This window comes from Haliotis rufescens, unplaced genomic scaffold (assembly GCF_023055435.1).
Source record: "Haliotis rufescens isolate VD_foot unplaced genomic scaffold, xgHalRufe1.0.p SCAF_19, whole genome shotgun sequence".
Classification (NCBI taxonomy): domain Eukaryota; kingdom Metazoa; phylum Mollusca; class Gastropoda; order Lepetellida; family Haliotidae; genus Haliotis; species Haliotis rufescens.
In genome coordinates, this window is record NW_025963879.1 from 24,340,844 (window position 1) to 24,481,633 (window position 140,790).

General features: G+C 42.7%; 5 protein-coding genes across 11 annotated transcripts; 3 read left to right on the forward strand and 2 right to left on the reverse strand.

Moving 5' to 3' along the window:
• Window positions 1–8,325: 8,325 nt before the first annotated feature.
• On the forward strand, window positions 8,326–12,830 carry LOC124135371. 2 transcript variants are annotated; one of them, XM_046500677.2, is made up of 2 exons: window positions 8,326–8,434; window positions 10,671–12,830. In XM_046500677.2, exon 2 carries the CDS (start codon window positions 10,671–10,673, stop codon window positions 11,796–11,798), a length of 1,128 nt encoding a protein of 375 aa, XP_046356633.2. In that variant the 5' UTR covers window positions 8,326–8,434; the 3' UTR covers window positions 11,799–12,830. The 2 variants fall into 2 exon arrangements, with proteins under 2 accessions (XP_046356633.2, XP_046356634.2); XM_046500678.2 differs by lacking the exon at window positions 8,326–8,434 and adding an exon at window positions 8,442–8,565.
• Window positions 12,831–17,709: 4,879 nt separating this feature from the next.
• Window positions 17,710–61,498, reverse strand: LOC124135372 (integrator complex subunit 8-like). Of its 5 annotated transcripts, none has more exons than XM_048399036.1 (25): window positions 61,445–61,498; window positions 60,710–60,845; window positions 60,371–60,547; window positions 59,190–59,316; window positions 49,543–49,587; window positions 46,779–46,919; window positions 42,676–42,741; window positions 41,755–41,815; window positions 40,593–40,763; window positions 39,954–40,046; window positions 38,117–38,750; window positions 37,334–37,470; window positions 36,854–36,967; window positions 35,626–35,833; window positions 35,268–35,377; window positions 34,994–35,078; window positions 34,068–34,198; window positions 32,961–33,020; window positions 32,336–32,397; window positions 30,795–30,913; window positions 24,919–25,022; window positions 24,585–24,635; window positions 22,634–22,772; window positions 21,901–21,944; window positions 17,710–20,553 (listed from the first exon to the last, which is right to left on the reverse strand). In XM_048399036.1, the coding sequence occupies exons 2-25, from the start codon at window positions 60,837–60,839 to the stop codon at window positions 20,434–20,436; spliced, it is 3,129 nt and encodes a 1,042-aa protein (XP_048254993.1). In that variant the 5' UTR covers window positions 60,840–60,845; window positions 61,445–61,498; the 3' UTR covers window positions 17,710–20,433. The 5 variants fall into 5 exon arrangements, with proteins under 5 accessions (XP_048254993.1, XP_048254995.1, XP_048254991.1 ...); XM_048399034.1 differs by lacking the exon at window positions 17,710–20,553 and adding an exon at window positions 20,562–20,742; XM_048399035.1 differs by lacking the exon at window positions 17,710–20,553 and adding an exon at window positions 20,562–20,742 and having other exon boundaries at window positions 61,318–61,455.
• A 206-nt stretch (window positions 61,499–61,704) lies between these two features.
• Window positions 61,705–70,034, forward strand: LOC124135373. The gene is made up of 7 exons (XM_046500682.2): window positions 61,705–61,813; window positions 62,741–62,872; window positions 63,257–63,461; window positions 64,484–64,673; window positions 65,302–65,350; window positions 66,303–66,505; window positions 67,216–70,034. Exons 1-7 carry the CDS (start codon window positions 61,748–61,750, stop codon window positions 67,523–67,525), a joined length of 1,155 nt encoding a protein of 384 aa, XP_046356638.1. The 5' UTR covers window positions 61,705–61,747; the 3' UTR covers window positions 67,526–70,034.
• An 8,245-nt stretch (window positions 70,035–78,279) lies between these two features.
• Window positions 78,280–113,196, forward strand: LOC124123515 (fibrillin-1-like). 2 transcript variants are annotated; one of them, XM_048399040.1, is made up of 21 exons: window positions 78,283–78,583; window positions 81,720–81,822; window positions 82,616–82,768; window positions 83,409–83,528; window positions 84,927–85,046; window positions 85,697–85,813; window positions 86,740–86,862; window positions 91,993–92,115; window positions 93,480–93,602; window positions 94,784–94,906; window positions 96,257–96,379; window positions 97,821–97,946; window positions 98,696–98,827; window positions 99,763–99,855; window positions 102,680–102,775; window positions 103,212–103,307; window positions 104,432–104,527; window positions 107,755–107,856; window positions 109,003–109,108; window positions 111,827–111,943; window positions 112,398–113,196. In XM_048399040.1, the coding sequence occupies exons 1-21, from the start codon at window positions 78,470–78,472 to the stop codon at window positions 112,462–112,464; spliced, it is 2,373 nt and encodes a 790-aa protein (XP_048254997.1). In that variant the 5' UTR covers window positions 78,283–78,469; the 3' UTR covers window positions 112,465–113,196. The 2 variants fall into 2 exon arrangements, with proteins under 2 accessions (XP_048254998.1, XP_048254997.1); XM_048399041.1 differs by lacking the exon at window positions 98,696–98,827 and having other exon boundaries at window positions 78,280–78,583.
• Window positions 113,197–115,183: 1,987 nt separating this feature from the next.
• Window positions 115,184–134,912, reverse strand: LOC124123522 (5-hydroxytryptamine receptor 7-like). The gene is made up of 5 exons (XM_046486689.2): window positions 134,720–134,912; window positions 133,040–133,382; window positions 121,930–122,062; window positions 120,342–120,797; window positions 115,184–116,948 (listed from the first exon to the last, which is right to left on the reverse strand). Exons 2-5 carry the CDS (start codon window positions 133,331–133,333, stop codon window positions 116,734–116,736), a joined length of 1,098 nt encoding a protein of 365 aa, XP_046342645.1. The 5' UTR covers window positions 133,334–133,382; window positions 134,720–134,912; the 3' UTR covers window positions 115,184–116,733.
• Window positions 134,913–140,790: the final 5,878 nt, after the last annotated feature.

The following is a 140,790-nucleotide window of genomic DNA, read 5'->3' on the forward strand; positions in this document are numbered from 1 at the left end:
GCCCAGATATGATCCTTGCATGGTTCTCAGTACAATAAGCGTACTCGGGTGTTTAACTCATTTGTTCATAGACCTGCAACTCATTGAGCTTTCTTCCCGCATTAGACCCGTGAAGATCCGGATTAGAAAAGGTCTTCAGCTTGCCGAAAAAGGCGACTATGCTTGTCGTAAGAGGCGACTAACTGGATCGGGTGGTCAGGCTCGCTGACTTGGTTGATGCATGTCGTATCCCAATTACGTGGATCGATGCTCATGATGTTAATCACTGGAGTGTCTCGTCCAGATTCGATTTTAAACAGACCGCCGTCATTTAAGAAGATAAAGAACACCCAGATTTTCATATTACTAAAGTTTATCTGCCATGACAAACATTGGGTGTTCTTTAACTTCTCGAGTAGTTTATGTTCCGGTACAACGATCCCATTACTAATAGATGGTGATATATCTTGTACATTGCTTAACGTACGTCAGTTGTATATATCAGCAGTTGTGAGACATGGCGGAGTACCAGCAAGTATAATATCACAGCTCGATGTGTCTAGCGGGTCACATCTATGGAATCCTTGACGGGACACCCGTGAAGACCCGAGAATAGGTCTTCAGCAACCATGCTTGCCGTAAAAGGCGACTATGCTTGAAAGAGGCGACTAACGGGATCGGGTGGTCAGGCTCGCTGACTTGGATGATGCATGTCATCGTATCTCAATTGCGTGGATCGATGCTCATGATGTCAATCACTGGAGTGTCTGGTCAAGACTCGATTATTTACAGACCGCCGTCATATAGCTGCATATTACTGAGTGCGGCGTTAAATACCACATAAACAAACAAACAAAATGGAAGGGACATTATCGCGTTGTCCAGGCAAAAAGAGAAAATACATACATGTGAGAATAATCTTGTATAATATTCCTATATCATGTAGGCTGGCAATCTTGTTATACCCCACACAGCATGTCGGTTGTTCTCATGTAGATCCCTGTGTAGTCTTGCTATCGGAGAGTCCAATGTGTTATTAACGCACTGTGAAAATGTCAAGGGCGTCAACCGTTAAACTTTGTCAATATCATTAAGTAAAGCAAACAGATGGCCAAATACCCGTGGTACAGAGATTGGCAAACAAAGCATTTGCAATATCCACTGGTCCTACACTTTTACTGTGGAATATATTACATGTACGTTATAAAACCCCAAACCGTCTTGATTAAGAAAAAAACAAATCTAGTCAGTTGTGTTCCACGTGAAATGAAACTCAGAAATATGAAGTCTTTGAAAGGCATTTAGAAGTGATACACATAAGGAAGAGTGAGTGAGTGGGTGGGTGGGTGAGTGAGATGGGTTTAATGCCGCTTTTAACAGTATTCCAGTATTATATCACGGCGTGTCAGTTTAATGTGGGAGGAAAGCCCGAAGTGATGCAGGTCTCAGACGTTTACCAGTTCGGTAAAACCCACGAGCACGGGTATGGTGCTGACAAACCTAGAAACACAATCGGGGCGAACCGGGATTCGAACCCACACACATAAGGAAGAGATTTATGGATGTCAGCTTCTTTATTATGAAGAACACTATCAACAACACTTTTTTAAGGAAAGAAATGTATTGTGTAGTAAAAACAATTCATGGAAAGACGTAAGTTTAAAATCCATGAGTTGATTCCGTTTCAAAATGTGTAAAAGGAAACTCATTATAAGCGCCAGAGCGATATGTCGCCCAAGGGTGCTGTATAGCGAGGAATAAAGAGCGAGGCATGTCTACGGGTAGGCTTTTATACCCACGTGGACAGGAGGGTGTTTCCCAGAAACAGATGAAGGGAGATGTTGTTATGTCTGAGAGGTGTTTTGAGAGACGTCCCAGTACGCCGCCATCCAGAATCATTATTCACCGTTATTATCAGAATGTACATCGTGAATACTTAAGGGTGGAAATATTTCCACCGTTAGACTGAGGATGTGATATGTGCTAGAGATCGAGTATAGTACGATTGATTACGTGGATTCCCAGATGTTGCCGGATCTGTGGATTGTGGACAGTTTGGTCACGTGGACCCTCAAGTCGACACAGCAAAACGAGAATTCACATGGAGGAATATCTTCGTGGGCAAGCAAGCCACGCCAAAAACAAATCCCTCGATTGAAGGACAATATGGCCATTTTCATAGCTAGCATTAGACTTACAAATCTAATTCTAATCTCTGAAATAAACATATTTTACAGGAAAAAAAACAGTTGTCAAATTATCTTTAAAAATATAATAAAATCTAGACTTGCTAAATATTATAGACTTGCATGGGCTGTTGGATATATTTGTTTCGGAGTCTGTATGACAGACTAAGCCAGCATCAGAGAAAATACAAAGCTCGTGCTGGAAGATATTGCCAACATGGAGACGTGCGGCCTTTGCGTTCCCTACGGGAGTACGACGACCACGCACCTGACTTTTGTAGCTTTGCCGCTCTACCTCACGGGTTCACCGCTGACCTTGGGATGCTTGGTTAGTGTGCTCCTGACAAATGCGGAGACATCCCCGAGGTTGCTGCTGTTGGCCTACACCACCTTCTGTAGCAGAGCTGGAGAGCCGCCGACCAAGAAAGCATTCCTCATCTCGGACGCCTCGTCCCATGGACTCGTGGGTGGAGGAGGCGGATTCCCCAACGGATGTCTGTCTGGGCTGCATCCAATGGAGATCACAAGGCCGGGGATGGAAGCGATGGCCCCGGGGCTGTTGCTGACGGCCTACACCAGATCCTGAAGCTGAACTGGAAGGTCGCAGCCACCAAGATGGCTGTTCTCATCTCAGCCGCCACTCCCCATGGACGGAGTCCACGATGGATGTATGTCCGGCCTGGAAGAAGCGGAAGAAGCGGAAGAAGAAGAAGAAGAAGAAGAGGAAGAGTGAGTGAGTGAGTGAGTATGGTTTACGCCGCTTTTAATAATATTACAGCGCTATCACTGCGGGGGACACCAGAAATGGGCTTCACACATTGTACCCATGTCAGGAATCGAACCCGGGTCTTCGGCGTGACGAGCGAACGCTTTAACCACAAGGCTACACGACCGCCCCAGAAAAAGGAGAAGAAGAAGAAGAAGAAGAATGTTTAACGTCGTCAATATCAAAACGATATCTGTAAGGGCTGTTAACTATATATCGTATCAGAAAACTAGTGGTTGATAGCATGAGCAGCGCCAAGTAGCAGTAACACACAAGACCAAGCATTTAACCATCCAATCCATATCTAGTGGCTTCTTAAATCCGGGGAACTGTTAAAATGAAGTGCGAGCATTGTTTTGGTGCTTTTATCAGTATAGTCATTCTGTACTTTTGAAAAAGGTAAGGGTCGTGTAAATTCCTGCATAGAACCTCTTTCCAATTCTACTGATTGTCAGTAAAATATGTCAGACTAAGAGTTTAGTCTCTTAGATGTGCCAGGACCCTATGCCAGTGGGTATGAATACTAAATTGGACTGATAATGATGGTCGGTTTGTCAGCGCTAGCTATACCTGTGATGGTTTCTTCACCAAAGTGGACTTTGGACTTTACTCATCCCTAAGCTGACACGCCATGATGCGGTTGCAGTGCATGGACTGTTTAAAACGGCGATTCCAAATGTACTAACAGTAAATCGTATTTCCCTACATTTCTCATTGTTCCGTTATTCGTTTCCATCAGTATATTAGAATTTCTGCACTCGTGTCGTATGACACAGACGCTGATATACTATCTCCTATGATGATGATGTATTATATTGTATATCCCAGCTTCCGCAACATCAATAATTGTCACCAGATGGCGCATGTAACACGAGTGCTCCGGTGTATCCCCGACAGTATCATACTATACGTGCATATTACACTGTGTGAGCTTTCCATAAATACGTGTCCGACACACGGGCATTTAACCTGGCATACCTGTCTGCCATGTTTGTTTGAAATCTGGGTAAGGAAAAAGGTCCCCCCCCCCAAGTAATATATGATTGTCGTAAGACGTGAGTAAATCGATCGGGTGGCCAGACTCGCTGACTTTGTTGATGCATGTGATCGTGTCCCAACTGCACATGATGTCAGTCACTGGAGTGTCTGGTCCAGGCTCGTTTATTTCCAGACCGCCGTCGCATAGCTGGAATATTGCTGAGTGCGGCGTTAAACAACAAACAAACTTACATCGCTGATGCGACAGCATGACGATAGGACGATTAAGTTCAGAAATATATTAAGCCAAAAACCCATTGGTTTGATGATCGATTGTATTTGTTATATGTTTTCTCCTTATTTTATGCTATATTTGTGAATACGTTTTCTGTTTTATATGTTTATGATGATGATTATATGTGTCTTGTATTCCCGGAGAGTGTCCAGTAAGCAATGTGTGCCTTTTCCCAATCCAGATTGACATGTCAATAAAATCACCAGGAATAACATCAAAACACTGGAGTCCGTATCTAAAAATAGACGCCCTCATGCATATTCATGATCATCTCCATACGGGCTCGCGTGTGGAGATGGTCATGAATATGCATGACGGTGTCTATTTTTAGATACGGACTCCTGTGATCAAAGTAGGCAAAAAGCCTCACTGAAAAATTGACATTGATAACACTATGTCTATTTAAGAATTGACTACAATAGTTTATGCGTTTATTGACGTTCACACTGTGTAAATCCGCGTAGTCTAACATGAAGTGCATGTAAACAAGCTAGATGATAAAAAAAAAATATCTTGGAATTACCTCCCTTGGACCACAGCCCATTCGTTGAATGTTTTCGATTTCCAGCTGCGCCAACCAGACTAGGTCTTGATAATAAACTACATTTTCATATATCCTTTTGGTGTATATACGAACATATGTTGCAAATGTAATCGGGCAAATATTTTTATTTGTGAAAAATACATTTTGCTCTTGTTGTATGTAAACTATATTTTAATATAAATTGCCAATGCAAGAGAATAACCAGCCTATATCTTCTGTCGAAACAGATTCCACTTGGCGTATAGGGCAAATAGCTGTGAAAATTATATGAATGAACCACTGAGAATCAGTGATGACACCACGTGTTCGCGAAAAGGGTAAGCATGTCCTGCCCTACCATTCACAAAATTTACAGGGGGCACGGGTGGCCCAGTCGTCTAAGGCGCCGCGATTCGCTGTGCAGAGTTGCGTCCCCTGGACACGGGTGGCCCAGTCGTCTAAGGCGCCGCGATTCGCTGTGCAGAGTTGCGTCCCCTGGACACGCTAGAAACCTATGATTGTGGGTTCGAATCCCGGTTCGCCCCGATTATGTTTCTAGGTTTGTCAGCACCATACCCGTGCTCGTGGGTTTCACCGAAGTGGTAAACGTCTGAGACCTGCATCACTTCGGGCTTTCCTCCCACATTAAGCTGACACGCAGTGATATAACTAGAATACTGTTAAAAGCGGCGTATAACCCAACTCACACACACACACAAAATTTACATCATAAAAGAGTAGGAATCTATTGCCTGACACCGCAAAGCAGTACTCCTGCCATGCAACGCCACCCTGTAAACAAACCAGACAATCAAGTGATTGATGAACCAGACAATCCAGTGACACGTTAGTACCATTCCATATTTCGTTGAAGCTAATAAAAACGATATGGTAATTTTGAATTACGTCTACAGTGGAAATGATTATGTGCGTGACATAAATAAATAAGAACAAAAAAATCAATTGAAATTTTTATTGATCGATTATATTTGTACTGGCGGCTATGCATGTTACAGGCTAGACGCAGAGAATGCAGAGCAGATCTATATAGTACGAAAGTGGGCAGTTTCTTTTTTGGTTTATGGAAAAATAAAAGAATTTTGTTTTACCTTTTAACCAAACAAATGCCACGGAATCAAATGCACATAAGGTATATTTAATAACTGGCATGCAGGAATACAGAATAGCTCAACAGAGTTCAATATTATTTCGGTTCAGCAGATACATGTTGCGTATGGAGGTAATATTTCGTCACATAGATATATACGAGGAATCTCACTCGAGTGTATTTTGATATCGACCATATCAAAACAAGTCGATTCAAGTTTGAAACTCCGAGGCTTGTCAAGGAATTAAACTTTTATCGGCGAATGTTGATATATTTGATATTAAAAGACACTCGCGGGAGATTCTCTTTATCATCCAAAGTCATTCGTCCAACTTTTTCAGTTTGTAATTAACGAAAAAATGATGATTCGGAGTTGTTTATCGTACATTAAAACAATTAAAAGGGAGAATAGACCATGAGGGGTGCAGTCCCTTGTGGTTTATTCTCCATGCAGCGTTTTATTGTACGATAAACAACGACCACGAGTTCATTTCTTATATGAGATATCAACATTATGTACGGCCTCTTTGAGGATGAAGATGACGTGTACAAGCTTTAAACATATTTACCCTATTTTAATAATAATATGATGACACCCTCAATAGAATCCGATCTCGGCAATGTCGGACAAGTCCATTTTATGCACAGGTGGGTATTTCCCGCATATTCTCACATTGGTCACGTCGATTACCTGACCTTTTCTCCCAATACCGTTGACATATCTACCCCGCTTTTTGGGATATTTTAGATATTTCGGTAATCACGTTTTTCTGGGGTACCCAGCTACTTTTACTGGGAACAACTCACTAGATACTCCCCTCCCAAATATAACGTCGTCATCAAGTTGCGAGCGTATGTTCGAATCTCCAGAAATGACGTCATGGTAGAACAACGTTATATTGTGAAATAAACCACGCTTCGTTTTTTTCATTGTTCTTTGTGATTTATCGCGTAGCCATCTTATATACATTAACAACCAGTATCTTTAGTGGAAATAGTACGTCAACTAACCAGCTTCAGTGCAGACAGATTAGTGATGATTATGGTTATCTCCTAGGAGATATCGTTGATCTCGGCCAAGGTATCTCCTGCGGAAGCCAGTTTGGGATTATAAATAGTCGTCCCCGTTAAATATTGCAACTCACGACACCGAGAGACGAACACGTCTGAAGCTGGCAGATAAATAAACAGTAATGAAAATATGTATCGTAAGTATTATCTTTCGTTGTTTGTATCCCAAATTAATCTAAACGGTAAAACCCAGAGATATTTACATTGTCGGAATAAACCACGTAAGAAATGCCTCGGGACGGCCTGTAATCAAAGGGACGCAACTCTTGACCCCTTAATGCTTTTCGCATCCTGCGAACTTTACACATGAAATTATGAACTGGTCCGGTGAACGTAGACATTAGGTCGCGATCTTGACGTCACATACCACCTTTGGATATCTAGATCTGAACATTCAGCCAGTGAAATATGTTTTAGTATCATGTGGAATAACAATGTTCCCATGCCTGGCGTCAGATTTCTCTCTTGCACTATTGTTGATTTTTTTATGCCTGAAAACATGGACAAGAATATTTTACTGTCAATAGAGTTATGAGATTAAGAAACAAATGAGGTACGCATCACTCTCTTTTGTGAGAATATATCTCGTACACAATTTTACACTTTCTTAAGAAACAAATAAATACTCCGACCTGGATAAACTAAAAAATAATCCGGCTCCGGCTTTGACACAATTTATCAGTTTCCAGATGAGCGGGGATTCTAAATGTAATAGGAATGAATAAAAACAGTCGCTTAGGATGATGAAAAGGGCGGTTGGAAATAGCAAAGATGTTCTTTGTCCTGAATGGATATGACATATCATGTTAATCTTTTCTTCTCTTTTTGGCCCAGGTTGACGATACATACTTAAGATCTACTTGAGATCTGCTCACTTACTTACAAATTTACATTTCAAACATGGTAGGGGTCATGCGGTTGCAAATTAATTTCTTACCCAAATTTTCACTGAACCAATTTATTTTTATAAAACACTACCCAGCCACAGATTACATTTTACAAACTGTTGCAAGAATGGGTGATAGTTAAACATCAATTTAACAAGTTCTCTCAAATACCTGGTTCGTGTGACGCTGTTTTCTAATATTTATATGCTGACACTAACGAAATGAGAATGAGTCAAATACCTGATTTGGATTGCAAGCTCAGCACTATTTCTTCTACCTCGTTCATTTCCGTAAACATTCGGAGCAAAGGAAAGTAGTCCCTAAGTAGAATTCATTCTCAAGTCGGAACATTATTCAGTAACATACAACAAGATCATAATGCATCTGCAATGATATTATAAACAGTAAACACAAGGTTTAAAATAACAAAAAACTCCATGGTTACTGAGATACAAACAAAATAACTCCGCGTAGGAATACATAATAGCGATATCTAATTTTAACTTTGGGGATTTCCTACGTCACTTACTATGTTTAGAAAAATACGTCATGTAAACACCTTATTGTTATAAACAGCAACGTCGTTGAAGCCACGCAGTCGGTGTTTCACAACCAGGCACAACAGCTAACGTATATATTTGGTGAGTGTTAAAACCCTAGCATAATATTTTAGTGACTAGAGTTTGCGACAATCGTCCTAAGTTGGATTATCAGGCCTGTGTAGAATCACCCGTTTCTTCCGCGTTGCTCGCCTTGTTTGTGACAATCTCAGGTAGATGTGGCGTTGTTCGTTGTGATTCTGTACGATATGTTTGAAGTGTCATTATCAAATTAGCATAAATGCGTTTTTGACTATTGTATTGTGGATAATGGTTTTATTTATTCGGACTGTGTGTGTGTGCGTGTGTGTGTGTGTGTATGTGTGTGTGTGTGTGTGTGTGTGTAAGTGTGTAATACGATCTCTGAGGAATGTCACCCAGAGGAATGTCACCCAGAGGAATGTCACCCTAGGCTAATAATAATTGCATGTATATGTAATGCTCCGTTTATACTATTCAACATCTACAGGTCGATAATACACATCGCATCTAACCTAGGCTTAACCTCACTGAGCTTCCGACACCTAGGTTTTATCAATACATAACGCGTTCTTTTCGAACTGCCCGAATTGTATGCGAGGGATATGGGCGTTGTCATACGGAAGGTAAAGTCTGCACGGCTTTTGTGACGTACTCCCGTAATATTCTATCGGAATGCTACAGGCTATATATTACAAGTGTATACACACTCGAGCTCGCACGTAAACAACTTTCTCTGTAATATAAGGTATGGGTGGCAATATTCTCTTTGTAGTTTCCTCAACATTTTTACCACAAGACTAGAACTATATACGTACATGATATTTGGCAAATATGGTGAAGTGTATTTTTTGTTTTCATTTCTGTGTCAGACCATTCGGTAAGTTTACTCCTTGCCCAGATGTTTGTCGCTAAGAAGTACTTTCAGAGACACCTCGGCCCAGATTCGCCCTGATTTCTATGTTTGTTCGCACCATATTCGTGTTCGTGGGTTTCACCAAGGTGGTAAATGTCTATAGGGCTTGTTCCGCCCGGGGAGCGGAAGGTCCGGGTTCGATCCCCGGCTGCGTCATACCAAAAAGACGCTAAAAGATGGTATTTGTTGTTGCCCTGTCTGGCGCTCGGCATTAGGGGACTAAAACAAGGACGGGTCGGCTCGGAGTCAGTATACTGTGTCTGAGTGGGGTATTCATGTTAAACTGCGGCATGGTATCTCAGTGGGCTGGTATTATTAATCGGCATCAGTTCGGACTAGTACAAGCAGCCATACACACGCTCGCACACACACACACACACACACATACACACACACACACACGTGCATGCATGCACGTCGCTATATAAGTGCAATAATCTTGGACGAGACTGTAAACCCATTTTAACCTCACCTCTATAGGGCCTGCATCACCTCGGGCTTTTCTTCAACATAAATCTGAGCCGTTACACCTCACACTACCACCGTGGGACTGAGACGGAAAGTCGCGCTACTGAGATGGTCACGCTTGCTGAGCTGATCATTTCGGCTCAGATAGTCATGCTGCAGCGATTGCCACGCTTCATTTCAGATTCGCGCTGCCGAGATAGATCGTCACAGGTCTTCCGAAGAGGTAGTTCCGGTGTCGAGATGTACGCGCTGCAGAAATACTAATTCGGTGATAGACATGGTGCAGTGATAGACATGGCTCTCCACCACCTGGCATACATTCCAAATCTCCAAATTTCAAAATTCCTATTTAAGCAATCCCTAAAAGCCCCCACTCGGATCGCAAAATACTTCCGTCCTTATCGGCAAATACACGAAATGGCCTGGCGGGCCCGTGTGCGACATACGCTGTTAGTCGGAAAGCGCACGTAAAATCTCCAACTTAAGTCAGTACGCATGCTGCAGTGATAGAAACGCTGTACACAGATTAATGTACGCGTTATACAGATAGACCGTCTAAAGAAACAGACGCGCTAGAGCGATATTGAGTAAGTATGGTTTTACGCCGCTTTTAGCAATATTCAAGCAATATCACGGCAGGGGGACGCAAGAAATAGGCCTCACACCTTGTATCGATGTCGAGAATCGAGCCCGGGTCTTCGGCGTGATGAGCGAACGGCTAGAGCGATAGATGCACTGCAAAGATATATGCTCTGCAAAGGAAGTCAGTATGCAAGGTATAGTTGGGTTGTACAGATAGACGTGCTGCAAATACTGCAGAGATAATCGATACAGACAGATAGTGGAGCTACGGTAACATTTGTTGTGAAGAGTCTCGATGCATCAATTTTACCCTTTCCCCCCTCCTGTTTTCAGATGTGGTCCTATCTCACAAGTATTTTCTCCTCGACGTCAGAACAACCAAGTAAGTCAGTAAAGATGGCGTCTGGAAACATCGAACAGCCAGCCCTGGCTAATCACGATTCCTCCGTCCTTGACCTTGCCTTCGTCATGGACTGTACCGGAAGTATGGGATCGTATATCGAAAATGCCCGGAGTAACATCAGGAAGATTGTGGAGGACATTGTGGCCAAAGAGAAGAGTGACGTATGTATGGCCCTGGTAGAATACAGAGACCACCCTCCTCAGGACTCATCGTTTGTTACCCGCCCTCATGATTTCACTCCCAAGGTCGGAAAGATGAAGTCGTGGCTGGAGGAATGTACGGCCAGTGGTGGAGGCGATGGCCCCGAGGCTGTTGCTGACGGCCTACACGATCTCCTGAAGCTGAACTGGAGGGCTGCCGCCACCAAGATAGCTATCCTCATCTCCGACGCCCCTCCCCATGGACTCGGTGATGGAGGGGACGGATTTCCCAACGGATGTCCGTCCGGGCTGGACCCAATGGAGATCACAAGCCAACTGGCAGAGAAGGGCGTCACCCTGTATGTCGTAGGATGTGAGCCCAGCATCTGCCCCCACAAAGACTTCTTCACAGGACTGGCCTATCTGACCGGAGGTCAGTATGTGCCACTAGCAGCGGCCAAGTCTCTGACCACTGTCATCATCGGAGGTGCCCAGGAAGAGTTGTCACTGGAGCAGTGGATGGATGAGGTCAACAGAGAGGTCCAAGCGGAGGTCCAGGCCAAAGGTGCAGACAACTTCGACGAGGAAGTTTTGTCTAAGAGGCTCGCGGACGGTTGGGCGAGTCGAGGCGCCCAGGCCAAACAGCTTCAACGTAACAGTGCAGGGATGGGAGAGGTGTCCTCACAGGTCAAGGAAATCTCAAAGATGAAGAATCTGTCTGCTTACCGTGCGGCAGCACCTGCTGCACCACAACGAGCACAAGCTCGGGCGTCTTCAGTCCCCATGTTTGCACCGATGGCGCCCTCCATGTCAAGCATGGACGATGTTTATGAATGTAACTCTGGCGCCATACAGATGGAGCAGGCTTCAAGGATGGTCCAGAAAGCAAAGATGCGAAACCAGGCGTTGTTCAAGTGAAGTAAAACACAGCCGGACTTTAGAACAACAGCTACGTATTCGTATAGCTTGAGAACGGGGTGTTTTCACCACTGCTCATTGACAAGTATATTTACTCTACGTACATGGCGAAATACAAAATCCCCTTGTGGACAAGCACGTGCAATTACCTTCAAACTGGCGTCGCCATGTGCCTTGACATTTTCAACCCGTCCTGTCGTTCTGGTGGGCGATGTTAAGCACACGATGCTTTGTACATACATACATGTGTAAATACCATGAATCAGTGTTACTTTTGTAATGTCATACATGTTGTAGACACCAATATACAACTACAACTACAATATCACGTTGTAGTCTTTGCCTGCATTGTGACATATCTCAGGAACAGAAGTAAAGTCGATATTAAATGTATGGTGTGTTCTACTCGCGTGCCCTCTATGGGACATATGTACATCGATATGTCAACACATGTCCGACAATGGCAGCCATATTGAAAATGACATTTTTACCCCTTCTTCATTTCGGCATTTATCATGATAGACTTGATATGAAGTAAGAATAGGATATGTGAAGTAACATATTTGTATTGAAAAACATTTCATGGCCTTTTAGCCATCAAATACATCCATTTATCACGTTTTTTGCATTTCCGATTATTATTGTGAAACCTCTGGATTTATTAAGCTGAATTTTCGTGTATTTGATCCCAGCAATGGTGTATTTGATTTCACAGAATTCCGATCCGATCTTAAACATGTCGCTATATTGCATTTGTCATCTTTACCATTTCTGGGCGATGTCTTCGTGTATTTCTATGAGGTGTTCATACTGTTGTTGTTTTAATTGGAAGCTGTATTCTTTTATAATATTTTGCATACTTTTTATTAACCTTTTATTATGAATTTTATATATATTTTCAAATGTTGCAAGGAAATCAGAGCCTCGTCCTGTCTGTTTCTTTTACGGTATTTGTTTATATAATATTGATGATACGTTTTACGACAATGTAAATATGATTCCATGTCTAAATAAATTATATATCATTCCTCACTTCATTCTTGTTAATACCAACTGGACCACGGTTGACCAACATTACCGTGAGTGCTTGTTTCAGAACTTTGTCTTCTTGTATTAAAACGTGTTCGGGGCGCAAATATTTTTTTCCGCAATAGCTTTTATTATCAAAATCAAGCCATACTGCGATGCAAATTAAACGATAGAATAAAGGTCTATGACGACGTTGTAAAATATTATGAACGCGGTGACACTGGTCAAGACGCCAGACGCACCTTAAGACCAATCAAATACTCTGGGCAGGTGGATATCGAACATTCAACATTTTAGACAATGAGATGTCTTTTACATGCATAGGTGGAGGAAATCATTTTATGTCATTTTATAAACATAACCTGTAACATGTTATCTGTAAAATAAGAGTTTTGAAATTTAGAAACAAATTCGTAAGGAGATTGTCGTGTACACTGTTTAGCTTTATTTGTTAACCGTAATAAATAATCAGAAAAAATCGAAACATATTGACTACTGGATTAAATTAATAATTTTTCAGTTGAAAGCGGGCCAAGGATTCTTGATGTATCACTAAGCAGTCCGTGTAAGGTGGGATTCCTATGTTAACTCAAAATTTGTCCGTCGCAACTGGTTTTCTTAACCATGTATTTATGACAGACTTCCTACCTGAAATACCATCTTCCCGAGGGAAGAGTGTCCACTAGCCTCATTCGTGACCAACTCGTGTTATTCCGGGACAAGCCGAATGGCGACTCGTGCCCCTCTCGTGGCCATTTTGCGACTGGGTTCTGTCTAAGCGCAATCGGGCATAGTCAAAAGAATTGTCAACTCATTGCGTAATGATACACGTATATTTCCCTGTCATATCTACTCCAGATGCTATTTAAAACACATCGGAACTTACGGTATTTATACAATATGATTGACAATATTTAACAGTATCTTGGGTATATTTTTAGATGCAATGCATATGTAAAGTCAAAAATTATTCCTGAGTGAGATTTTGACCGAAGTATACGCGCATTCTGATTGGCTTGTCGTATTGTTGCACATAACATACATCGACGAGGGGGGCGAGTCTTTTTGCAGGTTACGGAAAGGGGCGAGTGGTGTCGAATGCACTAGCCTATCAAAGTCTAGTTTTCAGGAGTACACCAGCATACACCCAAATCGGGTACGACAGGGCGTGTGTAACCTGTTGAGCACCCGTGTGTGACGATTGACGAGAGGGTGTGCCACGCGTGTAACTCGGGACGGGGTTTCAGCTGCATTGACAAATAAGTGAAAAAATAGTGAGATAAGCATAACGACGTAAATCTTTAATAAATAAAGCGGCGAAGGACGTGTGCACCAGAACATAAACAGAAGGTCGGTCGGTGTCAGCCTGGTTCCCTGGGTATGCTGCGCTGGCGCCGGGAACCAGGCTGGGTCGGTGTCGGACCGGGATATCGAATTAAAAAAAAACCAGTAGTACCGCGACATCGAATAGCTAGAATCACTAAGGCTAGAAAGACTTTTTGATTGTAGACTCTTGCAATAGTGGACACGTAAAACCGACAGTAGGGAGGTAAAATTTGTGAGTTAATAGTTTATAAGATTTTATTGTTTTTATCTGTTGGTAGTAACACTTGGTGCGTTAACTGGGAGGTTAATGTTAGATGTAAATACAGAATAAATGGGTAAAAATAGAGCCGGTTTCGTTTGCAAACTTTAATCTGCTGTCACCAGCATGCTTTCCTGGGATCGTTATTACAAATAAGTAAGGATTATAAATGTGTGAGTTAACAGAGAAGTTGATCACTAGGTTTCGTTAGTCGACTTTAATCTGCTTGGCTAAAGTGCCGTACCATGAAATTGGGATCATTGTTACACGTGAGTTAATTGCTAAAACTTGAGATCGAACTTCAAGGTGACTGGACGTTCACTGAGACGTGTTCATGCACGACATCGCCGACGACCAGAGACTACATATCTTCACCACTGACAGGAACACGGAGCGTATGTGGATTCCTTCTACACATCTCGCTTCTCTGATCAGATTTATACCATCCATGGCGGTCTACGAGGTCAAGTCTTTCCTCTCTGTCTACTACCAAACAGAAAAAAGAGACATACATGTGTTTGAAAATATCCATTTGGATGCTCAAAACCAAGATTCCACTTCAACTTTGATGTGCACACATCTTGACCAGAAAGAACGCCCTAACATCTATGGGGGCACGGGTGACCCAGTCGTCTAAGGTTTCGCATTTCGCTTGCAGAGTTGTGACCCTTGGGCTAACCAGAAACCTATGATCGTGGATTCGAATCACCGTTTGCCCCGATTTTGTTTCTAGGTTTGTCAGCAGCATATCCGTGCTCGTGGGTTTCACCGAAGTGGTAGACGTCTGAGACCTGCATCACTTCGGGCTTTCCTCCCACATTAAGCTGACACGCCGTGATATAACTGGAATATTGTTCAAAGCGCGTTGAACGAGGGCTCTGACATGAGCGAGTCAGATTGCGCTTAAAGTTATTATGAGGCGACCCCTCTTGTGCTGTCATTTCCTGTACCGTTGTGGAGCACATGCAGACCGTGTTTGCGCTGTTCCTCCTACCGTTGTGCCCCCTCCGTTCAAGATGTCAAATTGTACACATAACAACATGATAGTTTCTTAAACAAACCTAACCAGCGATGGGAATAACATAAACAAAAAGCAGATATTGTTGGGTATTCGATGCCGTGTATCGTGTTGATATTTAATTGACTATTCCCGATTTTGAGTTATTTTGCAATTTATCGTTCTCATTTGGGGCCGAGCGGCCTGTACCCAGCGACGTCAGCTTAACACGGCTGCAAACTTTGTTCCCTCTGTGTGTGAAGGGAGTGGACTTCTAGGCAGCAGTGTAAGTAACGTATAAAAATATATGTGATATGTCAAAGTTGTATCAAATGTCAAGATCAATCGGAAAGTCATTCCACCATAATGTAACTGACATAAATACTCTCGAAAAAAGAAGGGGGATCATGAGTGAATGAGTGAGTGAGTATGGTTTTACGCCGCTTTTAGCAATATTCCAGCAATATCACGGCGGGGGACACCAGCAATGGGCTTCACACATTGTACCCATGTCGGGAATCGAACCCGGGTCTTCGGCGTGACGAGCGAACGCTTTAACCACTAGGCTTCACGACCGACCCAAAGGGTTCATGAAATATAACAACTGTCGGACCACCGACATTGAAAAATGTCTGCCAGAGACAGAACGGTTTCATCAGAACCACAACCTAATGCCCCAACAAACCTAATGCCCGAGAGCGACAAGAGCGGGCCAATATGTTCAATGACCTTCAGTCTGTGACGGCAAAAACATTGGAACAGTGTCAGTAGCCACATACTGTTAATGATCGACCCGTCACCGGGCGCCGTAGGTCAACAACACAAGTCCAGAATTGATTAATCAGAAACCATGAAAATCGCTGTCCACTTGCGCCAGGCTTCCGGAGTTAAAGTTAATGTCTAGACGACCTCGAGTTGTCTGCATGCTCGACGTCCACACAGTCCAGCCAGATGCCAATGGTATTAAGAGCGTTGAAACTGTGGGCATCGTCGATGTTCTCGTGTAATGTTTCACTGTCACTCTGGACTTTCTGGATAGGCGTGGGCGTATCTGGAGGCGCCCTAACGAACGTCAACCTAAGACATGACATATTTTTTTGGGGTAATGCTACGAGTGAGTGAGTGAGTTGGGTTTAACGCCGCTTTGAACAGTATTCCAGTTATATTACGGCGTGTCAGCTTAATGTGGGAGGAACGCCCGAAGTGATGCAGGTCTCGGACGTTTACCACTTCGGCGAGCACGGGTATGGTGCTGACAAACCTAGAAACATAATCGGGGCGAACCGTGATTCGAACCCACAATCTGGTTTCCCAAGGGACGCAACTCTGCACAGCGAATCGCGGCGCCTTAGACGACTGGGCCACCCGTGCCCCCGTAATGCTACGATGTGGGATTATGACTGCCAGAACGCCATTTCATATTTACGTGCTGGCGGCAATGGTTGCGTCGTATACGCGCTATGCTGGTCAATGTTTTGTCTTTCAAGACGATAACGCTCATGCCTACAGAATAATTCACACTGTTTATGCAGTATGTTACAATAGCCTTTTATGTTGCACAACATACTTACATATTTTTCTGGCAGGTTATGGCGACGATGGAAGGTACGTATTGTCCCTATTGTTTTTCACAAATGGGATAACTGAATTTAGCTTATATAGAATTTTGAAAATCCAAGTCAGACCCTGCCCACCTTCACATGTAAACATTCGAATAACCACCATATTCACACACACATCAAATAACAATCCAGTGTCTAACACCATGGGACCGTGAAGATCCGGGGTAGAATAGGTCTTCAGCAACCCATGCTTGCCGGAAAAGGCGACTATGCTTGTCGCAAGAGGCCACTAACGGGATCAGGGTCAGACTCAGACTCGCTGACTTGTTTGATGCATGTCATCACATCCCAATTGCGTGGATCAATGCTCATGATGTCAATCACTGGATTGTCTGGTCCAGACTCAATTATTTATAGACGGACGTCATATAGATGGAATATTGCTGAGTACAGCGTTAAACAACAAACAAATCTAACACCATGTCACCATGTGGCTTGTGTTTGTGTATACAGCGACTGCCTCACAAGTAATGCTGATTCTCATGGGACCCAGTGTGTCTGAGTGTGTCTGAGGGTGTGTGTGTGTGTCTGAGTGTGTGTATGTCTGAGGGTGTGTGTGTCTGTGTCTGAGGGTGTGTGTGTGTGTGTGTGTGTGTGTCTGTGTCTGAGTGTGTGTCTGAGTCTCTGTGTGTCTGAGTGCGTGTGGGCAAACATCCTGACAAACTCAAAACTCTGTTCTAGAAAGGAATGTGTTTAATATGTACAACACATTACAGACATATCGTAAATATATGTACAGCTGCACAAATTTGGTATCAAAATATCTTCAACAATTGTTGGGCACTATCTGACATGATGTGGTGTCTGACACGGTGTTCTGGAACACAAACTCTCTTTACAAACAAGGAATCTTCATTAAACAAGTCTATAACATGATTCAGCTTCACACTATCTGAATGACTTAACACATTGAGCACTGTAAGCATGAGAGTGTCTACAAATTCTACAAATATGAATTTGAATATCCCATCTTGAACAAAACGACATCGGACTTCATATAACCACTATAAATGTACAGTATTTCACAAAAGACTATTCATATTGCATTTACTGGCAATGGCTGATTTCAAAATATCTTCAAAATATTCACTAGTCAGGATCTGATTCAATAGTCTCCTCCTATCAGACTTACCATACCTAACTGGAGTGTGTTTGCTTTAACCCTGCTCTGAAAAGTGTTTATTACATGGCATGTCAACTTGATGTGGGAGGAAAGCCAGAAGAGATGCAGGTCTTAGACGTTTACCACCTTGGTGAAATCCACATGCATGGATATGGTGCTGACAAACCTAGAAACATAATGAGGGCAAATCTGGGATTTGAACCACTGATCATCGGTTCCTGTCATGTCCAAGGGACGCAACTCTGTTGTACATTAGATTATTGGACACCCATGATCATTCTTAACTTTTACAATGATTACTTACATTGTTGAGTGACCCAGAGATAAAGTACATTGTAGCACATTCCAATGTCTGAATGAAACATTAATAAATGCAATGTTTGACATGATTTCTCTGTATGACTGTCACACATTTTGACGAATGTGAACACACTCCAACACAATTATCTCCCTTGGTTTTCGTCCTAAGCGTATTCCCACCTTAACTAAACTGACAACTGTTGTAAAAGGAACAGTTTGACTTCGATTTCAGAATACAAAGAGAGATGAGATCTTGACAACATGGTTGTGTGTAGTTTGCTAAAGCAGTGATTTATTGTAAACCTTCCACACACCATCCTGCCACAGTGAGACTGAAGCTTGCTGCATCTTTTCCACCTTGCTCTGAGCAGCATCATGGAGTGTACAGAATGACGTCAGCATCCTCGAGGATTCAGGAAGCTGTGATGTAGTTTGGGGCTTAGTGAATGAAGCTCTACAGCTTATAGTTCACATACACTTGTGATAGTATACGTTATTTTCTCGTTGTTTACTAGGGTCTCAATAAATCTGCAGAAGCAAGGCTAGGGCTAGAAATGTCACGTGACTGCGATGACATCGTGAAATGATAGTTAATCTGTATCAAAAACGTTAGCCTAGCCTGAACTTGGCTCCTAGTATTATTATCAGTGGATCTTATGATATATGAACTAAAGTAGCAGACTCGCTGACTGGATACTTGATTAACATCGTCCATGTACAGTCCCTATGTCCTTCAGGACAGGCATCTAAACATTCTAAACATTGTGGCCAACGATAGTATTGACACTCTTCAAACTAATTAAGCAGTCTAAGGGTTAAGGGGGAAATATTAATTTGCGTCCTCCTCCCACAATAAAAAAACAGTCCCTAAACCATATCATCTTAAATCAAACTCTTTACATTCAAATTGCTTCTATAAGAATTGAGGAGAACACTCAGCCACTTATGTCCTAGAATCAAATTCATGAATCTTTAAATTGAATGAGGATACACAAATATGTTATGTTGATTGAAGTGAAATGTAGGTTAGTGAGCCAGTATGGCTTACCCACTTCACTGTATTGCAAACATGTCCACAGGTCATGGAACCCCATTAATGGTCTTCAAACATCACAATCTGCATGGATTTGAACCCAGGTGGCACAGGTGACAAGCTGAGCAGCAGCACTGACCATGGGGCCAACCCATTTCTACCTGACCCAACATCCTACAATCAAAAGACTAGTTGTGATGTAAGATGCAGCTAGTACTGGCACGTAGTTCTGTTGACCACTCTGCTGTCATGGGTGCTGGACTTGGGCAGATGTTACACAGACTTCTACAGGGTTCGAAGCTAAGGATGAAAGCCAAGGGACCCTTGTCAGTACCCTTGTGCTAAAATCAAGATTAAAGGGACCTTCAGATAACTGATACAGCAGAAGAAAACCTCCACAGCCCCAAGATTGTAGACCCCATTAATTTCTGACACATTCTGAGGTTTAGTTGTATACTCTCCTGGCAGCTGAGATTGAAAAGTCGAGTGCACACTGAACCATTGACCAAGGTCAAAACAATGCAGCACTTCAAGCATACGTAGTGTATGGTGTAATGACTTCACAAATGGACTATTATTATTATCATTATTATTATTATTATATAAAGAATAAACTTTTATTGCTTGTATCAGCAGGAACGCAACATGCACATTCATCAAAGCAAAGAGGGAGACTGAATGTTAATTGAATATGATACCCAAAAGAACACCCTTGTATTGCAAAATAATGAAAGGAATAGAACTTAATAACTTTCAAGACATTCTGATTTAAGCTAAACGCCATCAACTACAACCCAGCTTCATCAGCAGTTTTCATCAAAAGTAGCTTCATCCCTTGAGATTTATTGATGGTAATCTTTTCTTGATAACTCTGACTTTACATAATATTGTTAAACATAATTGTTTACCCCCTAATCACTTCCAATAATAAGAGCAGCAGTATCTATCATGAGAGATATTGTTTGGCAAGTGAACGGAGAAATCTGGTTTTGCGGACGTGGATGGCTCGCCTCTGAATCTCTTCTGGGTTGCTGCTGTTCAGGTCCATCTGGCTCAGGGCTCTCAGCTGAAACAGAAGCACAGATGTCAAACACTTTATCACTCAGTCCATCTGGCTCAGAGCTCTCAGCTGAAACAGAAGCACAGATGTCAAGCACTTTATCACTACGTCCATCTGGCTCAGAGCTCTCAGCTGAAACAGAAGCACAGATGTCAAGCACTTTATCACTCTGTCCATCTGGCTCAGAGCTCTCAGCTGAAACAGAAGCACAGATGTCAAGCACTTTATCACTACGTCCATCTGGCTCAGGGCTCTCAGCTGAAACAGAAGCACATTTCTCAAACATTTTTTCACTGGGTCCATCTGGCTCAGGGCCCTCAGCTGAAACAGAAGCACGGATCACTGGGTCCATCTGACATTAATGAAAGAGTCAATTCAATTTCAGTGTACAAACATATATCACTTTATAATGAATGGAGTTTGTTGCAGTTTTCTCTAATTTCCAGCCACATCAGCCATTGTGAAAAGTGAGTGAGTGAACGCCGTTCAGCATCACAGTTAGTTCTAGTGGTTTGATTTTTGGTTTGGTTACTTTTTTACGCCGCACTCAGCCATATTCCAGCTATATGACGGCAGTCTGTAAATAATCGAGTCTGGACCAGACAAGCCAGTGATTTACATCATGAACATCGATTCATGCAATTGGTATCGATGACATGCATCAACCAAGTCAGCGAGCCTGACCACCCGATCCCGTCAGTCGCCATTTACAACAAGCATAGCCGCCTTTTACAGCAAGCATGGGTTGCTTCCAGTGGTTTGAGACACAGCAATAATAACAGTCAGCAATATTAACATTCAATCTATTTCACCGAACAAATAGTTGGTCTACTGTACATTATTCTTCAAATGAGTCATTTTATTGGTTAAACATGAGGACAGATATTGTTTCTCCTTTTAAGTTAGCAAAAACACACCAGGGAAGACTAGGAACTGACTTCACACACTGAAGCCATATGTGGAATGAAACCTGGGGTATCGGAATGGTGAGCAAATGGTCTAACCACTTGGCTACCTCATGGCCTTTAAGTGTATTCGACGAGTGAGTGAGTGAGTGAGTGAGTGAGTGAGTGAGTGAGTGAGTGAGTGAGTGAGTGAGTGAGTGAGTGAGTGAGTGAGTGAGTGAGTGAGTGAGTGAGTGAGTGAGTGAGTGAGTGAGATTGGTTGATTGAGTTTGTACGCAGCAGGGGACACCAGAAATGATCTTCACACATTGCACCCATGTGGGGACTCTAAACCTGGGCCTTCAGTGTATAATCAAACGCTTTAACCACTAGGCTACCCCACTGCATTTGAATAAAGCCATGACACAATCACATGCTTCTTCGAGAAACAGAAAGGAATGATACTTACAGCGGACTGTTTCTTCTCTAATTCTCCTCTCTTGCCATGTAAATCTAGTCATTAAGAGACAATAACAATTCATTCAGGTCATCAGATTACACTTATATGAATGGCAGAAAGTCAGAGCAAAGTTAGAGATATGAGTGAGGTGAGGTGAAATGTGGCTTTACGTCACGTCCAAGATTATTGCACTTATATAGCGACGTGCATGTACGTGTGTGTGTTTGTGTGGCTGCTTGTACTAGTCCGGACTATGCCGATTTATAGTGCTAGCTCACTGAGATACCATGCCACAGTTTAACATGAATACCCCACTAAGACACAGTATACTGACTCCGAGCCGACCAGTCCTTGTTTTAGACCCTTAATGCCAAGCACCAGACAGGGTAACAACAAGTACCATCTTTTAACGTCTTTTGGTATGACGCGGCCGGGGATCAAACCCCGGACCTTCCGCTCTCCAGGCAGACGCTCTACCACTAGACCACGGAGGCGGTCTAGAGATAGGCGTGATGGGGTGGTGACGTCACTTCCGAAACGGAGCAAGAGTGGTGAATGGATCCAGGGCATTTATCAAAATAGAACAGAAATACAAAACACTGGATAACTGTGGCTGCAGAAAGCATGGCCACCCGATCCCCATTTAGTCGGCTCTAGAAACAAGCTTGAAGCAGATCAGACTTTCAGTCCACAATAAATCTATTTATTTGTTTTGTTATCGCCAGCAGCATGAGAAGGATACGAGTGAGGTACTCCAGCACACTGACGTCCCAGATGCAAGTGTAGTAGGCGTCCATGGCGTCGTATGTTGTCTTCTCCTGCAGCGCCTTGAAGGCTGCAGCGTAGTCTACCTCGTCCAGGAACTGGCACAGAACAGCGACCTGAACAGTCAGGAGAGAGCAGTTAGCTGGCATAATACCACCATCAACAGCACAGTAGTTATTTGTCAGAAGAGATGAAGGTTGTAGACTTCTATGGTGGAACCCACCAGAACTGTTGTGAGGCTTACAGACGAAGGACCATCAGCAGATCCTGGAACACCTAAGGGACACAACTTTCACGGTGGATTACAAAATCTTAATACCACTTAATACTCATAATATGAGTAGGTAGGAGAGAGTGAGTGAATATTGTTTTATGGCAGTCACCAATATTTTAGCTAAATCTCTGCAGCATGTACATAAACAAATGGATGAAAGCATTAGATCAACGCAATGTACATGTATCAGGATAGACTGGGAGACTGCAATCATTTCATAAAACATGAAAGCAATTTCTCTTTGGTTTATTGAAGTATGGCACTCCCCTAACATCTACCTGCATGTGACATCTACCCACCTGTGTGTGACATCTACCCACCTGTGTGTGACATCTACCCACCTGTGTGTGACATCTACCCACCTGTGTGTGACATCTACCCACCTGTGTGTGACATCTACCCACCTGTGTGTGACTTCTACCCACCTGTGTGACATCTACCCACCTGTGTATGACATCTACCCCCCTGTGTGTGACATCTACCCACCTGTGTGTGACATCTACCCAGCTGTGTGTGACATCTACCCACCTGTGTGTGACATCTACCCAGCTGTGTGTGACATCTACCCAGCTGTGTGACTTCTACCCAGCTGTGTGACATCTACCCACCTGTGTGTGACATCTACCCACCTGTGTGTGACATCTACCCACCTGTGTATGACATCTACCCACCTGTGTGTGACATCTACCCACCTGTGTGTGACATCTACCCACCTGTGTGACATCTACCCACCTGTGTATGACATCTACCCCCCTGTGTATGATTTCTACCCACCTGTGTATGACTTCTCCCCCACTGCATATACCATCTTCCTACCTGTGTATGACATCTACCTACCTGTGTATGACATCTACCCACCTGTGTATGACATCTACCCACCTGTGTGTGACATCTGCCCACCTGTGTATGACATCTTCCCACCTGTGTGTGACATCTGCCCACCTGTGTATGACATCTTCCCACCTGTGTGTGACATCTACCCACCTGTGTATGACATCTACCCACCTGTGTGTGACATCTACCCATCTGTGTGTGACATCTACCCACCTGTGTGACATCTACCCACCTGTGTATGACATCTACCCCCCTGTGTATGACTTCTACCCACCTGTGTATGACTTCTCCCCCACTGCGTATACCATCTTCCTACCTGTGTATGACATCTACCTACCTGTGTATGACATCTACCCACCTGTGTATGACATCTACCCACCTGTGTGTGACATCTGCCCACCTGTGTATGACATCTTCCCACCTGTGTATGACATCTGCCCACCTGTGTGTGACATCTTCCCACCTGTGTGTGCCATCTACCCACCTGTGTATGACATCTTCCCACCTGTGTATGACTTCTACCCACCTGTGTATGACATCTACCCACCTGTGTATGACTTCTACCCACCTGTGTATGACTTCTACCCACCTGTGTGTGACTTCTACCCACCTGTGTGTGAGATCTACCCACCTGCATATGCCATCTACCCACCTGTGTATGACATCTACCCACCTGTGTGTGACATCTACCCAGCTGTGTATGACATCTACCCACCTACATATGACATCTACCCACCTGTTTATGACATCTACCCACCTGTGTATGACATCTACCCACCTACATATGACATCTACCCACCTACATATGTCATCTACCCACCTGTGTGTGACACTGCAAATATGAACAGCATTTCATCATGCGTCGGTAGATCTGAAAACAAGGGAACACAATCAGTCTGGCTCTGAACATGTTAAAAGAACTACCGGTATACCAATCAAGACTTGCTTTTCTATGGTTTTGATAGATGCTGAAAATTATCACTATGTACCCACTAAATTTGATTTCCGATTTCCAATTCGATTTCCAATTTATCTAGTTTATTAAAACAAGACCCTTAGTTAATTGACCATGCAAAATACTAACTTAGGTCCACAATATCAAACATTTCAATGCTGACAAAAGTTGGTTATGAAACTGACTAATCTGTACCAACCTGATCATCAAACACACTCTTGGGCACCGGTCGAGAGAAGAAGTCGGTGGAGACTACCGCCACCTCCAGGTAGAGCTTCATTGCAGCAGAGTACTGATTCTGAGCTGCAGGGAACCAAACACAAGTCTCACCAGAGGGAAATATCAAACAGTGTTAATAACAAGTGAAGTATAAATCAGCCATTGTGTGCAGACCTGCTAACCTACTGAAGTAGATATCGGCCAGTGTGTGGCGCCGTAAACCTACTGAAGTAGATATCGGCAAGTGTGTGGCGCTGTTAACCTACTGAAGTATATATCAGCCAGTGTGTGGAGCTGTTAACCTACTGAAGTAGATATCGGCCAGTGTGTGGAGCTGTTAACCTACTGAAGTATATATCGGCCAGTGTGTGGAGCTGTTAACCTTCTGAAGTATATATCGGCCAGTGTGTGGAGCCGTTAACCTTCTGAAGTATTTATCGGCCAGTGTGTGGAGCCGTTAACCTACTGAAGTATATATCGGCCAGTGTGTGGAGCCGTTAACCTACTGAAGTATATATCGGCCAGTGTGTGGAGCCGTTAACCTACTGAAGTATATATCGGCCAGTGTGTGGAGCCGTTAACCTACTGAAGTAGATATCGGCCAGTGTGTGGAGCCGTTAACCTACTGAAGTATATATCGGCCAGTGTGAGGAGCTGTTAACCTACTGAAGTATATATCGGCCAGTGTGTGGAGCCGTTAACCTACTGAAGTATATATCGGCCAGTGTGTGGAGCCGTTAACCTACTGAAGCAGATATAGGCCAGTGTGTGGAGCCGTTAACCTTCTGAAGTATATATCGGCCAGTGTGTGGAGCCGTTAACCTACTGAAGTATATATCGGCCAGTGTGTGGAGCCGTTAACCTACTGAAGTAGATATCGGCCAGTGTGTGGAGCCGTTAACCTACTGAAGTATATATCGGCCAGTGTGAGGAGCTGTTAACCTACTGAAGTATATATCGGCCAGTGTGTGGAGCCGTTAACCTACTGAAGTATATATCGGCCAGTGTGTGGAGCCGTTAACCTACTGAAGCAGATATAGGCCAGTGTGTGGAGCCGTTAACCTTCTGAAGTATATATCGGCCAGTGTGTGGAGCCGTTAACCTTCTGAAGTATTTATCGGCCAGTGTGTGGAGCCGTTAACCTACTGAAGTATATATCGGCCAGTGTGTGGAGCCGTTAACCTTCTGAAGTATATATCGGCCAGTGTGTGGAGCCGTTAACCTTCTGAAGTATTTATCGGCCAGTGTGTGGAGCCGTTAACCTACTGAAGTAGATATCGGCCAGTGTGTGGAGCCGTTAACCTACTGAAGTAGATATCGGCCAGTGTGTGGAGCCGTTAACCTACTGAAGTATATATCGGCCAGTGTGTGGAGCCGTTAACCTACTGAAGTAGATATCGGCCAGTGTGTGGAGCCGTTAACCTACTGAAGTATATATCGGCCAGTGTGAGGAGCTGTTAACCTACTGAAGTATGTATCGGCCAGTGTGTTGAGCCGTTAACCTACTGAAGTAGATATCGGCCAGTGTGAGGAGCTGTTAACCTACTGAAGTAGATATCGGCCAGTGTGTGGAGCCGTTAACCTACTGAAGTATATATCGGCCAGTGTGTGGAGCCGTTAACCTACTGAAGCAGATATAGGCCAGTGTGTGGAGCCGTTAACCTACTGAAGTATATATCGGCCAGTGTGAGGAGCTGTTAACCTATTGAAGTATGTATCGGCCAGTGTGTTGAGCCGTTAACCCATCAAGTAAAAATATCAGCCTGTACGTAGAGCCATTAACCTACTGAAGTATATATATTGGCCAGTGAGTGGAGCCATTACCTACCAAAGTATATGTCAGCCTGTGAGTGGAGCCGTTAACCTACTGAAGTAAATGTCAGCCTGTGAGTGGAGCCGTTAACCTCTTGAAGTATATGTCAGCCTGTGAGTGGAGCCGTTAACCTCTTGAAGTATATGTCAGCCTGTGAGTGGAGCCGTTAACCTCTTGAAGTATATGTCAGTCTGTGAGTGGAGCCGTTTACCTCTTGAAGTATATGTCAGCCTGTGAGTGGAGCCGTTAACCTACTGAAGTAAATGTCAGCCTGTGAGTGGAGCCGTTAACCTCTTGAAGTATATGTCAGCCTGTGAGTGGAGCCGTTAACCTACTGAAGTATATGTCAGCCTGTGAGTGGAGCCGTTAACCTCTTGAAGTATATGTCAGCCTGTGAGTGGAGCCGTTAACCTCTTGAAGTATATGTCAGCCTGTGAGTGGAGCCGTTAACCTACTGAAGTAAATGTCAGCCTGTGAGTTGAGCCGTTAACCTCTTGAAGTATATGTCAGCCTGTGAGTGGAGCCGTTAACCTCTTGAAGTATATGTCAGCCTGTGAGTGGAGCCGTTAACCTACTGAAGTAAATGTCAGCCTGTGAGTGGAGCCGTTAACCTCTTGAAGTATATGTCAGCCTGTGAGTGGAGCCGTTAACCTACTGAAGTATATGTCAGCCTGTGAGTGGAGCTGTTAACCTCTTGAAGTATATGTCAGCCTGTGAGTGGAGCCGTTAACCTCTTGAAGTATATGTCAGCCTGTGAGTGGAGCCGTTAACCTCTTGAAGTATATGTCTGCCTGTGTGCGGAGCTGTTAACCTACCGAAGTATATGTCAGCCTGTGTGCGGAGCTGTTAACCTACTAAAGTATATATATTGGCCATTGTGTGGAGCCGTTAACCTACCAAAGTATATGTCAGCCTGTGAGTGGAGCCGTTAACCTACTAAAGTATATATATTGGCCATTGTGTGGAGCCATTAACCTTCCGAAGTATATGTCTGCCTGTGTGCGGAGCTGTTAACCTACCGAAGTATATGTCAGCCTGTGAGTGGAGCCGTTAACCTACTAAAGTATATATATTGGCCATTGTGTGGAGCCGTTAACCTACCGAAGTATATGTCAGCCTGTGAGTGGAGCCGTTAACCTACTAAAGTATATATATTGGCCATTGTGTGGAGCCGTTAACCTACCGAAGTATATGTCAGCCTGTGAGTGGAGCCGTTAACCTACTAAAGTATATATATTGGCCATTGTGTGGAGCCGTTAACCTACCGAAGTATATGTCAGCCTGTGTGCGGAGCCGTTAACCTACCGAAGTATATGTCAGCCTGTGAGTGGAGCCGTTAACCTACTAAAGTATATATATTGGCCATTGTGTGGAGCCGTTAACCTACCGAAGTATATGTCAGCCTGTGAGTGGAGCCGTTAACCTACTAAAGTATATATATTGGCCATTGTGTGGAGCCGTTAACCTACCGAAGTATATGTCAGCCTGTGTGCGGAGCTGTTTACCTACCGAAGTATATGTCAGCCTGTGAGTGGAGCCGTTAACCTACTAAAGTATATATATTGGCCATTGTGTGGAGCCGTTAACCTACCGAAGTATATGTCAGCCTGTGAGTGGAGCCGTTAACCTACTAAAGTATATATATTGGCCATTGTGTGGAGCCGTTAACCTATCGAAGTATATGTCAGCCTGTGTGCGGAGCCGTTAACCTACCGAAGTATATGTCAGCCTGTGTGCGGAGCCGTTAACCTACCGAAGTATATGTCAGCCTGTGTGCGGAGCTGTTAACCTACTAAAGTATATGTCAGCCTGTGTGCGGAGCTGTTAACCTACCGAAGTATATGTCAGCCTGTGTGCGGAGCTGTTAACCTACCGAAGTATATGTCAGCCTGTGTGCGGAGCTGTTAACCTACCGAAGTATATGTCAGTCTGTGTGCGGAGCCATTACCTACCGAAGTATATGTCAGCCTGTGAGTGGAGCCGTTAACCTCTTGAAGTATATGTCAGCCTGTGAGTGGAGCCGTTAACCTACTGAAGTATATGTCAGCCTGTGAGTGGAGCCGTTAACCTCTTGAAGTATATGTCAGCCTGTGAGTGGAGCCGTTAACCTCTTGAAGTATATGTCAGCCTGTGAGTGGAGCCGTTAACCTACTGAAGTAAATGTCAGCCTGTGAGTTGAGCCGTTAACCTCTTGAAGTATATGTCAGCCTGTGAGTGGAGCCGTTAACCTCTTGAAGTATATGTCAGCCTGTGAGTGGAGCCGTTAACCTACTGAAGTAAATGTCAGCCTGTGAGTGGAGCCGTTAACCTCTTGAAGTATATGTCAGCCTGTGAGTGGAGCCGTTAACCTACTGAAGTATATGTCAGCCTGTGAGTGGAGCTGTTAACCTCTTGAAGTATATGTCAGCCTGTGAGTGGAGCCGTTAACCTCTTGAAGTATATGTCAGCCTGTGAGTGGAGCCGTTAACCTCTTGAAGTATATGTCTGCCTGTGTGCGGAGCTGTTAACCTACCGAAGTATATGTCAGCCTGTGTGCGGAGCTGTTAACCTACTAAAGTATATATATTGGCCATTGTGTGGAGCCGTTAACCTACCAAAGTATATGTCAGCCTGTGAGTGGAGCCGTTAACCTACTAAAGTATATATATTGGCCATTGTGTGGAGCCGTTAACCTTCCGAAGTATATGTCTGCCTGTGTGCGGAGCTGTTAACCTACCGAAGTATATGTCAGCCTGTGAGTGGAGCCGTTAACCTACTAAAGTATATATATTGGCCATTGTGTGGAGCCGTTAACCTACCGAAGTATATGTCAGCCTGTGAGTGGAGCCGTTAACCTACTAAAGTATATATATTGGCCATTGTGTGGAGCCATTAACCTACCGAAGTATATGTCAGCCTGTGAGTGGAGCCGTTAACCTACTAAAGTATATATATTGGCCATTGTGTGGAGCCGTTAACCTACCGAAGTATATGTCAGCCTGTGTGCGGAGCCGTTAACCTCTTGAAGTATATGTCAGCCTGTGAGTGGAGCCGTTAACCTACTAAAGTATATATATTGGCCATTGTGTGGAGCCGTTAACCTACCGAAGTATATGTCAGCCTGTGAGTGGAGCCGTTAACCTACTAAAGTATATATATTGGCCATTGTGTGGAGCCGTTAACCTACCGAAGTATATGTCAGCCTGTGTGCGGAGCTGTTAACCTACCGAAGTATATGTCAGCCTGTGAGTGGAGCCGTTAACCTACTAAAGTATATATATTGGCCATTGTGTGGAGCCGTTAACCTACCGAAGTATATGTCAGCCTGTGAGTGGAGCCGTTAACCTACTAAAGTATATATATTGGCCATTGTGTGGAGCCGTTAACCTACCGAAGTATATGTCAGCCTGTGAGTGGAGCCGTTAACCTACTAAAGTATATATATTGGCCATTGTGTGGAGCCGTTAACCTACCGAAGTATATGTCAGCCTGTGTGCGGAGCCGTTAACCTACCGAAGTATATGTCAGCCTTTGTGCGGAGCCGTTAACCTACCGAAGTATATGTCAGCCTGTGTGCGGAGCTGTTAACCTACTAAAGTATATGTCAGCCTGTGTGCGGAGCTGTTAACCTACCGAAGTATATGTCAGCCTGTGTGCGGAGCTGTTAACCTACCGAAGTATATGTCAGCCTGTGTGCGGAGCTGTTAACCTACCGAAGTATATGTCAGTCTGTGTGCGGAGCCATTACCTACCGAAGTATATGTCAGCCTGTGTGTGGAGCCATTACCTACCGAAGTATATGTCAGCCTGTGTGTGGAGCCATTACCTACCGAAGTATATGTCAGCCTGTGTGTGGAGCCATTACCTACCGAAGTATATGTCAGCCTGTGTGTGGAGCCATTACCTACCAAAGTATATGTCAGCCTGTGTGTGGAGCCATTACCTACCGAAGTATATGTCAGCCTGTGTGTGGAGCCATTCCCTACCGAAGTATATGTCAGCCTGTGTGTGGAGCCATTACCTACCGAAGTATATGTCAGCCTGTGTGTGGAGCCATTACCTACCGAAGTATATGTCAGCCTGTGTGCGGAGCCAGGACTGCTGGGTGGGCACCACGGTGAGGGAGTGTTTCATCAGGGTGGTCAGCGCATCCTCCATACTCTCCACACTCAGGCCGCCAGCGCTGGGGAGGACACAAGTCATTCATCTCAAATAACATCCACAGTCAACCATTAAACGTCTGGTCCCTGGCAACTCATGTTTGTCACACAGCAGTTGAAATGCTTGCTGTAGTTTTGTACTTTAACAAAATGTTTAAGACATTGTTCCTACACTTAACTAAATGCCCTTCTACAGATCTCCTACATCACAGTTAGCTGTGTTCTTATCAATATTATACAGATAAAACTGCTTTCTACATCACTGACACATCAGTCATGAGATATGTAGAGACACATCATAAGAAATGTAGTGAGACATCAGTGAGATATGTAGATACACATTATGAGACATGTAGAGACATGTAGAGACACATAGAGACACATGAGATACGTAGAGACACATCCATCTTCCTAGCAAGAGAGTTAACTGACTACAAAAGTCCAGTTTCCACCCTTGCCGAACAAGGTTGGTATTATGGAGTTACATTTTGGCTGGACTAACGAGTCTATGCATAGTCAAATCAAAATTGCGCACCGAAATCAAAATCAGGTTCGTAAACTATCATGCAGAGTTCGGTCGATTGCGGGATTTGCACAGCATGTGCACCACCAACTCGTTGTCAACAGATATATTCCAAATCTTTTCAAGTTTTTAATCAAGGTGCTCACCGGATTTAATGTACTTCGCGATGTAAGACCTGTTTTATCACAATATAGATCTTGATTGTCGATCAGATCATCTTGACTGGGCGCCGCCATTTTGTTTGAAGCAAATGAAAGTGATACGAGAGGTGGAATCTGATTGGTGCATAGGACTAGGAGAGGCATAGAAGGGACACAGCTCGTAACAGCCACTGGTAGTGCTACGGTCAAGCCCAGGAATTCCAGCCTAGTTCAGCAAGGGTGGAAACTGGACTTTTAAAGTCAGTTAACTCTCTTGCCTCGGGAAGATGAGACACATCATGAAATATGTAGCGAGACATCAATGAGATACGTAGAGACAAATTATGAGACACATAGAGACACTTCATGAGACATCAGTGAGATACTCGGTGAGACACATGAGACATTATGAGACACATAGAGACACTTCATGACACACATCATGAGACATCAGTTAGTCACAGGTGACACGTAGAAACACATCATGAGACACGTAGAAACACTTCATGAGACATGTAGTGAGACATCAGTGAGATACTCAGTGAGACACCCAGACACACATCATGACACACGCAGAGACACATCATGAGACAAGTAGAGACACATCATGAGACACATAGAAACACTTCATGAGACACGTAGTGAGACATCAGTGAGATACTCAGTGAGACACATGAGATACGTAGAGACACATAATGAGACACATAGAAACACTTCATGAGACACGTAGTGAGACATAAGTGAGATACTCAGTGAGACACTTTGGGAAGCAAGGTACTCACTTGGCGATTGCTGTTGGCCACAGAGCTTGATATTCACTGGCTATCTGGCTTGTTATATCGTCCTGGGAAAAATCAGCAAAGGTTAAAAACTCAAATCATTTCTAATCTACTAGCTGTGGTTATTACTATCACTGTTCCAGCGAACCAATGAATGACTAACTTTGGTCTCAATGCCACTGAACAATATTCCATCTGTATCGCGTGATGTCAGTGTTATGCTTATAGTGATGAATCTCATAGATGTCTGCAACTTTGGTGAATCCCACAAACATAGATTACAGGGGATAGACAGACTAGTGGATCCTGACATTGTCAAGGGACACAACTCTGCCAATTGTTTTGAACTATCTTAGACAACACTAATGACTCCTTCTAATCAACTGTAGACATCCTAAAGGTCTCTCAGGAATTGAGCAGCTGACCACTCAAACAACCAACATTGTTTATGGAGTTTTCTTGATATGAGTTCATGTGGAAAAGGACTTAGTCAGTGACCTTATTGTCAGCAACCCATCTAGGAAAGACAATGTCCAATCATAAGGTTTCAAATCTTAATATTTCTCCAAGTTTGATTTGATACAATTTAATATTTAGTTTCTAACTATAGGAGAAACAGACCACTTACCTTGAGTATCGTGAAGAGTTTGGTGAAGGATGCTATAAACAGAGTGAGAACACTTTGGTCCTGGAGAGAAAACACAAGGGTATAAGAAGCCCGCATATCTGTAAAACTGAAATAACATCTACAAACCACAAAGCCTACAAAATATCAGAACCAAATGTTGACCCATTACCTTATCAACACAGGCTTCTTGGCCGAGGTACATTCATCACAACAGTGAAACACAACGGATTGGTGACTAAGCTACCATGATACCATGTATTAGTACCTATGGCGCCAGTGTTTGAGATCTGGGTGATGGTGTCTATTGGCAAAGTGATTGTGTTTAAAATATTCAAAGCATTTTTGCCAACATCCCTGCTGAGATGAAAGTGATTTGCTAGTTTGTTGTTTAACATGGCAGTCAGCAATATTTCAGCAACTATTTTTATCACCCCAAACTAACTGTCTTCCACAGGAGATATTGCTTTCATAAGATTAGCATTGGCTCCAAGGAGATATCGCGGCAATGAAACCGCATCACAATGCTCTGTAGACCATGTCAGCAGGTACCATGATGTCACAATCAAATGACATCACTTATTTCTCTGCTACTGATGCTGGTTAGCAGTACTTTATACACTCAAGACACTGGTTTTGACTGTTCACAAAGTGAAAAATAATGATTTTGGATGATAATTAGAATCTCACCCTTGTGCATTTTGATATAAAAAATATCAATACTTCCATAAAGAGTTTAAAACCTCCTTGGCATTCCTCAGAGATATATTTTGTTTGTTTATTTATTTGTTGATTAACACCACACTCAGCAATATTTCAGCTATATGACAGCAGCCTGTAAATAATCGAGTCTGGACCAGACAATCCAGGGACTGATATCATGAGCATCGATCCACATAATTGGGACACGATGACATGTGTCAACTAAGTCAGCAAGCCTGATCACCCGATCCTGTTAGTCGCCTTTTACGACAAGCATAGTCGCCTCTTACGGCAAGCATGGGTTGCTGAAGACCTATTCTACCCCGGAATCTTCACCGGTCTCGGAGATATATTTGATATCAAAGACACGTGGGTGATCTCTTTCCGCTACACCCCAGGTGTAAGTACCGTTATCTTGAGCAGGAAGCTGATGAAGGAGTCTCGAGGCAGCATCCCTTGCTGGGAGTCTCTGTGCATGGCGCTCTCCCGGCCACTGCTGCTTCGCTTGTGCTGCGTCTTGGTCTGGAAGATCTGCAACACTGGACACCACAGGCGGAGTCAACACCTGGTCATTGGTGGGACCTAATGCCACTTGGAATAGTATTTCAGTGATGTAACAGCATGTCAGCTTTATATGGAAGGCAAGCTCAAGATGGCTCACATTTACATCTCTGGTGAGTGTGTGAGTGAGTGAGTGATATTTCAGCAATTAAACGGCAGGGGACACACACATTCTATCCATGTCGGGAATCGAACCTGGGTCTTCGGCGTGACGAGCAAACGCTTTAACCACTTGGCTACCCGACCACCCCTCAACTCTGGTGAAAGCCACCGACATGGGTATGGTGCTGACAGAGGAAGAGTCATAATCACAACAATTATAGAATTCGAACCCATGACCAGCAGATCCTGGCAAGGCTAAGTGATGCCACTCTCCACAGTGAATTGCAGCATTGCAGCCAGAATTCTTTTTCTGGTAGAAATATTTTAAAATTATATAAAAGTCACTAATTATTACAGGTATTACAGTATGTGACGTTAGGCACTTGTCCGAAGCCCAAGTCTAGTAATAATCTGTTTGGTCTAGTAAGCTCAGATAACAGTAGTCAACATAATAACAGTAAAATTTCGGGGTAACAAACTAAAAAGTTTTTGGCATACATTGAGAGAGTGAGTGAGTATGTTTTTACACCGCTTTTAGCAATATTAGCAATATCACGCCGTGTATACCGTAACCATGGCTACTAAATACCTTCATTATTGAAATAACTATGATATTACTTGTGATATTACACAATGAGCCATGTGACGGCTACAGTGTATGTTCCGCTCACCTGCATCCCAGAGGTCCCGGGCTGGTTTCCGAGCGGTCCGGATGACTGGCAGCTCCTTGCAGCAACACGCCAACAGCCGACTCAGCTGAAAAGAAATCAGTTACAAAATCTAACACTTTTCACCAAATACAAATTTTAAGACAAAACACATAAAGATGATGGAATATCCACTAGATTACCAGGTCGCATGTCATGGCAATGCATTATGAAGGGGGAGATAACTCCTGAGACATTGAAGTCCCAAAACTACTCCCTTTGCTGATCTTGCACTGACCTCAATATATCCGTTTGCGGTGTTCTCCAGGTTACAGAGGTAGTCCCAGTCCTTGATGTTCACCAGGAACGCCGTGCACTCCTCCAACACCTCCTCACTCGGCTGGATTTCTGAATGACACAAATACCCAATATAACCAACCAATACACATGTAACCCATACACAGCTACCCATGGTTTATCTGGAAACTAGAGCTTTTAGGTGAGTGAGTGAGTGAGTGAGTGAGTGAGTGAGTGAGTGAGTGAGTGAGTAGGTCGGTGGGTGTTTGGGCGAGTGAGTGAGTGGATGGGTAGGTTGAGTGAGTGAGTGAGTGAGTGAGTGAGTGAGTGAGTGAGTGAGTGAGTGAGTGACAACCTACCCTGTCCTAGTCTGATGGTGGTCAGACAGGTCTTGGTCTTCTTGACTAGGTCCTGAAGCGTGCAGCCCTCTCCAAACGTCTGGTTGAGGTCGTACTGACGGAGGTCAGCCAGCAAGGACTGCCAGCGCACATGTTTTGACAGGACGTATGACAAATCGCTGACCACAGAGTCTGCCACGGCAAACAGCTGGCGTGCTCGGTCAAATATCTGGACAATGAATGATTACTGCCTGAGGGCTGGAGTCAAATAGGACATATCTATGTGTTATACCTGAATCTTGTATGTGAAATTGCTTTGCTCCCTTTTCATGTTTAACATTCAAAATATATGGTTGGTTTGTTGTTTAACGCCACACTCAGCAATATTCCAGCTATATGACGGCGGTCTGTAAATAATCGAGTCTGGACCAGACAATCAAGTGATTAATATCATGAGCATCGATCCACGCATTTGGAATCGAAGACATGTATCAACCAAGTCCGCGAGCCTGACCACCCGATCCCGTTGGTCGCCTTTTACGACAAGCATAGTAGCCTTTTACGGCAAGCATGGGTTGCTGAAGACCTATTCTACACTGGAATCTTCACGGGTCTCAAATATATGGCATAATCTACATTTTACTGTTTATAAGGCAGGGTTTTACGTGACGCACAAACGTGCATCCAGAAAATCTCGATTTTGACATATTGAAGAAATGATGTCAATTTCAGGTGCTGTGTCAGGCCTTAAGATTGGACGCAGAAAAAGAATAAACTGCGTCCTGAGGGGCGCACAACAATATTCATTGTACCAAAAGTGCATCAAGAGCAGTTATGGATATCTATTACTTCATCCATCAACCATGACCACTGTCCACATGATCATTGATTCAATCCAGCCTCTTTAGGTAATTATCAAAACGTACAGTACATTACTCTACAGGACCCTCATATTGCCTGCAAGGACCCTTAAAATTTTATTGGGGGTCCCCTGGACCCAACTCTTGTAAGTCATGGTAGACCCTGATAAGATAATCAATTTTGAAACAGTGTGGCATATATTTTAGTTTATTATAAAAACGTAGATTTTTACATAAATCAGAAATAGGAGGACATATTTTACATTTCTACTGATATGATGTGGCATAATATGCTAATAACTGGTAATTGATAGGACTGCCTCTTTCCAAAGCCTTTAATAATGAGTTCAAAGGGCTACTATAAACCTTGACCATGACACTGTACTCACCTTGACCTCCATACAGTGCCTTGCCTTAGACACAAGGACATAGACAAATGGTTTCTGCATTCCGTGGTGATTCAGGCCATCAATGAGCTGGCGGATCTCACGAGGAACCTTCCACTACAAGTAACCAGAACACCAGAGCTAAACATGATTCCAACTTTTCACAAATGTACATCCTTCATGGAGAAGAACAGTGTTTCAGTGATTGTGTTGATTCATGTTACATAAGTAACACACAGACTGCATATATTGTGCTATTGTCCGGGACAAAATAAATACAACATTGCTAATAAAGGGACAAGCATTATAAACACAGTAACTATCTGCCTACCGAACACAGCAATATCCTTATCAGTAGAACATACAAACTGTAGAAAAGGGAAGGTTATTTCCATGACAACATGTTAAGGTCGAGGTCAAGGTCATGGTCATCATGGTCATACACACGTTTGTAGGACGTTTTGTATCAGGGCTCTAGCCTACCTTATCGTTGAACTGCAGAAACTGTGGAAAACGCCAGTTTCGGTTCCCATGAAGGTCACTGACAACGTCTCGTAGCAGGCCTGGGTCGTACAAGGTCAACAGTTTTCCCTCAAGGTCACTCAAATTGTAGGTTGGTTCTGTATGGGATGAAACTTACGAAATAAAACACTTACATAGTTTTACTGACAAGAGCCTGTCAGAATGTCCATACCAGGGTAAAATGAGCTGGTCATTATTATCAGTATTATTTATCAAACTTTATCACTGCCTCATTTTCATACTATCTTGTCTAATGCTTTTGGTAACAGAATTTCATGAAAACCTGATTCCTTCTCAATATTATTATTTCCGAAGCCTGTGGCTGACAACTTTTCCGTCAGGCTGCATGAAATTTTCCTGCACCTGCCCGACTGTCTGCTAGATAATTTCAAGATTACTTACATTTTCAATTTTGCAAAAACTCGTAGATTCTCAAATTTGCATCATTTCAATTTAATCAACAATGATCAAGTTGTGATTTGTCTCCTAGTTTTTGCGATTTTTCAATATGTATAGTGCCTGAATGAGGGCAGGTAACTTTGAAGATGGGCAGGCAACATTTGTGGGTCACCTGCCCAACTGTCTTGTTGGGTTTTAAAATCATATTAAACACTGGATAAAAGACTGGAACCAAAAGAATAAACACATTTCCATCAGTACATAAGGTGCCATTAACAAGAACTGACAACAATTACAAGGCAGTTAGCCTGTTGCCAGGACAACAGGAGCCATGATGAGACCCACCCCGAGATGCTGGGAAGCTGGCAGAGGATCCCCCTGGGTCCTCGGAATCGAAGTCCTCCAAGTACATCTGCTCCCCCTCGTCCCCCAACGCCATGTCCATGCACTCCTCCTTGTCGAAGTACGTGGCCAGCTCACTCCCTAACACAGCATTGGTGAACCCAGACTCCGGCTCCGCCAGCTCTATCAGGTGCTGGATGAAACACTTGAGGTTAGCTCTCTGAGAGAAGGAGGCGCCCTTCATTGCCCTGCTAATGGTCATCACTAAGAACATTGTCACACTCTGGTCTGCCTTCTCGAGAGCAAACAACACCGGTGACACCAACGCTTTCCCCTCCATCACACCGCGGACAACGTTACATATGCACACCTTGGTGTACAACACTTCACATCCCTTCCCTGCATGTAGGACGTCATCTTCAAGACTGGTTCGGTACAAAACACTCAGTTCTTGGCTGACATTATCGTCAAGGAGGATGTCAATCAGGCCTTCAAAGTTGTTCTTTCTGGAGTTTTCTGCTCGTTGGAATATGCTGAGTTTGTGTGGGTCTGTAACAATCCCCAGTAGTGAAGAGCAGCTGATGAGGTATCCACGTAGTCGGGCAGTGTCAATACTGATGTAGATATGTTCTTTCAGCTGAAAGAGTGAGTGAGTGAATGAGTATGGTTTTACACCGCTTTTAGCAATATTCCAGCAATATCACGGCGGGGGACATCAGAAATGGGCTTCACACATTGAACCCATGTCGGGAATCGAACCCTGGTCTTCGGCGTGACGAGCGAACGCTTTAACCACTAGACTACCCGACCGCCCCTCAGCTGAAAGTAAACATTGTTACAGTGACTCCATCATCACTGCTTTGTATACACTACATTCCTCTAACACCCAAGATGCAGACTTCCGATACTGAGTGCAAGAGAGAAACCATTGAGCTCTGAGACCACAAAAGAAAATATTTCTCTGGGCTACATGTGCCTTGTGGAAGTCTGCTCTACAGATTTTTTGACTATCAAGCAATGGTGGGGTTGGCACAAAGTACATGCACCGAATCAGGATCCTCTTACTTCCATGAGTAATAAACGGCCTCATGTCATTAGACTAAATAGACACACATCACAATACAACAAAGCTGTCGCACGTGGTCTTACAGGTGATGGAGGAGGTAGTGCATACAACTTGCCTGCATGTCGCTGCTTGTACTTGCCTGGACTTTTAGCAGTTTTATCCAGACACATGATACTGACACCGAGCTGGCACTCAGCATTATTCCAGCTATATGATGGTGGTCTGTAGATAAGCAAGTCTAGACCAGACAATCCAGTTATTGATATCATAAGCATCGATCCACACAATTGGGATACGATGACATGCATCAACCACGTCAGCGAGCCTGACCACCTGATCCGATTAGTCGCCTCTATCTCAAGCATAGTCAACTATTATGGCAAACATGGGTTGCTGAAGACCTATTCTACCCAGATCTTCATAGGTCCTTTTTGGAATGACGCAGCCAGGGAATAAAACCATGGATCTTACACTCTTCAGGCAGACACTCTTCACAACATACACCATGGAACATCCATGAAGTATTGAAAATACAGCGACTCATACAGCGACTCATACAGCTCTTCCTTCTCATATACACATACATCCTATGAAACTGATCTCTACGGACAAAGGAGCAGAATACATTTACTTGGATAGCATATTCCCTGACCCAAAGTCTCATAAGAGTGAAATAAAAATGCATGCCAAAGTTTGTTATTTGATAGCAGTGGAAGGACATGTGTTTGTCACAGATGATATATAACGTCAGGTGTTTCTCCATGTCTGGCTCACCTTGTCATGGATAGTTTGGCACTGTGTAAACAGTTCGTAAGCTCTCTTGTATTCCTCTTGGTGGAACAGAACGCACCCCAGGTCATAGCACACCTGAAACAGTTTCCTCATATGTAGGCTCCCTGATGAACCAGCTGTTTGTTTGTTTGTTTGTTGTTTTATGCTGCATTCAGCAATATTCCAGCCATATGACGGCGGTCTGTAAATGACATGCATCAACCCAGTCAGCAAGCCTGACCACCCGATCCCGTTAGTCGCCTCTTACGACTAGCATAAGAGGCGACTGCTTACAATGGCCAAGGGACACAACTGTTAGCATCACGAAAACTACATCTCACCTTAGCCAAATCCAACACAAATACTTACTTCAGCACTTAACATGCTTAATGCTTGAAGAAAGACACTGGCTTCCATCTTCTCACATTTCCCTCCCAGTTCTAAGAATGTTGTGAATAAAAATTTTCGGGGAACAAAACTATCTCTGGATTTGAGGGGGGCCAAAACCATTTGTGTCAGGTTATGGATAATTATGTTTGATTGCTTGGTTGTTTGAACCTTTTGATCAATCACCAATTAGTTCAGATAATCGGAATACCATACAACAAACCTGATATATCACCATCTTCACCAAACTCTCACCTGACAGCGGACTTCCTCAGGGGGGATAACTCTGCCCTGGTTCCAGTCATACTCCACTTCGGTCCTTTCACTTGGGACGTTGAAGCAGTTCGGGGTCGGCATGGACAGCGTTTTGTTGGTCTGCAGGAACCGCTCCAGCATCTGGATTGAGTTGGACAACTCACCCTTAAGCTGAACAACACAGGAAGAGAGTGAGTGAGTGAGTTGGGTTTAACGCCGCTTTTAACAGTATTCCAGCTTAATGTGGGAGGAAAGCCCGAAGTGATGCAGGTCTCAGATGTTTACCACTTCGGTGAAACCCACGAGCACGGGTATGGTGCTGACAAACCAAGAAACATAATCGGGGCGAACTGGGATTCTAACCCACAACCATAGGTTTCTGGCGTGCCCAAGGGACGCAACTCTGCACAGGGAATCGCGGCGCCTTAGACGACTGGGGCCCCACAGGAAGAGACACTTAGGAACATTCCACATTATCACACATGACAGACACAGGGTCTAATGGGCAGCCGTGGTGGTATTCTCCCCATGGAGCTGAGAAAGCAGTCAGGATGCACAACGATCTGTTGATCATGGTAAAACGTGGCACCATGCAGAGTATAGATGACATCAAATTCAAGTCTTGAATTCAATATGGTGTCAGTCCTGTTTGTGACAGAAGCTTGAAAAAGTTTATCTGAAAATATTTTAATATTTCAATCAAGTTATATTCTTGCTCTGTACATAAACTGTTAAAACTTGTTAATCAAGACACCAACTGTGCTCTTTGTGGTGATTCCCCAACTGTCTAGTCACCAGTGAATTATCAATCAGTGTTATCATGTTAACAGATCAATAGTCAAACCCACTAGTTGTACAGCTCACCAGTGAACCAGATGTTATCAAGGAATCTGACTGACACTGACTTAATCCATGGCCACCAAGACTAACACCAAGAGGCTGCCTGCTAACATGGTTACCCGTTCAAATTCTGGAGCTAATTCATTATACTTGTATTTGTGTCCCTGTTTCAAGGTGCTTGTGCCAAGACACTGGAGCTGTGAGTCAGTTCGTCAAGTTTTAGTTCAATGTGCATGCCCTCCATGGAAGGTGGTGTTTCCTTGTTGTCAGAGTCAACATTCAATCTCTTACTACACTGACATGTTGAAGGCATCCCACTTACCCCGGTACAAATGGCCTCCGTGGCAGCAGCACAGGCCTCTGCGGGGTCGATCTGGTCAGCTCTGTAGGGGAATAACATTCAGCATCAGTGTGGATCAGACATACATCTGTGTGGTTCAGACCGACATCAGTGTGGTTCAGACCGACATCAGTGTGGTTCAGACCGACATCAGTGCAGTTCAGATGACATCAGTGTGGTTTAGACGGATATCAGTATGGGTCAGACTGACAAGTCTATTATTACCAAACAGTCTATTCCATAAAGTACTTCATACATTCCAGTTGAGGATTCAATGGGGATTCTTGGTCACCATAGATGTCATGTAGCCAGTGATTGTAGTAGCATCCGACCGACACAGGGTGGTGCCACATACACATACATAGTTATTCATTACTACATGCTTGTCTGGTCCAGAATAAATTACTTTACTTCCAGGCACTACACCCGTGAGTGAGTGAGTGAGTATGGTTTTACGCCGCTTTTTGCAATATTCCAGCAATATCACGGCGGGGGACACCAGAAATGGGCTTCACACATTGTACCCATGTCGGGAATCACTACACCCGTGAAGATTCGGGGTAGATAGGTCTTCAGCAACCCATGCTTTCCGTGAAAGGCGACTATGCTTATCGTACGAGGCGACTAACTGAATTGGGTGGTCAGGCTCGCTGACTTGGGTGATGCATGTCATCATATTCCAACTGCATGGATCAATGCTCACGATGTCAATCACTGGATTGTCTGGTTCAGACTCAATTATTTACAGACTGCCGTCATAGCTGGAATATTGCTGAGTGCAGCGTTAAACAAGAAACAAAAAATCTTTCAGGCACTCACTCACTCATTCACTCACCCATGATCCAGATACAACTCACTCACGTGTACTCCTTCACTCACTCACTCAGTCACTCCGGTACTCACATGGTGAAGACGTGCTGTCTCACGGGTCTCGAGGGGAAGCTGTCCTTCACTACAGACTGCACACACCTGAATACAATCAACAACAGTATCAACAACAACAACAACAAAAACAGGGTTTCAGATGGCCGTTGGTCATCTGTCATAGACCGATAAAATTTCTATTTGACAGATGGTTTGTTTAAGTTGTCGGACTTTTGACCGATAGAAATGCTGAGAAAGGGGTCACACATGTCATAATTTCATGATTAAAACATAAATACAGTCGTGCCTCGTTCATACGGACACTTGCGTCATTTCACAATTCGTCCGTATAAACGAATTTCCGTATAACTGAAACCAGCTTTTTACTGGAAGAGTTACTTCCCTTCAATTATGCAACTCATGACAGATGACAGAGCAAACAGATACATCCACTCAATCTTTATTCATACATGTTTCAAAAAGTCTGTCATGGAAGTTTGAACTGTCACCAATTGTTGATTTTCCTATGGTATGTCCAAATTCAGTGCCATAATGCTTACTGATGGTTTCTAAACTTGCTGACGGGTGTTTTTCTTTAAACAGACAAATTTCCCTTTTTTTGCGTGCTGTAACTGCGTGTCGCTTACGTTTCGCTGGTTGACAGGCCATATTTAAGCAACTTTGACCTCTGACCTCCATAGACGCCATATTTATCGAAGGGGATTACATGTACAATAAACAAGCTCGTCTCAAACATAACTCAGTGTCACTTGTTTAATTGACTTCTCACGAATCAAAGGATTACCACCAGCGGAAGTGAATTGTCCGGATAAGTGAGACAATTTTGTGTGCATTTCAGTGTTTTGTGTATGAAAATGACCGTCCGGTTCCGGAAACTGAATTTCCGGATATACGGGTAAATTTATATAGTAATTATTTCGTTTTGAATGAAAATCGTCCGGGAACCGAGGTTTCCGGATATCAGAAGTCCGTATAAGTGGGGCATGACTGTAGTAAGGGTTATTCCACAAACGGTATCGATTTTAATCATGTTAATGACCAATGAAAACTGAAATGCTCTCATAAAGTTTTGTGTCAATCAAGAGAATGTACAGTACACATATTGTACTGTTTTCGATTAGAGCTTTCAGCATCATATATATGCCTTTATTATTCATGACACAATACTATTATTGTCGGATCATAGGTTTTCGGACATCATACCTTTTCTATCACAAATACTTGCACAATAACGAGGGGTGTGGCGTCACACAGAAATTGTAAATACTCAGAAGATGGCTTGTTTGTTTGATAAAGTTGTCTTTTATAAGTGAATGAGATGTTTTACAGTTGTTTATGTGATAAGCGAGAAAACTATGAACGTTTCTTCAGCGTCCGAAAACCCATAATACGGGGATATATGTTGTATTATTGTCTTATGTTTGCAATGTTGTTGGGGTTTTTTCAACAAAAGGTAAGTAAGTACAAGGTAAGTTTTTTTCAATATGCTTCAACATGGGGACAGTTGTCCTTGTGTCTGGGGGATGGGGGGGTGAAGTTTATGGCAGTACTGCTCCCAGATCCTGCGAGTAGCCGGACGCGTGGAAGCTATGCCAGATTTTATTACAGTACTGATTTAACCTCGAAATTTTACTGCATCCGCCATCTTTGTTTATTTAACTTATTGACTTTTGCCACTAACTTATTACATTTCTTGGGTCCAAGTCATTGACCATCACTGAACAACAGCATCAACAACAATTGTTATTAACTTCGAGATTAACCACTTGGAGAACAATATTTATTAAATTCACAAATATATACACTTTAACTTTCAAGCCTTTCATACATCTTGGATAATATTCATAAATAAATGAAAGACGGACTAGAAACAAGTGTTTTCTTTCCCTGCACAATATAACCAGGCTTGTTATTACTTGGAAGTGAGAAGGGTTTAAAGCCACTTTTAGCAATATTCCAGCAATATTCCAGCAATATTCCAGCAATATCACACCGGGCACACCAGACATGGCCATAACACATACAACCCATGTGGGAATAGTACCCAGGTCTTTAGGAGGACGATCAAACGCTGTAACCACTCAGCTACCCAGTAACATCTATTAAAGGTGTACTCTCATCTATCTTTCTCACCATCTGGGATAAATGTGTACAGAAGGTGTACTCACAATCAGTTATAAAGGCGTACTACCACATAAAGGTGTATTCACCATCTGTGATAAATGTTAACTACCACATAAAGGTGTATTCACCATCTGTGATAAATGTTAACTACCACATAAAGGTGTATTCACCATCTGTGATAAATGTTAACCACCACATAAAGGTGTATTCACCATCTGTGATAAATGTTAACCACCACATAAAGGTGTATTCACCATCTGTGATAAATGTTAACCACCACATAAAGGTGTATTCACCATCTGTGATAAATGTTAACCACCACATACAGGTGTATTCACCATCTGTGATAAATGTTAACCACCACATTAAGGTGTATTCACCATATGTGATAAATGTTAACCACCACATTAAGGTGTATTCACCATCTGTGATAAATGTTAACCACCACATAAAGGTGTATTCACCATCTGTGATAAATGTTAACCACCACATAAAGGTGTATTCACCATCTGTGATAAATGTTAACCACCACATACAGGTGTATTCACCATCTGTGATAAATGTTAACCACCACATTAAGGTGTATTCACCATCTGTGATAAATGTTAACCACCACATACAGGTGTATTCACCATCTGTGATAAATGTTAGCCACCACATAAAGGTGTATTCACCATCTGTGATAAATGTTAACCACCACATAAAGGTGTATTCACCATCTGTGATAAATGTTAACCACCACATAAAGGTGTATTCACCATCTGTGATAAATGTTAACCACCACATAAAGGTGTATTCACCATCTGTGATCAATGTTTACCACCACATTAAGGTGTATTCACCATCTGTGATCAATGTTAACCACCACATACAGGTGTATTCACCATCTGTGATAAATGTTAACCACCACATAAAGGTGTATTCACCATCTGTGATAAATGTTAACCACCACATTAAGGTGTATTCACCATCTGTGATAAATGTAAACCACCACATTAAGGTGTATTCACCATCTGTGATAAATGTTAACCACCACATTAAGGTGTATTCACCATCTGTGATAAATGTTAACCACCACATACAGGTGTATTCACCATCTGTGATAAATGTTAGCCACCACATAAAGGTGTATTCACCATCTGTGATAAATGTTAACCACCACATACAGGTGTATTCACCATCTGTGATAAATGTTAACCACCACATTAAGGTGTATTCACCATCTGTGATAAATGTTAGCCACCACATAAAGGTGTATTCACCATCTGTGATAAATGTTAACCACCACATAAAGTTGTATTCACCATCTGTGATAAATGTTAACCACCACATAAAGGTGTATTCACCATCTGTGATAAATGTTAACCACCACATAAAGGTGTATTCACCATCTGTGATAAATGTTAACCACCACATTAAGGTGTATTCACCATCTGTGATAAATGTTAACCACCACATACAGGTGTATTCACCATCTGTGATAAATGTTAACCACCACATTAAGGTGTATTCACCATCTGTGATAAATGTTAACCACCACATTAAGGTGTATTCACCATCTGTGATAAATGTTAGCCACCACATAAAGGTGTATTCACCATCTGTGATAAATGTTAACCACCACATAAAGGTGTATTCACCATCTGTGATAAATGTTAACCACCACATACAGGTGTATTCACCATCTGTGATAAATGTTAACCACCACATAAAGGTGTATTCACCATCTGTGATAAATGTTAACCACCACATAAAGATGTATTCACCATCTGTGATAAATGTTTAACAACACATAAAGGTGTACTCACCATCTGTGATAAATGTTTACCACCACATAAAGGTGTACTACCATCTGTGATACAGGTGTACTACCATGTGAAGGTGTACTCACCATCTGTGATAAAGGTGTACCACCATCTGTGATAAATGTTTACCACCACATAAAGGTGTACTACCATCTGTGATACAGGAGTACCACCATGTGAAGGTGTACTCACCATCTGTGATAAAGGTGTACAGCGAAGGCGGCCGTGTCGGACAGCGATGCAATGTCAGGGTCGTTCATTCCCTCCAGCTTCTCTCCCAGCGTCATCTTCAGCAGGTCCAGCATGAGAGACTTGGACACAGGGAGCGGCACACTGAGTCAGGGGAGATAATCCATTACTACACAGCTCCACAAGGTGACCACAGCAAGTGAAGTATATGCCCTTCAGGTATTCTTTTTCAATAAGTGAATATACTGATGGTAAAAAACTTTTCAATTGCCAGTTATTTATGGACCATTCCTGGATCATGTGGATACACAAACCTGTTCATGACTAGAAACAAATGGGAAAATCAGGGAGAAAAACTTAAATGGAAATAAATATCAGTTGATTCCAAAGACCAAACAATTAACATGATCTGGCCAAATCACAAGAATCATAGTGAGTGAGTGAGTATGGTTTTACGCCGCTTTTAGCAATATTCCAGCAATATCACGGCTGGGGACATCAGAAATGGGCTTCACACATTGTACCCATGTCGGGAATCGAACCCGGGTCATCGGCGTGACGAGCGAACGCTTTAACCACTAGGCTACCCGACCGCCCCCCACAAGAATAATAAGTGTTTATACAAATTACTACATTTAACTCAGCATTAGATGGTATGCATGGAAATATATAATGTTTTGAGTTTGTTGTTTAATGCGGACTCCAATATTCCAGCTATATGACACCAGTCTGTCAATAATTGAATCTAGACCAGACAATCCAGTGATCGACATCATGAGCATCGATCTGCGCAATTGGGACAACGATGACATGCATCAACCAAGTCAGCCAGCCTGACCACCTGCCCCTGTTATTCGCCTCTCACAACAAGCACGGGCTGCCTAAGACCTATTCTAACCCAGATCTTCACAGGGGGAGGAGACGGTGGTGTAATAGTAAGTCACATAACATGTTTAACTGATACATCAAGCAGATCCCTAACTTATGTCCACAAATCAGCTGTTACAGGGTAAAACATTGAATAGTTGCTGCAACTGCTATATAATCAAAACATTAACTGTCAACAATCAAGCATGTCTATCAAAATGTTATTTCTTACCACTTACCAAAATTATTGCTGACTTGCTTGGTATAGCCAAACAATGATAGAAAACACAAAGAATCAAATATTTCCTCAAATACACATATTGTATATAGAGTTTGTTTGTGTAGAGTTATTGTTTAGCATGCTTAAAGCACAAATCATTGTGAAGTTACCATGGTTACAGGAGAAAAGTGCAGATCCTGAAGTGCATTTTCAGAAACATGAGAAACGTAACACGTTGGGTTAATGTGTTGGTTAGTAGGGTCGGTGTGTCAAAGTCAGGCTGTGTAATGTTTATTTGGGCTACACAGCACTCAGCAATATTCCAGCTCAAGGTGCCCTTGACTGTGAGTTTGGGCCAGGTAAAGATGACAGACAGTCAGCCTAGCCACATATCCAATATATACTGAACAACAAAAGTTCCTGTGACACTGAATAAGATTTAATGCAAAGTTATGTTTTTAACCAAATCTGAAACAATTTTGGTTTGCAACACATAAAAGACTCCTGTAAGTGTTCAAATGGTTTAATTTGCAATACTGACTTCAGAAAATTGGTGATTTCATAAAAAACATGAACATGCCAAAATGTCAATTTACAAATCAATAGCGTGTGTGTCCACCTCTGGTTGCAATGCAGGCAACACATCTTCGTCTCATGGAATGGACCAGGCGCTGCACAAAGTCCTGTGGGATATCTGTCCACATCTGCTGGAGCATGTTTCGAAGTTCCTGGAGTGTCTGTGGAACATGTTTTTGACGTCGAAGGCGCCGATCCATCTCATGCCACATGTGCTCGATGGTGAGAGATCAGGGGAGCGAGCTGGCCAGGGGATGACATTCACGTTGTTTTGTTGAAGAGAATACTGAACAAGTCGAGCAATATGAGGCCAGGCGTTGTCATGTTGAAAGGTAATGCCTGGGCCATGACGACCGAAAACGGTAGAACAACAGGGCCGATGATCTCGTTGCGATAGCGCTGTCCATTGAGATTGGTGTTTCTGTGGACGTTAAATTGTCTTGCAACATCACGTTGACTCGATCCTGCTTCAAGCATACCAATGGCTCGAAGACGTTTATTTTCGGACAGGCGTGGCATTTCGTAATGTTGAATAATTGCGTAATTTTGTTGTTTTTCTGAGTGGTTGTTGTCAGCACAATGCTAAACAAGGCATATGGAATCCCGTTAACGCACATGTTTTATACCCATTCTTGGGTAGTGAAATAGCATGGGGCTTGCATAAAAGTCAACTTTTGCATGGAACGCATACTTTTCTGTAGCAGATGCGTTTTTGTGACTTGATTCCATGCATGTACTACAATATTGAAAACCAAACTTTACTTGTTTGAAAAATACACTAAAATATTGGTGTCACAGGAACTTTTGTTGTTGAGTATAGTTGCCCCTCATAACAAGCAACAGGACGCTAGGGACATATTCCAACTTCGGTCCCTACTGGGGGTTACATTCTGTACAGCAATAGAATATGTTTGTTGCTTCACATTGTTTGACTCAGCAAAATTTCAGCTATATGACGACGGCCTGTACATAACCCACTCTGGACCAGACAACCAGTGATTGATATCATGAGCTACGATTCACATCGCTTGGGACCTTGTCTAACCCAGAATTCCCATGAGGCAGTATTAGAATAACACCAACAGTGGGAGTGCAGGGGCTTACACTGTAATTCGCAATGCTCCACTACGTCTTTTAGACTGAGAAATGCTGTAGAAATGACAAGATGTCCAAAGAGTAAAACTACAAAGCAAGGCCACAATATGATACATATTATGATACCTACGTAACAATACGATACGTATCGCAATACACATATTTACGTCAAATTACGTGGAAACTTCTTGACTATAAATATTTCAGAGCAGGTTCCAAAGAAGAAGCAAGCTGCAGACACATATTCGTGACAGTTATTTTTAACAGTGAACTTGAAAACATTTTGCAATATTTGACTGACAAAAGTGCTTGGGTGGGCGTCATTAAATGAAAAGTAGGTAATCTATTTTAACAATTGTATAGTCTTGTATTGATACCGAAACAATGTATCTTGTATCGTATCGTCACTTGAAAACTTTTACAAACCTGTAGAGGTTATGAATTCTCTGATGAAATCCTCCTTGGGGCACTTATTGCATTTTCCTGGCTCAAGAAAATCTACATGACATAGTTGTAACCATTTTCCTTAATAAAAATTGTTACCACACAAAAAACTTTGTTTTTGTATGATATACGTCCACCCTTATGGTGCCTCACCCTCCACGGCGCGTCACGCCAAGGGAAGCAACTCTCACCCAAATCACTTTCCATATGTCTAATGCTGACGGAATGTGGGGAGGCGGGTGGCCGTGCCCCAAGGAGGATTTCATCAGAGAATTCATAACCTCTACAGGTTTGTAAAATTCTCTTTCAGATTAAATCCTCCTTGGGGCACTTATTGCATCAAGATAGACTCCTAAAGATAATCTAGGAAGTGGCATCCGTCAGCAACAAGCGTGCATAAATACATCGTATTTTGATTATTTCAATGAATAAACAAGTATTTGTCACAGAGTGACGAAATATCCCCCGCCATATACACCATAGTACCAAATATGAAGACAATCCAGCGATTAGTTCTTGAGATATTGTGGCAACACCGTTTTCCAACTCCAAAAACAGATTTGCCTGCTGTGACCTTGAAAATGGGGTCAGGGTCACCAAATCTGACAGGTGTATGCGGTGTCTGTATATACACTATAGTTCCAAATATGAAGACAAGCCAGCGATTAGTTCTTGAGATATTGCGGCAACACCGTTTTCTAACTCCAAAAGCAGATTTGCCTGCTGTGACCTTGAAAATGGGGTCAAGGTCACCAAAACCGACTGGTGTCTGCGGTGTCTGTATATACACCATAGTTCCAAATATGAAGACAATCGAGAGGTTTAGTTCTTGAGATATCGCGGCAACACCGTTTTCTAACTCCAAAAGCAGATTTGCCTGCTGTGACCTTGAAAATGGGGTCAAGGTCACCAAAACCGACTGGTGTCTGCGGTGTCTGTATATACACCATAGTTCCAAATATGAAGACAATCCAGTGTTTAGTTCTTGAGATATCGCGGCAACACCGTTTTCCAACTCTAAAAGCAGATTTGTCTTCTGTGACCTTGAAAATGGGATCAAGGTCACCAAAACCGACTGGTGTCTGCGGAGTCTGTATATACACCATAGTTCCAAATATGAAGACAATCCAGTGTTTAGTTCTTGAGATATCGCGGCAACACCGTTTTCCAACTCTAAAAGCAGATTTGTCTTCTGTGACCTTGAAAATGGGATCAAGGTCACCAAAACCGACTGGTGTCTGCGGAGTCTGTATATACACCATAGTTCCAAATATGAAGACAATCCAGTGTTTAGTTCTTGAGATATCGCGGCAACAAACAGGTGGGACGTACGGACGGACGTACGGACGGACGGACGTACGGACGGTCGTGAATACTATATCCCCCGCTTCGCGCTTTCGCGCGGCGGGGGATAACAAGAGTTCAATAAATGGAACCAACCTTATCGTGAGGCACCACCGTCGAAAGGCAGGGGCTGGAGACAGGGCGTTATCGACCATACACAATGAAAAGAGCCATTCTTTGTGGCTTATCATATCGAGAACTCGAGACACACACACCCCCCACCCCACCCACTTTTTTGAACAAGTGATATTGGGGGCACAGATCACGAGAGACTATAAACCCGCACAGAGCTAGGCCAGAGGGTCCCCGTAAATCGAAGGAGTGCATGTGCAATTACGATGATTATCGAGTAGTAATGGCTGGTATTGTATCGACCGTAGAAGATAAAATCCGGACCGTTACTGAACAGTGTTATAACCGGTCCGGGCGGTCTAAAATCTCGAAGGCTCAATCGGCTAGAGATGTAGAACTTTGCCCAGTTCGGAGAACTGACTGACCAAACCGAGCACGCTCGCTTGAGTGTTTGTCGAGTTGGTAATGTTTGATGAACGTGCTCGGCTGGCTCCAAATAGCCGCGGAGCAGATCTCCTCAATGGGCAGAGCCGCAGCATACGCTTGTGTCGTAGCCACTGCTCTAACCGAATGAGCCTTCAACTTGGTAGGGGGGTCCCTGCCTTGAAGTGTGTACGCCGTACATATAGTAGAGACTATCCACCGCGAGATAGTTTGTTTGCTCGCAGGTGAGCCAGCCTTCCTACCGCCATAACAGCAAAATAGTTGATTATCCTTACGGATACCCTTAGTTCTGCTGATATAGGACTTAAGGGTCCTGCGGACATCCAAGACATGAGCATGTCTTGTAGTGGTCCCCGACGAGGAAGGCTGTGAAAGAGCAGGTAGCTCAATAGGAGCCGTCACGTGGAAGGCGTGTGCGACCTTAGGACGGTAAGAGTCCGGCAGGCGAATACTGACCCTGTCCCGGTGAAAGACAGTTAGTTCGGGATCGGCTGACATTGTGTGAATGTCGCCTACCCGTCTGCCGGACGTTACCGCCACAAGGAACGCCGTCTTCCAGCTCAACAGCTGAAGAGAGAGAGACGACAGATCCCGAAAGGAAGGACCGGACAGCCAATCAAGAACGATTGACAATTCCCAAGGGGGACTGATCCGCCGGACAGGCGGTCGGATCCTGTCCACACCTGCTAAAAAACGCTGCACTAATGGGTGCGCACCCAAAAGTGCCCCGTCGACGGGGACGTGAAAGGCAGCGATAGCTGTAGAGTACCCCCGGACTGTCGATGCGGCCAGGCCGACATCTAGTCGCGACTGGAGGAACTCAAGTACGGCTACGAGATCTGCAGAAAAGGGATCTGCAATCCTTCTATCGACACACCAGCGCGCATAGCAGGCCCATCTATCCTCGTACTGAACGTTTGTCGAATCCCTCCGCGAAGCCAGTATTGTGTCTGCAACTCGTGCAGGAATACCGCTCTCCTGGAGGCGATTCCGGACAGTGGCCAAGCCACCCACTGAATCCTGGGATTCGGGTGGAGGGCCTCGTTCTGGGATAGGAGGTCCAGTCGTAAAGGTAATAGAACAGGAGGCTGAGCCAGAAACCTGAGTATGACTGGAAACCAACTCTGCGCCGACCAAAGGGGTGCCAGGAGCACAAGTAGTCGCGCAGGCTGAGTGGCTAGCTGAGACAGGACCTTGGAAATCAGAGGTACTGGGGGGAATGCCCACAGTATTCTGTCCGTCCAATCTAGCTGGAAGTCGTCCGGTGCCACCGACCTCGGGTCGGGGACTCGGGAGCAGAACGTTGGTGTCTGGTGATTCACCCCAGACGCAAACAGATCCACCTGGAACGACCTGTATAACTGGGAGATAATCCCGAATATCCCCGGGTCGAGCCTCCACTCGTGAGGAGCGAGGATCCGGCGAGACAGAGCGTCCGCACGGACATTGTCTACCCCCGGGAGATAAACAGGTAGCACCCTGATAACGTGTGAGTCGCACCATAGGAGGAACTGCCACGTCTCTTGGAGAAGCGACGGAGACACCGTTCCCCCCTGCTTCCGGATGTAAGTCATCGCCGTTTGGTTGTCCATCTCTAGACGCACCACTTGGCCACGAAGCAGATCCAGGAAGCGTTGGAACACCAACCTGACCGCTCTCAGTTCTAGCACATTGATATGCAGTTTGATCTCCTGCTGGGACCATAGTCCCGAGGCAGTGTGATTGTTCAGAACGCCTCCCCAGCCGGAGAGTGACGCGTCTGTTTGAACTGTGAGAGACGGCACGGGAGTGTCGAGGGGGAGCCCCGGGACAGATTCCCGACCTCGGTCCACCACTGAAGGTGTGCATTGAGCCACTGCGGAGTCTCGAGAACAGTCTCGAGATCTTCCGAGTTCACCCAAAGTCGACGGAGCGCTTGTTGAATGGGTCTCATTCTCAAGCGCGCCCGCCAAACCACATCCACTGTCGCCGCCATGTTGCCCAGTAACTGGAGCCATGTACGAGCAGTGTGACTGGCTGACAGAAGGAACTGGGAAGTAACACTTCTGACCTTGGTAATGCGATCTTGTGACAGAGATACAAGTCCGCTCACCGTGTTGAAATTCGCCCCTAGGAAGACTAGATTCTGAGTAGGGCTCAGATCTGACTTCTTGAGATTGACTATCCACCCTAGAGTGATCAGAATATCTATCACTTGTTGTGTAGCTATCTGACTCAGGGATTGCGATAGAGCTCTTAGTAACCAGTCGTCGAGGTACGGATGGCAGAACCGACCTTTTGACCTGGCCACTTGGGCGGGAATCAACATCAGCTTGGTGAACACCCTCGGGGCCGTAGCGATCCCGAATGGTAGAACCCTGAACTGATAACACCTCCCGTCGAAAGAAAACCTGAGGTATTTCTTGAACTCGGGGTGTATGGGTACGTGGAGATAGGCGTCTTTTAGGTCTATTGACGTTAGCCATTCTCCGGTCTCGACAGCTGAGATCACCGAGCGCAGTGTCTCCATCCTGAAGGACGGTACCTCTATAAGTTTGTTCAGCCTTCTCAGATTGAGAATAGGCCTGAACCCTCCGTCTTTTTTGGTGACTAGGAAATACGTCGAGTAGAAGCCCTCGCTTTCCTGTCCCACGGGAACCGGTTCGATCGCAGCCTTCATAAGAAGTGCGTCGACCTCGGCACGGAGGAATTCCGCCCTCTCCAGGGTAGCAGGCACCGGAGTGTGCTTTATCCCGGAGAAGGGGGGCGGATGATGTTTCCACCGAGGCAAATGGCCATCCCTTAGAGTGGACAGGGTCCAGGGATTGGATGTGACTGTCTCCCATTCCTGCAGGAATAGAGCCAGTCGGCCGCCTACGGGGACATCCGGCTTGAGGCAGCGGACCCCGGCTGTCGGCAGTTCGAAAACATGCAACCGTGGGTCCGCCCGGGGCACTTCGGGCGCTAATGGGAACCCGATGGGTTCCCGGCCCCCCGAAAAGGCTGCTGGCCTCGACCAGCTGCCCTGCCCCGGCCCCTGCCTCTCTTGCTCCTCCCGGCGCCCTTACCTGAAGGAAGCGGCTGCTTCCAAGCAGGTGCAGACTTCTGACCCGGCGCGTCAGCGTAGGAGGAAGCAAGTGGAGAGGTCCGCTTACGCGGTTTAACGCATGGTACCTCCAACAAGGCCTTAGAATCCTTGATGGAGGCATACAACTGTGCGGCCTCTCGGACCACCTGCTGAGCCCCAGGGAAGAGGGTGGCACCCATCTTATAAGGCAAAGCAAGTAGATCCTGGCGTGTGGAAGCCGAGTATTTGGATACCGACATCCACAGCCTGCGCATGCCCATGACTGCGCACATCATCTGCGAGGCACAGCTACGAATAGCGTCCCTCGCAAGATGACTATGTACCTCCGTAAGTTGCGCGGCCAACTCTGAAGAGTCGGCCGGCCCCTCTCCCGCTAACTCCCTCTGTACGTCCGACAGATAAGCGGAGTGTACGGACACCCGGAGCTGCTGACATGCGTTACGATATTGCTCCTCGAAGCAAACGTAAGCAGCCTTCAGCTCCGTACCGCACGCGGGAAAGGGTGGCAACCGCCGGCCCTGCTTGACCTTAGCCAAGTTGGGGGTCGAAGACCCCCCCAGGGTAACGGAGGTCCAGACGCATTCGTCCACCACCGGTACCTCAAAATCACCATCCTCTGCTAACGGGTACCGCTTAATAAGTTCGGGCAGGTCGAACTTCCTGCGGGCACCCGACAACAGAGGGTTGATGACTTCATGCACCAATGAAGACAGAATACGGAGTCGCACCTGGGGCGCCTTGCTCGGAGCAAAAGCGTCCCCCGGGAGGTGGAACTCAGTCGGATCCGAATGGGGCATGGGCGCAGCCACCTGAGGCAGTACCTGGACAATCTTGTCCCGTACATGCCTCAACGAGGAAACGAAGGAAAATATTCCCGAGGTCTCCGAGTCGTCTCCCCCCTCCTCCATCCACTCCTCCTCTCTCGATTCCGAGCCGAAATTAATCGACTCTTCCCCGAGAGAAGAGGCAGACGAAGTCGGAAGGGGACGCCCGAAGGCCTGGGCCTTCGCATCCCCGGGCTGCACCCGGCCCGAAGCCGAGTCCCGGTCCCGAGGTGCCGGGGGTTCAAGGGAACCCACCTGGCTCTGGGCTAGAAATCCGCTAGAGGAAGCCTCGGCCTCGGAAGAGGCGTCTGGCTCCGCTAGGGAGAACTGTGCGTCGGTAGTGAACGGGCCAGTGCCCGCCACCCCTCCGCTGGGGAGCGACCTCGAGCCGGCGCCGAAGCCCGGTCTGAGTTCGTCCCCGAGACCAAGTGGCCTGCCTCGGCCGACGCCGGGCATATCACAAGGTCTCGAAGCCGCGTCCGGCGCCGACAACGGGGAAGGCTCGGTCTGCAACTCCTCTCGGAGCTGAGACTTTACCTCCTCCATCATCGACGCCATCTGCGACCTCAACAAGGCAGAGATGTCTGCCAAAGACGGTGCAGGAGAGGGTGCAGTGATTGTGACGGGGACCCTAGAGCCTTCTCCCCCGGCCCCCGGGGAGGGAGCGGAGGAGACAGTCTCAGCTGCCTTTTTACCCTTTCTTACTTTTTTAGAGGGGGGCGGGGCGGTCTTTGCCGATCTAATGTCCACCCCCGCCTTCAATAGACCCTTAAAGTGTAAGAGGTCCACATTTCTCTTTTTCTGCGCCCGTGGTGTGAATGCAACACAGATCGGGCATGACCCATCGTCATGCCCGTCTTCGGCCAAACACTTTATGCAAGCATCATGCCTGTCTTGGGGGGGAATCGAAGCCGAGCACCCCGTACACAGTTTGAAGGTCTGTAAAAAAGACCGTAATTTTTTAGTTTGGCGGGAAGGGTAATAAAGTGTATCAGTGCGATTGAAAGATCGGAAAGATACGTGCATAAATTGTGTAACTAGAAGCAAAGGCGTAATTTAGAATGCGATTGGTAACGCGATACTAATAGCCAATGTCGTAGTATAATTATAACACCAAAGTGGGAGTGTTACGCGCGAAGGTGTAGAAAACCCGTAAAAAAGGTAAGTGTAATTTAAAATAATTAACACACCACCTTGGGTTTATTTAAAGGAAAAGATTGTAGGCTAAAGCCCGATGATATAGATTAAAAAACCGAAGCCGTTTTTGATGGCCCTGGTGTTACATGTATCATACGTGGCACTACAAAATGGACGCTACGACGGCCTTCATTTCAAAGGTATCGTACACGTGTCACATAATTACAACTTTATAACTTTACAATGCGAGGTATTACGCCTTTGCATGAAAGAAATGTACCATAATACAGTTTGGTCTGCCATGGTTCTTGTACGAACGATTATCTTGTCTTTATTTTGTCTTGAAAAAAACAGCACGTCTGTCTTTGTCAGATGACATAAGGAAAGTGATTTGGGTGAGAGTTGCTTCCCTTGGCGTGACGCGCCGTGGAGGGTGAGGCACCATAAGGGTGGACGTATATCATACAAAAACAAAGTTTTTTGTGTGGTAACAATTTTTATTAAGGAAAATGGTTACAACTATGTCATGTAGATTTTCTTGAGCCAGGAAAATGCAATAAGTGCCCCAAGGAGGATTTAATCTGAAAGAGAATTGAGATGCACCAGTGCACCAATGTATCATTTCACCCCTACAAGATATTGCTTGCAGCTCCATCAACAGCTGTTCATAGTGTAGATGTCTACCAGGTAAAGGAAGTAGCGTAAGACATGCACATTTATTGACCACTGAATACAGACATGAAACGTTGATCATCTAAGCATGATTAGTAAATTGAGTAAATATTGCTAAACATTGCAGCAAGCAGCATTCACGCTCTATCATGGCTTGTAGGAGTGAAACGATACAGCAAAGTAATGATACAATACATATCAAGATACATAGGTCACGACACGATATGTATCATGATACGTATATTTACGTCAAATTGCATGGAAACTTCTTGACAATAAATATTTCAGAGCAGATTCAAAAGGAGTGAGTGAGTATTGTTTTACACATCTATTCCAACAATATCATGGCGGGGAACACCAGAAAAGGGCTTCAGACATTGTACCCATTTTGGGAATTGAATCCGGGTCTTCGTCACGACAAGCAAATGCTTTTACCACTAGACCATGTAGACTACCCCACCGCCCAAGGTTCAAAAGGAAAAGCTAGCTGTAGACACATGTTCATCAGGGCAATTTTCAGTTGTGAACTTGAACACTAATAACAACACATCCTGCTACATCTCACTGCCAGGGATCATTAAACGAGTATGCGCAATCAACCAAGTCACAAAGTCTGACCACTCAATCCATAGTTTGCCTCTTCCATTGTGTTTATTTGTTGTTTAATGCCGCACTCAGCAATATTCCAGCTACATGACGGCGGTCTGTAAAAATTCAAGTCTTGACCAGACAATCCAGTGATTGAAAACATGAGCATCAATCCACACAGTTGGGATATCATGACATGCATCAACTAAGTCAGCGAGCCTGACCACCCGATCCTGTTAGTCGCCTCTTACGACAAGCATAGTCGCCTTTTACGGCAAGCATGGGTTGCTGAAGACCTATTCTACCCCGGATCTTCCAACCAGCATAGATTGCTGGGGACCTGTTTTAACATGGAAGCCCCAGGGGCAAGCATCCCCATGGGGAATTGGTATGGTTAAAACAGCAGGATGTCGTATGTTTTGTTTTGTTTGTTGTTTAACGTCACACTCAGCAATATTCCAGCTATATGACAGCGGTCTGTAAATAATCAAGTCTGGACACAACAATCCAGTGATTGACATCATGAGCATCGATCTATGCAATTGGGATACGATGACATGCATCAACGAATGTACGGGTCAGATCAAGCTCATGGCCTCTATAGTCAATCAACCATCATTTTAGCCCCATTTTTTCACAATTAGCCTTAATGTGTGGATTTGGTGCATTATCAATATGCACATTACTGTTATCATGTATGTAAATCTTGCACATATGCTTTGAAAAATCCAAAATTCAAACTTGTGTATATCTTGAATGTATATATATATGTCATACATATAATGAAATGGGTCAAGGCTTCCCTTCCCTCACTACCATTAGTTACAAACGACAATAATAATCACATTTGGACGACTCTGGGATGCTTTAATCACACTCACTTGGGTCGCACTTGGGTTGGCCTGTCACAGTGATTAAACACATTAGTGTCAAGCACTTAACTGAGTACATTTTACATCTGTGACTGACTAAAGCTGTTGGCTACATTATGTGTACATAGCATCAACATAATCATAATAATCTTGATAATGGTGACTGAATGAAAGTGCTAGCCTCGTCCTCACCCCTTCTCCAGGATGCTCATATTCCACTTGAGATGTGCAGCTACTTTGAGAGCCAGTGTTTTCAGAGCCACAACCTTCTTCAGGTGCTTGGGGGGGATCACCCTCATTGCCTCTTCCAGGTTTTCATCTGCAACAAGCAGGGAGGACGTTAACAGGAGCATTGAGAGAGTGTTGTAGTGTGATGGTAATAATTTAAGATGCTACATTGGCAATTTTGCAGCTATAATTGTTCCTTGCAAAGAATCAAGCGAAATGGACACAGGTCATATCTGCTTAGTGACAGGACAAGGGTCATTATTTGGATGATTCTGTGACGTTAACCCACTTACAGAGGATCCGGATATAGACGAGATGCCACTCCAGGGACTTACCTAGATCTTCTCAGAGGCTGATATTTATCCCTGAAGTAAATGTCAGTAATAATTCCCAAATTGGAATTATAATTTGCCAAATCATATTATAGTAATAACTGATGTTATTTCTTTACAGAGGTGACTTGTATTTCACTGACAACAGGACCAATAAACAAGAAGAGGCTTTGATGTTTAGTTTTACATTTTTCGTTGAATGAAATATTAAGACAGATATACCCCTTAATTTAAGAAAATAAGGATTTTTGAGAAAATCCCAATTGTGAAAGAATTATGTATGTTTTTCTCCAAGTCTGTCTTAATTTGCACTTAGTTTGCAATCCTAGATAATCCCGGATCTCAGAAACACCCTGTGCCACAAACCATTTTGCCACCTATGTACTGGTTGGTAGAAGCATCAAATAAGTGAGTGAGTGAGTATGGTTTTATGCTGCTTTTATCAGTATTCCAGCAATATCATGGCAGGGGACACCAGAAATAGGCTTCAACTAAAACCAAGGTAGAAAGGGAGGGTTAGGTGAGGAGAAATGGGGTTTAACGTCACGTCCAAGATTATTGCACTTATATAGCGACGTGCATGCACGTGTATGTGTGTGTGTGTGGCTGCTTGTACTAGTCCAGACTGGGGCCGATTTATAGTGCTAGCACACTGAGATACCATGCCGCAGTTTAACATGAATACCCCACTCAGACACAGTATACTGACTCCGAGCCCACCAGTCCTTGTTTTAGCCCCTTAATGCCGAGCGCCAGACAGGGTAACAACAAGTACCATCTTTTAACGTCTGAAAGAAAGGGTTAAAGACTTACATGTGAGAGCTGGCTGATTCTTCCCTGGTTCCGGTTTAACCTCCGACTGAGGTCCATATCCTGGCTTGCCATCCACTTGCTGACTTGGCGGACTAGCTTCACGTGTCAACATAACATTCCGGAACTCAATCTTTGCTTGCTGCATGAATGTCACAAGAAGCTGCACTGGGTTTGGTTCTGAAAATATGAATTATTATCAAGTTTACTATGGTCAATATTAATGTGATCGTACTAACAAATGTTACAATGTGGTTACCACTTTGTAAGTCAAGGCAAAACCCTGGTTTATCCATTGTTACATCCCCACTGAACATTGCTGAAGTGTGTACGGTGTCTTACCAGGCATTTCCTGCTGTAGGTGATCTTCCAGTAGATTTTCATTGAGAACAAACTCATACCACATCACTGCTGGGAGGGCTATAGGCCCCAGGGACCCGCCCCCACGGGAAACTACTTGACTCTCAGTCATCCTTCTCTGGAAAGTGAAAAAAAATATCAGGTTTAAACAGGATGTCATCATGACCTTGTCCACTCCTTCAATTACTATAGTACATCCTTCATTCAGACAATATATAAATCACAGACAATATATAAATCAAGACCCATGAAGATCTGTGTAGAGAATATGAGTATGCGAAGATATGATAGAAATCATAAAATATTTTGTCATTGACCATGGACAGGACCAAGTAACTAATAATGATAACAAACAAACTCACAGACAAGGCCCAGTTTTTTGAGAATTTGTTTATTACATGGTCCTGTGTTTAGATGACAGGTAAACCTTGTAATGTGCTTTAAATACCACACTATTCAATCACATGCAACAGGTCATATTGTTAGTAAACAGTGTCAAATTCAAAATTCTGAAAAGGATAACAAGGAACACTGATGTAGTCTCCCAAGTTGTAAATTGAGGGGCTAGATTTGACAAAATTTGTGATCACCTGAGCTCGTTTGTTTTGGTATGCAATTTAATTCGCTTTCATTGCGTTAATAAATACTTTCTATGATCCGGCACATGTTACATGTTTTCTTATTGACACGAACTTAATATTCACAGCAAAATATTACTTCATTTTGACTCCTTTAGCGTCATTGGTTCACAGGAAGTGAAGAGTCGGTGCGTGAAAGTTATAAAGAGAAAAAGATAGCGAATAACACGAAATTAAATAAATTATCGTCTACATAATAGCATACATTATGATAAAAATATTAATACAATACTGCTAGACCTTTGTCATTAGTTATTGTTATTATATACACAACATTTATCAGAACGTCATTTTCTATGAAAATATAATCTTTTACTATAGCTCATATTTGGTTCGTTCTTTTACATGCAACCTAAACCGGAAGCACACTAGTGCAAATGTAATGGCGTCGGAAATGTCAAAACAAGATGAGAACACCAGTGTCATAGCAGAGTTTCTAAGCACAGAGGTAACCATTTCTATTGAACTTCGACTGTGGCGTAAGGTAGAATATAGTGACTACATGCGGGAAGTTTGTTTGATATTTGCATTTTGAGGAAGGAAGGTGTCAGGCGAGATGCGAATGCTGTAAATGGGATATTCATTATCGTACTACGATTCGGAGGATAAGACATCTAGTCTAGATATGTTTGCAGCAATTTCGTAAATAAATCGAGGAGTTAACTTATGTTTCTCATATTTATTATTAGACGTTGTTATAAGACCACTTTAATACCACACCTACCCGGTCGAGCAAATATGCTTCTGATCAATTGAGGAGTAATTATCAATGATTTAGTATTATCATGATTATGGCAATCAGCAAAATCAAATTGAGCATTTTGGTTCAAAGGAAATGATGATTCAGTTTGTTAACCCTTAATCCTTAAACCATTAGTCAATAGATGGGTAGGCATATTGTGTTTCGTATCCTAGCTCAGGTGTAAAATCATAATGAACAAATGATGAATACCTGACTTAAATCTTCTGAACGTGAAAAATGATGCAAAAGAAAATATTTTGGACAGTTTGATTTTTCACTGACTGCAGCATCCTCAATTATCATGATTGTCATGCATTTGTTATAATATATACCCATAATGGGATCAGGTGGTCAGGCTCGCTGACTTGGTTGATGTATGTCATCATATCCCGAATTATGTGGATTGATGCTCATGATGTCAATCACTGGATTGTCTGGTCCAGACTCGATTATTTACAGACTGCTGTCATATAACTGGAATATTGCTGAATGCGGCATTCAGAAACAAACAAACATTCTGATATCATGATTATGATTGTTATAACCATGATAACGGAATGGTGATAATCGAGGATGTTTATCATTCAATATTATTTATTAATGCTGAACACTGGTATGGGTGTTATGTTTCAGTATGCCAAATGTATGATGTGTGATGGATTCTATGGGTGTAACTTCGGCCAGCCAGTGTGCAGTACCTGCCATCTGTTCCTGTTTTCTGTGGACATAAACAAGGGTGATGGAGAGGCAGAGGTGTACACCGAGGTCAGTAAAATACACCCTACCCCTGTGGAGAACTAACAAGAATTGGTTCTCAGGCAATGGCTTTTGAGGATATAGTGCGGATGGATGGTGTTTTCTTTTATTTTTTGGAGGGGTTGTTTAGGCTAGAATGTACAGTGATGTTACCAAATTTTGTTTAAATTTTTTTCAGTGAAATCATGTCGTTCATAAGTATTGTGGAATTTCACTGCTGGGGTTGTGTGTTCTAGACACAGAATATTTAAAGTTGTTTTAATTTTTATTTTTAAACATGGAAATAAAAATGAAACATGCAGCGTACTTTATGATGATGCGGGCAGTTCCTGAGAATCAAGACTAATATTGTTACCCTAATTGAAAGATAGCACAATTATTTTGAAATTCCAGAAGGCAGATTCGGATGATTCTGGCAATGAGGAGCCAGGTGCCGAGGCGGACTTCTACCCTAAACAAGAACCAGTGATGAAGACATACAAGTCATCCTTTAGTTGTAAGATGGACAAGCTTGCCGAGAGAATACAGACTCTAACCCTGCCACGAGAGAGAGATGACAATGTCCCAGATGGACTCGTGGACTCGTTGCCACCGGAGGGTAACTCATGTTAATTTTCTGATCTCAATCTGAGGTTATCATAGGCCCTTGTCTGTTGTCGTCCATCTGAGATATGAACCAAATGTGACCTTTTCCTACATTATATATCAGCAGTCAAGTGCTTTAGTGGTTAGCAGAGTATTATCAGTACAGAAATGAAACAACTTGCATAGAGGTCATTCTGAAAAGGGAATAGGGTCATCCTAATGATGGGGAGTGTATTTGTTCAAGACATGACGAGCATCCTCACAACTCTAGTTTTAAACCTCTGATACTCTGGTTTTACAGTTACTGTCAACATGGTCCAACATATTACGGTTTCAGGATATCCACAAATACAAGGACGCATGATGCAAGAGCAAAAACTGAGGTGTCTTGATCATGTTGATATGGTTGATGAAAGGAATTCCATTAAAAATGCTAAGGACATTCTTTGAACGTGGTACAACCCATTCTGTGGATGTGACTTTACCAACATGGTAGGGTGTGTCTGAATGAATAGACAGCCCAGATAAGCACATCTCTGTATATTACAGGGGTTGATTTAACTGCTGGCCTGTTAGCCTGTGGCCAGTTAAAATCATAAAGGGCTTGCTGATACAAATTTTCACCCCTTATCCGTGTATGTTTAATTTTTTTAATCATGAATCATGAGAAAATATTGAGGTCTGGCGAATGGTTAACTCAAAGAAAGATATATACCGATCATCTCGGTAGAAAGACAACCTGTTTGCCATTTTCATTTTTGTAATGATGTGTACAACAACATCTTTATTTGCTGATAAATCACGACGAAATGAGGATAATTGAAGTCAAGATTTAATCTCAGAGTGCAGGAAAAGGTGTTTCAGGGGTGTGGAGTTCTAAAATGTTCAGAGCCCTGCTGAGTGGCAACATGACCACAGGTTTGGCCACTCGCGGCCTCCACCATTTCCAACATTTAGTTGTAGGCCAGTAAACCCTGCTGGCTACATGCCAATTTGTTGTTATAACTACACTTGTGTTATACATCTTTCCTGCAGTGTTGCTGGTGGTGTTCAGTCACCTGGACGACATCTCACTGTGGACAGCGGGCAGTGTGTGTTCAAGGTGGAAGGAGATACTGGAAGGGGAGACAACTGAGACCCAGTGGCAGACATTCATCCGATTACGATGGCCTCTTTTTCAGCCGCAGTATAAAGTCAATTGCTGGAAAACTATATACACAAAACTGTAAGTAGAGTGACAAGATATCTTGTTATTCCATGAACATGGTGAAGTATTTATGTAAGTGTGATGTAGACTGGGCATACACAAGTCCACATCAGAGTTGCATCCCTTAATATCAGGATTCACTAATTATGAAGTGAGTGAGTTAGGTTTAAAGCCGCTTTTAACAGTATTCCAGTTATATCGGGGCTGTCAGCTTAATGTGGGAGGAAAGCACGAAGTGATGCAGGTCTCAGACGTTTACCACTTCGGTGAAACCCATGAGCAAGGGTATGGTGCTGACAAATCTAGAAACATAATCGGAGTGAACCATGATTCAAACCCACAATCACAGGTTTCTGGCATGCCCAAGGGACGCAACTCCACCCATGCCCCTGCTAATTATGAAGCTAGGGCTGTTAGAAACCTACCTGTGCTTGTGGGTTTCACCAAAATTATGAAGGTTTTACCAAGTTGGTAAATATTTTTCCTCCCACATTAAAGGACACAGCATAATATAAGAATAAGAACATAAGTACTTTTCAAAGCATTATACTCAAATCTCTTATATAGAGAATGTGCAAGTATCGATCTTCAGAATTTAAACCGTACCCATTGTTGTTTATTGAAGTGTATTTTGTGTCTCTTTCAGGTTAGAGAGTTCACCATGTCGATACTGTCTAGAAAGCATGATGTTACAGGTACCTCATCTCTTGAATTTCCATTGTCTGGTCTTGATAGTATCATCTTCCAGAGGCAAGGGAGTTAACTGACTGTAAAAGTCCATTTTCCACCCTTGCCGAACTAGGCTGCAATTATGGAGTTACATTTTGGCTGGACTAACGAGTCCATGCATAGTCCAATCAAACCGGACTAGACATCCGGTTCGTAAGCAACATGGATTTCAATGAGCAGATTTGGGTGGACTGCAGGATTTGTAAAGCATGTGTACTGCCAGCGGGGCGTCGGCAGATATTTTGCAAATTCTTCATATTTTTAATCAAAGTGCTCAAGTGATTTGATGCATTTCGTGGGGTAAGACCCGTTTTATTACAAATATGTAACAATACAGATCTTGACTATGGAACAGATCGTCTTGACTGGGCGTGCTGTTTTGTGATATGAGAGGTGGAATCTGATTGGTCAATAGGAAGAACATAGAAGGGACATGACTTGTAGTAGTCACTGGTTGCGCTACGATCAAGTCTTGGAAATTCCAGCCTTTGCCTCGGGAAGATGGATAGTATATACAGTGTTACTTATTCTCTTACTTATGCTGGAGAGTTAGCATAAACGATTTGATGAAATTATTTTTGTCATTGTGAATAGTGTGCATCTGTTTGAGGTGGAGCCAGAAGGCAATGTCTTTTTGCAAAACTTAATGAGGTTCGTCAAACCATTTTGTGTTTTGAAATCATGCACTTCCATGATGTTCGAGATCTGATTTTGTGTCGTAAGTTGGAAGTGAGATGCTGTGATTCCAGGTCTGTACAACTGCTGAGAGCAGCAGTAGGGTAGCCTTGTGGTTAGTGGTTTGCTTTGTCACACCAACAACCTGTGTTTGATTCCCTACATGGGTACACATCCTTGGGTGACATCAATCCCAACTCCCTTAGTCACTACTAATGCTGAGCAATGTTACCATGGTTACAGAGCACACCACCTATAGAGGAGAACTCATGGCGTCACCGACGACTACGCAGTGAGCTGAAGACACTAAAGACAGACCCCCCTGAGGGAATACAGGCCACCCCCCTAGACCGACATTGTTGCCACTGGCAGGCCTCCATCACCGGCCCCCAGGGCAGTCCATACGAGGGAGGGATCTTTCTCCTGTATCTTCAGATACCACAGAGGTAGGTCTCCCATCTGATAAAAATGTCTCCAGATACCACAGAGGTAGGTCTCCCATCTCATAAAAATGTCTCCATATACCAAAGAGGTAGGTCTCCAATCTCATAAAAATGTCCCAAGATACCCCAGAGGTAGGTCTCCCATCTCATAAAAATGTCTCCATATACCACAGAGGTAGGTCTCCAATCTCATAAAAATGTCCCAAGATACCCCAGAGGTAGGTCTCCCATCTCATAAAAATGTCTCCATATACCACAGAGGTAGGTCTCCCATCTCATAAAAATGTCTCCAGATACCCCAGAGGTAGGTCTCCAATCTCATAAAAATGTCCCAAGATACCCCAGAGGTAGGTCTCCCATCTCATAAAGATGTCTCCAGATGCCACAGAGGTAGGTCTCCCATCTCATCTGTATTTGTAGTATACTTTGATACCAATGAAGCTGAATATTTGCATGGAAGGTCCCAGTAATGTTTTCCAAATGCTCACTAAATTTAGATCTGAGCTCAAGTGCAGCTGTCAGAATCTAGGTCAGATGACGGAGATTCATCCTTCCAAAATGTTTTATTTTAGCATCTTTTATGTCAAAATTTGTAGTCCATTTGCTTCATGTGCAACAAGCTTTTTCATCAAAACAATGTCCTTGATATCATTTCAACCAATCAAAACAGAAAGATGAACATAGATACATAGAGCTTTCTACATTTATTGCAGCTATCCCATGCGACCACCTAAAGTCCGATTCATCACAAAGATATTTCACCCAAACATCAGTCGCCATGGAGACGTAGGTTTAGACTCAATCCATCACAACTGGAGCTTAGCTCTGACAATTTCCAAAGTGCTGATCAGCATCCAGTCCCTGCTGACGGACCCCTACTGTGCAATCTGCATGGAGCCCCGGATCGGCGGACTGTACCAACACAACAGGGCGGAGTTCGACAGGATAGCCAGGCTGTGGACGTGGAAGTACGCCATGCACGACTTCCTCATGCCAATGAACATCAACCTGAAGGGGGTGTGACGCCTGGCAACGTGTGATGTATGTGTTGCCATGGCGACAAGGTGTAGCTAATGAACATCAACGAAAGGGTGTGTGATGCCTGTCAACATGTGATGTATGTGTTACCATGGTTTCCAGGTGTAGCAAATGAACATCGACCTGAAGGGGGTGTGACGCCTTGCAATGTGTTATGTATGTGTTACCATGCAACAAGGTGTGGCTAATGAACATCAACGAAAGGGTGTGTGATGCCTGGCATCGTGCGATGTATGTGTTACCATGGCTACTAGTTGTAGCAAATGAACATCAACCTGAAGGGGGTGTGACGCCTGGCAACGTGTGATGTATGTGTTACCATGGCTACTAGGTGTAGCTAATGATCATTAACGAATGGGTGTGCGATGCCTGGCAACATGTGATGTATGTGTTGCCATGGCTACCAGGTGTAGCCAATGTACATCAACAGGAGGGCTGTGTGACGAATGGTAACATGTGATGTATTTGTTACTTTGGCTACCGGGTGTAGCCAATGAACATCAATCTGAAAGGTGTGTGAAGCCTGTGATGTGTGGTGAATCTGTACCCATGGTTACCTTATATTCTTCATGAACATCAACCTGAAGGTGTGTGACACTGGTGAAGCATAGCAACATGGGATCATCTGAAAATTAATGTAACCATGGATACCTGGCTTAACTCACGGCTACTATTGACTTGAAAACGGGTTGAGGTCCAGTAAAGTGTTTGTGGTTAGCATAGCCCTTCAATCAAAAAGACTACTAAATGTGAAGCATGTTTTTTGGTCATTAAAAGTGTATGTGTTTACAGTAACCATGGTCAATCCACAAGTATTTTTCTGCAAGTGTACATGTACTTTGATGTTTGCCATGGTGACATGGTATATCTCATGAACACAGACTATGTGTATTCATTGTTTGTGTTATCTCCATGGTTACCAGGTATAGCTCATGAACCTAGGCAGTGTGTATTCATAGTTTGTGTTATCACCATGGTTACCTGGTATAGCTCATTGACATTGACAGTGTTTATTCATAGTTTGTGTCACAATGGTTACCATGGTTGCACAGTAACAAATGTTTTTCAGATTTCTAATAAGTACAAACTTTCGGTTGCAAAAAATTGTATTGATTTTTGTACCAGCATGGGACTTGTCAATGGTGGATTTGTCTCAGCAAGAGTAAGTGGGTTTGTGTTTAACCATGTGAACGCTACTGTGAAAACTATTTTAGTTGTCATGCTAATGTCATGGCATGTCAGCCTGATGTGGGGAAAAACTAAGAAAAACTAGAAAAACCTCCTAGATATTGCTCATTACATACACCACTGGGCTTGCATTCCATACAAGTCAGCGGTAGAAACTAACATTATGATCCTTATACTGATAACCAAAACAATACAGTTACTGTTACCATGGTTATGTGGTTTCCTCCAGGGGCTTATTTGTCAGTCTATCAGGATTCATGTTTGTCCTACCATCAGATCATGGAGTCCTGGATTCAGTTCCTATGGTTGGTGTTGTCTGGATGTTTCTGTTCCAAACATGCCAAAAGTGCTCAGTCAGGATTGTAGATTACCATGGTTACAGTGGCTACAATATTTACCATTCCTGTTGTGTCCACATTGCTACACACTTATGTAACATCCTTCTAGTGGGGTGGTGGGTAGTCTAGTAGATAAAGCATTCACTCGTCTTGTGAAGGCCCAGACTTGATTCCCCACATGGGTACAATGTGTGAAGCCCATTTCTGGTGTCCCCTGCTGTGATATTGCTGGAATATTGGTAAAGATGGAGTAAAATCTGACAAATTAACTCCTACTGGGAGTCAAACTATAGTTAGTTTGAATACTACCAACTGGTAATGACGAAAAATGGTACCATTAAACAGTAGGTCACTGGAACATTTGGCTGTATATTTCCCAAACAAATACCTGCGCAATGGGTGGAAGACAGAACAGCACCGATTACAACCAGAACAACTCTGTAGTCAAACTGACACTGTGATAGACACTCTCCTAATTTGGACATCTTCAACAGACAGGAAATAAAAAAAAATAGCTTAAGTTGTCATGGTTATGCAATTGTAAGTTTCATGATCAGGTGTACTTCACATAGTTCACTATCTCATGGATCAGAAAAATGCACACATTTGAGATAACTTCCTCACTACATTAACTCTTCACCTTAACAAAGAAATATTACTGTCAATGTTTTGGTTCTAGTCATTAATAATCATTGTGATTCCACTATTAACATGATTAAGAACCTTGCAATTTCATTGGTTAATTCTTACCGTGTGACGAAACAATACAATTCAACGTAGACCCCGACTGACTCTGACCGAATATTCGAATATTGACTTGCACATGATGAATATTGACCTGTCAAATGATGAATATTGACCTGTCACATGATGAATATTGACCTGTCAAATGATGAATATTGACCTGTCACATGATGAATATTGACCTGTCAAATGATGAATATTGACCTGTCACATGATGAATATTGACCTGTCACATGATGAATATTGACCTGTCACATGATGAATATTGACCTGTCAAATGATGAATATTGACCTGTCAAATGATGAATATTGACCTGTCACATGATGAATATTGACCTGTCACATGATGAATATTGATTCGCCTGCTAGAAAACAAGATGGAGTCTGGTATAAATGTTTCACGGTTCGCAGCTAAGTTACTGTAATGAAACAGAGGACGGTTTAAAGGCTTCATAAACTTTAAGGTGAATTCAGATATAACAAAAGGAATGATTATTCTTGACAATCAAGGTCAATATGCAAAACAAGGACCCTCGGACCTCACCACTCTGGCGGTCTGACCACCTCAGGTTGGGTCCTTGTGTCCTTGTTTTTGCATATTGACCTCGTCAAGAGTAATTTGTATACTGTTGACCGGTAGAATTAGTCATAGGACAGGTCAAATTCTCATTTGCACCTGCCCTATGGTAAAACAAAGATTAAACTCAGTCTAGCAAATGTTCATTTTGTCCCACTGTTCCTGGTACTACTCTAGACAGTCTGTTCCCATGTTGGGTCCAGACCAATGAATATTTTTGAAAATGAGACTCCCTACATACTGGGAGAAACATTAACAGCTCTGTTGATATGCATCCTATTAATTGAGTTTATATATTGTTTTAATGACTTGAATAGCACCTGCCAAGACTGTCACTTAAGCGTTGTCCATATTCAACTATAGTTGTAGCAACTGGACAACGACTTGTTTTCCAGGGGGACTATGCTTCAGGATAATTTGCTATCTGAGTCAAGATTTTGAAGTTCTTCCGCGACTGATACTGACTCATTTGTCTTTGTATTTAGGAACAAAGTTATCTATTAGATTGATGTTCATCCCAAATTTTGAGTTGATAGACAGACAAAGGGATGTTTGAACAGTTTGAACTAGACAAGACAAGACTCCCCAATTTGCCTGAGTCTCGACTCCTTTCCGATATGCTCACATACAAGTGATGTTTGGGTTTAGTGGACTAAAATGAGGACTGTCGTTAATTCGTCTTCTATGGAATAATGATATACTACTCAAAGAAAGTAGAAGAACACCTGATTCTTTCTTATTTGGGGTGGTCGGGTAGCCTAGTGGTTAAGGCATTCGCTCGTCACGCCGAAGACCCAGGATTGATTCCCAACATGGGTACAATGTGTGAAGCCCATTTCTGGTGTCCCACGCAGTGATATTGCTGGAATATTGCTAAAAGCAGCGTAAAACCATACTCACTCACTCTTATTACTATAGTTGCCACTGGCAAGCCATGACAGATTAACTATAGTAATATGAAAGCATCAGCTGGTTCTTACCTTCTTTTGAGTAGTACATGTGCAATCAGGTCGCAATGCTCACAATGTGTTTTGTTAACTGGAATTTCAAAGCATGCTTTGTTCAGTTATCCGGTTACAATATTCACCATGCTTGTCACTGGCAGAATATGTTTTGTGAACACTGCTTGAAAATAACATTGTCTTGATATGCTAGATGTAAGTATTTTCATGCAAGCCGACCATGCAGTTGATGATGTCTGGGGCATTATGAGACATAGCTGGTTGTCAGGTAATCCTTCTCCAGACCTGTGGGCAGGCAGCCACTCGTATGGTTGGGGAAAATGTGAACAAATAAAGAACAACTATGTTCATCCCTCCATGTATCACCTCACCGCCTCCGTGGTCTCGTGGTAGAGCGTCCGCCCGGAGAGCGGAAGGTCCGGAGTTTGATCCCCGGCTGCGTCATACCAAAAGACGTTAAAGACGCTCGGCATTAAGGGGCTAAAACAAGGACTGGTCGGCTCGGAGTCAGTATACTGTGTCTGAGTGGGATATTCATGTTAAACTGCGGCATGATATGTCAGTGAGCTAGTGCTATAAATCGGCATCAGTCCGGACTAGTACAAGCAGCCACACACACACACGTGCATGCATGTCGCTATATAAGTGCAATAATCTTGAGCGTGACGTTAAACCCAATTTCACCTCACCTACATCATGATATATGTTTATCTAGCCATCCTAAGGATTTCTGTAACTCATTGGAAAAGCAAGAAGTGTGAAATTGTTTTAACTATTATGAGGATTATTATCATCTGCAAATATGCTGGAAGAATTCAAATGTATCTTAATTATTTATCTTGCCTTTTTCTAAACATTATTGAACGCTTTATTTAACCTGCTAAACACAAGAAATACTTCTGGAGCTTTAGAAATTCACCTGTAGACATGGTAGAAGAGAGGACTTCTGTTAAATTTGGGATTTTTTTTAACTGTCTTCTTGAACCATTTGTTCTAATCTTGTTAATGTTGTTGTCATGGTGACCAGTTGCGGCAGAATCAAAATGGAGCTTCTGATGCCATGAACTATTAATCCTTAGATCGTGTGTATAGTATATACAAGGTGCATTTGAATGATATGAATGGCATTTAAGTATCTCTTCAACTTGCCAAACATCCTCCGTCCATCAGGGTAAGAGGATTCACCATTGTCCTAAGAAGTGACTGAATGGATTGTTTGGTGAGACTCGGTGACTTTGTTGATATAGAGAATGTCTTTTGATATCAAATATATCAACACGAGTTGATAAAAGTGGGAAAACTCTGAGGCTTGCTGATGATTTTTTCCACTTTTATCATAAGTGTTGATATAATTGATATCAAAAGACACGAGGGTGAGATTTTATTTATCACCCAACATCATTCTTCCAAATTTTTCAGTTTATAGACAGTCATAAGCAGTGTCTTAAGTGTAAAAAGTACTACTAACAGCTTCAGTAGCAGAGCCATTAGTGATGTCATTTGATTGTGACGTCATGGTAACCACTGATGTCACAATGGTCTGCAAAGCATTGTGATGCAATTTCATTGCAGTGATATCTACACTGTAGATATCGCTTGATCTCACCCAAGCGATATCTCCTGTGGGAGCCAGTTTTGGATGATAAAGGGTGTTGTTTCCCAACAGTGTGGGTCTTTCCTCACGATATCAGTAGCTGGATTGTCTGATCCAGATGCTATCATTTACAAGCTGTCATCGTAAACAACACGACTACTATGATGCTACGCTTTCATTATGTACATGTATATGTCATGGATGTGAGATGCAGCCCGATGGTAGGGCACATGACCTATTTTTGCTCTTGTGCAGGTCTTTCTGTAATGTTCCCACAACTGTAATGCATAATGAAGCAGTTCGATTATGTGTGAATATCCCAATCCTAGACCTATAAATATAACTTACAATGACCTGCCTACATTGAGAGGCCAGCAAGCTATTACATTGAAGTGGGAAATTGACAAAAGAGGCGTAAGAACACGAGTTGTATCCCTTTGTTACGTCATAGCTGAATGATGTCACTCCCGTGATGTCATCACAGGCAGGACGTCAGACCACAATGGGATTGTACATTAATGTTGTAAATATATCTGCTGAATATTAGACCGGCTGCATATTAGACCGGCTACATTCACACACACAGAGACAAACACACATACACACACATACACACAGTGGACCCATGAAGATGCCGGGTAGAATAGGTCTTCAGCAACCCATGCTTATCGTAAGAGGCGACTAACGGGATCGGGTGGTCAGGCTCGCTGACTTGGTTGATGCATGTCATCGTATCCCAACTACGTGGATCGATGCTCATGTTTTCAATCACTGGATTGTCTGGTCCAGGTTATTTACAGACTACCGTCATATAGCTGGAATATTGCTGAGTGCGGCGTTAAACAACAAACGAACAAACACACACACACACAGTGTCACACACAAATACAGATAATCGCATACAGACGTCCATACGGAGTCACTCGTACACACTCGGTCTTACACAACAGCCGCGCTGCAGTCCTACATACGAGTGTGCATTCGGAGACACGGGAACACACAGTGTCATACACAATCACACAGATGTACACACAGCCACTCGTGCACACTCGGTGTTACAATTAGACTCGCTGCAGTCCTACATACGAGTGTCCATACGCAGACACACGCACACACACGCACACACACACACACACACACACACACTCACACCTTCACTCCCAGTCACACGCATTCACATACACACATATAGTCACACTGAATATCCGGATCAGAATTGGTCTTCAGCAAGCCGTGCTTGTCATAAGAGGCGACTGACAGGACCAGGTGCTCAGGCTTGCTGACTTGGTTGATGCATGTCATCGTGCATCTTCCCGAGGCAAGATAGTCAACTGACTTTAAAAGTCCAGTGGAAACTGGACTTTTAAAGTCAACTAACTCACTTGCCCCGGGAAGATGATTATCGTGTCCCAATTGGTTAGATCGGAGCTTATGATGTCAATCATTAGATTGTCTGGTACAGACTGGATCATTTACAGACCGCTGCCATATAGCTGGAATATTGCTGAGTGCGGTGTTAAACAGCAAGCACACAGTCACACCAAGATCCACCAACCAGATACGAAGGGGCATACTTTGCATTCATTACCCCACATGACTGACGATGAATAACAATCTGCTATTTCAGTAAGTTGTAATGTATGCTTGGTATGGTACAGTGCAGTCGACATGGTCACGTGTACAGCAATGTTTAAGCAATATATAATATATTTTCCCTTGTTAGTACTGTTGATGGTGTCCCCCTTTTGCTAATCATTTGATAGATGTATGGTGTCTACATGTGGTTGTGTACCATATTTGTTTTGTGCTCAAATGCCCTGCTGTTTTGAGAAATGTATTTAATTTTGGTATATTAAATATACTGAGAAGATCCCTTTGTTTCTTGTATTTGCGAACACAGTTCTGTCCAAATGTTTTGGGTGTTTTTCGCGGATGTGATAACATTGTTTGGCTTCCTTCCACATTAGGTTGACAAACCGTGCTATGGCATGACGGATGAAGTATAGTGAAATGAAAGAATCGTGTGTTTTAACATCTTTTTAGTAGTATATATAAACATTACTTAAAGAAGAATTAGGGGGCACGGGTGGCCCAGTCGTCTAAGGCGCCGCGATTCGCTGTGCAGAGTTGCGTCCCTTGGGCTCGCCAGAAACCTATGATTGTGGGTTCAAATCCCGGTTCGCCCCGATTATGTTTCTAGGTTTGTCAGCACCATACCCGTGCTCGTGGGTTTCACCGAAGTGGTAAACGTCTGAGACCTGCATCACTTCGGGCTTTCCTCCGACATTAAGCTGACACGCCGCGATATAACTGGAATACTGTACTGTTAAAAGCGGCGTTAAACCCAACTCACTCACTAATTAAAGCAGAATTAAACCCAACTCACTCACTTCAATTTCAAGCAGATGAAGAGTTGGAGCAAAGGTAGGAGAGCATCATTCTGTAGATTATTGATAACCCCAACAGTTACTGACCATGGGGGTAAGTAAAGCAGGACAAATGTATTGCATTCTGTTTCCTTGTAGTGAGAACTAAAACCAGTAGGTGTAACAGATTTAAAGGAAAAACGAGTTGTGAGGAATTGTGAATAATCGGTCAAGATTGCTGGGTTGGATTTGGTCCTTGGCAACCCATGCATATTTATGAGGCGAATTAGTGGATCGGGTGGTCAGGCTCGGCGAAGGTCGTTGCTGATAATATCAATCACTAGATTGTCCCAGACTCGATTGTGTACTGGCAGCCATCATTAGCTAGAATACTGCTGAATGGTGTGTTTATCAACAAACGAACACAAGACGAATGCGTTATGTAAGTCCAAATGTTTCACCCACTGTGTTCAGATCCGACCCCGGAGCAGGCTCCTCTATATGTTACTTATTCTCTTTCCAAGAAGTAGATTGAACATGAATATGTGAAATGTCAGCCTCACAGACACTGAAGTCGGACTATTTGCACTCCGTGCAAACATCTTAATACACCAACGTAAGTATCCATCTCCATCAAATACATGATTATGTCTGTGTCTAGAGGACAACATAGCATTACCGATTCCCGATGCTTTGAGGGTCAGTCGGGTAGCCTAGTGGTTAAAGCGTTCGCTCGTCACGCCGAAGACCCGGGTTCGATTCCCGACATGGGTACAATGTGTGAAGCCCATTTCTGGTGTCCCCTGCCGTGATATTGCTGGAATATTGCTAAAAGCGGCGTAAAACCATACTCACTCACTCCGATGCTTTGAAGAATTTGCGCTGTTTAATTCTTTTGAGAGACTGTAGAGTATGGTCCAAACAAGGTCCAAATTTAACTAATGAAAAGACGACAACCAAATATGTGTTTGAGTATCAAGTTCATGACATTTTGAAAACACGGACAGAACTGCTTATAAATAGCTTTTTCAATATGACTGCCGTGTCGTCATTGGCAGGAACAAGTATGTGAATTTGGAGCTTCATTGGTGCAGTTGTTTCTGCGGAGGCGCACACCGGATGCCGGACAAAAAGGCCTCGACATTATCTCAAAAAAAGCTTGGTTCCCTAGAAACAGTGTTATAGCAGAGTGCGACCATTGGCAAAATGACTTATATTGATTGAAAGATGGAGTATTTTAAGTTTTCGTAATTACAGGTTTTTCATCTGACTAATAAACTTTGAAAATCTCTCACATGCAAATCTTTTAATTACGGAAACTTAGAATACTCCATCTTTCAATCAGTATAAGTCATTTATGCAGAATATATTTAAATATAAACGCTGATAGTAACATTTGTCAAGTGGCTGTCCTTCTTGACATTTTAAATTGTTGACTATACATCCACGTGAGCTACAATGCCGTGGTACTATGGTGAAATTTGAGAGTATTCGTATCAAAACCAACAGCGGTCGGGGCACGGGTCCCAGACTCATCAATTCACCGTGCAGAGTTGCGTTTCTTAGACGCCGAAGGATCCTATGAACCTGAGGGTCGAATTCTAAAGTTCCACCAAAATGGTAAACGTCTGAGGCATGTATCACTCAGGGGTTTTCCTCACGGAGAAACTGGCTTGGTTTGGTTTGGTTTGTTGTTTAACGTCGCACTCAGCAATATTCCAGCAATATGACGGCGTTCTGTAAATACTCGAGTCTGGATCCAACAATCAAGTGATGGACATCATGAACATCGATCCACACAATTGGGATACAATGACATGCATCAACCAAGTCAACGAGCCTGACCACCCGATCCCGTTAGTCGCCTCTTACGACAAGCATAGTCGCCTTTTACCGCAAGCATGAGTTGCTGAAGACCTATTTTACCCCGGATCATCACGGGTAGAAATTGGCACGCCTGATATAAACCCAACTTAATCACTCAGTGAAAGTTAAAATTTAACGTCGCATCGAAATTATTTCAGCCATATAGCGACCAATCACTCTTTCAACAAAGTTCATATAGTCTCTCAAAAAAGTCAAGGCCATTCAAAAATAACATGATTACAGAAATACAAAGAGATATCGAGTGATGGTGATGGATGGATAATAAGACGGAGGGACTTGGTGTAACCTGACAATCAACATACCACGTTTGCTGCGTATTCTCAGGGTGCACACAACTAAGAAAGACGCGGGGTGTGTTGTAAAAAGTTAACGTTTTAGATGACTTGATCAATAACGGGTCATGTCCCCACGATTGGTCTAACATTCGTTTATTCGGCGTGGCATGGTCCGAAATAATCTTCCAGACAATTTGAGAGAGTTTTGTCCACCTCTCTTGCAGCACCTGACCCAGTTCGGCTAACGTAGCGGCTGACCTTTGACGTCGGCGTGCACGTTTCCCGATCATATCCGCGACGTGCTCTATATATGGGGAAAGGTCAAGGCTCATGGCTGGTCATTGCATTCTTGTGAATGTTTTGCTGCTGGAGGTATTCCGTCCGCGTCGTTTGTATTAAGTGGGTGATTGATTATTGTTTTACCCATAGCCTTCCCCCAAATCATTATTAATTTAACTTTAAGAACCAAATGAACATGTTATCATGGGAGGCAATGCGCATACAAACTGTCATCAGAATGATTGATGTAATAAGGAGGGATGGCCACTCCTAGAATCCCCACCCCCACCCTTCCCCTTTCTGGTCCCACCACTGCCAAGTACTTATATGTAAGGCCGTTATTGTTAATGGTTGTACGGATTTGGGGATATTTTTTAGAAACTCTAAATGATCAATTTTCCAACAATCCTTTTCTTCAATTAAGTTTTCATTTATAACGTGGAAACATTCCGTAAACAAAGTAATTGACAATACCACTACATATACGAGGGGCAGCAGGTTACCCCCTTCCCTCGACTTTCCACGGCATTGTTTCTTCTTCGTTTTTATCTGAAGCAGTCCGAGGGGGTGTCAAGTTTCCCGCCATCACTTGCCACTAATTACCTACAGGAAACTGGAGCCTGTCTCTCCATCACCGCAACAGCTGGTCGGGAGGACAACGCGTGCTAGCAGGGCTTGACAATGTGTATTGTAGCAATGAATGTCACCGCGCTCTGTACATGGAGTCCAGAGTTGGAAGAAACTTGTTGATAATGAAGTGGCTTTTGTTGGTGATTGTTGGACTAGCGACTTGTAAAACCTCACAGGCGGATTACAGAGACGATGCTGCAGATGTAAGTTGAAATATTCTTGAAAGGTTTATTCAATTAGGAAACCGATCGATTAGTTAATAATGATGTACTCTGATGACTCTATATCGCGTTCTAAGTCGCAGGGGACAAGGCATGTTCTCTAGGTCCACTCGCATCATGGCTATTCCCATTATGACTGAAAAGGGGGTAAAAAGAGCCTACCTATGGAACAATGGACTACCCCAGTTGTCATCTGTGGCCCGCCCATATATGCATTATTAAAGAAAGCTCGCAATATTACTTGCCTCTTCACTCTGTTAACAGTATTTCACAATGATTGCCCCGATGTTAATGTAATTTGGAGATTTGAAAATATAAACTTTATTGAAATTTCTGAAAATTGCAGCTTGTTTTGTGTCAGAGAGGCGCGCATGTCCTCCACGTGCTGAATGAATAAACACATGAATAAATCACACGAAGGGAGGAATCTGCTTTGTCTTTTCCCCATTTTGTTTACCCCAAGTCCGTATTTAAATTCACCTAGAAACAGGGGTGATAGGTAGTAATTTATTAGCAGTCTCTCAACCATGAAGTGTGTATAGTGACAGAACATCATAACGGGAAGGCACCGTACTCTTAAAGATAGATACAGTTAATGACCCGTGAAGGCACCGTACTCTTAAAGATAGGTATAGTTAATGACCCGTGAAGGCACCGTACTCTTAAAGATAGATATATAGATGACCCGTGAAGGCACCGTACTCTTAAAGATAGATACAGTTAATGACCCGTGAAGGCACCGTACTCTTAAAGATAGATACAGTTAATGACCCGTGAAGGCACCGTACACTTAAAGATAGGTATAGTTAATGACCCGTGAAGGCACCGTACTCTTAAAGATAGGTATATAGATGACCCGTGAAGGCACCGTACTCTTAAAGATAGATATAGTTAATGACCCGTGAAGGCACCGTACTCTTAAAGATAGATATAGTTAATGACCCGTGGTGAGTAAAATTTGTCTGTATTGGAGTTGGTCAGGTTCAGAAAGTTATTCCGTGTGATATATGCTACATGCAAATATTAAATTGACATGTGATAATTTTTATCCGCCAGTAAAACCATTTGACCCAAAGTATATTCGTGAATATTGCAAATTTAATTAATTGTTTTTGCGCTTAGGATTACTATGTACAAACCGCAGTGTATAGGGAGAAATTATTAAACAAACATAATTATACAGGTGGGGCGATTTGAATGGGGTTAACGTCGCGTTCAAGATTGTTGCACGCATATAGCAACGTATTTGCGCACGCACACACGCACGCACGTGGTTCTCGTGCACGTGTGTGTGCGTCTCCTTGTACGAGTTCGGACTATGGACGGTTTTATTGTGCTAGTTTAAAGTGGACACCTCACTCAGACTCCGAGCCGACCAGTCCTTGTTTTATCCCCTATAGATGCTGAGCGCCAGGCAGGGAAACAGCGAGTACCATATTTTAACGCGTATTAGATGCGGCCGGGAATCGAACCACCGACCTACGGGTCTCCGGGCAGACGCTAGACCGGTATAAGGATACTGGCAACCGGATACTATTAGGAACACGTTAAGTGGTCGAGGTCGAAGAATGTTGACAAATGTTCTCAAAACTCAACTCTTGGAGTTTCCTTATTGCGAGGAAAATGGCCTGTCTTCATCTGCACAGTTTCCGTTTCAGCACAGTCCCTGCACAGGAAATGTTTATCTTTCGTTCTCCCAGGAAGCCATTACTGGCTCAAGTTACTTTTAAAGAGATGTCGGCCAATTGCGCATTTCAATTCCAACTGTAACTGAGGCTGTAGATGTGTCACGGATGCAGAGCGACGGGGCAGATCGTGTGGAGATGTTTAGGAACAGTCTTTTGTTTATTTCAGAAATGATGACGTCACACGCTAACGTGCCATCCACGTGATAGCTGAGAATGATTATTCATTCCTATGCTTTTGACCTTTGTTGGCGTTGTCGTGAAGTAGTATCTGTGTACCAGAATCCTTAATTAGCGTTGAAAGAAAGTGTTTGTGCAGTTGAGCTAAAGGACTATGGTATGGTGTCAACAAAATCAGGACAATTTATAGTCTTGGAGAAATGACACTCAGTGTAGTTGAATATATATGTTCTTTAAGAAAAAGAAACGTGTTGTATCTCATTATTGTAGCTCCAATATATTTTTTATAAGCTGAGGGGCAAAAGAAAAGACAAGTATACCGAGTTTGAAATTGAAAATTAGAAACGGTTGTTAAATTTGATTATGTCTATTATTTATCACTCGTTCCAGCAGTTTGTAAAAAAATAATCGGTGGCGGGGCCCCTACCATGTTTGAAATGTTATTCGTGCCGACATCTTTATTATATGTTAATTTTCAAACTTAAGTTAAGAAGTCTCATATGCCCGTCAGTAGTTGTGTCTTATGCGATTTTTGATTTTTTTAAATGTTTTAAATAAAATTATATATTATAAAGTATAACCATGTAGAGGTAATGTTTGAGTACTGACTGTTCCGTTCATATTTTGTTCATACTCACTCAAGGGTTATTGCTATTCCACAAAAGTATTAAAGCCAGAGAGAGACCAAGTCGTTCTATACAACTGGATGGACTATACAAACACATGTACTATCGTCTGGGACGAATGTTAAGATATATGTGTCACTTTCTTTTCTGATGATAGCTCTATTATTTTGGTACATTGTGCACAGCGGTGTGTAGACAGGGTGATCAAGGCCCAGCAATGTTAGGATGGTCTCTGAATAACGTGACTGGCCGACCTCGAGCTACATCGCCCGATGATGTATGACTGAGTGGGTGAATGTTGTTTAACTCCGCAGTCAGAAACATTCCAACTATATTGCTGTAAACATTCAAATCTATGCCATTCGAACTGGTGACTGCAAGTTTGATTCACAACCTTGGGGCATTGTTGACACACAACAGTGAAGAAGAACCAGTGACTGGATGTACAAATATTGTACAACCACAGACTGTTTTTAAACCCCAACGTATAAATATTGTCCAACCATACAATTACCCTGCACAGGTACATCACCGTAGCTCCACCAGGCGAACAGGAGCTGTCACTTGACAAGACAATTTCAGGGAGATGATAGGTATTTCACTTTGACTTTGTTATCCCCGTTGTAGGGCAGCGCGACCGGACAACCACAGTTCCAGCTGACCGGGGCAGACAACCTCCCACCCCACACCAACCCCCTCGTCTACTGGCCACACCAGCAGAACAATGAAGGTATGGATGCTACTATGAACGTTATCAAGTTTGTTATATTTTGGTCTTTTTCGTTCTCAACGCGGAATTGTTTTCTACCTACTTTAAGCCAACCGTCAACAAAAACAGTTACGTCCTGCAGTGATGACGTGCTAGCGTCACGTCCTGCAGTGATGACGTGCTAGCGTCACGTCATGCAGTGATGTCGTGCTAGCGTCACGTCCTGTAGTGATGACGTGCTAACGTCACGTCCTGCGGTGATGACGTGCTAGCGTCGCCATCGTCATGAAGACGTTTTGCACCGTTTCCATAAAACAATATACTGTTTACTGTTTTTATCGACCGTCTTGAGCGGGAACTGAAGCGGAAGATGAGAAGAAATGGGGTTTAATGTCGTGTTCGAGATTGTTGCACTTATATAACGTGTACGTGTGGGTCACCTCTGATGTGATTTTAGGTGGTTAAAATAAACACATCCCTCATTACTTCTGTGCATGGAAAGGTAAGGCACTTAGAGTACAGAATATTGGCACAGTCGAACACCGTTTTGTCGAACTCTGATGTGTCGAACTATCTGTTGAACACGCCATATTCCTTTGGTGTTGTGATTGACACTGGGAATCCTTTTTCTCATGTGTCGAAAACTCAGATTAGTCGAACTCTGTCTGAGGTTCACTGTATTGCCTGGTCCAGACTCGATCATTTGCAAGCCGCAGTCATATAGCTAGAATAGTGCGGGAATATTGCATCGTTAAACAACAAACCAAAAAATAAACAAACAAACAAATCAGGTGTGTATACATCTCTTCCACAGATGAAAACAACAACATTCTGGACCCGTTCTTTGACGAGTGTGTTGAGGAGAGTAACGTATGTGACCAGGTGTGCTACAGGGCGGGGCAGGACACACAGATCTGCGACTGCTACCAGGGGTTCTCACTCATGCTGGACGGGGCGTCGTGTAGAGGTGGGTACCCGACAGACTACCAGCAGGTGCGTTTTGGGTGAGCGACGGGTCTTCCTGGTTTTCAGATAAGTCGTATTCCATCATAACGGAACATAAGTGATTAATAATTCATGGCATCAGTTAATTCGATATTCCATTTTAGCTGTTTTTTTGTTGGTATGTCTGAGGTTTTTCATGCTGCTCTATCCACGGCCTTGTATAGCTTACACTAACGTCCACCATGACGCAGCGTGAAGATCGGGGTTAGAATAGGTCTTCAGCAACCAATGTTGCCGTAAAAGGCGACTATGCTTGTGGTAGGAGGCGACTAACGGGATCGTTGGTCAGGTTCGCTGACTAGGTTGATGCATGTCATCGTATCCCAGTTGCGTGGATCGATACTGATGAATTTAATCACTGGATTGTCTGGTCCAGACTAAATTATTTACAGACCTGCGTCATAAAGCTGGAATATAGCTAAGGGAGTTAACTGAGTGTAAAACTGGACTTTTATAGTCAGTTAAGTCCCTTGCTTCGGGAAGATGACTGTTAAGTACCAATGACATCAGTTCCCAAAGTACAAATTTAAATGTCACGTAAGGCGTCATCTCACCGTTTGTATCGAGTGTCACTTGTTGCATTGTGTCCTGTCTGTGTACAGATGTTGACGAATGTGAGGCCGGCTACTGTGGTCAATACGGTCAGTGTATCAACACCATGGGCTCCTTCATCTGCACCTGTGAACCCGGCTTCTACCTCAACAACGACAACTTGTGTACCGGTAACGACGACGCCACGGGGATATCTGATTTTTGACTAAGATCTTCTCTCTGAAATGAATATACTTAACCCCCCAAAACAGTTGTTAAATTAAGAGACCATAGACCATGAAAAAGAGACCATAGACTCTCTTCATTTTCAGACACTGCAGTAATCTAGACTTGCCAAGCATTATAGACTTGCATGGGCTGTATTGATTATATTTGTATCAGGGTCTGTGTGACTGACTAATCTGAAGTGTTTTGTACACATTTGTCATATGATGCTAATAGTTCTGGTAAATACTATTTTGTTACATTATTTGGGGGGTATTTGTGAAATTTCGTAGGTTTTTTTTTACCTTTGACGTAATCTCATTATATTCTTCAGCTCTTTTATACAGTTGGTTGACGGATGTTATTGTGAAGGTGGTAATTAAGAACGTAACACATTATTTCTTTCTGTCTCTGAACAGTTGCCATGTAAGCCGTGCTGGTTAGCTTGTGACGCTCCTTAAAAAATTGTAACTCCTTGTATTGCATCACAGATTTGAGTATGCCCATTTGCATTTGGCTAAATAGTTCAAGAATATTTATTTTCAGATTATATTTTCCCCCTTTTTTTCTTTTGGATGACCGAATTCGAAAACCATTTAAAAAAAAGACATGTTATGCCTTAGTGTTTCTGTATACACGCCAGATACATCGAAAATACGTGACTCCTGGAACCTCGCCATTTAGACGATTACGTTTGGGGATGACACAAATAAGGGCATAACTACATACCCATGACCTGTTAATCCGGTGGATGCAGACAGCAGATTATGACCCTCGCTCCCTCTAATCACTACTTCTACCTTTAATCCGGCTGATGTCTCAGGGAACAGTACTCCCCGCAATAACGGGGTTGTACTGTAGATAGTCCTGTCCGTAATAACGAGGTTGTACCGTAATATAGAGTCCTGTCCGTAATAACGGGGTTCTACTGTGATATAGTCCTGTTCCTAATGACGGGGTTGTATTGTAATATAATCCTGTCTCTAATAACGGGGTTGTATTGTAATATAGTCCTGTCTGTAATAACGGGGTTTTACTGTAACATGGGACACATCAGCAACACCCCGTGAAGATCCGGGTTAGAACAGGTCTTTAGCAACCCATGCTTGTTGTAAGAGGCGACTAACGGGTGGTCTGGCTCGCTGACTTGGTTGATGCATGTAACCTTATCCCAATTGCGTGGATCGATGCTCATGATGTCAATCACTGGATTGCCTGGTCCAGACGCGATTATTTACAGACCGCCGTCATATAGCTGAAATATGGCTGAGTGCGGTGTTAAGCAACAAAGAAACAGAAAAACAACAGCTAACAACCAACATCAGTAGCAAGATGTCAAGGTGTTCTTGTTTTGTCTCTGACAGATATAGATGAGTGTATGGACACGGGCATCTGTGCCGGGGGGTCCCTGTGCCGCAACCTCTTGGGGTCATACCAGTGTGCCTGTCCCCCGGGATTCGAGTACACCAGCGATGGATGCGCGGGTAACCTCATCCTCTTTCTCCATCACTTCATCACTCCATCATGTTCAACCAGTTCGAGTTCTCTATAGTTTTATAATCCAAATTTCCACATTGAAAGGTCTTAATATAACACCTGTTATAAACGTCCTTGTTTTGTATGTTTCATGTTCATGTTTACCACAATATTGCATTATCATGACATTTAGCTAAAAAACAGTTGAACGAGCTTATGAAATTGTAAAGTTCGGGACCCGTGAAGATCCGGGTAAGAATAGGTCTTCAGCAACCCATGCTTCTTGTAAAAAAGCAATTATGTTTGTCGAAAGAGGCGACTAACGAGATCGGGTGGTCAGGTTCGCTGACTTGGTTGATGCATGTATCCCAATTCCGTGGATTGATGCTTATGATATCAATCATTGGATTGTCTGGTCCAGACTCGATTATTTACAGACCGCCGTCATATAGTTGGAATATTGCTGAGTGCGGCGTTAAACAACGAACAAAGAAATTGTTTGGTTCGGAAATAAGTTCTTGGTTAATAGCGTTCGCTCGTTACACCGAGGATCCGCGTTTGATCCCAAACATAAGTTCAATGTGTAGCCAGTTCCTAGGGTCTCTCGCCCCGATATCGTGGAAGGATGAAAAACTAACGTCTGTTGTGGATGTTGTAGACGTGGATGAATGTGCAACCTCTCCGTGTGCTATCGACGGCGTCTGTAACAACACTGTTGGCAGCTTCCTCTGCTCCTGTCAACGGGGTTACTACAACAACAGCACACACTGTCTGGGTGAGATGGACTTTTAACATCTTGTGTTTTGGTTGTTTTTATTTAAATCATTTATTCCTAGGAATGCTGATCACAGAAGCAAGCGACTTGGTTTTCATTTTGTCATACAAATATACACGTTGTCACCACTGTGAAAGCATATTTTCAAAACACGGTAAATAATAGAGGCGATATTCATTACACGAAATTAAAATAAGCGGAAATACTTAAATATACTGTCATTGTCATCAAGATGGTTGTTAAGTGGATCACTAAATGAGATGATGTTTGCAAAGTATTCATACATATTTCTTTCATCTTATGATATTATTTTTGCTTAGACCCAATATGTGATTGAAGTGTTTATATTAAACTTTAGTCACAATCCATGTAGATTATCCTAGGGAGCACACAATCGATCATTATCAGAACTCTGTGTACTAATGTCTTGTTCATTAATTAAGACATAAACGACGAGTTGTTTATTGTACAATAAAACACTGCAGGGAGAATAAACCATGAGGTTTTATTGTATTCTTTATTTAAGGATGTTAATAAAATGTACAAGCTTTAAAAATATTTACCATTATTTAAAAATGATGACTCCCTGAACTGGGGGTTAGGTTAATTTGGTCTTTCCCCACATACTCTCACAATATTCATGTCGAATATCTGTACCTCCCAATACCGATTTGTCATACCTCTCCCACTTTTGGATGCGATCATTGCGTTTATCTACGTTGATTAGCTACATCTATGGGGAACAACTCACTACCTCTAAAAAATAACGTCGTCCAATTCACGACGTCATCAAGTTGCCAGTGCTTGGTCGAATCTCCCGAAATGACGTCATGATAGAACAATGTTTTATCATTAACTAACCACGCTTCGTTCTTCATTGTTCTCTGCGATTGTGATTGACTCCATCACGTACATCTCCCATTCAGACATCAACGAGTGCAGCACCCCCGTGAGTCCCTGTGAGGGGGAGCTGAGCTGCTACAACACCCTGGGGGACTACTACTGCGGGTGCCGGCCGGGGTACTGGAAGAATGGCACTCTGTGTCTGGGTAAGGCTTCAACACCACCATATAAGTACATCTTGGAGGCCTTGGCCTGAGCTCTGCGGTATTGATAAGACTTTTGGTATGTGTCTTGGCGCCTTTGACTAGTTTCGTCATTGAGAGCTTTGGTTATAACACGACAAACGTAAGGGACCGAACATTATATTGCCTGGGATTTTGTATCGAGATTAGATATTTTTCAGCTAAAAATATTACATTGTTTAGGTTTAAAACTTTGAGCCTAAAAGTTTTTAAAAAAAAAGAAAATCACCTTGCAACAATGTAATTTTTGTGGCAGGCACTTTTTCATACTTTTCAAGGTCTGAAGCATAATTATTTTTTTCCAAAACTTTCGGGGACAATTTATGTTTTTGGATAAAATCCTATCCCGACCCAACAACATCATATTGTCGGCCCCAAAGGGAATGCTTCATTCCTTGATCCATGGGACATTTGTATTTAGCATGGTAACCAAACATATAGTTACATCTCTATTTTCAAGGGTTCCGGACAATTTGTCAAACATGAAAGCAAATGTCACTTGAAGTTTACTGAGAAGACAATGGGTGAAATACTGGACTTCCCCATTGACAACATCTATGTGAGATATGGAGATAGGACATTTAGACAGGGAGTAGGGCACTAAAAGTAGGGAGCTCCAATCCTTGCATAAAATTCTTTCCACATATTAATCGGAATTTCTTTGGCAATATTAAAACAATGAAATTTGGTCAAGAAGTTTAACTTCCGCTTCAGTTACATTGATGATTTGACATCGCTCAATAATTTTCAAATAGCTATTCCCTTCTTCTGATACCCACCTGAACTAAAGAAAATAGGTCTTCAGCAACCCATGCTTGCGGTTAAAATCGACCATGCTTGTTGTAAGAGGTGACTAACGAGATCGCGTGGTCAGGCTCGCTGCGTTGGTTGATGCATGTCATCGTATCCCAGTTGCGTGGATCGATCCTCATGACGTCAATTACTGGTATGTCTGATCCAGACTCGATTATTTACAGACCGCTGTCATATAGCTGGTACATTGCTGAGTGCGGCGTTACACAACAAGCAAACAAACAAACCTGAACTAAAAATAAAAATCCAGTGAAACGAACCCTAATGAATGTCAAAAAGACTTTCATAACACTGTGTCACGAGGGATGACTTCAACTTTTCAAAAGTCAACTTTCCGTTTATGTCAAGCAATATTCTTGCTCCTCCTTTGGTGCCTATATTTGATTTATGAACTTTTTAAATGCAATCAAGCATGCTCTTTCTACGAAGATTTCAAAGAAGCGCCATACGACTCTTACGCAAACGTTGTCTGATCAAGGTTACAACAATCAAGTATTATGGTAGGATTTTTCCGAATGTGACATATCAGTGATGCCTAATGCAGTCCTCTATTTTGACTTGTACCTTATGCCCCCGTTATTCTCTAATATCTTTGTTTAGGAATGATTGTAAAGATAAGGCTTGGCGATATTTGTTTTTGAATGGTTGTAAAGATAAGGCCTGGTGATATTGATATTTGTTTAGGAATGGTTGTAAAGGTAAGATTAGAGATTGTTTCTAATGGCTGAAAAGATAAGGTCTGGGGATATTTGTTTAGGAATGGTTGTAAAGGTAAAATCAGAGACTGTTTCTAATGGTTGAAAAGATAAGTCCTGGTGATATTTCTTTAGGAATGGTTGTCAAAGGTAAGATTAGAGATTGTTTGGAATGGTTGAAAAGATAAGTCCTGGTGATATTTGTTTAGGAATGGTTGTAAAGGTAAGATAAGAGATTGTTTCTAATGGCTGAAAAGATAAGGTCTGGTGATATTTGTTTAGGAATGGTTGTAAAGGTAAAATCAGAGACTGTTTCTAATGGTTGAAAAGATAAGTCCTGGTGATATTTCTTTAGGAATGGTTGTCAAAGGTAAGATTAGAGATTGTTTGGAATGGTTGAAAAGATAAGTCCTGGTGATATTTGTTTAGGAATGGTTGTAAAGGTAAGATAAGAGATTGTTTCTAATGGCTGAAAAGATAAGGTCTGGTGATATTTGTTTAGGAATGGTTGTAAAGGTAAAATCAGAGACTGTTTCTAATGGTTGAAAAGATAAGGCCTGGTGATATTTGTTTAGGAATGGTTGTAAAGGTAAGTTTAGAGATTGTTTCTAATGATTGAAAAGATAAGGCCTGGTGATATTTGTTTAGGAATAGTTGTAAAGGTTAGTTTAGAGATTGTTTCTAATGATTGAAAAGATAAAGCCTGGTGATATTTGTTTAGGAATGGTTGTAAAGGTAAGTTTAGAGATTGTTTCTAATGATTGAAAAGATAAGGCCTGGTGATATTTGTTTAGGAATAGTTGTAAAGGTTAGTTTAGAGATTGTTTCTAATGATTGAAAAGATAAGGCCTGGTGATATTTGTTTAGGAATGGTTGTAAAGGTAAGTTTAGAGATTGTTTCTAATGATGGAAAAGATAAAGCCTGGTGATATTTGTTTAGGAATGGTTGTAAAGGTAAGTTTAGAGATTGTTTCTAATGATTGAAAAGATAAGGCCTGGTGATATTTGTTTAGGAATGGTTGTAAAGGTAAGTTTAGAGATTGTTTCTAATGATGGAAAAGATAAGGCCTGGTGATATTTGTTTAGGAATGGTTGTAAAGGTAAGTTTAGAGATTGTTTCTAATGATGGAAAAGATAAAGCCTGGTGATATTTGTTTAGGAATGGTTGTAAAGGTAAGTTTAGAGATTGTTTCTAATGATGGAAAAGATAAAGCCTGGTGATGTTTGTTTAGGAATGGTTGTAAAGGTAAGTTTAGAGATTGTTTCTAATGATGGAAAAGATAAAGCCTGGTGATATTTGTTTAGGAATGGTTGTAAAGGTAAGTTTAGAGATTGTTTCTAATGATGGAAAAGATAAAGCCTGGTGATGTTTGTTTAGGAATGGTTGTAAAGGTAAGTTTAGAGATTGTTTCTAATGATGGAAAAGATAAAGCCTGGTGATGTTTGTTTAGGAATGGTTGTAAAGGTAAGTTTAGAGATTGTTTCTAATGATGGAAAAGATAAAGCCTGGTGATGTTTGTTTAGGAATGGTTGTAAAGGTAAGTTTAGAGATTGCTTCTAATGATGGAAAAGATAAAGCCTGGTGATGTTTGTTTAGGAATGGTTGTAAAGGTAAGTTTAGAGATTGTTTCTAATGATGGAAAAGATAAAGCCTGGTGATATTTGTTTAGGAATGGTTGTAAAGGTAAGTTTAGAGATTGTTTCTAATGATGGAAAAGATAAAGCCTGGTGATGTTTGTTTAGGAATGGTTGTAAAGGTAAGTTTAGAGATTGTTTCTAATGATGGAAAAGATAAAGCCTGGTGATGTTTGTTTAGGAATGGTTGTAAAGGTAAGTTTAGAGATTGTTTCTAATGATGGAAAAGATAAAGCCTGGTGATGTTTGTTTAGGAATGGTTGTAAAGGTAAGTTTAGAGATTGTTTCTAATGATGGAAAAGATAAAGCCTGGTGATGTTTGTTTAGGAATGGTTGTAAAGGTAAGTTTAGAGATTGTTTCTAATGATGGAAAAGATAAAGCCTGGTGATGTTTGTTTAGGAATGGTTGTAAAGGTAAGTTTAGAGATTGTTTCTAATGGTTGAAAAGATAAAGCCTGGTGATGTTTGTTTAGGAATGGTTGTAAAGGTAAGTTTAGAGATTGTTTCTAATGATGGAAAAGATAAAGCCTGGTGATGTTTGTTTAGGAATGGTTGTAAAGGTAAGTTTAGAGATTGTTTCTAATGATGGAAAAGATAAAGCCTGGTGATGTTTGTTTAGGAATGGTTGTAAAGGTAAGTTTAGAGATTGTTTCTAATGATGGAAAAGATAAAGCCTGGTGATGTTTGTTTAGGAATGGTTGTAAAGGTAAGTTTAGAGATTGTTTCTAATGATGGAAAAGATAAAGCCTGGTGATGTTTGTTTAGGAATGGTTGTAAAGGTAAGTTTAGAGATTGTTTCTAATGATGGAAAAGATAAAGCCTGGTGATGTTTGTTTAGGAATGGTTGTAAAGGTAAGTTTAGAGATTGTTTCTAATGATGGAAAAGATAAAGCCTGGTGATGTTTGTTTAGGAATGGTTGTAAAGGTAAGTTTAGAGATTGTTTCTAATGATGGAAAAGATAAAGCCTGGTGATGTTTGTTTAGGAATGGTTGTAAAGGTAAGTTTAGAGATTGTTTCTAATGATGGAAAAGATAAAGCCTGGTGATGTTTGTTTAGGAATGGTTGTAAAGGTAAGTTTAGAGATTGTTTCTAATGATGGAAAAGATAAAGCCTGGTGATGTTTGTTTAGGAATGGTTGTAAAGGTAAGTTTAGAGATTGTTTCTAATGATGGAAAAGATAAAGCCTGGTGATGTTTGTTTAGGAATGGTTGTAAAGGTAAGTTTAGAGATTGTTTCTAATGATGGAAAAGATAAAGCCTGGTGATGTTTGTTTAGGAATGGTTGTAAAGGTAAGTTTAGAGATTGTTTCTAATGATGGAAAAGATAAAGCCTGGTGATGTTTGTTTAGGAATGGTTGTAAAGGTAAGTTTAGAGATTGTTTCTAATGATGGAAAAGATAAAGCCTGGTGATGTTTGTTTAGGAATGGTTGTAAAGGTAAGTTTAGAGATTGTTTCTAATGATGGAAAAGATAAAGCCTGGTGATGTTTGTTTAGGAATGGTTGTAAAGGTAAGTTTAGAGATTGTTTCTAATGGTTGAAAAGATAAAGCCTGGTGATGTTTGTTTAGGAATGGTTGTAAAGGTAAGTTTAGAGATTGTTTCTAATGATGGAAAAGATAAAGCCTGGTGATGTTTGTTTAGGAATGGTTGTAAAGGTAAGTTTAGAGATTGTTTCTAATGGTTGAAAAGATAAAGCCTGGTGATGTTTGTTTAGGAATGGTTGTAATGGTAAGGCTTGGTGATATTTGGTTTGGGATGATTGTCAAGGAAAGTTTCGGAACTATTTGTTTTGACATCTTTGTCAAGGTAGGGTTTGCAACACTGGGCACAGTTACCTGAGAGTTAGGATGAATCATATGTTCTCTTGGCACCATGATGACGTGTGGGTACACAGCAATCAGCTGATACGTGATGTCTTGACGAACTGAAGTCAAGGAATGCTCTGTTTCAGATGTCGACGAGTGCCTGTCCGGCAAGGACCGGTGTCATGTGCATGCTCACTGCGGCAACCTCATCGGCTCCTACTTCTGTCAGTGCCGGAAGGGCTACAGCGGCAGCGGCTACATCTGCTACGGTGAGCGCCATGCCGGGGACGCCCTTGATGATGATCACATGTGCACATCGCTATACTCACGCATGTCATTTCAAAATTTACTTTTTTTTGCAAATTGTTTGAGCGGCGGGTGTTTCCGATAGGACATGACTCCCATACTACTACTAATACGATAGCTGTAGCGCTAAGGTCGCTTTGTGCAACTGCGTCCTGGGCCCACTTTCACAAAGCGATCTTAGCGCTAAGATGATCGTAACTCCCATACTTTAACATAGACTTACAATAGTCGTAGTGCTAAGATCGTATTGTGCAAGTGGGCCCTGGTGTCATCAATGATTTTCAATGATCCATTCATATGATTTTCACCGCTTTTTTCCTTTTACATCCAATCCAATGGAATCTGTTTCGGCGTATAATCGAAACTGGTTGTTATCTGTCGTTGACATTTTATATTAATTATACCCAATCAATCTGTTGCTTGTCGACTTGGATCAGATGGACAGCGTCGGGGACGTGGTTGGTTGCGCGCCAACGACAGAATGCGACGTCGCTTGTAATACCTGGATTTGTCTGACCAAGACCCTCGTTTCCACAAAGCGACCGTAGCGCAACGACTGTCGTACGTCTAATGTATGGGAGTACGATCATCTGAGCGCTACGATAGCTTTGTGGAACGGGCCTTAGAACTGTTGCTGGCCGCCATGATATAGCTGGGAAATAGCTGAAGTAAACATTGTGCCACTAGGTGCTACACGCGCTGACTTTCATTTTCCCGAGGCAAGGGAATTAACTGACTGTAAAAGTCCAGTTTTGCCGAACTAGGCTGGAATTTCTGGGCTCGATCATATCGCCACCAGTGGCTATTACAAGCTATGTCCCTTCTATGTATCTCCCATTGACCAATCAGATTCCACTTCTCATATCACTTCCATTTGCTTCAAACAAAATGGCGGCGCCCAGTTAATCTGATCGATAATCAAGATCTATATTGTGATAAAACGTTTCTTACTTCGCAAAGTGCATCAAATCACGTGAGCACCTTGATTAAAACCATGAAAAGATTTGGAAAATATCTGTTGTTGGCGAGTTGGCGGTACACATGCTTTGCGAATCCTGCAATCGACCGAAATCTGGACAGTTTACGAACCGAAACCATGTCGATTTCGTTACGCGATTTTGATTGGACTATGCATAGACTCGTAAGTCCAGCCAAAATATAACTCCATAATACCAGCCTAGTCAGGCAAGAGTGGAAACTTGACTTTTTATATTCATTTGGGAAGATGGCTGACTTTCAGTCAGAAACCGAGAGGGTTGTGTCGTGACACAGCTAACTGAATATACACGTTAGCTAGCGAACGTCTAATGATTCTGGGTCGTTTCAGATGTCAACGAGTGCAAGGTTAACAACGGCAGTTGTGACCATAGATGTGACAACATCCCCGGCAGCTTCCGATGTGGCTGTCACTATGGTTACCGTCTTGGCCGGGATAGGAGAACCTGTGAAGGTGAGACGGATCAAGTTAAGACCTAGGTCAACAAGGGCAATAAGTGAATGCGTGTGTGAGTGGGTGTGATGTTAAACAGAGTTTGGACACAATTCCAATTCTATGACATTGGTTGTGCCATAAAGTGAGGGGAAAGTCAAAGTAATGCAGGCGTGTTCCACTGAGGCCCTTGGCACACATAACACAGTTGTGGACGCGCTATACACAAATAATGACTTCAGTGAGTTAGTTTTAAGGGCTCGACCATTTGATATTCCGGGGGAGGGGGAGCTGGGATTTTGTTTCGAGATTAGATATTTTTTTCAGCTTCAGCTGCAAAATGACATATTTCATAATATAAAACTATGAGCCTGAATGTTATAATAAGAAAACACCTAACGATAATGTCATTTTTTTGTGGCAGGCAATTTCTTTTGTTTTCAAAGGACTGAAACATAGCTATATTTTCTCAAGAATTTCCGGTGCCAATTTTATTTCTCAGATAAAACACACCCCAGCCTCCCACCCAACCCCTCCAGAAATTCTAATGCTCGGTCCCTAAAGCCGTTTTGAACAGTATTACAATTATATCACGGCATGTCAACTTCGTGTGGTGCAAAGCCTGAAGTGATACTGGTGTGGTACGGTTAACACTTCGGTGAAACCTACGAGCACAGGTATGGTGCACTTTGACATCAACAGGGAGCCACATGTACTGGAATGTGCAAAGATACAAGACATTAATAATTATCATCCAAAATTTGCTCCCACAGGAGATATCGCTTGGGTGAGATCAAGTTATATCTATACTGTAGATATCGCTGCAATGAAATTGCATCACAATGCTTTGCAGACCATTGTGGCGTCATTGGTTACCATGACGTCACCATCAAATGACATTACTAATGGCTCTGCTACTGAAGCTGTAAGCAGGACTTTTTACACTGAAGACACTCCTAATTACTGTCTACAAATTGGAAAAGTTGAAAGAATGATGTTGGATGATAAATAAAATCTCACCCTCGTGTCTTTTGATATCAAATATATCAACACTCGTTGATAAAAGTGGAAACAAATACTCGGCAAGCCTCGGAGTTTTCCCACTTTTATCAACTCGTGTTGATATATTTGATATCAAAAGACACTCTGGTGAGATTCTCTATTTAGCCTGGAAGTTATTCAGTGGTATCTCTGTGTTACAGATGTAGACGAGTGTCAGTACGGGAACGCCGGGTGTGAACACGCCTGCAACAACGTGGTTGGTTCCTACTACTGCACCTGCAAGGCGGGGCACAGGCTCCACGTCGACAACAAGAGATGTGTCGGTGAGACTGCAGGCGATCAAATTTGACATGAAGCACCCTCGATGATCCAGTGTATAATATGTCCATTCTTACCTCGTTATGAGATAGATCCGACAAAAAGAGCCGTCCAATCAAATCACAGGAGATTTACTAAGCAACGTTAGCAATACGAGATATGAAGATGATGACGTCACTTCCGTGTCGAAGTTGTGTCAGTGAATGTGTTTATGGTTTTTATAAAAAATGGAGTTATGCTATTTAAGATAATCGATAGTGGAGATATGAAAACGACCAACTGCTTGTAGATCCGTGCGAAAAAAACGATTCATTTAGGATTTTAACATTATTAGAAGTGCACGAGTCAGGCTGTAAGGATGTATTGTTGGTGATTTTTAAATGTAAACGCGGGGATTAACCCAAAAATCGGTTCGTAGATCACTAAATTGTGCAATCAGATACTGATGCACAAGAAAAATGAATAGTTAACACACGATACAGATAATAAGTGGCAGCAGGCAGCAGCAATAAGAAAAAGTCCTTTAAAACATATAGGTGTACTCACGAATGTACCCGTGAAGATCTGGGGTAGAATAGATCTTCAGCGACCCATGCTTGTCGTAAAAGGCGACTAACGGGATCGGGTGGTCAGGCTCGCTGACTTGGTTGATGCATGTCATCGATCCCAATTGCGTGGATCGATGCTCATGATATTTATCACTGGATTGTCTGGTCCAGACTCGATTATTTACAGACTGCCGTCATATAGCTGGAATATTGCTGAGTGCGGCGTTAAACAACAAACCAACCAACCAACCAACTCACGAATGTCCACAATTAAGTCTCCGTCGAATGTCTTGAAAGGGGACGTGCTCCGTTCTTGAAACCGGAATAGTGTTGGAAGCTGTCAGGATTTTGTCTGGAGAGTAGATATTTTTTTCTTCTGTTACAGCTGCAAAACCAGATATTTTTAAAAATAAAACAATGAACTTGAACATTTTTGTAAGAAAAACACCTGTAACTAACCTGTAAAACAATGTAACTTTTGAAGCAGACAAATTCTCTTTGCTCAAGAGTCTGAAGCATAAATATTTTTGTCAAGAATAAAATTCCAGCCCCGCTCGTAAAAAGGCCGAGAATCTACCTCTTGCCCCTTTTATGTAGGCACAGACAGCCTTCTCTCCCTCTACCGAAACTTCTCGAAGGATCAAGCCTATTTTGTCAACAACGAAAGGGAGGTAACAGTAAATTAGCGAGGTGAACCACTAACAATCCCGCCACCACAGCCATCGATATTGTACGAGCGCTTCGTTCCACTGCAACGTAACAGTACGATCTTGTTGATAGTTACGGATGATATTCGTTATGTTACAGACGTCAACGAGTGTATGACCGACCACGGCGGCTGTCATGGGTTCTGTAACAACACTGTGGGGTCTTTCTACTGTCACTGTCCTGACGCACTCGTCCTGGCAGACGACAGGTTCTCCTGCAGACGTGAGTAAACTTGACCTGTTTGTAACGTCTGTTACTTTGGACGTGAGTAGCTTTCACCAATCTCATTAAAATCAGATCTTAGTTCTCGCTGCCGCTAAACAAAGATCTGAAGACATCCCATTACGGGTCACGGCAGACCGACCATTCGCAAACTCTGACCGACCAATGGAATTACTAACAAGAAGTCGACATTAGCCAATCAGAAGGCAGCTTTCTCGTGCTTTACGGCACTAATTTTAAATTGGCGACTACGCTTCGAAACATATTTTGACAAATTCTCGCTTAAAAATTTGAAACCTGAACAAAAGAACGTTCTAGAATGGCTAATATATGGTCTGGATTGTGTAGATTCAGTCGTAAAGCCCGTAACTATTGCTCGGAATACCCCGTTTTAACGTTTTCGAGGCTGCATGATTAGAAATCACATTCCGACTGTCACTTTCATGATCTGGTAAGCGACGCTCTGATTGGTCGGATGAAAGGTCGTTCTGACGTGACCCCTAATGGGATGTCCTCAGATCTTTGTTTAGCGGTAGCGAGAACTAAGATCTGATTTTAATGAGATAGAGCTTTGACCGACTGTAACACCTGCTACAGTAGAAGTGAGTAACCTTGTAGACTATGCTATTGTAAAGGTCATTGTAATCTTAACGCGATGCTAACGTTTGTTTTTGCAGACTGCCAATTATGTCACTAAATATTTGCTCATGAATTTGAAGACTTCTATAACCCGAATGGTACATCTGAGGCTGCAAATCAGAATAACAACCTCCGAATTGACCATGTACATTGTGCACAACGTTATAGTGATACAATACAACATGTATATCCAAAAGTCTGCAGCAAATGTCAGTAAACAAGTTCAAATTGGAATCAAATATTTCATGTTGATATGTGATGGCTTAGTCAAGGTGACTTGTAGTTTGTTGACAACAGGATCAATAAAGAGGAGTGAGTGAGTGAGTATTGTTTTACGCCGCTTTTAGCAATATTCCAGCAATATCACGGCGGGGGACACCAGAAATGGGCTTCACACATTGTACCCATGTCGGGAATCGAACCCGGGTCTTCGGCGTGACGAGCGAACGCTTTAACCACTAGGCTACCCGACCGCCCCTCAATAAAGAGGAAGCGCCCTGAACGCTCAATTTTGCATTATTGCGTTGAATGCAATGTTAAAATGCAATATTAAAATGCCCGGAAATTAACAAAAAAGTGATATGAACTTTAAAAAATCCCAATGTTGAACAAAACAGACACATTATTCAAGGTTGGCCTGGCACGCACACTTGGTGTTGAATCCTAGACATCTCCAATATGTATCCCTGTAGTCCTGGTTCAATCTGAGGACATCTCATCAGACTAATCGCCCTTCAGATCTACCTTTGTTGGGGAAGTATAGGAGCTCGCGTGTATGTACAAGTAAGTCCTTGTGTTCCAGCCATCGCCAGCTGCAGAGACAAGAATGGCGGCTGTGAGCAGGTGTGCGAGGATCTGCCAGACGACAAGTTCAGATGTTCCTGTAGGCCTGGATTCACCCAGAACCTCAATGGCAGATCGTGCAATGGTGAGGTGAACCTCGGTATAATGAGTGAGTGAGCGAGTGAGTATGGTTTTACGCCGCTTTTAGCAATATTCCAGCAATATCACGGCTGGGGACATCAGAATAATGGGCCTCGTATAATGAGGGTTGTGTGGGGAACTATTTGATAAACGACAGAAACGAACTACAGTAAACTACGTTTATAACGAACACGCTTATAACGAACTGACGGATATAACGAATTGTTTTTTTGGTCCTGTCCATTTGCTGTATATATGCTGAAAATATGCTTATAACGAACTACGGTTAAAACGAACTAAATTTAGTGGTCCCTTTGAGTTCGTTATAACCGTAGTTTACTGTAGATGTATAAGTGAGCGTTAGCCCGGTTGAGTCCGTGGGACAACGAAGATCGAGTAAGTCAGAAAGTAGGGGGTTATACTGCGTTCAGTAGTACTCTTGCAATATGACGTTGGGGGTACCGAGAACGCCCGCTCATAATTTTTTGGGGAAATAGCGTAGGACATACAAACAGTTGTATTCTCCATAGCATAGGGTTTGATTGTTTAACAAATAGGGAGATAAGGGGGTGTAGGGTTGAATGGTAATATGTAGTGATTCAAAGCGCCTGCTAAAATCTAGTTTGCGACTTCGCATTGGTGTTCAAGGTTGTGGTGGTGACACGTTTAATTCCGTATATCCATCAATGAACATGTACATTCACTTGCCATACCACTCTCTATTCTTGTCACAATACATATCACTTCTTTCAGACATAGACGAGTGTGTGTCCGGCAACGCAGGCTGCGAACAGAAATGTATCAACACGCCCGGAAGTTTTGAATGCGCATGCCGGAAGGGCTATCAGATGCGCAAAAATAGAAATAACCTGAAGAAATGTGAACGTAAATATACACAGTGGTATTCCGATTTCGAAATATATACTCTGCAAAAAAAAGAAATGCAAGAGTGATTTTAGATGTATATTTTATATATCATATAAATAATCAACAGATGGTAATCTATTGTTCAAAATTGGCACACATCATTGTCATTGACCCAGGCTCCATAAGGCACACATGGACTAGTAGATATCAAGCTGAAGGTTATCTGTTCTCAATATCTTGTATGGCCACCATTAGAGTCCAAAACTGACTAGCATCGTGATCCCATGGAAGCATTCAGATCCTGAATTGTGGCCTGGGGAATGTTCACCCACTCTGCCTGCAGAACTTGTGCTATCGGTCGGAGGTTCTGAGGTTGTTGCTGATGTGCTCGCAGTCGTTGATCCAAAACATCCCATCTGTACGGGTCCGCAGCTAATGTGCCATGATCACACATGCAAAACGTATTCACCATCAACGTCCATTGTTGCCCCCTGATTACCGCCTTAGTCACGTCTCGTTTTTCTCGACGACCTGGGGTATTGAGGACAAGAGAACTGTTCCATTCCACCATCACAGTGCATGGCGATTCGTAACTTCCACACGTTTTTGGAACCAGATGATGTGAGGAGATATATCCTTATATATGTATGTTGGGTATCAAGATCCGACTTGTCTTATTGTGTGTGACCATGTCCGACGACGTGGGGCGTGTAAATATCGACTGTGTGTATTGTTGCTCATGCCATCAACCACTGGTTTTCCCTGGTCCAGACTGCATTAACAGAATCGATTATATCGATCAGCATACGAGAGCTCAAAGTCACATGGTCAAGCATGTATTCGCAGGAGTCATACTTGAGGACGATAAGTTTGACAAGTGATAATTTGTTTGATGACTTCAAAAAAATATTTGGTTAAAGTATGTATTTATCTTACGTCTTTTTGTCACGCAGCAACATGTGACCCTCCATGTTCCAACTACGGACGCTGCTTGGCCCCGAACAAGTGTTTGTGTCCGGCAGGATATCCAGGACCCGGATGTTCGGGTAGGTATGGCTCTATTAGATCCAGTTGGCGTCATCATATGAAGTTCTTCAATAGCCATGTAGTCATGTTATAATCAACCTATGCTTATGTTACGTGTCGTTTCCCTAATTGAAACAATGTGTAAAGTTGTTAACCCAGACACATTACATAACAGAAACCAACAAACAACCACCATGTGGTATACAATCAAAAAATGCGTTAAACGAATTCACTAGGTTTACAAATCAACACTAGTTACTGCACAGCAATTACAAGGGCAGTACACAATAGAGCGGTAGTACAATATTCAATGGCAGTACACAATAGAGCGGTAGTACAATATTCAATGGCAGTGCACAATAGAGCGGTAGTACAATATTCAATGGCAGTACACAATAGAGCGGTAGTACAATATTCAATGGCAGTGCACAATAGAGCGGTAGTACAATATTCAATGGCAGTACACAATAGAGCGGTAGTACAATATTCAATGGCAGTACACAATAGAGCGGTAGTACAATATTCAATGGCAGTACACAATAGAGCGGTAGTACAATATTCAATGGCAGTACACAATAGAGCGGTAGTACAATATTCAATGGCAGTACACAATAGAGCGGTAGTACAATATTCAATGGCAGTACACAATAGAGCGGTAGTACAATATTCAATGGCAGTGCACAATAGAGCGGTAGTACAATATTCAATGGCAGTACACAATAGAGCGGTAGTACAATATTCAATGGCAGTACACAATAGAGTGGTAGTACAATATTCAATGGCAGTGCACAATAGAGCGGTAGTACAATATTCAATGGCAGTACACAATAGAGCGGTAGTACAATATTCAATGGCAGTACACAATAGAGTGGTAGTACAATATTCAATGGCAGTACACAATAGAGCGGTAGTACAATACTCAATGGCAGTACACAATAGAGGGGTAGTACAATATTCAATGGCAGTACACAATAGAGCGGTAGTACAATACTCAATGGCAGTACACAATAGAGCGGTAGTACAATATTCAATGGCAGTACACAATAGAGCGGTAGTACAATATTCAATGGCAGTACACAATAGAGCGGTAGTACAATATTCAATGGCAGTACACAATAGAGTGGTAGTACAATATTCAATGGCAGTACACAATAGAGCGGTAGTACAATACTCAATGGCAGTACACAATAGAGCGGTAGTACAATATTCAATGGCAGTACACAATAGAGTGGTTGTACAATATTCAATGGCAGTACACAATAGAGTGGTAGTACAATATTCAATGGCAGTACACAATAGAGTGGTAGTACAATATTCAATGGCAGTACACAATAGAGTGGTAGTACAATATTCAATGGCAGTACACAATAGAGTGGTAGTACAATATTCAATGGCAGTACACAATAGAGTGGTAGTACAATATTCAATGGCAGTACACAATAGAGTGGTAGTACAATATTCAATGGCAGTACACAATAGAGTGGTAGTACAATATTCAATGGCAGTACACAATAGAGCGGTAGTACAATATTCAATGGCAGTACACAATAGAGCGGTAGTACAATATTCAATGGCAGTACACAATAGAGTGGTAGTACAATATTCAATGGCAGTACACAATAGAGTGGTAGTACAATATTCAATGGCAGTACACAATAGAGTGGTAGTACAATATTCAATGGCAGTACACAATAGAGTGGTAGTACAATATTCAATGGCAGTACACAATAGAGTGGTAGTACAATATTCAATGGCAGTACACAATAGAGCGGTAGTACAATATTCAATGGCAGTACACAATAGAGTGGTAGTACAATATTCAATGGCAGTACACAATAGAGTGGTAGTACAATATTCAATGGCAGTACACAATAGAGTGGTAGTACAATATTCAATGGCAATATGTAATGTGATGGCAGTGGTGAGTATCAGATACAAAAATGCAGTGGTAAAACGTGGTACACTTTACAGTGGTGAATACAATTTATATTCACCCAGGGGCGATGGTGGTGAGGCTTCCGTGATGGGCTAGGCAGGGATTCAGGGGTGATCTTCACACGAAAGCTGGTCTTGATTTAATCTCAGATAAAAATGTGTGATGAAACGTGTGAGAGAAACGAGAGACACGCTCTTGTCCCTTACATTCAGTCTCACAAGCTACTGGAAATTTCTACATAGTGGTGTAAGGCTCTATACAATGCTGGGCGAGACTCGCCGTTTCCGGAAGTTACCACACCACTTTAGCATCTAAATATAGTAACTTCTTGACGACTGCTTATTTTAAATCATACTACAGTCTCACAAGCTACTGGAAATGTCTACACAGTGCTGTAAGTCTCTATACAATGCTGGGCGAGACTCGCCGTTTCCGGAAGTTACCACACCACCCTAGCATTTAAATATAGTAACTTCTTGACGACTGCTTATTTCAAATAGTACTACAGTCTCACAAGCTTCTGGAAATTTCTACACAGTGCTGTAAGGCTATATACAATGCTGGGCGAGACACGCCGTTTCCGGAAGTTACCACACCACTCTAGAAACTAAATATAGTAACCTCTTGACGACAGTTTATTTTGAATAGTACTACATTACTGACGACTAATTATTGTCCAAATACAATACAACGAACTTCTACCGAATCTCAACACAAAACGATGTAACACAGTTACAATCATTGTACAACAATAAAATTCACTGCCATGTAACACTTAGACATGCTAACGTCTACTCATGACTTGGAATGTTTAACACCAGAGTGAGTGAGTGAGTTAGTGGAACAGAAATTCTGGTAAAGTGGCGCCTAACCCGTCCACTCACTTTGTGTGTACTCTTTTCTTTCAGCTGTCTGCAGCCCCTCATGTAGCAACGGAGGGACGTGTCTCAGACGGAACCGGTGTGTGTGTCCCGCTGGCTGGGCTGGGAACAGCTGTTTGAGAGGTGGGAGATGTCGAAATTATGTTCTTCGTTTCGTTAAAGCGGGACTTACTATTTTTGTATAAACCGGAACTGGAACCGATGACTAGCACTGGTCCTGCAGTCCTTACCAAACTGGTAAATAGTTAAGGTATCATAATAAGGTCAAGTAGAAACTTGCCATTTTAAGGGTTTTGCTATTTGTTATCATTATAAGGACTAGTGGACTAAAAGTGTTTGTTTCTATCGCTGTGTAGCGGAGACACTCACCCAGCTTAACACACTTCCGGGAGCAGAACAGTGACAGGGGACCAGTTTAGTGTAGCGGGTGCTACCAGTAAGGCAGGGCATACTCGTGAACACCTGGTGTCATCGCTGATTTTCAGTTTTCCATTCAAGCGGATGGTCGAGACTAATTGTTCCCTGGCGTTTACATTTTATTGTCTGTTTTTGGTTGCAGCTGTGTGTCGAATTCCGTGTCGGAACGGGGGGCGATGTGTGTCGCCCAACACGTGTCAATGCTCATCAGGCTTCACTGGGGATCAGTGTCAGACACGTACGTATATATACTGATGACATATACTATTGTCATAGTGCGAACACACCGCCTCTGTGGTCTTGTGGTAGAGCGTCCGCCCGGAGAGCGGAAGGTCCGGGGTTCGATCCCCGGCCGCGTCATACAAAAAGACGTTAAAAGATTGTACTTGTTGTTACCCTGTCTGGCGCTCGGCATTAACGGGCTAAACAAGGACTGGTCGGCTCGGAGTCAGTATACTGTGTCTGAGTGGGGTATTCATGTTAAACTGCGGCATGGTATCTCAGTACAGTGAGCTAGCACTATAAATCGGCATCAGTCCGGACTAGTACAAGCAGCCACACACACGTACATGCACGTCGCTATATAAGTGCAATAATCTTGGACGCGACGTTAAACCCAATTCCACCTCACCTCACCTCACCTCACCTCACCTCATAGTGCGAACAACATCAAAATAAGATCAATCTACCTGACTTTGTTAATTTGACCCCATAACGTAATTTTGCTTCAATTACAGTTATGACTTCGTTTGTAATATTTGTGATCATATACGACGTGAAGAGGTATATCCGGGTCAGGTTCAGTTTATCGTGGGTTCAAATCTCAGATACGCCCCGTTTTTGAACCATGGCTTGTGAGCACCGTATCTTTGTTGGCAGATTTCACCAAAGTGGTAAATTTTGGGACGGCTACACTTTATTGTGATTTCCTCCTACAGCAAACTGACGCATCGTGGTATAACTGAAATACTGTTCAAAACAGCGTTGATTTGTGTCAGCTTTATGGTCACACGTACCGGAAGTCAGCCATTTTGGATTGACCAAAGTAGCTATCGCCATCGATCTGCCTGACTTTGCGATTTCTACTCACAATAAGCGGACACGTCGTGATAGAAATAAGTAGAGTTTTGAGAGGCGTTAAACCCAACTCACTAATATCAGTTTGTGTCAGCTTCATGGTCACACGTCCTTCTACCGGAAGTCGGCCATTTTGGATTGGCCAAAGTAGCCATCGCCCTCGATCTGCCTCACTTTGCGCTTTCTTCTCACAATAAGCGGACACGTCGTGATAGAAATAAAAAGAGTTGCGAGAGGCGTTAAACCCAACTCACTCACTCACCATTGTATTGTGTGTGATTGCAGCCACCTGCTCTCCTGCCTGCGACAACGACGGGCGATGTATCCGAGTGAACGTGTGTCTGTGTAAGAAGGGATACTCAGGACCCAGATGTCAAAACTGTAGGTTATTGTGAATAGACTCTCTACATGTCAACACTCGGTCATGGTGAATAGTCTTATTTCATGTCAACACTAGGTCATGGTGAATAGTCTCACTACATGTCAACACTAGGTCGTGGTGAATAGCCTCACTACATGTCAACACTAGGTCATGGTGAATAGTCTTACTTCATGTCAACACTAGGTCATGGCGAATAGCCTCACTACATGTCAACACTAGGTCGTGGTGAATAGCCTCACTACATGTCAACACTAGGTCATGGTGAATAGCCTCACTTCATGTCAAAACTAGGTCATGGTGAATAGCCTCACTTCATGTCAACACTAGGTCATGGTGAAAAGCCTCACTACATGTCAACACTAGGTCATGGTGAATAGCCTCACTGCATGTCAACACTAGGTCATGGTGAAAAGCCTCACTACATGTCAACACTAGGTCTTGGTGAATGGTCTCACTACATGTCAACACTAGGTCATGGTGAATGGTCTCACTACATGTTAACACTAGGTCGTGGTGGATAATCTCACTACATGTCAACACTTGGTCATGGTGCATAGCCTCACTACATGTCAACACTAGGTCATGGTGAATAGTCTCACTACATGTTAACACTAGGTCGTGGTGGATAGTCTCACTACATGTTAACACTAGGTCGTGGTGGATAGTCTCACTACATGTCAACACTAGGTGATGGTGAACAGTCTCACTACATGTCAACACTAGGTCATGTTGAATAGTCTTACTACATGTCAACACTTGGTCATGGTGAACAATCTCACTACATGTCAACACTAGGTCATGTTGAATAGTCTTACTACATGTCAACACTTGGTCATGGTGAACAATCTCACTACATGTCAACACTAGGTCATGTTGAATAGTCTTACTACATGTCAACACTTGGTCATGGTGAACAATCTCACTACATGTCAACACTAGGTCATGATGAATAGTTTTCATGCTTACAATGTAGGTCATGGGGAATACACCAGGAAAAGGTTCGGGTAAGAATTTATCTTCAGCAACCAATGCTTGTCGTAAGAGGTGATGCAATGGAACGGGTGGTCAGGCTTCCTAACTTGGTTGATTCATGTCATCGTATCCCAATTGTGTAGATCGATGCTCATGATGTCAGTTACTGGATATTCTGGTCCAGGCTTGATTATTTACACACCGCCGCACTCAGCAATATTCAAGCTATATGCAGCTGTCTGTAAGTAATCGAGTCTGGGCCAGACAATCCAGTGATTGACATCAGGAGCATCGATCCACGCAATTGGGATACGATGACATGCATCAACCAAGTCAGCGAGTCTGTCCACCCGATCCCGTTAGTCGCCTCTCACGACAAGCATAGTCGCCTTTTTGTGAGCATTGGTTGCTGAAGACCTATTCTATCCCGGATCTTCACGGGCCACATTGCTAGTCGTGGTATTAGACCCAGTCTGTGTAATAGTGAATAAGTTAAAATTTAACGTCGTATTTCAGCCATACAGCTACGAGAACGAGAAGTTGATATATACAATTGAGTCACGAATACAAAGTTATATTTAAAAACAAATTTGTCAAACATATTTGGGCATAATAGGTCCATGTATTAAGATGCCTTCATCCCAAGTATTACATAGGAATGGAAGCTCAACTCCGTGTCATGTTTACTCTTTCTATATAAAGATCAAGCCATGTTATTTTAACGCCCCCGTATTTCTGAGCTTTGTGTTTTGTAGAACAATAATATGTATGGATTTCAAGTTCTGCATTGTTTATACTGAGGCTGCTCCGACCGGTTGAAATCCAATCGGTCTATGAACCACCGACAAATGCCTATCAAAGACCAGATCTCACATTACGTGTTGGTTTCTGATTAAAGTCATTGAAACGTCCCAGGAATCCGAAAATATACCTGACGCCATTCAGATGTAAATACACCAAACAATGCCTGAGCCGCTACGACTGTGCGTGTTGTACGTGGGCAGTGTGACTGCAGGGACACAACTGACCGCTCAATGTACTGGATTAATTACATAGCTTGTATTTGTAGCAACCGCTTGATGAAAAACTGAATTGCCGACCATGGCGTACAGTGAATATGGTTAACGCCGCTTTTAGCAATACAATAAACTACGGTTATAACGAACGCGCTTATAACGAACTGACGGATATAACGAACTTACTTTTTAGTCCCGAGTATTTGCTGTAGTTATGCTGTATATATGCTTATAACGAACTACGGTTATAACGAACTAAAAATAGTAGTCCCTTTGAGTTCGTTATAACCGTAGTTTACTGTATTCCAGCAATATCACGGCGGGGGACACCAGAAATGGGCTTCACACACTGTACCCGTATGAGGAATCGAACCTAGGTCTTCGGCGTGACGAGCGAACGCTTTAACCACCAGGCTACCCTGGTAGCTACCCCCCCCCCAGCTTTCAAAAGGTTTCATGGTAGATATATGCAGGACATTTTTAAATTTGATGTATCAGTGACAAACATTATGTCCAGTGCAATTCCCTATTTTGACTTGTACCTTATGTTCCCGTGTTTTTTTTCAACAATTGACTTACCTTTGCATGTGTTTGTGACGGGTGCCACCCGTAGATCAGAATACGCTCACATTTTCGCGAACACCTGGTATCTACATTATTGGACAGTGATTCTTAAACACATGCTCATTATATAGTCGGACTCCTACAACAGGCTCTGTTTTTGGCAGATATTTCTTATGAATATGGAAAGGGTTTTTGTAGCTTTTATTTATGAATCACTATAAAATAGTGAAGATACCACATGTTCACGAAAAGGTGACACATGTACACCATGCAGAGTCAAGCCAAGTGTTCACCAAAGATTTGTTTGTTTGTTTGTTGTTTAACGCCGCACTCAGCAATATTGCAGCTACATGACGACGGTCTGTAAATTATCGAAAGAACACGGGGTCATGTGGAACAAGACAATGTAGGGACTATCATCGGACATAAGTTTTGTCCCTAGGCTAAGTCGAACCCTTCTAGTCCGGACCACCTGTTAATCCGGGCGCCGGTATGACGTAGTTACAATGTGTGACCTGGCACGGGCAGTTGCTCATGATGTCAGCCATAACATGGGTTTATAGTCAAGGAATTGCAACCATGTAGAGCTGGAATATTGTTGACTGCGGCGTAACACAACAATTCACTTCCCAAGACATGTTTGAGACTTTAATATTGCCTTTATCTTCATGAAGCTCGTCCGCGATGTCGGCCAGGCTGCAGAAATGGTGGGACATGTGTCGGTCTCAACAAGTGCACGTGTCGGCCAGGGTACAGTGGAAACCTATGCCAACGAGGTATGTCCTTACAACTGTGGATGTATGCCATCGACGAGACATTGTAGGACATATTTACTTGCTAACATTCACAACATTTCCTAATAGTGTTAGGGGCATAGGGGCCTAGTCATCTGGGGCGTTTTAATTCGCTGTGCAGAGTTGCGTCCCTTAGAAACCGACCATTTCTACAGGGTGAAAAATAATGATTTTAAAGAATTTTCGGGGATAATTTTTTCGATAAGGTCCCAGTAGACAACACACCCCTCAAAGAATATCAAATGGTCCCCCATTCGCCCTGATTATTTTTCTAGGCTATTCAGCACCATACCCATTTTCGTGGGTTTCACCGAAAAGATGTTCCACCTGCTTCGTGTCCTGGTGCTTTCCTCCCACATCAAGTTGACAAGCCGTGAAATAACAGAAATGCTGAAGCGTTGAACCCAACTCACTCACTCACCTGATTCTGTTGAGTGTACACAGGGAGAATGTTTGTTTTGGCAACAGGAAGTGTATCTCTGACGTTATATGACATTAATATTCGCAAACATCCTACCTTTGTTTGAACTATTCCTTGTCCTGAAGGAATGTAGCAATAATACACCATTAAACCCCTATACCAGAATACCTCCGTATTGGACCCATGAAGATCCGAGGTAGAATAGGTCTTCAGCAACTCATGTTTGCGTAAAAGTCGACTAACGGAATCGGGTGGTCAGGGCCGCTGACTTGGTTGATGCATGTCATCGATCCCAATTGCGTGGATCGATGCCCATGTTGTCAATCACTGGATTGTCTGGTCCAGACTCGATTATTTGCAGACCGCCGTCATATAGCTGGAATATTGCTGTGTGCGGCGTTAAACAACAACCAAACAACAGTTAACAATATAAGTTAAAGAAACCCACCAGTCAAGATTGGTTAGAATCAACATTTAAAAACCTCTCACGTCGATACCTTTATATGCCGATGCGACGTAAAATTTTAACTCACCCACTCAATAGGTTTATAAGCATCATCTGACCATCACCTTCGAATGTAACACGCCATTGTGAACACAACGAACTACAATACAAGCCTTCGTCAGTAGGGAATTTTCTGTCTATTCAGCGTAAGGCGCACTTTTCTACTCTGCTTCGTTGTGTATTTTCTTGATATGTATTTCAGCTCCCCGGGGAACTTGTCGCCCATCATGTCAAAATGGTGGCGTCTGTCTCCCTGGCAATAGGTGTCGGTGCCCGGATGGAACAAAAGGCTTCCGGTGTCAAGACAGGTACATCTCCGGCTCTTGTGTTTTAAGCGTGACGATTGCATTGTGGGATACACACCTCATGACGTCATAACATTACGTTTATACGCGGCATAAGTGAACTTCACCTCAGAATATTACCGCTCATTAACTCGTGTGCTTTTTGACAGTACCTCCGACTAGGGTCCGGGTAGAGAATAGGTGAGGTGAAATTGGGTTTAACGTCGCGTCCAAGATTATTGCACTTATATAGCGACGTGCATGCACGTGTATGTGTGTGTGTGGCTGCTTGTACTAGTCCGGACTGATGCCGATTTATAGTGCTAGCTCACTGAGATACCATGCCGCAGTTTAACATGAATACCCCACTCAGACACAGTATACTGACTCCGAGCCGACCAGTCCTTGTTTTAGCCCCTTAATGCCGAGCGCCAGACAGGGTAACAACAAGTACAATCTTTTAACGTCTTTTTGTATGACGCGGCCCGGGATCGAACCCCGGACCTTCCGCTCTCCGGGCGGACGCTCTACCACAAGACCACGGAGGCGGTCGGGTAGAGAATAGGTCTTCGGTGACCAATGCTTGTCATAAGAGGGACTATGCTTGTCGTAAGAGGCGACTAACGGATCGAATGGTCAGGCTCGCTGACTTGGTTGATGCATGTCATCGTATCACATTTGAGTAGATCGAAGCTCATGATGTCCAACAATGGATTGTCTGGTCCAGACTCGATTATTCACAGACCGCCATCATATGCAAATGTATCTGGAATATTGCTTAGTGCGGCGCAATCGTTAATTTAGCACCGTGACACCCATTATAACGTACCCTTTCATTGTTTCTCCACAGACACTGCCCTATTATGACGTACCCCTTTACTATTATATACACGGACACTGCCATATTGTGACGTACCCCTTTACTATTATATACACGGACACTGCCCTATTGTGACGTACCCCTTTACTTTTACATCCACAGACACTGCCATATTGTGACGTACCCCTTTACTATTATATACACGAACACTGCCCTATTGCGACGTACCCCTTTACTTTTACATCAACAGACACTGCCCTATTGTGACGTACCCCTTTACTATTACATACACTGACACTACCCTATTGTGACGTACCCCTTTACTATTACATCAACAGGCACTGTCCTATTGTGACGTACCCCTTTACGTTTACATCCACAGACACTACCCTATTGTGACGTACCCCTTTACTATTACATTAACAGGCACTGCCCTATTGTGACGTACCCCTTTACTTTTACATCCACAGACACTGCCCTATTGTGACGTACCCCTTTACTTTTACATCCACAGACACTGCCCTATTGTGACGTACCCCTTTACTATTATATACACGAACACTGCCCTATTGCGACGTACCCCTTTACTTTTACATCCACAGACACTGGCCTATTGTGACGTACCCCTTTACTATTACATACACGAACACTGCCCTATTGCGACGTACCCCTTTACTTTTACATCCAAGGACACTGCCCTATTGTGACGTACTCCTTTACTTTAACATCCAAGGACACTGCCCTATTGTGACGTACCCCTTTACTATTACATACACTGACACTACCCTATTGTGACGTACCCCTTTACTTTTACATCCACAGGCAATGCCCTATTGTGACGTACACCTTTACTATTACATACACTGACACTACCCTATTGCGACGTACCCCTTTACTTTTACATCCACAGGCACTGCCCTATTGTGACGTACCCCTTTACTTTTACATCCACAGGCACTGCCCTATTGTGACGTACCCCTTTACTTTCACATCCACAGACACTGCCCTATTGTGACGTACCCCTTTACTTTTACATCCACAGGCACTGCCCTATTGTGCCGTACCCCTTTACTATTACATACACTGACACTACCCTATTGTGACGTACCCCTTCACTTTTACATCCAAAGACACTGCCCTATTGTGACGTACCCCTTTACTATTACATACACTGACACTACCCTATTGTGACGTACCCCTTTACTTTTACATCCACAGGCACTGCCCTATTGTGACGTACCCCTTTACTATTACATACACTGACACTACCCTATTGCGACGTACCCCTTTACTTTTACATCCACAGACACTGCCCTATTGTGACGTACCCCTTTCCTTTTACATCCACAGGCACTGCCCTATTGTGACGTACCCCTTTACTTTTACATCCACAGACACTGCCCTATTGTGACGTACCCCTTTACTTTTACATCCACAGGCACTGCCCTATTGTGCCGTACCCCTTTACTATTACATACACTGACACTACCCTATTGTGACGTACCCCTTTACTTTTACATCCACAGGCACTGCCCTATTGTGACGTACCCCTTTACTATTACATACACTGACACTACCCTATTGCGACGTACCCCTTTACTATTACACCCACAGGCACTGCCCTATTGTGACGTACCCCTTTACTATTACATACACGAACACTGCCCTATTGCGACGTACCCCTTTATTTTTACATCCACAGACACTGCCCTATTGTGACGTACCCCTTTACTATTATATACACGAACACTGCCCTATTGCGACGTACTCCTTTACTTTAACATCCACAGACACTGCCCTATTGTGACGCACCCCTTTACTATTACATACACTGACACTACCCTAATGTGACGTACCCCTTTACTATTACACCCACAGGCACTGCCCTATTGTGACGTACCCCTTTACTATTACACCCACAGGCACTGCCCTATTGTGACATATATGCAAAGTCTGAAGAGGGGGGTGAGGCAGTCGATGAGGGAGGCCTACACCGTCCCCTGTGGCAGGTTCGACTGGGACACGTGCACGTCATACAGGTAAGACACCTGGTGCCACAGGTCTAGGTCCTTTAAATTGGAGTGGTGTGTAGATGGTTGACCTGGTCAGAGATATCGAAGGTGGCTTCGTGGTTGGATGCGACCATCGGAGATTGACCTGCCTCGCGATTTCTGAAACACAGTCGGTACAAACCCAAACAGGACAGCCTCATGTCGGGTACCAGTATTCAATTTGCTGTTCAGTGTTTTGTTTCTCTCTGGTTTTATTTTCACAACAATGTTTTTTAGCATGTACAATGAAACCCCGATTGTCCGGAAACCGTCTCTTCTGGACACGGGTTGGGATTGTCTGTATAACTATTCGTTAATACCGAAGTCTGGACTATATTGCTGGGAAGGGCACAGTCTGGATTAACGAGGTTTCACTGTACAATATTTTTTACGTCATATATTTTGTGTTTTTTGTCCTTAGAGACATGTTTTTCTCGTTCAGGATCGTCCAGAGGTTTGTGTACAAGACAACATTCAAGGTTGGATACAGAAGAAAGTGCAGAGAGTGATCACTGTGAACCACAACACACTACATACAGCGGAACCTCAGTAACCCGGACTCCAATACCTCCATGTATCTCTATTACGGTGTATATTTTGGGTTCCGACAGAACCTGTTTCGACACTAAATCCACGCTCGACATTTATATCGTGTACTTATGCTTGAGAAGGCTCAGTGACCGAATCGACTGAATTTGCTGTGCAGAGTTGCGTCCCTTAGTCGTGCCAGTATCAGTTGATCGACGGTTCTATTCCCAGAATTGTCTTTATAAACCTCGGTTTGTCAGCACCAACCCATGCTAGTTGGTTTCACCTGAGCGAGAAACGCTTTACACTGCATCCGATTGGGCTTCCTTCCACAATCTGCTGTATAACCGAACTACTCTTATAAGGGTCTTTAACCCAACACAAACACACATACTCTGCGGTCCCAAGGTCTCTGCGGTCACATCATCCGCCCTTAATCACAGTTAGACTATGAACACTGCCAGTCAAAGACAAACAGTATTACTCTGCAAGAAAAAGTAACACAAAAGTGATTTTAGATGTATATTATATATAATATCAAGAAACAACAGATGGTAATCGAGTGTTCAAAATTGGTACACAACATTGTCATTGACCCAGGTTCCATACGGCAAACTTGGAATAGAAGATTTTCAAAGTGCAAGTCATCTGTTCTCAATATCTTGTATGACCACCACTACGAGTCCAAGACTGACTGGCATCGTGATCCCATGGAAGCATTCAGATCCCTGCACCAAATCTCTTCTACTGGTGTAGGAGATGGCTGCCCACATCATCACACTACCACCACCAAATCTTCCACTCTCTGTATGCAGGTTCGTGCATAACGTTCCCTGCGAGGCCTGTAAACACGACGTCTACCACACGAGCATAAAAACGTGACTCGTCACTAAACCAAACTCAGTTGTGGCCAGACGATGAGGGTCTGTCAAAATGACACCTCGAACTGGTTGTCTAGCGCGAATACCTCAACGTTTCCTCTCTGTCTGAGCTGATATCCTACCCAATCCTGGTATTGCCGTGGTGGTCCTTTCACGTAAGTGACGTAGCCGTATGAACCTGTCTTGTTCTCAAGTGCTTATACTTGGTCGATCTGGGAAGGTCCCGTGTTGTCCCAGGTGTCCGATAACTGTTCCACAGACTTGTGATGGTTGCATGGTGCTAGTGGAAAAACCTGGCTACAGCTAAAGATGATTCTCCTGTTGGCTGTCAGTCGATGGCGTTGTTGCCTTAGGCCTCCGTCAGTATTTTGGGGGCATGTTTTCCCTGTTCTCTTGCTGTAAGATTGTGATGGCATGCTAATGAAAACCCAACGTTTTTTTATAGCCCAACAAGTGACGTTGCACGTGCAAGTCATGTTGGTGTGTTTCGGCGCCAGGCTCTCGCGTGACTGTGTTTTTTGCGATTTTTCTATCTTTTCACCAAATTTCTTTCCACACAAATCAATCCCAATCCATGCAGAAATGAGCAATTAGTTTGTGGTATCAATATGGTATGGATGTCGGATACACTGTGAGATATCTACGATTTTACTACTTTTGCATTTCTATTTTTTGGTAGAGTATATTATGTCGCGTGGTTGATGGCAAAATGTTAAATGCAGTTCTGGGTCATATTGTAATTCTTACTGGGTCATTATTTGCTGGTGGTTTTTCATTAAGAATACATTTAACTGAATGAAAAACCACAACAGCATAGGTTACAACGCTTACAACATATATATTTGTAATAAATAAAATATCAAAGCCATTCTGTGTTTGTTGGTGTGTACATGTCAGACTGATCAAAACAACGCCTCAGTGAAAGAACGGAAAGTCCGGGGTTCGATCCCTGGCCTTGTCGTACCAAAAGACGTTAAAAGATGGTATTTGTTGTTACCCTGTCTGGGGCTCGGCATTAGGGGCTAAAACAGGGACTGGAGTATTCATGTTAAGCTCGGGCATGGTTTGTCAGTGAGCTACCACTATGAATCGGTATCAGTCCGGACTAGTACAAGCAGCCACACACGCACGCACGCACACACACACACCTGCATGTACGTCGCTATAGAAGTGCAATAATCTTGGACGCGACGTTAGACCCAATTTCACGTCACCTCAGTTCAAACATTGTTAATCCTGAAACCGTACAACCGGACCTTTGCAGTTGGAGCGTCTTTTTTTCGTGATTAATGGTTCGTTAATCTGGACATTTGACAAGATATATTGATCTGACATTTGACATGATATATCGATCTGACATTTGACATGATATATCGATCTGACATTTGACAGGATATATCGATCTGATATTTGACATGATATATTGATCTGACATTTGACATGATATATTGATCTGACATTTGACATGATATATCGATCTGATATTTGACATGATATATCGATCTGATATTTGACATGATATATCGATCTGATATTTGACATGATATATCGATCTGACATTTGACATGATATATCGATCTGACATTTGACATGATATATCGATCTGACATTAAACATGATATATCGATTTGACATGATATATCGATCTGATATTTGACATGATTTATCGATCTGATATTTGACATGATTTATCGATCTGATATTTGACAGGTATATCGATCTGAAATTTGAGATATATCGATCTGATATTTCACATGATGTATCGACCTGATACATGTGTTTATCCATGTCTCCAGGATATGCCGCACCCAAACCGGAAGTCCCTGCCCTAATGAACCATTTGGCTGTATTTGCAGAGCAGTTGAGCCTCTCTACATCCCCTGCCTCCATCAATAACGTTAAACGTATGTCTGTCCGCCACTTTGTATTTATTACACAGATTTATGACTCATCACACAAAGTTTGTAAATGGCAACACAAAATCTATTTATTATTTACTCTGCATGACATCAAAACATCCTGTGATCCACTGGTCATTAAGGTCTTGCTCCCACGGTACTCATTTGTGGATCTACATGTAGTACTTAATCACTTGTGTGACACGCCGTAATTAGAGTTGCCAGTTGTTGCTGAGAAGGGGGCGCATGCTGATGTATTTGAAACTGTACACAGAACAATATAAAAAAGAGCTGATGGACGTAGACTGTTAACGCCGATCTGCACGGTATATGTTTATTGTTGGGAATCCACAAGTTGTTAAATGAATACAGACCGAAGGTTTTATAGAAATTATCACACGTAATATATGTTATTATTAAAATGGATTGTGACAACTCTCACAGCTATTGCAGACAAATGTAAAGCGTGTACTTCACACCATTAATACATTGAAGTTAAACCGTTTTGGAGTGCCCCGTAATTCGCGTGCTGTACACATAAAGACACGAGTTAAACGGCACAAAGAAACAAGTCACTCGCCTTTCAGCCTCATCCCCGATTTTCAAGTGTACTAAAGCCTCGTTTCCATTGCCTATTTCTGAGCAGTTCTCTCGCCCATGAGAGCTACTTGACTGAGCGGCTTTCAGTTTCGTGCTATTCCAATTGGGCACAAAAGAAGCATTCGGAGCGAATGGCCAAGGGTACTCATCTCAATAGAATGGTGATAAAAAACACTGAATAATCGAGGAGTTTTCATTGAACATAGCGTGAATTTCAATTTATTTATTGTTTCAATGTAATGTCAACTCTGCCTTAACTTACACGACAGTTAAAATGCCTCTTAAAGATAGAGGATGTTTCAGCCTTCAGGTCTTTTGTCGCCCAAGGTAAGTACCTCAATATTTCTGCGTCTTGACCTTTCCTTTTGAAGGGTATCCGGCTATATGTTCATACAGTGTATATAGAGCCCTCGTCCACTTCCAAGATTAACACTAGTTGTCGGAAAGCTTCGCTACCGTCCGATCAAACACCTAGACAGTGTTCTGGACACGTTTGGTAGTGCTCCAGACTTAGGTAGTGTTCCAGACACGTTTGGTAGTGTTCCAGACCCGTTTGGTAGTGCTCCAGACGTGATTGGGAGTGTTCCAGACACGTTTGGTAGTGCTCCAGACACGTTTGGTAGTGTTCAAGACACGTTTGGTAGTGCTCCAGACGCGTTTGCTAGTGTTCCAGACACGTTTGTCGGTGTTCAAACACGTTTGCCAGTGTTCCAACATGTTTGTCAATGTTCCAGGACGTCTGGTTGTGTTCCAGACACGTTTGCCAGTGTTCAAACAAGTTTGCTAGTGTTCCAGAGACGTTTCCATTTGCTTCCAAATTGTTTCACGTAGACGTAATCCAAGACTTTTCCTTTACAACTCATTTTGTACATCAACACCTGGGGCATTTCACAAATATCTTCTTGAGCTCGGTCCTGAACTGTCTGTTGTTGAAGACGTAGATGAGGGGGTTGATGACGGTGAGCGAGTACACGAGCCACATGGCGCCCACGTCCACCCACAGCGGCGTGTGCACGTGCAGGGGGCAGGCGTGCGTGACGGCGTATGGGCCCCAGCACAAGAAGTAGGCGGTGATCAGCAGTGCACCTGCAATCAGGGAGTCCGTTAGCAGCAGTTCCCGTATCATTTAACAAACGTTCTAAGTGACTACATCTTCCCGAGACAAGATATTTAGCTGACTATAAAAGTCCAGTTGCCACCCTTGCCGGATGAGGTAAGGTGAAATGGGGTTTAACGTTGCATCCAAGATTATTGCACTTATATAGCGACGTGCATGTACGTGTGTGTGTGGCTGCTTGTACTAGTCTGGACTGATGCCGATGTATAGTGCTAGCCCACTGAGATACCACGCCGCAGTTTCACATGAATACCCCACCCAGACACAGTATACTGACTCCGAGCCGATCAGTCCTTGTATTAGCCCCTTAATGCCGAGCGCCAGACAGGGTAACAACAATTACCATCTTTTAACGTCTTTTGGTATGACGCGGTCATGGATCGAACACCGGACCTTCCGCTCCCCGGGCGGACGCTCTACCACCAGACCCCGGAGGCGGTCCCACCCTTGCCGAACTAGGCTGGAATTATGAAGTTATATTTTGGCTGGACTAACGAGTCTATGCAGAGTCCTATCAAAATCGCGTAACAAAATCAACATCCGGTTCGTAAACTGCCGTACATATTTCGGTCTATTGCAGGATTTGCAAAGCATGTGTAACGCCAATTTGGCTTGAACAGATATAATCCAAATCTTTTCATGTTTTCAATCAAGGTGCTCACGTGATTTGATACACTTCGCAAGGTAAGACCCGTTTTGATAAAAAAAGAATTGATCAGATCGTCTTCACTGGGTGCCGCCATTTAATTTTGTTTGAAGCAAACGCAAGTGATATGAGGGGTGGAATCTGAATCGTCAATAGGAGGGACATAGAATTGGCATAACTCGTAACAGCCACTGGTGGCGCTACGATCGGGCCCAGAAATTCCAGCATGGTTCGGCAAGGGTGGAAACTCCGGGGCTTTTATAGTCAGTTAACGGGAAGATGATGTGGCTTTTGGGGGCTACGGATCGACCGCTGAAAAAGCCAACGAGCGCTATAGGATTTACAGCGCACTTCGACATGTCCGATTAGTCAAATCAAATATGTATAAAAATATATATATACCAATCTACTTACCTCCAAATATATGTACTTTTTTCTTCGAAATAAATTTTGAACAAGGATTCCAAATCGAAAACAAAAATCGGTAGAGGTTTGGGACAAGACCGTGACGCCCACGAAAACACTGTCGCGTTTTGTTTTCGATCTGGATAGCTCATTCAAATGCTACTGCGCACATCGGCAGATTTGTCTGACAGGACGATCCATATCCCATGTAGTTTCAGTATTTATAATAAAATACTTGATATCAAATACCGTAACCAAAGCTACGAGTCAGACAGTGAGAAGATACTGTACACAAGCCACATCACAGCCATATCATAGCCATATCACAGCCACATCACAGCCATATCACAGCCATATCATAGCCATATCACAGCCATATCACAGCCATATCACAGCCACATCACAGCCATATCATAGCCATATCACAGCCATATCATAGCCATATCACAGCCATATCACAGCCATATCACAGCCACATCACAGCCATATCATAGCCATATCATAGCCACATCACAGCCATATCACAGCCACATCACAGCCATATCATAGCCATATCATAGCCATATCATAGCCATATCACAGCCACATCATAGCCATATCACAGCCATATCGCAGCCCAATCACAGCCACATCACAGCCATATCATAGCCATATCACAGCGATAGCACGGCGCACGGAAGATGATCGAGCTTGGATCTGACTCGTTGATAATACGGGGGATGATTGACAACCTCAGGGTAGACAACGTCACACGTCCCGATTCCGATCTTACTACAAACATGGCGCACTATATAAAATCTCCAATAAATACATGCAAAAACCATCCCGTGAACAGCTAGGTTGGAACGGGTCTTTAGCAATTCATGCTTGCCGCAAAAGGCGCCTATACTTGTCGTAAAAGGCGACTAAAGGGATCGGGTGGTCAGGCCCACTGACTTGGTTGTTGCATGTCTTCGTATCTCAATTGCTTGGATCAATGGTCAAGATGTTAATCACTTGGTTGTCTGGTCCAGACGCGATTATTTACAGACCGCCGTCATATAGCTGGAATATTGCTGAGTGCAGCGTTAAACGACAAACAAACAAACAAGTCACATCCTACAACAATTATGGATTGCTGAAGACCTCGACAGTAATGCAATAAGTGCCATCGTCGACAAATATTAGCGTCCCAAAACTTCTAACATCTTGCTACCAAATGTTTGTAATTATCTATCGATCACATTTACAGACCCATTACAAATTGTCCATGACGTGATTTCTTAATCAACCAATATCGATCCGATCAGCTCAGTACAAATGAACATACGTAAGAACGCCGCATCAACGTCATAGGGCCTCATTGCTGCTGGAGTACATCATTTATACGTCTCGGTTATTTCAGTGCTTAACAGGTTTAAAGAAACAGTCCTACTAAAACATCGATAATTTGCCTCCAAGGTTTGTTTTTTCCAAAGCAAAATAAAGGCTGGCGATGTTATTCGTATGCCAACAAGATTCAGTTAATGCCAGAAAGGAAATTTGCGAAGCCTCACGTCAACTGAATTGCTATAACGGGATTTTACAGTTTGTTTTCTTTAGAAATTTGGACTAAATATCTTTTCCCCACTTATATCCAGGCAACTTATGAAATGTTGTAGTCGCGTAGAAGGTGGTGGTGGAGTAGATTAATGGTAAAGGTGTTGACTCGACGCGCCCGAAGAGCCAGGTTCGATTCCCAATATGAAAACAATGTGTAAAGTTCATTTCTGATGTCCTCCCGACGTGTTATTGCACTCAGTGAGTAAAACATGGACTTGAGTCGGTATACTGTGTCTGAGTGAGCTATCCATGTTAAACTGCGGCATTGTATCTCCGTGCGCTAGCCCTATAAACACACACACACACACACACACACACACACACACACACACACACACACACACACACACACACACACACACACACACATATATATATACTCAACAAACACACACAAAACACACCCGTACATATAAACACAACACAAACACACACAACATGCATACACACACGCGCGCGCCATTCAAGGAATATTGATAACAGAAAAGAAATGCAAAAATCTTGACCGCGACGTGTATGTTGTCTCACATGTGTTTTCATCTTAAACTGCGGCATGGTATCTCAGTGCTCTATCGCCCTTCCGCACACACGCACGTACGCAAGCACGCACGCACTCACCCATACACAAAACGCTTTTCAGCCTGACTGTTGTAAGTGATATTTTTGGAACAAATATTTTCTGATTTTCTGAATCTGACCTAAAGCAAACACTGCCATTTGAACGTTTTACCTCGTTTTGCAATCTGTTTGTCTATGACGCTTATCTGTGTCTTCTTTGCAGGTAACGGCGTGTGTTCATCGTTGTTGTGGTTGTCGCTGTACGTCGTGCCGCCATCGTTGACAGTCGCAGCATGGGTTATAGCAGTGTTTGGGCACACGGATATCTCCTTAACACCGATGACCTCAGCGCCTCCCTTCACCGACCTCGGGCGGACAACTGACGCTGCAAATATCTTCATCTTGTGAGCACGAAGAGTCCTGGACACTTTGAAATAGCAGAACGCCATTGTAGGTAACGGGATGCCGTATCCCATGACAATGGCGTACCAGAAGTACCAGCAGCTGACTCTGAAGGAAGGCGAACAGTGCTTGGTGCCATCTTCGAAGTAATAGTAGGCAGTCCTGGTCGGCAACAATGGCGGCATGGCGGTCAGGCCCGCCCACAGCCAGCAGATGGTTAAAAGACCTTGTTGGAAGAAATGATCAGTTGTATAATATGTTTGATTGTTATTTAACGCCGCATTCAGCAATATTCCAGCAATATGAAGGTGGCCTGTAAATAATCGAGTATGGACCAGACAATCCAATGACTGACATCATGAGCATCGATCCACGCAAATGGGATACGATGACATGCATCAACCAAGTCAGCGAACCTGACCACCCGATCTCGTTAGTCGCCTCTTTGGCAAGCATGGGTTGCTGAAGACCTATTCTAAGCCGGATGTTCACGGGTCGTTCAGAGGTGTCAATGGCCTTGGGGAACCACAGACTTGGGAGAATACAGACAGTTGGGCTAATGTCATGTTTTCTGACGAGTCGAGGTTCACTCTCGACTTCCATGACCGAAGGAATCGAGTCTTGCCATTTGCACAACGTTTTGGGCAACGTTTCGTCCTTTCAGGTGATAATGCATGTGGTCACTGTGCCAGAATTGTGACCCAATTCCTCCAACAGCAAAACACCCATGCCACGCCATGGTCAGCACTCAGTCCTGACCTATGCACCACCGTACACGTCTGGGACGTCATTGCAGACGTGTACATCAACGTCAAAATCTATCCACCACTCTCAATGAACTCGGTGTTGCTTTCCCTATTGAGTAAAACAACATGAGTCAAGCTGACATTGGTCGACTCATCAGAAGCATGCCTCGAAGCATGTCTGGCCAACAGAGGTGGTTTAACCCGATTAGTGACGTTGGCTGCAAAATGCCCAGTAGATATGACCATATCATTTCCATTTGCCAATATCATATAGATCACAAGATATTTCTTGATGATACCAACTATCCTCTACTTTTTTCGCATAGTATATTTGACATAGCAAGTAAGTGAGTGAGGTAATGTTCTTTAACAACAGTTTTAGACTGCAATATTCCAGCTGCTAAGTGCAGTCCAGATTAGGACAAGGCAAAGCCGTGGTTGATATGAAAAGCAACGAACCACCTCGTCGGGCTACGATGACGCAGTCAGCCATGCCACTCATTGTGACCATCCAATACTCTCTTGAGCTACACACAACAAGCAATGTGAGCCGCTTAGCTGCTGAACTCGAGTTTAGGTTTACACAGGAGCGTTCACAGTGCATATACCTACCTAAACACTTGTTCTTGGTGAAGTCGGTGATGTAGCCCACGGGGTGGAGAACGGCGACGTAGCGGTCCATGGCAATGGCGGCCAGCGTCAGGCTGGCTAGTGTACACTGGAATACGGACAGGAAGCCCGTCACCTAGCAACAAGAGGGATATTACTGATGTAGTGTACATAACAATATTCGTGGAGATGATACTGTATGCTATGGTTACTTTTACTGACAGCTGTATGAGCAGGGTTTTTTTATATTCATGAACAATTGACTTGTCTTTGCATGTGTGTGTGATGGGTGCCACAGGTAAGGCAGGATACGCTCACCTTTTCGCGAACACATCACTGGTATTCATACACACATGCTCATGATATAGTCCAAATAGTACAATAGAATCTGCTTTTAGCAGATATGATTATTGAAAGGGATTCGTCGCTTTTATTCACGTCCGTTGTTTTACTTTGAAAGAGACACCACTTCGCAAATATTTTCAAGATGGCAACCGTTGTGGTCATGTGTAAAATCCGATCGAGTTTCAATAACACCATTGCAGGGGTTCTCCTTACTGAGTTTCAATAACACCATAGCAAGGGTTCTCCTTACTGAGTTTCAATAACACCATTGCAAGGGTTCTCCTTACTGAGTTTCAATAACACCATTGCAAGGGTTCCCCTTACTGAGTTTCAATAACACCATAGCAAGGGTTCTCCTTACTGAGTTTCAATAACACCATTGCAAGGGTTCTCCTTACTGAGTTTCAATAACACCATTGCAAGGGTTCTCCTTACTGAGTTTCAATAACACCATTGCAAGGGTTCTCCTTACTGAGTTTCAATAACACCATTGCAAGGGTTCTCCTTACTGAGTTTCAATAACACCATGGCAAGGGTTCTCCTTACTGAGTTTCAATAACACCATTGCAAGGGTTCTCCTTACTGAGTTTCAATAACACCATTGCAAGGGTTCTCCTTACCGAGGAGTTTCAAATTTATTAGACAAATGGTTTAAGATCTTAAGGTAGAACTTCTTGAGAAGTTCGTAACCAAACCAAACCTTCACTTGCTTGGCTCAAGCACTTTTAAAGAAACGTCTTGCTGTAACTGAACTCTTAAACACACTTAAATTCTACATTTGAATTGAGTTGCCATAACGTTTCAATGTAAAGCTCTTCCGGTGGTTCAATAGGCTCTTCCACCAGAGATGCCACACGAAGAAATCTCCATTTCCACAATTAAAATCCAGTAAATTGTTCGTTCTTTTGTATATATTCCAGCTATATGAGGACAGTCTGTAAAATTATAATCGGGTCTCCACCAGACAATACAGGGACTCACATCAAGTGCATCGATCAAAGCAATTTCGATACGATAACATGTATCAAGTCAGCAAGCCTGACCACCCGATCCCAGTAATAGCCTCTTATGAGAAGCATGGGTTGGTGAAGAACAATTCTAACCCGGATCTTCACGCGGAAACATCCGCTATAAATTGATATTAACGTCAGTGTTACACATATATTATATAGTTACAGTTAGTACTGAATACAACACTCTACATAGAACACGCATGCTTATGATATAGTCGGAATCGTACAACGACTCTACTTTTAGCATAGATTTTTTTTATGCTGATGTGGCTTTGATTTACAGTATAAATCCGCCCCCGTGGGCTAGCTATGTTTTGAAATAATTTCACATAGTAATGCTTCATACAAATATATACCGTATTTCCCCGATTAGACGCTCGGATTCGATTAAACGCCGGGGGTAAAATGTGTCTGAAAGAAAATTACGTCCTGGCGTTTAAACATACTTAGTGTTTTCAGATTAACCTTGTTTATTTTATCCTAACATTTCTATTGATGTATTTTATTCAGTGTGGAGTAACACTCAAGTAAACACATGTGTAATTAAAATGGATTATTGATTTTATCTTCTTATATAAGTTAGCTGCGCGATAAATCGCAAAGAACAATGAAGAACGAAGCGTGGTTTGTTTTTATTATATACTCAATCTTTCACACTCCCGACATGGGTACAATGTGTGAAGCCGAGATATTGCTGGAATATTGCTAAAAGCGGCGTAAAACCATACTCACTCACTCAGTGTGAAAGATTGAGTTTTGAGAAAAGTGATATTTTCGTTGCACAGAACATAAAACTTGATATGTCACTGCAGTGAACATTTCACTTATACACTTGGGCGGAACTATTGGCATACAAGAGTTACCTCCCTGCAAATTGTCTCCCTTTATCGGCAATGTCTAGCCCGTACACAAACTGTTGACTTCCTTTTAAAGTTAGTTGCACGTTGACAGGGAAAATAATGGCAGATGGTCAATTATGGAGTTAATGTCGCTTCTTGCCGTGTGTCATTTTCTTGAAAATGGTTCGTAATAAACTGTAAATTTATCGAGACTGTTCGTTTCTTAAAGCCCTATGTTTTGTTACTTGACCAATGTGTATTCTTTCGCTTCCAACAGCGGTTTCGTGGATTTCAAGAATATTTTTTTGTTTAAGTTGATTTTGTATATAATCTGTCCGAATGTATGAGAAAGAATTTATAATATGAAGGTGTATACGTATATAATAAATAGGATATTCCATGTGAAATATCATGTTTCTCACGTCGAGTGGCGGGGGAAAGGAGATATTTTCGACACATGAAAAATCCTCTATGTTCTATTATGACCTCATTTCTGGAGATTCGAGCATGCGCTAGCAACTTGATGACGTCATATATTGGACGACGTTATTGTTAAGGGAAATGTTCCCCAGAGAGCACGGGTGGCGCAGTCGTCTAAGGCGCCGCGATTCGCTGTGCAGAGTTGCGTCCCTTCGGTGCGCCAGCAACCTATGATTGTGGGTTCGAATCACGGTTCGCCCCGATTATGTTTCTAGGTTTGTCAGCACCATACCCGTGCTCGTGGGTTTCACCGAAGTGGTAAACGTCTAAGACCTGCATCACTTTGGGCTTTTCTTCCACATTCAGCTGACACGCCGTGATATGACTGGAATACTGTTAAAAGCGGCGTTAACCCAACTCACTCACTCACTCACTGTTCCCCAGAAATTCAGCTGAGAAACGAAGATAAACGCGATGGCCGAACGATCGCATCCAAAAGCGGGAGAGATATGACAATCGGTATTGGGAGACAAGGTACAGACAATCGATGTGAGGATTTTGACAATATACGGGAAATAACAATACCAAACCCACCTGTTCATAAAATGGACTTGTCCGACATTGCCGAGGTCGGATTCTTTTCAGGGAGTCGTCATTATTAAAATACGGATAATTATTTTTAAGTTTGTACATTGTATCACCATCCTTAAAGAGGCTGTATAAAATGTTAGTATCTCATATAAGAAATAAACGACTCGTGATCGTTTTTTATCATACAATAAAACATTACAGGGAGGATATACGACGTGAGTTTTATTGTACGATAGACAGCTCCCACTCGTCGTTTCTTAAACAGACTATGTATGTTTTAGTTAGACTAGTGACAGTGTCGCACTGCTGCTTGTGCGCAGTCACGTACGGCTTCTGCCAACAGTATAACATAGAGTTGCGGCCTGGTTAACTTTGTGGGGTGAAGTACACTGGTATCTGTAAACCCCCTGCCCTGAATCCAGAATACCATCTAATTTTTCACTCTGAGTCAAATTGCTCACCTCTGTATCCAGAATATTACTTAACACGAACCTTCTCAACACATTTTCTGAATTCACTTTTCAAAGGCAGAATGTCGATCACGAATGAAACCTTAAAACACGTTCCTCGGTCATAAAAGGGTGTTTTTAGAAGTTAAATAAATGAATAAATGTCGATAAAATGTAATCCATAAAGGACATTTTACGTACTCCACATCCCCCCGAGGCAAAGGAGTTAACTGACTATAAAAATCCAGTTTCCACCCTTGCCGAACTAGGCTGGAATTCTGGAGTTATAGTTTGGCTGGATTAACGAGTCTATGCATAGTCCAATCAAAATCGCGTAACGAAATTAACATCCGGTTCGTAAACTGCCGTTCAGATTTCGGTCGATTGCAGGATTTGCAACGCATGTGTACCATCTACTTAGCGTCAACAGTCATTTTCTATTTTTTTTCATGTATTTTTATCAAGGTGCTCACATGATTTGATGGGGCACGGGTGGCCCAGTCGTCTAAGGTGCCGCGATTCGCTGTGCAGAGTTGCGTCCCTTGGGCACGCCAGAAACCTATGATTGTGGGTTCGAATCAAGGTTCGCCCCGATTATGTTTCTAGGTTTGTCAGCACCATACCCGTGCTCGTGGGTTTCAACGAAGTGGTAAACGTCTGAGACCTGCATCACTTCGGGCTTTCCTCCCACATTAAGCTGACTCGCCGCGATATAACTGGAATACCGTTAAAAGCGGCGTTAAACCCAACTCACTCACTCACATGATTTGATGCACTTAGCGAACTAAGATACCTACTATATAGACCTCCGACCCGGAGTACTTAAAGTGTGTTGGCAGTTTTATTAGGCTTGCTTATGCTGTAATTGTGACTCGTCATTTATTGATCTACCATCTGATCAACGTCCTATTACCTGCACCCCGTGAAAAAGGTTTCTCACATTATGACGTTCTCAAGATGACTTCCTTTTTATTTCATTGTAAGCATGTGATAAATGCTCACAAACATGTCAAGTATTATTTCATATTTTTGTATTGATGACGGTCACAGTTACAGCTTGAGTACATGTAACCTGTAACCTGGAACCTGTAACCTGGTAGTACAGATTACAAATTACATTGCTCATGATCAAAGGCCAGCCTTGCCACTTTATTCAGAGCGGTCGTAACTGGATGCCTACAGGTGAGCACTGCGTTTCACGGTATTTTTATTTTAATTACCAATACCTCATCACAGACGCAATGCACACCTGACACAAGAACCGCTCATTCATTCAAAGCTGTTGATACCAGTGTTGTTGTGACGTTTATAAAAGCCGATACAATGTCTGATTGTCCTCCACTGAATGAGGTTACTACCCGCACAGCGTGGTGAAAATTGATTCCTTCGAAAAAATATCAGTGTCTCTTTGATGATTGATCTCTCTATTCGGATCGATAAATCGATCACACGCGACCCACGCGTGAACCCATGCCTTTCCATGTATATCACCGTCCTACATCACGTGCCTGTGTATTGGGTGTGATACATGATACATGTTAGTACCAACTTAATACTCTACAACAACATGCAAGGCATCAGGTGACCCGCAGATATTTATTTAGTTACAATGGTCATTGATCGAAACAGTCGATTTGAACTCAGTGAAATGGATTACCTTCGAGTGATGTGTTTTGTTTGAAAAATAATAATCCCATGACTTCTTTGAGTGGCATTTAGAAGTTTGAGGACTAAGTAAAGAAAAAACACAACATGGGGTTTGTTTAATATCATTTCATTTTTTTAATTTGTATTAATGACCATTGATCGAAACATTCTGTTATCTCAGTGAAATGGATATCTTCGGGTGATGTGTTTAGTTTGAAAAATAACAATTACATAACTTCTTTGAGTGGCATTTGGAAGTTAGATTACTAAGTAAGGATAAGATATATGGATGAACAACATCGTTTACAATTAGGGTCGACGTTTTAAGCATGTGATGTACAGAGTCTTACTTACTTACTTACTTACTTACTTACTTTGGAGATTTAACGTGCGCTTTCCGACTGATGCGTATTTCGCACACGGGCCCGGCCAGGGCCATTTAATGTGTTTCCGAAAGGGGCGAATGTGGTCTGTGCAACCCAAAGAGGGGGGTTTCGGGGTTGCTTATATAGAATTTGGAAATTTTGAGATTTGGAATAGATGCCGATGGGGTTGGGGAGGAGAACTAAGGGAGCTGGGTATGGTGGATGTTTGTTTGTTTATGTGATTTTGATTTGGTAGGTTATTGTGTTTTTAGATGCGTTTTATTAGTTCCGTTTTTATTAAGAATACGCCTAAGGCCTTGAGGTTTTCTAGTTTATTTTGTGGGTTTAGTATTGCTTCTAGAGTGAGAGCCTTGTTTAGATTGAGGGTGGTTTGTAATGCGGTTCGATGTGTTAGGTAGTGTGTGCAGTGGATGAGTGCGTGTTCTGGGGTTTCTGGTTGTTTGCAGTGTGGGCAGTTACCTGTAATGTGTTTTTTATTTTTTTTAGGTGGTTATTTAGGTTGGTGTGTCCTGTTTGGGGTTTGGTGATTACTCTGTCGATTTGTTTGGATGGATGGAGAATTTTTGGTTTGGTTAGTGGTTTGCTGAGCACTTTTTTGATTTGGCTATTTGAGTTTAGATATAGGTTATGCCATTTTTTGTGATTTTTTGCTTGTTTACACTTTTAATTTCTGATTTTAAGATGGGTAAGTTTAAGCTTATTTCTGGGATTTTGAGGGATAGTTTAGCTGCTTTATCGGCGTTTTCATTACCGTATATTCCTACGTGGGCGGGTATCCACAAGAAGTGTACAGAGTCTGTTTGACAAGCAATATATACAGGTATGAGGCAGTGTTTGTACAGTTGAGTAGACTGGGGTGTAGTTACACTGGAGTGGAGAAGCCTGTATGTACACAAAAGGGGGGATATACGGTAAACGTCTTAACAGGTGAAGCCAGGAGTATAAACAAAGGTATTGTGACTGATCGGGGTCTTTGATGGGTTGATGGTACTCCGGGGTATGTAAATAGGCTTGATCACGGTTGATTGACGGTTGGAGTCTTTTGATGTTGATGACTTCTTGTAGTTAAAAAAAGTCAACAAAAGAGTTCATCACGGTCTTGTACAGTGTGGGCCATGGTAATGGATACACAGTTCTCGGAAAGACATCGAGGTGGCCTTTATTTAAGAAATAAACGACGAGTAATAGCTCCATCCATAAAAAAAAAATCGACAGAGTAATCAGAAAACTCCAAACAGGACACACCAACCTAAATAACCACCTAAAAAAAACCCCCCAAAACACACTACAGGTAACTGCCCACACTGCAAACAACCAGAAACCCCAGAACACGCACTCATCCACTGCACACACTACCTAACACATCGAACCGCATTACAAACCACCCTCAATCTAAACAAGGCTCTCACTCTAGAAGCAATACTTAACCCACAAAATAAACTAGAAAACTTCAAGGCCTTAGGCGTATTCTTAATAAAAACGGAACTAATAAAACGAATCTAAAAACACAATAACCTACCAAATCAAAATCACATAAACAAACAAACATCCACCATACCCAGCTCCCTTAGTTCTCCTCCCCAACCCCATCGGCATCTATTCCAAATCTCAAAATTTCCAAATTCTATATAAGCAACCCCGAAACCCCCCTCTTGGGTTGCACAGACAACTTCGCCCCTTTCGGAAACACATTAAATGGCCCTGGCCGGGCCCGTGTGCGAAATACGCATCAGTCGGAAAGCGCACGTTAAATCTCCAAAGTAAGTAAGTAAGTAAGTAAGTAAGTAATAGCTGTAGGCCATGAGGGTTGCAGCCCAGAGTGGTTTGTTTCATTGTACGATAAACAACGACCACGAATGGATTAATTCTTATATGATATATCAATATTATGTACAGCATCTTTAAGGATGTTTTTAATGCTAAAATGTACAAGCTTTAAAAACATTTACCCGCATTAAAAAAGGGATGACTCCATGAGTAGAATCCGACCTTGGCAATGTCGGACAAGTCCATTTTATAAACAGGTGGGTTAAGTTTGGTATTTCCCACATAGTGTCATTATCCTCATGTCAATTATCGGTACCGTTTCTCCTAATACCGAGTGTCATATATCTCCTATGTTTGGCTTCGACCGTTTAGCCACTGCGTTTATCTTCGTAGCCCAGTTACATCTCTATGGAACAACTTACCAGACACATCCCTCACAAAAATAAAGTCGTCCAATATATGACGTCATCAGGTTGCGAGCGCATATTCCAATTTCCAGAAATGACGCCATGATAGAACAATGTTTTATCGTGAAATAAACCACGCTTCATTCACGTGAGCAAACTGGCACTGCAAAATGGTAAATTTGCTCATGTGAGGCACTGTCTTCATCAGCTGATGAACAACAAACACAACATCAATCCTTATACTGACAGAAACTATAGATCATAACAAAACAATCCATTAATCCAAACTTTATTTTTTTTATTAAATCGAACTATATCAACGCGTAGGGTCGTGACGTCATCCGTCCCAAACTCCATTTGGAGTGACATCCCTTTGTTTAACAAACGGCAGAAAATGGCGGCTACGGCAATGTCATTCACTTGAAATAAAAGTTCCATCCGGTAAAGTTTGCGTTGGAAAAACATCCAGACACGGGTGATGCTGAAAATTGATTGATATTAACGTTCTGTGACCTTTGAGTGTGTTTGAGTCATTCGGATTTCCCGAAGCAATACACGACACTGGGGAGCTCAGTGATATCATTTGGTAAGTCAAGCATTCTCTGTTATAGCTTTGAATGGACGCTTCTTTTCGGTGACCCGACATATACATGATCTGTCTGGCTTCAAAGCATGTATCATTCATAGCCTGAATCTCAGACTGTGGGCTGTGTACCGTTTTGAACACTTTTTATATTTGGAAACATCAGCCATGAAACCTTAGAAACTAGTTTCCCTAATGATTTAGTTTGGGTGGAATGTGCACAATCTAAAAGATGTTACCCTCCCCATTTGGCGTTATTTTTAGACACTGAATTCCCCTAAAGTAGTTCTGTATGTCTCCGCTCGATTGACAACGTAATCACGTGACATACTGACGTTACTGACGTTCATCGGGAAATGAACGACAGTCAGCTAGTATTCACCTAGGCGAGGTCAGCTGCTAAGTACTGTGCAGCATTAAGATGCATGCAATCAATAGATATATTTTGACAGCTCCTATAGTCGATGATTTCTCTTAGACAGTGTTAAGTGTATAGTGGTTGAGAGATGAACACGGTTGCGAGTATTTACAATAGGTATATTTCACCGAGGAATATTGCGAGTTATTGGTTTAACGGCGCTTGGGTCAATATTACAATTCTATCACAGCGTGTCAGCAGAGGGGACGCTTATACAAAATGTTTATTACTTGCTGACAATCAAAGGATCATAATCTGGGATTTGGTCATCGGATCCTGGCATATCTGAGGGACACAACTCAGTACAGCAAACTTAAATGATGCGTTCTCAGATTTATGCCGGTTTTATGGTGCCGATATGCCATAGTATAACTTTGATACCAAATTGCAATCACAGCGTGTCAGCAGAGGGGACCCTTATCTAAAATGTTTATTACTTGCTGACAATCAAAGGATCATAATCTGGGATTTGGTCATCGGATCCTGGCATATCTGAGGGACACAACTCAGTACAGCAAACTTAAATGATGCGTTCTCAGATTTATGCCGGTTTTATGGTGCCGATATGCCATGGTATAACTTTGATACCAAATTGCAACTCGGACACAGTATACTGACACCGTGCAGACCAGTACCTGTTTTTATCCCCTTATTGCTGAGCTCAAGACAAGGTAACAACAAGTATGTTGTACCATCTTTTAAAACCTTTTGGTCTTTTGGTATGATGCGGCCAGGGGATGGAATACCGACCTTCTGCTGGCGCCCTGTTCACCTGACCAAAAAGGCGGTCTCAAACGATTAAGGAGTATTCCAAGAGATCACATTTTCTATTATTCCCAGAGGCGTATGTCCCTTGTACTAAAAGTACCAAGGTTGCATGTAGCAAAACAATGACCGACTTTAAGAAAGGGGATAGTGCTGTTATGGAACTTCTTGTGAATGTCATATTTCTCCGATAAGGAACTTTAGTGGATTCATATTAAATATGTATATTTATCCTAAACTAACCACCTGAAAAGTATGTAAAAATCTAAAAACAAAAACAATACAAAAATAAATAACAACAACGATTAACTTCTAAAAACATCACAAAGATGTTATCAATTTGAAATTGGCTTTACCAACAGCCTCCACGGGGAATATATGTTTTTATCCGAATCCCACATACGGACCATTATCATGAAAGAGTGAGTGAGTGAGTAAGGTTTTACGCCGCTTTTAGCAATATTCCAGCAATATCACGGCGGGGGACACCAGAAATGGGCTTCACACATTGTACCCATGTCGGGAATCGAACCCGGGTCTTCGGCGTGACGAGCCAACGCTTTAACCACTAGGCTACCCGACCGCCCCTATCATGAAAGAAAGGCTCAGGGAACATGTTCCACCTAAACAGATACCTACATTACAAAAAAGTAAAACATGATATTCATCTTCAACATATGCTTTTCTTACATAAAATACACAAGTCTATCAGTCTATCAGTCCTGTCTACCAGTCTATCAGTCCTGTCTACCAGTCTATCAGTCCTGTCTACCAGTCTATCAGTCCTGTCTACCAGTCTATCAGTCCTGTCTACCAGTCTATCAGTATATCAGTCCTGTTTCCCCAAGATATATGCAGGACTCTATCCTGAGCTAATACGACATACTCCTGCATTGAGGTTGGTTGGTTGGTTGTTGTTTTACGCCGCACTCAGCAATATTCCAGCTGACGGCGGTCTGTAAATAATCGCGTCTGGATCAGACAATCCAGTGATAGATATCATGAGCATCGATCCACGCAATTGGGATCGATGACATGCATCAACCAAGTCAGCGAGCCTGACCACCAGATCCCATTAGTCGCCTCTTACGTCAAGCATAGTCGCCTTTTACGGCAAGCATGTGTTGCTGAAGACCTATTCTACCCCGGGTCGTCATGGGTCTCTACCTTGAGGAAAAGCCTGTCCATGTTTATTCATTTTACAATGTTGGATTATGGTTCAACTACAAAAATAAATTTGAATATTTTCTAGCCATTTGCGAAAGACGAATGCCAATCTTGCTCATATAATTTCAGCCCGCCTATAGTTTCTACAATCTACAATCCCATGTTTTGTGTCACCGTTACCCCATTCAAGGGCAAAAGTGGCGGTTATCCTACCGCTAACCCAACACCTTAAAAGAGCAGGCCCCAGGGATCCATGTTTAAGCATGAATACAGGTTTTACTGTTGAAATACAAACGATACAAAATTAAATGCTTACCTCACACAAGAATCCTTGTCTGAGCGCGGGGAAGCAGGCGTCGTGTGGACAGAACACCACCGCCCCCGACACCGGCATCACCCACAGCACGTAGATCATGTCGCACAGCATCAAGTGTATGATGAAGACGTTGTGTTTGCTGTGCCGCAGCAGCTTGCTGGAGATGTAGGTGACGATGACGATGAGATTCAAGCCCAGGCCAAGCAGGATGAGAAGTGCCAGTGTTACCGTCTGAAGGTACTTCTGTGCCGTGCTTTCCCCGTCTGTCGTTACTGTCGTCGTCACGTTAGACATGGTGGCGATGTCCTCAGGGAAGAGTCATCCCAAACAGAAACTTCTCATCCTTTATACGTTGGCACACCACGCGTTAAAACAACGAAGTCTCCACATAACGTTTTCTTGAAATCAGTTTCCGCGTCCTCGTACATCATAAGGATACACGTGAAATGCATGTCACTTGACGCCAGTTCTATATGTGTCCTTATTCCACACTCGTGTCAGTATCTATCATTTATATATGTCCTTATTCCACACTCGTGTCAGTATCTATCATTTATATATGTCCTTATTCCACACTCGTGTCAGTATCTATCATTTATATATGTCCTTATTCCACACTCGTGTCAGTATCTATCATTTATATATGTCCTTATTCCACACTCGTGTCAGTATCTATCATTTATATATGTCCTTATTCCACACTCGTGTCAGTATCTATCATTTATATATGTCCTTATTCCACACTCGTGTCAGTATCTATCATTTATATATGTCCTTATTCCACGCTCGTGTCATTATCTATCATTTATATATGTCCTTATTCCACACTCGGGTCAGAATAGATAATTCATATATGTCCTTATTCCACACTCGTGTCAGTATCTATCATTTATATATGTCCTTATTCCACACTCGTGTCAGTATCTATCATTTATATATGTCCTTATTACACACTCGTGTCAGTATCTATCATTTATATATGTCCTTATTACACACTCGTGTCAGTATCTATCATTTATATATGTCCTTATTCCATACTCGTGTCAGTACCTATCATTTATATATGTCCTTATTCCACACTCGGGTCAGTATAGATAATTGATATATGTCCTTATTCCACGATCGTGTCAGTATCTATCATTTATATATGTCCTTATTACACACTCGTGTCAGTATCTATCATTTATATATGTCCTTATTCCACACTCGTATCAGTATCTATAATTGATATATGTCCTTATTCCATACTCGTGTCAGTATCTATCATTTATATATGTCCTTATTCCACACTCGGTTCAGAATAGATAATTGATATATGTCCTTATTCCACGTTCTTGGTAGTATCTATCATTTATATATGTCCTTTTTCCACACTCGTGTCAGTATCTATCATTTATATATGTCCTTATTCCACACTCGTGTCAGAATAGATAATTGATATATGTCCTTATTCGGCACTCGGGTCAGAATAGATAACTGATATATGTCCTTATTCCACACTCGCGTGGGCATATGTTATATGACCTTATTTTACAACCGTGTCAGTATATATAATAGATATATGTCCTCATTCTACACTCGTGTCAGTATATATCATTGATGTTCTACATTCGTATTGCTTGATATCAGTTCTATATGTCTTATTCCACATAGACGTCGTCAGACATCCAATATACGTACCGTTCGATATCAGCTGTGAAGGTCCGTATCCTAAATATATTTCCAAAAGAGGACACCGTCGGCCTGGCATCTACTCTATAATGCCTCTGCATTAGCTAACTCTTACAGAGCAGCCCCGCGACATTCACCACTGTAACCGACTCCGCCCAGGGCGGTCACCTCTGCCTACCCATCACAGACTAGCGCTACTCCATTGGTGCCGTACATACTCCCAGCACGTCACAGCGCTAGTGTCTTGACGCGAATACCTGTGTCGGACAGTGCAGGTGCGCGTTGTTTCATCTTACGAGGCAGTTCCTCGCCGCTGCGATGTTGCAGTTGCCGGCACAGAATGCCGTCCCCGTGGTGAGGGGTAACGCTGGAGTTGGGGAAATAGATACAGCATTACTGAATGTGTAGATAGGATATACAAATTGATCTACATGTAATTAACGTCTTCAAGTGAAATCGAACTCATTTCCCTTCAGGTTAATGGTCACACATTTCATGTCAATAGGTAAAATCATTGTCTTCAAGTGAAATCGAAGCCATTTCCATACAGGCGCATAGTTACACATTTCATGTCAAATAGTAAAATCATAAATCACAGACAATATACATTAATATACTATTTTACTACATAAGAGGATAAATTACACTTTTTCATCATTTATATACAATAACTTTATAATTTTCAACATAATTAACAGGTTTTCCTATCTATTGTCTGTGAGGTGAGGTGAGATGGGGTTTAACGCCGCGTCCAAGATTATTGCACTTATATAGCGACGTACATGCACGTGTGTGTGTGTGTGGCTGCTTGTACTAGTCCGGACTGATGCCTATTTATATTGCTAGCCCACTGAGATACCATGTCGCAGTTTAACATGAATACCCCACTCAGACACAGTATACTGACTCCGAGCCGACCAGTCCTTGTTTTTTGGCCCATTAATGCCGAGCGCCTGGTAAGGAAACAACAATATTTTAATGTATTTTGGTATGACGCGGCCGGGGATCGAACGCTTCCGCTGTCCGGGCGGACGCTCTACCATTAGACCACGGTGGCGGTCAAATATTGTCTGTGGGTGGTTGGGTAGCCTAGAGGTTAAAGCGTCAACTCGTCAAGCCGAGGTCCTGGGTTTTATTACACGAAATGGGTACAATGCTAAACAACGCGGCTTAGAACCATTTATTATGTCTTTAATAATGAAATACCGTATTCGTCTGAATAAATACAATTGCGATCTCACTGAAATAACTGTCCACGTGAAACTACTTCCGACAGCCTCAGTGACACTATAGTTTAAAGTGGTTAAAGTCATGGAGTAAAGTGGTTAAAGTCATGGTTTAAAGTGGTTAAAGTCATGGAGTAAAGTGGTTAAAGTCATGGAGTAAAGTGGTTAAAGTCATGGAGTAAAGTGGTTAAAGTTATGGAGTAAAGTGGTTAAAGTCATGGAGTAAAGTGGTTAAAGTCATGGAGTAAAGTGTTTAAAGTTATGGAGTCATGGTTTAAAGTGGTTAAAGTCATGGTTTAAAGTGGTTAAAGTCATGGAGTAAAGTGGTTAAAGTCATGGAGTAAAGTGGTTAAAGTTATGGAGTAAAGTGGTTGCAGTCATGGAGTAAAGTGGTTACAGTCATGGAGTAAAGTGGTTAAAGCCATGGAGTAAAGACGTGACGTTTAGTAACAAAAAACATGATAAATATAACGTATGTTTTCTTGTCAAGTAAAGCTTTTTATATCGGGACCTAACAAATCTGACATTTCACGTATGAAATATCAACTTTCATCAGGTCATTCGATGAGACAAACATGTTATTTGACAGGAGAATACAACTATCGTCCATATATTGACTATCACTGTCTATAGACAACACCGGAACACGCTTCAGACCAAGGACTATAAAACGTCAACGCCAGAGAATAATCAATCTCGATTATCTGCCGAAACAGGGCGTAACAGCCATAATAGTGGTATACGTTATATTAATTGATCATTGAAAATCAGTGTTGACACCCGGTGTTCGCGAAGAGGATGTCCTGATCTTGAGGCAACATCCCCCGCTCACACAATTTTCATAAAAACCGTAAATATTTAACAAATGTTAGACGAGTATTTGGGATAACACTTTCTTATTAAAGTACAGGGAGCCCAGTCGTCTAAGGGGCCGCGATTCGCTCTGCAGGGTTGCGTCCCTTGGGCAGGCCAGAAACCTATGATTGTGGGTTCGAATCCCGGTTCGCCCGGATTATGTTTCTAGGTTTGTGCTCGTGGGTTTCACCGAAGTGGTAAACGTCTGAGACCTGCATCACTTCGGGCTTTCCTCCCACATTAAGCTGACACGCCGTGATATAAGTTGAATACTGTTAAAAGCGGCGATAAACCCAACTCTCTCACTCATTAAAGTACAGATTCTAGTTCTTGTTTTGGGTTGAGTCTCATCCGGGATTCGAACCCACACTCCCAGAATAAGGCACTTAATCCCCATCACACAAAGTCAGCTATCTAACCCACTCAGCAAACGAGGCTTCCACGAAAGTGATTGCCAAGATCACGTACTATCGAACCCACCATCCCAGAATAAGACACTTAATCCCCATCACACAAAGTCAGCTATCTAACCCACTCAGCAAACGAGGCTTCCACGAAAGTGATTGCCAAGATCACGTACTATCGAACCCACCATCCCAGAATAAGACACTTAATCCCCATCACACAAAGTCAGCTATCTAACCCACTCAGCAAACGAGGCTTCCACGAAAGTGATTGCCAAGATCACGTACTATCGAACCCACCATCCCAGAATAAGACACTTAATCCCCATCACACAAAGTCAGCTATCTAACCCACTCAGCAAACGAGGCTTCCACGAAAGTGATTGCCAAGATCACGTACTATCGAACCCACCATCCCAGAATAAGACACTTAATCCCCATCACACAAAGTCAGCTATCTAACCCACTCAGCAAACGAGGCTTCCACGAAAGTGATTGCCTAGATCACGTACCCCACCCCCTCCCCACCCCAACCCGGATGAGTGAGTGAGTGAGTGAGTATGGTTTTACGCAACTTTAAGCAATATTCCAGCAATATCACGGCGGGGACACCGGAAATGGGCTTCACACATTGTACCACGTCGGGAATCGAACCCGGGTCTTCGGCGTGACGAGCGAACGCTTTAACCACTAGGCTACCCGACCGCGCCCCCGCCGCGGCTCCCATGGCCGAAACCTATTAAGTGTTTATTGTCTAAATCCGCACAGGAATACTGCCATACTAAGGCGGCCATTGTTCCACTCCACATCCAGGTTTGATAAAATCTAGTTAACTTACTCCGTCATCGTGTGACAACTGGCTCGTGTGATCTCTTCGCGCCGTTGTCCTTCGATCGATAATCAAGATGGATAAGGATTTCCGCTAGGTATACTCAGTCAGGAAGCAATTTGGGAAATGTTTTCAGCGAAAAAACTCCGATATTTGCTATTTATCAAGGTCTTCCTGCGTGAAACAACACTGGGGAAAGTTGTATCAACACAGCCAGTTCTCTCCAATGATTAATCTTCTTCGGTATTTCGACCAGTGTTTATATTGTACAGATTGCTAGACACGGATTTATACAGAATTATGCAAACCAATCATTTCTTTCTTAATCTATTGAGACCGCCTCCGTGGTCTAGTGGTAGGGCGTCCGCCCTGACAGCGGAAGTATGGCAAGCCGTTTCCACATTTATCATGGAATTACTGATATCTTCAATTGTTTTAAAGATATCTTGAATGGAATTGAAGATATCTTGAATGGAATTGAAGAAATCTTAAATACAGATAATAGTAGATATCTGCAATAAAATTTAAGATATTACAAAATGAATTAAGGATACGGTGAAGGTTATTACTGATATCTTAAATTCGATTATATGATATCATTATTAATTATCATTATTAATTATCATTATTGACGTCACAGCGTCAAATACAAACTCTTTCCTGATACCCGGACGTCACAGCGTCAAATACAAGCCCTTTCCTCATACCTGGACGTCACTCCGTCAAATACAAGCCCTTTCCTCATACCCGGACGTCACTGCCTGAAATACAAGCTCTTTTCTCATACCCGGACGTCACTCCGTCAAATACAAGCCCTTTCCTCATACCCGGACATCACTTCTTCAAATACAAGCCCTTTCCTCATACCCGGACGTCACTGCCTCAAATACAAGCCCCTTTCTCATACCCGGACGTCACAGCGTCAAATACAAGCCCTTTCCTCATACCCGGACGTCACTCCGTCAAATACAAGCCCTTTTCTCATACCCGGACGTCACAGCGTCTAATACAAGCCCCTTTCTCATACCCGGAAGTCAAAGCGTCAAATACAAGCCCTTTCCTCATACCCGGACGTCACTGCCTCAAATACAAGCCCTTTCCTCATACCCGGACGTCACAGCGTCAAATACAAGTCCTTTCCTCATACCCGGACGTCACTGCCTCAAATACAAGCCCTTTCCTCATACCCGGACGTCACAGCGTCAAATACAAGCCCTTTCCCCACACCTGGACGTCACTGCCTCAAATACAAGCCCCTTTCTCATACCCGGACGTCACCGCGTCAAATACAAGTCCTTTCCTCATACCCGGACGTCATTGCCTCAAATACAAGCCCTTTTCTCGTACCCGGACGTCACTCCGTCAAATACAAGCTCTTTCTTCATAACCGCTAGCAATTGAACACACCACTATGGGAGAAACAGGCATCGAACTTTGGTCGAATTCATCCACCCAATAAAACCACCGTAGCTTGATAGACCAGAAAACGAGAGCCCAGAAAACTACAGACTAAGGCCAGGCTATCCCCAGTACGGTGATGAGCAGCGTTAAGTGACACAGTGCAAGCCATTAAGCCATGTTCATGAGTCGTAATGGCCCGCTTACATCGTCAGTACAATGGTTAACGAAACAGTGGCGTATCAATGGAGTGTTGCTGATCATATAGTGCTTTTTGTAATAAACTGTTTATGCAGTGGAATTGAACATGCATTAGTGACTAAACTGCACTTCGTTATCTGGCAATGGGTGTACGTCATGGTTCTTTGTTTGTCAATGTTCATGTTGGTTGAAGTCAATATTTTGCTGTCCACCACTCAACTTTAATCAAGCAGGACACAGGAATGGCTCAGTCGATATGAACCAGCGAGCATTATTGATAAATGATTACCATTTTATATCAACATGTATAAATGATACAATATGTAATCAGAATATACCGAACGTGTGTTTCATTAGCTGATAGTAATGAATATGACGGCCATTATTGGATGCCTAAACTGTGCGAAACATCCAGCAGGTGCCATTCACGAACATACAATGCCATTTAGAATGTGGTCAAATGTAACAAATGTTACATTTGGGATAATACTTTTTTTTAGAAAAGTACACATTCTCGTCCTTTTTTGGGGTTGAGTCCCGTCCGGGATTCGAACACACTTGCATGAAATAAAGAGTAAAGATGAAATAAATGTCAGAATAAATGGTAAACAAATAAACAAATGCTGCCACTTTACCTTGTACAAGTGTTTTGTGTATGTGAAGTGGAATGGACTATACCCCGCATGCTATTGTTTAGGTGTTACACCACCTACCCGGCTTCTTAACTAGAGAACAATAGGTGCCGGGCAACTCTTAACTACTTATTCCGTATTCCGTTCTTCTTATTCCGTATTCCGTACTTCTTATTCCGTTTTCCGTACTTCTTATTCCGTTTTCCGTTCTTCTTAATCCGTACTTCTTATTCCGTATTCCGTTCTTCTTATTCCGTACTTCTTATTCCGTTTTCCGTTCTTCTTAATCCGTACTTCTTATTCCGTATTCCGTTCTTCTTATTCCGTATTCCGTTCTTCTTAATCCGTACTTCTTATTCCGTTTTCCGTACTTCTTATTCCGTATTCCGTTCTTCTTATTCCGTACTTCTTATTCCGTATTCCGTTCTTCTTATTCCGTATTCCGTTCTTCTTAATCCGTACTTCTTATTCCGTATTCCGTTCTTCTTAATCCGTACTTCTTATTCCGTATTCCGTTCTTCTTATTCCGTATTCC

Bases quoted from the DNA above. Each gene is read 5' to 3' on its own strand.
- LOC124123515 (XM_048399040.1), top strand. From the start codon at position 78,470: ATGGAGTCCAGAGTTGGAAGAAACTTGTTGATAATGAAGTGGCTTTTG. The intron at 81,823-82,615 runs GTATGGATGCTA...TCTCTTCCACAG, and splicing joins ACACCAGCAGAACAATGAAG to ATGAAAACAACAACATTCTG. The intron at 85,814-86,739 runs GTGAGATGGACT...TCTCCCATTCAG, and splicing joins CAACAGCACACACTGTCTGG to ACATCAACGAGTGCAGCACC.
- LOC124135371 (XM_046500677.2), top strand. From the start codon at position 10,671: ATGTGGTCCTATCTCACAAGTATTTTCTCCTCGACGTCAGAACAACCA.
- LOC124123522 (XM_046486689.2), bottom strand. From the start codon at position 133,333: ATGTCTAACGTGACGACGACAGTAACGACAGACGGGGAAAGCACGGCA. The intron at 122,063-133,039 runs GTAAGCATTTAA...TCTTGTTGCTAG, and splicing joins GACAAGGATTCTTGTGTGAG to GTGACGGGCTTCCTGTCCGT. The intron at 116,949-120,341 runs GTAAAACGTTCA...CCCTGATTGCAG, and splicing joins CAAACAGATTGCAAAACGAG to GTGCACTGCTGATCACCGCC.
- LOC124135373 (XM_046500682.2), top strand. From the start codon at position 61,748: ATGGCGTCGGAAATGTCAAAACAAGATGAGAACACCAGTGTCATAGCA. The intron at 63,462-64,483 runs GTAACTCATGTT...TCTTTCCTGCAG, and splicing joins GGACTCGTTGCCACCGGAGG to TGTTGCTGGTGGTGTTCAGT. The intron at 66,506-67,215 runs GTAGGTCTCCCA...CATTTATTGCAG, and splicing joins TATCTTCAGATACCACAGAG to CTATCCCATGCGACCACCTA.
- LOC124135372 (XM_048399034.1), bottom strand. From the start codon at position 60,839: ATGACTGAGAGTCAAGTAGTTTCCCGTGGGGGCGGGTCCCTGGGGCCT. The intron at 32,398-32,960 runs GTAAGTGGTCTG...GATTTTTCCCAG, and splicing joins AACTCTTCACGATACTCAAG to GACGATATAACAAGCCAGAT. The intron at 22,773-24,584 runs GTGGGTAGATGA...CTGACTGTTCAG, and splicing joins ATTTGCAGTGTCACACACAG to GTCGCTGTTCTGTGCCAGTT.